Here is a 138,985-nt window from a genome sequence, read left to right on the forward strand (position 1 = left end):
GGTATGACAGCCAAGCTTGTGCGGGGGTTAAGAGTGGTTACTGAGCTTGTAGGTGTGCTTTGAATGTTTAGTTACTTGGAGCTTGGATTGTGTTTTCTTTGAGGTTATTCCACTGGGGTATTGTTCGAGGGAAGAATGAATACTTGTGATTTTGGAGTCTGGTCTGATGTTGGATAAAACTTCTGGAGTTGCAGCGGCGAGAAGGTCGGGGTAACTGGCGTTAGGTAACGGTCACTATTACAAAAGGGATAGCAATGTTTGCACAGTATCTTTCTGGGACCTGAGAGCAAATCAGACATATCGAATTACATTCTGAATACGAAGAATGTCATACTGCAGTTACTGTCCGTTTTCCTATACACAATACACAGTGCTCTCACCATTGACGCGTGACCCCTACAAATGATGTACGTTGCAAGAATGGGCACTTGCCTAGTTAACATCACTGTGTGAAAAATAACCAGCCAATATGTTAGCTATTCTCCAAACTTCTAGCAAATATATTTCTCTAACATGACCTAAAATTACAGCTAGGTTAGATGTTCAGAAATAGTCGCACTTTTGTAAAATATGAGTGAGGGCAAGGCATAGCTAGCCAACTCCCGTGTTAATTGAATGGAGATTTGACCGAAAATATTGGTATCGGACCGCTCACTTCTGAAGGATGCCACAAAAAACGGTACAAGCTACATCTTAACTATTCTCTGGCAATCATCATGATGAGTTTCTTATATAGTATGCCGAAATTGGGTACTGTAGGTGATTGACAAAGGGTCGCACTTTTCTGATAAATAAGTGACAGTGAACATGAAATATCAGCGCCCATAAACCCAAGTTAGTAGCTAGTTAGTGGAGGCCGTCACGGGACTGATTATTGATTATTGAAGTGCCTTATTAATAGATACGCACGATTTAGGGCAAGAAAAACAAACCGGGACACTTTTGGAGACATCATCATCATCATCATCATCATCATCATCATCATCATCATCATCATCGACATCATCATCATCATCACTTTCTACATTTTTCTAAACAACATAGGGCCTACCGTTTAATAAGATTTTTTTCTTGAAATGCATGTAACTATAATTATTGTTTAGAGCGTGATGAAATAAAACATCACGATTTTCATCACAAAACAAATATAAAGCATAAGAAATCGTTTGCTATAGAGCGAGATGATGAAATAAAACATCACGATTTTCATCCCGAAACAAAGTAATACATAAGAAATCAATTTTCCGTGAGTGATGAAATAAAACATCAAAATTGTCATCACGAAACAAAGTAATACATGAGAAATCGTTTGTTTTAAAGCGTGATGAAATAAAACATCACGATTTTCATCACAAAACAAAGTAATAGGCCTACAAAAGAAATACATTTTTCGAGAGTGATTAAATAAAACATCACGATTTTCATCACGGAACAAAGTAATACATAAGACATCGTTTGTTTGATTGCAATCAACCGCGACAGTTCGTCTCACACACATAACAATGCACTGCGATCAAATAGGTTGATGACAACATTTGATTGAATGGACTGCACTGCGCCATGATTACGTGCACCGGTTCAAATCCTTTGTTTGGAGCCAATCAATAATTTCACGTACAGCCTCTATGCAAATTAGAGTTTACACACGCTGCAGCTGGGGTAATCGACCGAAGCTGGTTGCCGTTAGTGATCGAATGCATGAGCTTATTTGCTTTACTGAATCGATTTACTGGATTAATTTCCTGTTAACTGGGTTTAATGCCACAAAGGTCGAATCGCCTTTGCCATGGACCATGACTGCATCATGTCCTTCTAAATTTGCGATATAATACAAATTTTATGGCAAATTATTAAAATTTTACTTTAACAGTCCTCGAAGTAAACTTGATCAATCTAATGGTATAAAAATTCAAATTGTTTGATATAAGGAGGACTCCTCGTAATTCAGAATGTAATTCGATATGTCTGATGTGCTCTCAGGTCCCACAAAAAATGCGTAAAAACGTCGCTATCTGAGCCCTTAACTGTTTCATTAAAACAAATCTACATAACATCATCAAAATTCACTGTGCAATACTACGTCACCAAAACCCAGAATGCGGCTGTTGATGATCCGGACATGCCGGGGGCGAGGAAAGGAGCAGTATAAACTGTTTCTTTCACGTTTGTTGTAAGCAAATTATTTGGTTAGATGTGATGCAACAGAAACAAAATTCAATATAATTTGTATTGTGTTTAATATATTTTTGCAAAATTTTAAGTGCAATTTCTGCGAAAAATCTCACTTGGTGTGTTTTCAGCGTAGATCATTTGGGGTCTTAATTTTGGAAGCCATTATGATATCTGCAATTCGTGTTTCAGTTAAATTACATAGTTTTTAAACCAAATTAATGTAGAAAACTAACCTGCTGTATTTACTGATAATTTGTCTTCGTTGGTAATTGAGTTAAATGTGAAACAAACTCCATAATTCGTGATTGTCGTCGTAAAATTTTCTGATCCACACTTCTGTCCATTGAATTCACACCTAAATATGACATTAAAAACAAAGTTAATACTACAGTTCCAATGTAATGAGGGTGCCCAATGAGGCTGACCGCTCTGTTAGTCGGGAGAACCCCCTTCGGGTCTGTCTATCGGTCTGTCTATGTGTCTGTCTGTCTGTGTCTGTCGCTTTCTTCCTCATGTCTCCCTCCCTGGAATAATCTAATACAATTAAGGATAGAAGCAGGGGCTATTTCAGTGGGGAAAAGTCACTGGACGCTGGCAAAGGAAAAGTTTCCGGATGGACTTTGTAAACGTTGTCGTTAGTAAAGCGTTAAGAGGGGGGTGTGTGTGTGGAGGGTTTGGGGGAGGTGTGGGGGTGGAGGAGAGTTGATAGAAGCGGATCTCGACCAGAATCGTTCATGGAATGGCGTCGCGCTTGCTTCACAAAATGGTGTGTCTGAGTTGAACAATTTTTTGAAAATGATGGTCCAATAAAAGCCATTTTGGTGCACTATTTTTTACACTGATTTAGTTTTTAAAATGTGAACGATTATCTAAACCAGAAACTAAAACGGCCACCTTTTTATATCCATACAACAAAACGTGCCAAAGGGCAATGCAGCCGACTTGGCGCTAACATAATCCTAGATTTACTACGATCATCCCGGCTTTGAAGCCATAGGCAAGGGTGTGTCAAGAGGAGCTTGGGACTTAAATTTAAGAATTTTAAGGCGATTTTGACAAATTGAGTGCAAGATGTCTCCTCTCCGTTTTTTTAATTAATGCTCTTGCTCTCAGCCCCTTTCCCTTTCAAAACCTTGAAATGTCCTTGCCCTAGATTATAACCGTGTGTCTTGTCTAGTTTGTGGAAAGCGAAGAGGAGTGTAAAAGGGAGCCACGAGGAGATAAATAGAGAAACAAGGAAACAGAAGAGGAAGAAAAAGAGACCAAAGAAACAAATTTGGGGACGACTTAAGGGTTGACTGAGTATTTTTGTTCGAGGCAGCCAAAAAGATCGATTTTGATTGTCAATATATTATTGAAAAATAACACCTTGATGTTTTGCAGAAGTTTAGTCCATACATAATCATATACTTTGAAAACTTGTTTGATTCAATGTTGTTATTGAGCATGTTGAGTTATGTACGTTTTACAAAGGTGATGTTGTTTCAGCCCTCTTAACAACATAACTCAAGGACCACGAGACCTATAAAAGTATATCTGTGATATTTGAATCCTTAGTTAATCCTTAAATGATAAATGCAATTATTGCCAAAGTTCCATATCATTCGCAGGACGCTTCGAACAACTAAATCGGCGACAGATTTGTGCCAACAACAACAACAACAACAACAAACAGGTATTTAGGACGCTATTCACAAGGTACCATAGCGTTTACAACAAATAAATGAAATACAAAGTTCTTAAAATAGAAAAGTCTTAAGATTTCCTTGAAAATTTCTGTAGTTCCAGCAGTCCGCAATTGTCTCGGCAAAGAGTTCCAGGCATTTGCTGCGACAACTTTGAAACTTCGATCACCAACAGTGACCAATTCCGACATCGGTATCACAAGCCGATTTGTGTCCATGGCTGATCGAAGGGGCCGGGATGGAACATAAACAGTGAATTGTTCAGCGATGTACTTAGGAGCTAAGTTGTTAAATGCTTTGTAAACATACAAAAGGACTTTGAACAGAATTCTCTGCTCAACAGGCAGCCAGTGTAGTTTATGAATAAGTGGTTTAGCTTTGACTCGACGTCCAACCGCAAACACAAGACGTGCAGCATTATTTTGCAGTCTCTGTAAACGATCCTTATCCCTGGCAGATAGTAAAGTGAAGACAGCATTACAATAGTCCAGCCTGGAAATAACTAGAGCACGAACTGCATGGTGACATGTTTCTTTGTCAATGAATCTACGTATATGCCAGAGATTTTTGATGTGGAATAGGATTGTCTTGCGAAGATTGTTGACGTGAGCCGTGAGGGATAAGTTTACGTCAAGAAAACAGCCAAGATTCCGGATGACAGGGGAGAGCTTGATACTTGAGCCACCAATGACAAGTTCGGTGTTTTTAGTATCAACAAGTTTTTAAGTTGTAGTTAGATCCAGTAATGAAAAAATCGGATTTTGAGTCATTGAGTTTAAGGTAATTTGCTGAAAGCCATCTCCTCATTTCAGCGATACAGTTTGTTATATTAATGAGAGTGTTTTCCATATCTTTAGGAATGCGAGGATCAAAAGATGCGTAAATCTGGCAATTATGGTTAAAATGCATCAATACTGAAGGATTCTCGAGTAATAATATACTATAGGATAAGCCACACGTTTGCGCAAATGAAGTCAGTCACACACTTCAATGCGCGTTTATGCATGCGCTGCGTAAGAGGTTGGCCTGTGGAAGAGGTGATGCATGTTTACGTCACACACCGACATCGCCTGGCTAATAATTACTTGGTACAACAGAGATACTAAATTAAATACCCGGGATCGATACACGTGAATGTGCTATGCACTATTTTGGTATTCAGACGAAAATCTTTGGATACCGGGGTAGAAAATGATGAATATCTCCCGTAAATGATTTCGTCTAAAGAAGCCCGATGTGGTTCCTTGCACTTGAATATACGTGTTGAACAGATATGACAGTCGTTAGCTTGCGTCTTGAGAAAGAAGCTTGCGTCTTGAACTCAAAAACTGACAATAATTCTGATTTTATATGTACCGAACTATATAGCGCAGTGTATATGCCAATCGTGGAGGTAGTCTAAAAGCAGTGACCTATGGCGTACCATGGTCACTCACACACAGCGAGGTCAGTCACCGGGCTATTGTTATTAGCCTTAGTCGGATGTCCTTCGGCCCATTATGCGTCTCAAAACTATTAAACAGGTCGGAACAAAATGGCCATGCGTGGCGGTGGATTCAACCTACCATGGCGATTTCTGCCATGAAGATATCGGGGCGATGACACTGTGTGCGCCATCTTGAAAAATTTAGGGTACCAAACTCCCCAGCAACTGTCAATCAAACTACCGTTAACTACGGGATAAGTCCGTTTCACTATTAAAGTAGTACGCACAACGTTGTCGTGCACATGTAGACGTAAATTTTAGGCTAAGCGACTAGTACTTGTAAGCGTTACTACGGTACCAAACTCCCTAACAACCGTCACTCAAACTGCCGATATGTCAGTCAAACTGCCGTGAAGTGACTTCAATTTTTATACAGGGATTGAATACGAGTGTGCTTGAAGTTCACTTGAAATTCATACCATGCACTTTGCGAGATGATCTAGTACCGGTATCGTATAACAGATGAATCGAAAACAACATGAAATAATTTATTGTTGTGATGTATTGAAATAACAACATTCATATTGAGTATTTAGTCAATAAATTTTGATCAAGGTTCTTCATTTTAAGCCTTGTAATAAATAACAAAAATATATAAATCATTTTATCTAAGAGTATTGCGAATAGATGAGATCCATTTTCTCTGTTGACATCATTTTAATATCATGATTAGGGGAAAGTGGGGGTAATGCCGGACTGTGGGGAATCCCGGACACATCGATTGCAGCTAAACGGAGAAGGGTGGCACTATTATACTACCTTAGGGTAATAGCTACCTCAAGGTGTACCTCACGTGTACTACTACCAGCGCTTTGGGTCTCGTCTTTCTTTGTGAAAATTATGAAAAAACATAAATTGTAATTTTTTACTTTTTATCTGAAAAGCGATTTATTAGTTGGGTGACAGTTAATGCGACAAGGGACACAGATGAAGTATGGATGAAAATTATGTTTGATACGTGATTGTTAGCTGTATGTATGAATTTTGGTATCTTAAAAATGGATTAGTAGAACAAGCACTGTAAAATTAAGTCGGGACCGTGAGGGGTAATCCCAGACACACATGCGTCTCTATACAGATGGGGTGATGCCGGACACGTGCTATTTCGAAAATATAGACAACAACGACAGCCCCCATAGTTGTATGCTTGAGGTAACAGAAGTACCTAATACATTCTAGGGGATTATCATCCTACTCCACTTTCCCTCTTAGCAGCAATCATTAGTCCGGGATTACTCCGTGTCCGGCATTACCCCATCATTTTTTACCATTTTGTTTTTTAATTATAACTTATTAACTATAGATGTTGAGTTATTAAAAACTAGTTACTAGTTAGAGCATTACTTCTACTTTCATTGATATGATTTTCAACGATGAACTTTATTTGATCTTGTACCTGTGTAGCCTTAACGAAAGGTGCCCGGGATTACCCCACTTTCCCCTATGTTCACTTTCATTCATTTAATCACTCGATATATTGAGCAAAATCATTATAGTACTAGTCTACTAAATTAGGCTTGTACTTTATGGGTTCACCGCTTCCATGATGTCCATTTAAATCGGTCCTCAAAATATTAATAAAGTTTGTTGTTTAACCATAGGAACGGTCAAAAGCTGATCGGGGCAGGCTGGGCCCCTCCTCTATAAAGAAAGGGAACATTTGTTGTGCGATTTTGACTCCCATGTTTGCAAAATTTTCAGAATCTTTGGGGGTAAAAGCTAAGTGCTATGAACTGGACTTAATTTCAGATAATATTAGTCAAAACCTAAGTTTTTTATACTTGCTTTTTATTGAAAAAGGAATCAAACACTAAACGCTTTTATTCGTAGTGATAAAATCATATTTAAGTGGACTTAATTTCCGATAATATAGAGCAAAACATAAGTTTCTTGTACTTGCTTTTCACTAAAGAAGCATTTAAACTCTGCAAAAGCTTAACTATAATCTGTAGCGTAACAATAGTAAAATTTATATTTGGTTTTGTAGTTACCTGTGTTGTGCTATAACTGGACTTAAAAGGGCATTTCGTGATCCATTGCCTCATCCCCCCACTTTTCTCAAAAAAAGTTGAGATTTTTATATCACTGGAAACGCCTGGCTACATAATGTTAATGCATCAAAAATTTCTTGCAGATTAATTCGTTTAGCAAAAATATCGTCACATTTTGATTTCGTTCTGGTATACCAGAACGAAATTACAATAGTGGCCTATGGAGTAGTGTAATACACATAATCATGCATAACTCGCAAAAGCAAAATCGCAATCAATTGAAATTTTGGGCGTAAGCTTTTTTCGTGGATATCTACTGAAAAATATCATAAAAAGAGGATGCTAGGATCACGAAATCCTCCTTTAATTTCAGATAATATAAAGCAAAATTTATTGGTTCATTTATGGGTGCCTTAAATTCTCTCAGGTTTTTGTTTTGGAAATTGCTCAAAATAATTTTAGCCTTCCATTGTGTACTAAGTGATATTTATCCCGACTCCGAAGTTGTAATTGAATTTAAAAGAAATATAGCAACAGATTTCAACAGATATCATATGATATTGCAATTTAACGATTATTGTATGGTGCCCATATTTGTTTGGACACAAATATTTACTGGGTGAGCATTTTGGGCCATTGGGTAGGTTAAATTTACTGGGTGGGCAAAATAATATACTGTGGGCATCTACCCATCAAGTTTACCGTTTATATATAATACAATATATATAACTTAAAATAGCAACAGTTGATTTTAAGAGATATCATATACTATAACTTAACGATTATTGTCTGGTGCCCAAAGGGATTGCTGACGTGTTGAGTGCGCTAAAAAGTGCGCCAAAATCTGATATATTAAGCTGCAAATTACTGTAAAAAAAGCTCTAAGCTCTAAGATCTATATTTTAAGCACGGATTTTCAATTGTCACTGCACGGATCTTTAATTTCACTGCACGAACGTGCCAGGAGGCACGCTAAAATAGCCCCTGACTGCAAGCGATGGATCGCTTCATCCCTTGGGTTGTTTTTGCCGGGATTCTGCTGTTCCATCTCACGCCCCTGGACACGAAGGGGGGGCACTTAACATCAATGGGGGGGAGGGGGAATCACACAACATGTCATAAAATAAATACCTCTTGGTGAAACAATTCAAAAAGTTCGATTTCAGAGCCTTTGTATCGAGGTATGGAATAAGAATTTCCAATGTTTTATTTATGTACAAAAGGGCTAAGAGCAAAATTTCTTTTTCGTTAATCCTGTTTCCTCCTTTTCTCTTCATATAGGCCAGCATGCTTATATAAGGTACAAAAAAGTACAAAAAAGGAACAAAAAAGGAAACCTTATATTTTAAGCACGGATTTTCAATTGTCACTGCACGGATCTTTAATTTCACTGCACGAACGTGCCAGGAGGCACACTAAAATAGCCCCTGGATAGAAGTAAAGCCTTTATAACAGTAGAGAGGCCAAGTCATCTATCTGAGTGGCCGAAGTGACCTAGACACAATTAGTGGGAGAGTATGGTAACTTTATGTTCAATATCACTTATATTATTTTGTAGACATATTTCAATTCTCGCTATTCACAATTAGGGCGCCGCCAGCGGTTTGCGATGTAATCGTGATGTATCATGGGAAAAGGTCGACATCCAAGTCCGCGCAATACGAATATTACCATGCTATTACATAGGAACACGTGACAATATTTTTTAGTTTGTCAAAATAAAGGTGTTACACGCGAATCGATACTCAATAATACTTAATAATGTGATTTGAAATGTGCACAATTAATTTTTGCAGCAGTGCTGCATTAATTCTGAATTGGCTGGGTGTTACTATACTGAAATTTTCGAATGTGAAAGGCATTTTGTACCACTGAAGTTTTTCGTACACATCGATAGCTTTATTAATATAAAGATTGACTTTTGTAGAATTTTGGTTGTGTATCCATTGATTTTATATGCGATTTCATTGAAAGAAGTGTTTTTTAATGCAATGATTTTCAACAACACACTCAACCTGGGCTCCTTGCATGAGGAATATTAGCTACAAGCATTAGCTGAGCATGCGTCCTGTCAATTTCTACTCTCACACCCCTGATTTAGCATAGGGATTGGGCTTGTTTGCATATGCATGAGTTCGTTGAGTTGGTCGTAGCGTCCTTGGAGATAGTACATTTCTAGTAAAATGGTATAGATGAGTTTATAGTCAAAATGCGTGATGTATTTTAACAGTTTAAACGTAGGCCTATGTTTTTGTAAATGTGCATAATTTCCAATCACGTCGCAGATGGCAACTATCACAGCACAAGTAATAATTTATCCTAGTGTATTGCCCCGGTAGAATACCTTGCATATGCCATAGACAAATTTTGATAACTTGGTTGGTAGACAGAGATGACGTCAGTGGTACTGATTTTGGTTTAGATCTGAAACCATATTATACCTCAGGTTTAGATTGAGAAAGTATAGGCCTACATATCAAGTAATTATCTGGTGGGAATTGTTTTATTGTTGTATTAATTGTGGTATACTGAACCCGACAACCACATTTGAAGAAAATAATTATAACTATGATTAATTTTATCATGGGCTATATTTTTGCCGGCGGAGGAATATGGATTTAGCCTGGGGAGTTAGCTTTCAAAAACTGTATCACGTGTCATTACATGTGGATGGGATGGGTGAAGTTTCGTGTTACCAAAGTAGGCCTATGGTGTGTTACCATTACAACAACAACTTACTTATTTACATAGTACATCCAATCACAGCGTGCTGATCTGTCTAAAGTAATAAACAAAGGTTGTTCAGTCGCACAGTAACAGTGCATGCACGTCATTAGAGGCGCTACGGTAGTTTAATATGGATATGCAAACGAGATGGCCGGTGACCGTGACTCAACTGTAAATGATTATTCTTCGGGACACCTTGACGGATTTTCCCGCAATTGACACACAGTGCTGTAAGCATGGTAAAGTGAACCTGTAAAATGTACCAAATGCAGTTTTTGATATTGCGGTACATGTCAGCTATTTTTATGCAATTTTCGGCCGTTGTTTCGGCCTACAGTTTGTTTAGGACTTCTGTGTTGTGGACCATACTATTTTGTTTTTACGAAAGTGATCATTTCTCCATCATTTTGTTTCAAGTTGCTTTATTTATTACTAAATAGCCTATTCGGTCTGGGTATTAAATTGATAGGCCTAATGGCGCAGTGTAAAGGACCATGCGGTTATAAGTTGAGACTCCCAAAAGACTGACGGCGTGACATTTTTCTTGAACAAATGAAATGATAATGATATTTTCAAAATGAATACTTACACCCCTCATAGGGGTCTATGTAAAACAGTCAATTATCAGAATTGCAAGTGTAGTCTAAAAGTGACAAAGAGATATTGTATTCTCTGGTTTGGAATGAGTATTTATGACTGAAAGCAGTTTAAGCAGCTAATTAGCACTAATTAAACCTTTTGAATAAATAATTAGGTCTGTTAATGAAGTAAATTTTGATCACCCTGTATACATAGAAGCAAACATCGCACCCAAAATAAAGTATATTTCTGGTTGGCTTTTTCAATTCAAGCTCTGTTTGATTTTGTGGTCCTCAGATTGAGAAAATATTCCTGAAAAAAAAAATATACCATATATGTTCCTTAAAAAGTTCATTTTTACACACTGTATATCGTCTAGTACACCCTGAATATTGATTTCGAATTTTGGTCAGTTTAATCTCTGTTCTTAATGCTTTCCAGAAATAGGCCTACCTGTAATTGGTTCATAAAATGATATAACTATTCATCGCAAAATTGAAAACACTGCCATACCCGATGTCAGTCAATGGTATATCAAACCACAATATGAACCTGAAGACTCGTCATCAGACTTAGACACTATCCATGCTATCAATGAGGAATTGCTATTACCCCATACCACAGTATTATGTTTATAATCATTCCTAGGCCTTATTAAAGGCTCAGATGCATACAACTTTTTAACTCATTTATGTTAAGTACAAACTTGAGAATATGTTCTTCATTTTAAGTAAATGTCATCATATGTTATTAAGTATACCAAGAAATGAACTAAGTACTCAGCATATAAATTAATTTGTGCCCTCATTGTGGATTTTTAAGACAAAATAAAATAAAGGAAACAAACATCATTCTCCTTTTTACAGTGTCGTTTCTAAAAGCTCATTTTTAAGCCAAAGGTCCTCTCAGTGAATGTGAAATCCAACATTTTTTCTTCATTCACTGCGCCGTCTTTTTTAAAGACATTTCTTGTTTCTCTATCGATTTGCGTGTAATACCGTTATATTGACAAACTAAAAAATATTGTCACGTGTGCCTATGTAATAGTATGGTAATATTCGTATTGCGCGGACTTGGATGTCGACCTTTTCCCATGATACATCACGATTACATCGCAAACCGCTGGCGGCGCCCTTATTGTGAATAGCGAGAATTGACGGATGGAAGAGGAGAAACGTCTGTTCCTCGCAGAACTTTTTACCAATGTTTACGTGAAACGTTCCCTCTTGTCTTTCCCCATGCCCTGCCAAAAGCATTGTTGATCGAAATACCGGGACAAATGAACGTCAATAATTCGCCAATTTTGTCTCCCTTTAACTCGGTTAAGACCAAAATTAATCTCGGTTAGTATTGCAAATTAGATGATTGCATCCATCCCAGTTGATGCAACCATGGAAATATTTCCAACTATAGTCGTTAAATATCCACTTACAATACAATCATACTGTCTAAGGAATGAGCACTGGTCGTCACAAAATTGTACAAATTATGGCCTCCTGGATAAAATTCATCTGTAAATTCCTCGCTGTATCCTTCCGATGAAATACCAAGCTGTGGGAAGAGTTGACGTATTTGTCGAAGTCCGTAGAAGAGCGCTGCTATCCAGCTACCATAGAAGTTGACGAGTTGTTCGAGTCTGAAAAAAAAATCAAATTTGTAAATGAATCATTTTTTTCTTCTTTACTGCAATACGACGTCACTCATGACAGAGTTATCCTCATTTAAATAAAATTCTGTCATCCATAAGGTACCACGGGAAAATTCGCATGATAATACAATAATTAACGTGTGATATGTATAAATGGTTGTGGAATCGATCTAGAGACCCGTCCCTCTGTCATCTTAAGTTATCTTAGAACTGTCCTCCAGCATGGCTGCCATTTCAATTGTTATAACGTTCCGGGTTGGTTTATTGCAAACACTCTATAATCATCTACGCACAGTTTCCATCTCGATACACCTGAGCACACATTTTCGTCCAAGAGCTACCAAGCAAGCAGTGAATTTGTCTCCACGCAGTCTTTGATTACACTACACGGTTGGGTGCATAACATCGTAAGAGATGTGGAGCTCCTAGCTAAAAAATGGGTCTCTGTGATTGGTTTTTGTCAAACCTCAAGTGTTCCCTTCATCCAATCACATTTTTTTTTAGATCAAACGAAAGCTAACACTTACCGCTAAAACACTTTTCGTCATTAGGTCAACAGATGACGCAATGTTATAGCAAGGCGAATGTGGTAAATCTGTTGAAAACTACCTATCCAAGCATATTGTTTGACCAAAATGTAGGTTTTAAAACTCAAAACCTCAAGTGTTCCTTACAATATTTTTCATATTTTATGTCATTAAATGAAAAAGCACACTTATACTGTCCATACACTATAGCGTCACTAGAATGAGCAATGCCCAATTCTCTTTAAATTCAATGAACTCTGACTTTGCTAAAGAGCGCTTACAAATGATATGGAAGGGGAATAAATATATCCCAAATGTGTCACTTTTAAAATACTCTCTTTTTCTGTTAAAATTGGTATAAACTTGAACGAATAAAGTCGCATCATGCCGAATGAGGTGTCAAAATACGCAGAACAAAATTATCCATCTATTGAATTGGTAATTCAGGTTTATAGTGTATTGAAGATATTGCTTTTGTTTAAGTATACGGTTACTTTACGTGCGCAGTATAAATACGGGAGCATCCCGGGGCACTTCATTTTCTAGGCTAATAGAAATGTATCAGTAGATTTGGTCTTTTAATTTAAGTACTCATTTTCGGAATATTTGAAATACGGAAATAGTAAATATCTACGGTACTATTTCCATGACATAAAATATTCCAAAAATGAGTACTTCAATTAAACATTGTTAAAAGACCAATTCTATACATTTATGTTAGCATTGTAAATTAATGCAGATTTTGATATCAGGTGATAGCTCATAATTTTTCTCACAACCCCAGTGAAATGTTAGGGCTGGAATCCCGGACATATGTTTCCTTATAAAAAAAATATTCGGTAAAAAACCGCCTGCATGTATATTTCTGATAAAGTTATGTATAAAATAAAGATTGTGTATAATATAAGTGTAAAAATTTTTGTTACGAATATTAATTTTCGAAGTTCCCAAGAGAGATAGAGACAATTAATGAAGGCTGACACTAACATTTCAAAATTCAAAATTTATGATGAATCTACAATATTGATATACATTATATTTAAAAAAAATACACAAATTGTAAATGCAGATTTTGATATCAGGTGAAAGCTCATAATTTTTCTCACAATCCCCAGTGAAATGTTAGGGCTGGAATCCCGGACATATGTTTCCTTATAAAAAAATATTCGGTAAAAAACCGCCTGCGTGTATATTTCTGATAAAGTTATGTATAAACTCAGAAAAGATCTATGTTATGCCAATTCAAATTGTTGAAATTGAATGACAAAATTTCAAAAAAAAAAATATAGTCGGAATATTACACAGCGCTCACAAATCAATGCTTTCATAACTTAGGACAAAAAACACAATACATAATGGCCGATTTCACCAGACCTCCTCATGATTATACATGTACCTTTCTTTCCCAGCAAACACAAAACGATTTAAAAACGTTTTATACAGGTTATATTTTGGGTTTTTGGTTTTGGTAAAAACGTTTTAATAACATTAAATGTCGGGTTATATAAAGGTCATGAAATAATGAAAACACACTACAAAATATTTGTAAAATGTTTTAAAAACGTTATTATAAAACATTTTTTGCAAACATTATTTGCTAAATATTTTGTCAACACTTATGTTAGAATATTTACGTAAGTTATCATAAAATGTTTTTGAATGTTATGGAAACGTTTTATACCCTTTATATACCTTAAAGTATAACCCGACATTTAAATGTTTTCTAGCAACCTTTTCTAACCTATTGCGAATTTGCAGTAAGTTATCATAAAATGTTTTTGAATGTTATGAAAACGTTTTATACCCTTTATATACATTTTATATAACCCAACATTTAAATGTTTTCTGGCAACCTTTTCCGAATATTAATAATGTCGAAAACGTGTTGTGTTTGCTGGGTATACTCCTGTGCGCTAATGCTTATTTATATATAAATCAACAAGTATTACGGAATCATCTGCTACAATTATATCGCGACAATATTATTATCAAATCAACAATTTTGCAAAATTTTAATTGCTGACATAGGGGTTAAATGACCAAATGCCTTTAACTTCATCGACCAATGTCGTAGTAGAAAATCGAACGAATAAAGCGAAAAACACAAAACTGTAGTGAGAACATTAAGGGGGGTACTACACCCCTGGCCAATTTTGTGCCTGTTTTTGCATTTTTCTCAAAATTTAAACTGCATTGGTGACAAGTAAGATATGTATATTATAGGGGCAAGGACTACAACTACTGCACTGGAAATTCAGCAACTCAAGGCAAGTAGTTATTGATTTATTGATCAAATATTGGTTTTTCCTCATTTTTGAATGTAACTCCACAACTGTTGTCTGTGCTGAAATAAAATTTCCAGTGCAGTAGGCCTAGTTGTAGTCCTTGCCCCTATAATATACATATCTTACTTGTCACCAATGCACTATAATTTTGAGAAAAATGCAAAAATAGGCACAAATTGGGCAGGTGTAGTACACCTTAACAAAAGACTATCCGATGTTCAGTCGGGGTCAGGCATGTTTGCCATTAGCATTAAGAGTTGTGATTTCACTCTTATTGGTTCAGGTGAAGAATACAATCTTTATTTGCTTATGAATTGTTAATGTATTGGTATAATATATGCTTCATTCAAGATAGGCATATACCTTATATAATAATTGGCCCGTAAGAAGCCCAGAATGGAGACAAAGTATTAAACTTCTTTCCCGACTTCTTTATCCGGCATTTTCTTGGATTTGTAATTCATAGCAGAAAACAATGAAGATCATGACATATCATTTATACAAAAATGCGCTAGAAAAGGATTTAATAGCGTTTTTACTGTGCAAATAATCACTTTCCTTAATCGGGGACTAACCCTTTGTTATGCTAAATAGCCTTCCCAATTTTACATGTTGAAGGCCACAATCTCAGTAAATATCTAATCAAAAGAGCAGATTGTGTATAATATAAGTGTAAAAAAAATTATTACGAATATTAGGCCTAATTTTCGAAGTTCCCAAGAGAGATAGAGACAATTAATGAAGGCTGACACTAACATTTCAAAATTCAAAATTTAGGATGAATCTACAAATATTGATAGGCTATACATTATATTAAAAAATACACAAAAAGCAAAAATGTCTGATGACACTTTACCTGAACATATTTGTGTTGCAGAAAGTAACAGATGGGAAGTCCAATTCATCTTCTGTAACATATTTCAAGTTCGTCACAGTCTCACGGTTGACAAATTTCTGTGTTGATCGAAAAATTTGAACAGCTAAACCAACAAGTGCTCCTATAACGATCAAACCCCAAAATAGTCTGAAAACAAGAAGGGGAAAAAAGATAAACTGATAAAGATCTGTAAAAAACTTGCAGTACAATAACATCATAAATGCTCAACTTTTGATACAAAGATTTGTGTATAATGCATTCTCTCAATGATCGCGCGAAGAGGTAGAAGAAAAAGAGGAGGAAGAAGAAGATGGAGAAGAAGAAGAAGAAGAATATAAAAAGAGGAAGAAGGAGGAGATAATAAAGAAGAGATAGAAGAAGGGCGATTAGGTGAAGAACCAGGGGGATAGGAGAAGAAAAAAGATGATGTTGAAGATGATGAAAATGATGATATATAGAAGATAAAGAACAGGAAGAAGAAGACGATAATAAAGAAGATAAAGAAGAAGGGCGATGGGGAGAATGAGAAGAATGGAAAGGAGAAGTACAAGTAGCAGATGATGTCAAAAAGGAAAAGACGATAAAGAAGAAAGATGACGAAGAAGAAAAATGACGAAGATGATGAAAATGATCCTGATGTAGAAGATGATGTAGAATACAAATATATTCACGATATGAAATAAGATGGAAAAATCTCATAAAACGATCTTACCTCCGAAAACTACTACTATTAGTCCCACCGATATATTTAAGTCCAGCAAAACTCGTTTCCTGACTACATTGTAGCACACTGGCACAACATCCACTCGATTTATGCTCCTCTTTGTCATCGTCAGGCTGCTGGATCTTGGGCTTGGTTTCCGGAGGTTGAACTTGAGAAGTAATGGGCATTTTGGTGCTGTTTTGCAAGTACCCATCATCCCAGGAAGTTGGTGTCACTACTGTCATTCGACCATTGTATTGGTACGTGGATGAAGACATGTTCGATACTACCAACTACTATACATGTCGACGTACAAATTTGTTGTAAACTTAGTGAACGCTTAAACAAGCATGACAAGCATTGTGTGTGTCCATAACAACTTTAAGCAAAGATGCGGATGTTGATCGACCTAAGCTGAGAGTGACGGACTCTTTTCCTTAATTGTGTCACAATGCGACCAAATGAGATGGATGTTGGCAAAAGGATGCGCTAAGCCCGGGGGGGGGGGTCACTCACATGGAATTGTGGTACGGGTATATGCGGCGGTCAAAAATCACTTTTTCAGGCTCACTCCGGCAGTTCCTTTTTACCCACATTTCCATCATGCTCCAGTTCATTGAGCCTCAAACTCTGACAATTTTAGCTCTTTAGCTAAAAAAATTATTTAAAAAATCAGTGATTTTTTAGCTCCAAAGCCTATAATCTGACCAAATTTTAGTTCACTAACCCCCCCAAAAAAAACCCCCACTGTTTAAATTTGAGTTCATCAAGCCCCTAGTTGTCCCAAAATCAGTTCTTTTTTTATATTTCCCAAAGTTTGGCGCTCCGCGTCGCACACCCGAGGCGGGGCACTCCCATATATTGGTACGCGTCATGTGCCTGTCAATAGACCCCCTTTGTTGAGGCATATCGGCCACCCTATGACCCCCCTTTTAAAAAAAAATTACACTAAAAGAGAAAAAATTGAGCTATTGTACTATTTTTACATTTTAGCAATGTTTTCTTAAAAATCGCGAATTTTTGCCCAGAAAGTTATTTTTCACTGTCAATGACACCCAATTCTAAGCATTGCTACACATAATGACCCACATTTTCTTGGAGCCGCCACTGAATAACCCCCCTTTTTGACACTGCTTGACCGATAGACCCCTAGTGTCGTACTCCGGTAGGCACAGGTACGTCACTTTCATATTCGAGTGCCCCACCCGGGTGCTATGTCTAAGAGTTTGCGCGTGTAAGCATGTAGCCTAATTATTGACTTTGTCAAGAACACAATCAGGCCTATATACATGTATATAAGTGCGAGTAGGCGACATTTATGATTATTATTAGTATTATTATTATTCAGAGGCTCTGGAAGATTTTGCATGGGGGGGGGGGAAACTTTGGGCCCGAATCGCGAAACGCTGAAGCCGAAGCGCGGAAGCTTTTGAAATGCATACATTTTTACATGAATTGTAATTTTGAATTATACCCTAAAAATTATTGATTTTACCTCAGATTATTGAGGGCCCTAGGGTACTTGGGCCCACCCAGTGTCTTTTTGACATTGGGGGGATGGGGTTGGAAAAAAATTCTTGAAGTATACCGGTAGTGAATCAAGCACCTTTTGGCGACAGAATAAGTTAATGGTACAAATGCTGAATAACCCCCCTTTTGAAAGTCGAAGTGTCGACTGAAAATTCCAGGTACGCAAATTTTTGTGTTGTGATCAAGGGTTTAAACCACTAAATGGGAAGAAAGAAAGGATAAAGAAGAAAAAGGGAAGAATGAAATTTGACAACAGAGACTCGAACCCGTACTCAAGGTTTAAAGCTCAAAAGAACTAGTCTAGTTCGAGTCCATCATACTGCAGTTACTGTCCGTTTTCCTATACACAATACACAGTGCTCTCACCATTGACGCGTGACCTCTACAAATAGTGTATGTTAGAAGTATATTGCATTTGCCTAGTTAACATCACTGTGTGAAAAATAAGCGGCCAATATTTAAAGTATTCTCCAAACTTCTAGCAAATATATTTCTCTAACATGACCTAAAATTACAGCTAGGTTAGATGTTCAGAAATAGTCGCACTTTCGTAAAATATGAGTGAGGGCAAGGCATAGCTAGCTCATAGCTAGCCAACTCCCCGTGTTAATTGAATGGAGATTTGACCGAAAATATTGAGCTATATTGGTAACGGACTGAAGGATGCCACAAAAAAAAAACGGTACAAGCTACATTTAAAGTATTCTATGAAATTCTAGAAAATATAGTTTTGTAACATGTCCTAAATTTTTAGCTAATTTAGGTGTTTGGAAATAGTCGCACTTTTGTGTTTTAGGAAGGATATGTAAACGACAGATAACACCAAAAATATGAAGAAATTATTTCCAAACCGTGTTAAGTCAACAATCATTATGCTGCTCATTTTCAAGAATGCTGGTTAACAAAAAGCAGACCATTGTCTCATTTCGTGAACAAAGGTCCACATACCATTGTTTCCTTGCGTTTCCTTTATAATCGGTTACCCAACTGAAGCTGTATTATACCAGCTCATTGCGATACCGCACATGTAAAACAGACACATGTGCACAACCAGAGAAGATCCGATTTAATCAGTTGAGCTGTTTCAATGAGTGTTATCTTGGTTTAATAGCTTTTAATGGGGTTTAAGTCCTGCAAAGGTCGAGGTGAATTCTACTGTAGACATGATTGCATCATGTCACGCTAACCAGGATCGGATTTACCATTGGGCCTACTTATGGCCCCAGCCCCCAAATTTGCCCTGGGCATCTTCTTTTTTAGCCCCCAAAACACCATGATTTGAGCCAAAATAGGGTAAAATTGCCAAATGTTTGCGCGCTTCGCACGTACCAGCCAGTTATAGAGTAAAATTCACCTTCATTTTGGGCTAAAATAGTCTGAAATTGGAATTTTTTCACGCGCAATTATGTCCTAGCTAAATCTCTCTCTCTTCAAATTATAATGCTCCCGCCGACACCGTCGATCTATACCTAAACCAAATCTTGCACATACCTTCCTCACGGTGAGTTGGGGCCTCCAAATTTTGGCCTGGCCCAAGGCCCCCAAAAAGGTAAATCCGGCCCTGACTCTAACCGATTACGCGGCCAAACATGCGGCCTTACGAAACATGTTGATCTCAAAGCGACTATATACAATAGTGTCATTACAGGCTGTTGATCAAGCTCGTCGCTTCTGGAATTTTTTTTGTAAGAGTCAATTTGGAGTGAAAATGAAATGGGAAAGCGAGTACGAGTGGCAGAAAGTTGGTGTCACTACTGTCATTCGACCATTGTATTGGTACGTGGATGAAGACATGTTCGATACTACCAACTACTTAACACGAACAAATTTGTTGTTCAAACTCCCGGTTCAAACTGAACGCTTAAACACGCATGACAAGCATTATGTGTGTCCATAACAACTTAAGATGCGGATGTTGATCGACCTAAGCTGAGAGTGACGGGACTCTTTTCCTTAATTGTGTCACAATGCGACCAAATGCATAAGCTGGTTATAGGCAACACATTCTTCACGAAAAATAAAAACCGCTATTGGACATGGGAAAGCCCTGATGGACACACCAGAAACCAAATAGACTTTATTCTCAGTAGCCAAAAGGGAATTATCCAGGACTGTGGATTTATCACAAAGGTAGATATAGGAAGTGATCACAGAATGGTGAGGGCTAAACTTCATATCAGCAAAAGACTAGCCAGGCTTAAATTTATCAGAAATGAAAAGAAAGGCAAGATTACCATCCTACGACTAAGAGAGAAGAGGTCAGAATTCCAGTTGGAATTGAAAAATCGCTTTGAGGGACTAGACATTGAAGAGTTGGATTTAGACCAAAAATACCAAACTATATCCAGCACTGTGATGGAAGTGGCAGCACAAGAGAAGTGGAGGAAGCAAACAACTGAGGAGGACAAAGAGATTGAGGCCCTGGACAGAAGGAGGAAATTGAGAAAAGAAATTATCGACAAATCAATACCTGAAAAGAGCGAATACAGGGAGCTCGTCAAAACTGTGAGGAAAAAACGTAGACAGAGGAGCAGAAAGAAGAGAAAAGAACAAATAGAAATCATTCTCAAAAGTGGAAGAGGACCTCAGCATATTGCAAAGCTGAACCGGAAGAAATCAAGAATGCACCAAATGAGACAAAAAGACGCTGTCTTAACAAATGACAGGCAAGAGATACTTAATGTATGCGCAGACTTTTATCAAGACCTGTCTAGCTCCAAATCAAACGAGGCAAAACCAAATACAATATCACCAGACATATCCGCCATCCCAAGTATAACACAAAAAGAAGTGGAAATGGCTGTAAAGGAGATGAAAGACAGCAAAGCACCAGGAACAGATGACATTACTAGTGATATAATCAAGATTGGAGGAGAGGGAATTACTCAACATTTAGTTGGACTCTATAACCAAATATTGGATGAAAAAAGGATACCAGTTTGCTGGAAAGAGGCAAAAGTGATTCTCCTTTACAAGAAAGGTGGAAAAACAGACATTAAAAACTACAGACCTATCAGCCTGTTATCACATGTTTACAAAATTTTCACAAGGTTAATACAGAACAGAATTAAAGGAGTGCTTGATGAAAACCAACCAAGAGAACAGGCAGGCTTCAGAAGTGGATATTCAACAGTAGACCATCTGCATGCCATCAACCAACTTATTGAGAAGGCAAATGAATATAATTTGAAGCTATGCATTGGATACATAGACTATGAGAAGGCCTTTGACTCAGTGGAACATAAAGACCTCTTTACAGCACTATATGTATATACGTAAAGTTGGAGTCAATGAAGGTTATGTCCAAATTCTCGATGACATATACACAAATGCCACAGCCAAAATCCACATTGAAAACGATGTTTCAAAAACAATCCGAATTCAGCGTGGTGTGAGACAGGGAGACACAATATCCCCCCAAAATATTCACTACAGCAATGGAAGATATATTCAGAAAGCTGAACCTACAGGAGAGAGGGATCAACATAGATGGCGAGAAGCTAACAGATGAAATGGGATAGCGAGTACGAGTGGCAGAAAGTTGAGAAGTAATGTAGTGTCAAAATTAATGTTCAATATTAATAAACTATCTTCAGTAAATAGCAAAAACATATGAAATAGTTAATTAATTGGCTTTTGAGCTATCTTCAGTAGATAGCAAAAAGAAAACCCCAACTTACATTCAATCAATCAATCAATCATCAATCGATCCATCCATATATCAATCAAACAATAAAATAAATTAAGAGCTATCTTCAGTAGATAGCAAAAAAAAAAAAAAAAAAGAATTTGTAAATTAATTTTGGAGCTATCTTCAGTAGATAGCAAAAAGCACCCAACATTCGATCGATTGATTGGTCGATCCATCACTTGATCAAACACTAAATAAAGTAATCGATCAAAAAATAAATTAAGTAATTGATCAAACAATAAATAAATTAGCTAATTGATAAATTAACTTAATAATTTCTAAGCTATCTTTAGTAGATAGAAAAAACACAACCAACATTCAGTCAAGCAAGCAATCAATCGAACGAACCATCCATCCATCGATTAATCAACCAAACTATAAATAAATAAATAAATCATATGGAATTGTAAATTAATTATTTTCTTAGCTATCTTCAGCAGATAGCAAGAAAACAACATTCAAAAAATCAATCAATCAATTAATTAATCAATCAATCGATCGATTCATTCATCAAACAATAAATAAATTATAAATAAATAAATTGGAGCTATCTTCAGTAGATAGCACAAAAACACAGGAACTTGTAAATGAATAAATTTTTGAGCTATCTTTGGTAGACAGCAAAAAATCTAACATTCAGTCAATCAATCATCCACCCATCCATCAATCAATCATACAAGAAATCAATGTTTAGATAAATAAATAAAGAGTTATCTTCAGTAGACAGCAAAAACATATGAATTTGTAACTTCATTTTTGAGCTATCTTCTGTAGATAGCAAAAAAAACCCAACACTAAATCAATCATTCGATTAATCCACCCATCCATCAATTAATCCTACAATATATCAATTTTTTAATTAAGAGCTATCTTTAGTAGATAACAAAAACATGAATTTGTAACTTAATACATTTTTTTGAACTATCTTCAGTAGATAGCAAAAAACAAAAAAGTAACATTAAATCAATCGATAAATCAACCCATCCATCAATCAATCATACAATAACATTTTTTTAAATAAATAAAGAGGTATCTTCAGAAGATAGCAAAAACATTATGAATTTGTAACTTAATTAATTTTTGAGCTATCTTCAGTAGATAGCAAAAAAACCTAACATTCAATTAATCAATCGATCCATCCGGCATCCACCCATCGATCAATTTTTAAATAGATAAATGAATTAAGAGCTATCTTCAGTTGATAACAAAAAATCCTATCAATCAATCTTTCCATCCACCAACCCATCCGTCAATCAATCACACAGTTAATCAATTTTTTTAATAAATAAAGAGCTATCTTCAGTAGATAGCAAAAACATAAATTTGTAAATATTGAAGCTATCTTCAGTAGATACCAAAAACTGCCCAAAATTAAATCAACCGATCTATCAATTGATCCATCCATCAATCAATAAATAACAAAAATAAAAATTAAATAAATAAATATGATTTTATCTTAAAATTTAGGTCTTCAGCAGATGGCGCATCATATGATGCACAAGTTATTGATTGAAATAGTTTCACTGCCCAATCCTTTTTTAAAAGGATGTCTCCTGCAATCACAACATTATGCCTTATATGATAGAAAATTAATTATCAAGCACGAATCATGTGGTTTTATTTGAAACAAACTCATATTGACCATAAAAACGAAATAATACAGTCCTCTCTCAACACGTGATATTCAAAATTCCTGGGCGCCGAAATTGTAATCCTAGTAATACAATAGAGGCTGACAACCACTGGCGTAGCTTGTTTCATCCAATTGGGGGGGGCACCAACCATGATTGGGGTGCAATGGGTCTAATTGGGATCACAAGCTGGGTTTTTTTCCCATGCGATTTTCTAAATTTTGCAATAGATTGGGGATGCCAACCACCTCCCCCCCCCCTCCCACCCCCACCCCCCTGTGTCCCTATGAACATACGCCACTGCTGACAATTGAGTACAAGTAACCATGACGTCATTGCACTAGACAATTTCGGCCCAGGAATTTTGAGTATCACGTGATGAGAGCCGGCTGTTTTTATTTGTTTTTATGGTCAATATGAGTTTGTTTCAAATAAAACCATGTGATACGTGCTTGATAATTGTTTTTCTAACATATAAGGCATAATGTTGTGATTGCCGGAGTCATCCTTTAATCACAATCACTAAAATCACTAGATAAATGTAAAATTAAACAAAAACAAGGAAACACAAAATTAAACACTTAAACAGATGATAAAGTTTCATTCCAATATATTGATATTACTTTATTCTACTTGGACGGATTCATATGTAAAATAATAGCACACATTTATACACAAGTATGCAGTACAAGTAATTTGAAGGATCTTGCGAGTATTTCACAAAGCTCTTAAACCTTTGTAACTCAAGTAACCATTCACAAGTTACAAATACCCTTTGACTAGACTAAAGTTTACGAAGGGCAGCATTACTTTGCGTGAGCAAATAAGGTAGTATGGAAAGCAATGAGCTATTCCAGTTGAATCCCACACTACCCCTGTGGAAGATTTTGGAAATATCTTCCACAGGGGGAGTATGTTTTTCAATTGTAATTAGTCAGTGTTATTTTGAAATCCATACTCCCCTGTATTATGGCTTTACCTATATCTTCCACAACTGGAGTGAGTATTTCAAAGTTACCCAATTGACCTTTGTATTCAAAACTCATACTCCCTCTGTGGAAGACTTTAGCTAAATCTTCCACCAGGGGTAGTGTGGATTTTAAATGGAATAGCCCATTAGCTCCCTGAGCGGAGGTAAACAACAGTAAAACATGATTGAATCCCTTTCAACAACAAAAACTAGTCCGACGAGTAGGACCTGTTTTTTCTTAGTTAACAACTATACTCTGACTCTGATCGCTCAAGAAAGATTAACCACAAAAATCCACTAAGCGCCCCTCCAGAAAAAAAGGGCGGCGTGGTCACTGGACTTTCGCGAGTCCTCTTCTTGCGCCATGTGAGATAGTGATCATAATCTGAGTGAGTATAGTCTGCTTACTTAGAAAAAAAGGGCCTACTTGTCGGACTAACAAAAACAAGCTGAAGATAATCTAATTCACATTATTACTTCATGAGGAATCTCATTTAGTCATTGTCATGCTACTCAACATTACAAGAAGATCAATGATTTCTCTCTTGTTATTAACAATAAATCTACAAAATAAAAACAACAATGTCAAGTGAGTCGCTTCCAAAATAATGAATACAACATGAACATGTATACGCACTCAAGTTCCAAGCATGATGATTGACAAATTTTATGCACTTATGTGTAACACGTATGTACTCTATAAAACTTATTTTTGTGTTTTGTAAAAGTGTGGATTCATTGCTGATTAACAATGTTTGGCTCCTGTACAAAGGTATAGGAAGCAGGGCTCGGCCCCTGACAATCAGTGAGGGCCCACAAAAGACACATCTGGCGGGCCCAAATGGCTCACTTTTTTGTGGGGTTCATAGGTTAAAACCAGTGCCCCAAATTTGGGATCAAGGGCCCAAATGGCACTCAGAAATTCTGGCTTATTTCAAAGCCTGATAGGAAGTTGTTGAAAAGATAAAAAAACCAAAAAAACATTTTACACTCCTTTCACCCTCCCTTACAAAAGGGTTTTTAATTTAAATGTTTGATTTGTTCCCTTAATAATTAAACTATTTTACAGGGTGTCACCAAAGTCTCTGTACCATTTTAAATGTGGGGATACCTTGTGAAGGGTTCAATATAATAAAATGCTGAAAACATTATTTGAACATAGCTAGACACTTGTGGAATTATTTTAGTACCAAACTTGATAACCTACTTTAAAATGTACTGGCGATGTCATAATAGCATACAGCTGTCATAGTAGCAGAATGTCATCCCTTCTTCTGAATATTCCCCACATTCTATTCAAGCTCATTAATGCAGTTTATTTTTGTATAAAGATGACATTGGGTTATACCATTTGAAATCAAAACTCCCCCTGTGGAAGATTTTGGAAATATCTTCCACAGGGGGAGTATGTTTTTCAATGTAATTGGTCAGAGTTCATCATTTTGAAACCCATACTCCCCCGTATTATGGCATTACCTATATCTTCCACAACTGGAGTGAGTATTTCAAATGAAAGTTACCCATCTGTCTATTCTATTTGAAACTCATACTCCCTCTGTGGAAGACTTTTGCTAAATCTTCCACAGGGGTAGTGTGGATTTTAAATGGAACAGCACATTTTGTATGTACGGATAAGTGATAAATGGCATGGTTTCAATGTGACTTACAATATTCAGCGAATCGATACTCAATAATACTTAATAATGTGATTTGAAATGTGCACAATTAATTTTTTCTCTATCGATTTGCGTGTAATACCGTTATATTGACAAACTAAAAAATATTGTCACGTGTTATGTAATAGCATGGTAATATTCGTATTGCGCGGACTTGGATGTCGACCTTTTCCCATGATACATCACGATTACATCGCAAACCGCTGGCGGCGCCCTTATTGCGAACAGCGAGAATTAAAAGAACATTATGAACTCACATGCTTGAGGGCCAATAACACTGCATTCTAAACATAGTCAACTAATTCCTGAAGACAAGATCAGTGTGTGCTTCAGTGTGTTGTGGACATAGGAAGAAAAATCCTAAGAAAAATCTAAGAATGTATGAATTGATAAGGATTTATTTAGAAAAATCTCTACCCTCTCGAGGAAGAAAATGGTTACGAAATCAACCAGTAGCGTTGCCAGGATTTTAGTGAGGGTAGGAAGCCAAATTTTTGTCCCCATTTGTAGTTTTTTGTCATTTTAATGACATTTTACTCTTTGCCATCCCTATTATATTGCTGAAAAATTTCTGCAGGAGGAGGGGGTATAAACATGTACTGTTGAAATGTGGACCGCTCTCCTGCGTGGAGTTAAGGATACAAGCAGAACAATGGTTTCAGAAGGACGGTGCGACACACCGAAAACTGACTCTCCAATGCAGGGCTTGAAAAACGTTTCCATAAGAAGATCATATCCCTCAAAACTGATCACTATTGGCCACCTTATTCGGCAGATTTCAGTATACACAATTTTTTCCGTGGGGTTATCTCAAAGACCAGTGTATAGCGCAAAACTTCGTAGCATACCTGACTTGTCAATTTGTTTGTATTAAATTAAGTGTGTTTGTTTCTCCGCTTGAAAGAATGGTTTTCTAGTATTATAGTAAACATTATCTTGTATCATAGTATTAAATTTACACAAACAGTGGCAAGTTTGGTACCAAATTTTTTTACAAGTGTTCCTTTTCCAAATATGTTTTCCAATTTTCTGTATACCATTTTCTTCCTGAAGATACAAAGGTTGGAAATGGTAAAGAGAATTTTAGGACACCTTGTACTTATTCCAGCTCAACAGATTGGCCTTAACTTAAGAATAAAAATTATGAAAGTCTTACACAACAGCATTGAAAACAATTTTTGGCATCAAATTCTGGGGTAGAATTTTGTAACACGATACAAGAATCAGTCTTGATTCTTGCAATAGTCATTTGATTCTTAAGCAATGTGCCAATGTTTCCTGTGTAAACATAATAAGTTTACAAGAATCAAGTTTCAATCACACAACAAGTTTGATTCACACAAATATGTGGTGTGATCAAGCAAAATCAGTCCAAACTTCCAAAGTCGGGCATATTCAACTTACATTTTTTACAGCATATACTACAGAAACCCAACTGAATTGAACATTTGAAGTGTTTCAAAACAATATGCAACAAAAATATTTATTGTCTTTCTTTGGCTATATCTGAAAATCAATATATCCGACTTCTAACTGGTTTTGCTTGATCACATCGCATATATTTTTAAGAATCTTTCTCGCCAAAATGCTAGCCCTGAAATTTCTGTCCAAGATGGCATACATACAGCTAATTTGACAAATTTGCTTAATGTACACCATCTCAGACAGAAAGGGTTACAAGCTTGAGTATGTCTTCAAATTGCAGGCACATATGTGATGCGATCAAACAAAATCAGTCGGAAGTCGGGAATATTGATTTTGAGATATAGCCAAATAAAGGAAATATTTCCTTTTGCTTCCTGCTGTTTTGGAAACTCTTTAATTGCTCATATCTTTGGAACATGTTGTTAAATTTCAATGGGGTTTTCTAAATAATCCAGCTTTGTTAATACTTTTACTATCCTATAAGAAACTGAAAATTTAATATTTCTGAATTCCGACTTCAGGATGATTTTGCTTGATTGCATCACATATGCATGTTTCCTTTCCCTTTTGCTTGGCAACTGTTGTTCTCAAGACTGAGTAAAACTGGCCATCTTGGTAAACACAAGTCCATCTAGTATTCATGATTGAATGATCAAAGGAAAATTACACATGCAACACTCACCCCTCCAATAATCAATATCATGATGCTTACTCACAAGCCTAACACAATATACACAAAGCAGGTAAGATGCTGAGCCATCATATCCTAAAATAGACACACATCAAGGCATTGGGCTATTCCAGTTGAAATCCACACTACCCCTGTGGAAGATTTTGGAAATATCTTCCACAGGGGGAGTATGTTTTTCAAATGTAATTGGTCATAGTTAATCATTTTGATAACCATACTCCCCCTGTATTATGGCTTTACCCGTATCTTCTACAACTGGAGTATGTCAAATGGAAGTTTTCCAATTGTCTATTCTATTTGAAACTTATACTCCCTCTGTGGTAGATTTTAGCTAAATCTTCCACAGGGAGAGTGTGGATTTCAATTGGAATAGCCCATATTATTACATACTTAATAGAACACTGGATTTTGCCACATTACAAAGAGTAAATATGAACTCTAGTGTAATGTTCCCATTGAATCTAAACATACAACATGTAAAATAGCACCCAGAAGATGCAACTTTTTGAGGTTCATAAACCCACCACTTGTATGTGCATAGCACCCAAAAGATGCATCTTTTTGAGGTTCATAAACCCACCACTTGTATGTGCATAGCACCCAAAAGATGCATCTTTTGAGGTTCATAAACCCACCACGTGTATGTGCATAGCACCCAAAAGATGCATCTTTTTGAGGTTCATAAACCCACCACTTGTATGTGCATAGCACCCAAAAGATGCAACTTTTTGAGGTTCATAAACCCACCACTTGTATGTGCATAGCACCCAAAAGATGCATCTTTTTGAGGTTCATAAACCCACCACTTGTATGTGCATAGCACCCAAAAGATGCATCTTTTTGAGGTTCATAAACCCAGCACTAGTACAAAGCACCCAAAAGATGCACCTTTTTGAGTTTCAAAAACCTTCCACTTGTACATAGCACCCAAAACTGATGCATCTTTTTGAGGTTCATAAACCCACTTCTACAGGAACTGGATTCATCTATTTTTTTCAAGGCTTCATTACCTAATGCCCCAGTCAGACTTCCATCTGCACTTGCAGCTGTGGCAATCATCATGATGTATATACAGCCAATGACAAGCCTTGATTGTGTTCATTTGTCTGCAATGTGTGTATATCACGCCGCTCAACGGCAGACAGCATGACAGTATATGCAACCAGCGTTAGGACCAGTGTATACTGTATATGCAATGCGTGTGCAGCGTTGGAAATAGCTGCATGGTATCGCGTAGCAAAATGCTACACAATTTTATCAAATTGCTACACAATTTTGGAGTTGAGTAGCATTTTTATGCCATAGTCTTACACACTGAAGTATGTGAATGTACCAAGAGACAAACAATGAAAGCAAATTTTGCTACGCATAAAAAATGCTTAATTCCAACACTATCAGCGTCCACACACCACTCATCGGCAGGCAGTATGACAGTATATGAAACTAGCATTAGACCGGTTTATACTGTAAATGCATTGCGTGTCTGTCACACCGCTCATCAGCATGCAGCATGACACTATAATGCAACCAGCATTAAGACCAGTGTACACTGTAAATGCAATGTATGTGTGTCACACCACTGATCGGCAAGCAGCATGACAGCATAAACCAGCATTAGGACCGTATATACTGTGGAAAGTGGAAACCTTTGTCCTCTGCATGCATGCAATGAGAGACATTAACTCTTTCCCTTTCTTCAATGCACCCATAGACTCATGTAACATGCACTGGGTGTAATATATCCATCTCTTTTCTAATTTTCATCAAATCAAAGCCTCCTTTCTCATCTGGACTCAGTCCCCTCTCTGGTGAGTACACAGTTCTACCCCTCCCTTTTCCTTTTCCTGTTCCCTTCTGTTCCTTCAGCCAGATTTCGTAAGATTTCTCCCTAGCACTAGCTGCTCTTTTCTCATCCTCTTCCTTGATCTTCTTCTTCTGTTGTTCCAGCCGTTTTCTTTCGGTGATGACGTCTTCCTTTGCCTTTTTCTCTGCTAACCATTTTTCAAATGCTTGCTCTTTAGAATCTTTTTTGGATTTTCTGTTGAATTCAAAAAGACAAATTAGTTTAGATTACAGTGAAAATCAAATGCAAAAAATATATGATTGTATAATGAAAGACAGAGATAAAAAGACTAGTTCGTGTCTGACATCAGAGCAAAGGCGCGCCATGATTGGTTGCCGACCTGCGCAGTACAGCATTTTCTGTCTAGTTGTCAGAATTTCAGACGCAAACTAGTCTTTCATTCTCGGTCTCTCATTATAGCATACAAAATTGGAATAACTAAGAACTTTTTTATCACTATAATTAGGGGCTGTGCAATAATTATGAGCCCTTGGGAGGGTAAAATTGGGGGGGGGGAAGAAAATTTTGGAGAGCCGTTGGGGGGACAAGCAATTTTTGGCCAGCCGAGGAGGAGGATGGCAACCAATTTTTGGCACACATTCATGGGGTGCCTTTTAAATAAAATGCTCTAAAAAGGCTTAGGAAAACAGTACGGACACGCTTTATGCAAATTTTCCTGCTTGCTGCACTTGCAACAGATATCTAGACCATTTAAGGTTAACAAATTGGGCAACAAAAGATTTTTTGGCGGGCCGAGAGGGGGGAAGCGATTTTTGGTGGGCCGTTCGGGGTTCATAATTATTGCACAGCTCCTTATAAATAGGATTTCTATTCCAGTATGGCAATTTATCCTGGATAGTGCTATAGCTTGCATAAATTGAAATGCTGGTTGACATGTAAATTAATTTGTATAAAAATACACCTTGTGGAATTTTCATGTTTTCTCAATTCTGTGCCAGTCATCAAGAACTAAAATTGTTTATGCACGATTCCGGGCACGATTCACGGATTCTGACCAGTGCTGGCCAGTGTAAAGTAAATTTTTAGTAAGATCCATGGACCATGGTCTGGGCTGTGTGCCAAGCGTACAGGAGTGTAAACAATCATGCGATAGGCTGATCAAATGCCATGACAACAAGATGGTTGAGGAGATGACATCGCCTCTTCTGCGCAATTAATCATCACCATTGCGCACCCTGACCAACAGAAGTACTAAAAAATTTACTTTATATAACTATAACTCTGATCTCAAATGATCTTGTATATATCTGTTAAAATATCACAATATGAGAATTCTCTTCTCTTCACCTTGAAAGCTGTGAACAAAATTTGTAATTTCACTTCTTGAATTTCTGCTCTTCATTTAAAAGTTAATTCCTTTCCTATAATTTTAAACTGCATTTTAGCATAAAGCAGGTGTTTGATCAATAAAACAAGCAAGCAAGTACACCCACTCATTTCTTACCCTCTTCTTCCTTCACCTCTTCCACCTTCGCTTCCAGCAAATCGGGCTTTCCGCGTCGTAGCTGACCCTACAGACGTCTGTGTGGCTGTATCCTGTGACAACATTGACATAATATCATCATCTCTATGTCCTTCTCTCGGAACTGAGCTTGCTCTCGGTCTTCGCGGAGCATTAATCCCCGTCCCGGAGAACTCACCAGGGGGTAGGATTTGTGTATGATACATTTGAGCGTATTCGCCTTTCAGCCATGTTTTCAGATGCGAGTCATACATTTGATGAGCCATAAGCTCGCCATTGTCTGTTCTTGTTTTGTGTTTTGCGGCTCTTTGTTGCCACTGGAATAAGAATATTTGTCTTTCGCAAGTTTTATGACCCCAGAGACCAGCGAGGACGAGTGGGGTATGTCCGCTGTTATCTGGGTCCTCTATAGTGGCACCATTATGAAGAAGCACCTCAACAGCACTGTTCTTTCCTTGAGCAGCGGCTATGTGTAGAGCTGTGCGGCCGTTTGGAGTTTTGTCGTGTACGTCAGCTCCTGTGGTAAAGCATACACCAAACTTAACATTGTTAATGACAGTAAAGCAGGTATAGCAATGTATAATAAAAAGATTCTTCATGATGATACAACACATCCAAATATTCAAGTAAAATATCTAGAATAAGACTTATATAATCTTTATATTTAGCACTTGTGAAGGGCATTAAATTTTGCCCATCTGAGAAGCTTGCAGCAAACTCCTTGTCCAGATGACAGGTGAATGGGTGCTAGCTAAAGCAATGATAGATACTCAGGTATCACATGACCGCTTGCCATATGTGACATGATCATGGGGAATGTGACACATGTCGGCAATTTTCAGTTCAAAGTTTTTTATCATTTTCTGGCAGTTTACGAATGCTATATTTTGATGCAAACCCCATCAAAATCGAACATCTGGTTACCGAGTTATGAGCAATTTATCAATGGCTGAAAACAATATAAAACAAAACAATTTGAACACTGCTTTTGCCAGTACCTCAAAAACAATATTAGCGACATCCGACTTATTCCCCTTGATCATGTCATAGACTGTCAAACATCAGGGTTAACGACTGAGAAGTTTGCATGTTAAAAAAAGTGTTGTAACTTTTCCCCAGAAACTACTGTCTATTTTTCAATTCCAAGTAATGTGCAGTTACCCTTTTTTATGCATCTTTTTCATTTCCTAATTTTTGCACAGAATGTTAGTAGAGTGTTCAGATATTCAATACTACATTCAGCACAATAAATAAGGCACCATTCATGAAACATGGTCTTATAGCCAAAATGACCACATGGACGTTTTCTGAATTTAAGATATATCAGTGGCAGCAAATAATTTTGCAGTTACTGATAAAGTGATATCTCAAATTAAAGAAAACATCCTAGCAGTTATTTTGGTTGTCTTGATTGCCCTCAGTTGGGCTATAAGGTCATGTTTCATGAACTGCAACTCTTTTTATTGTGCCGACTATATGTGGTACCCTAATTAGTGCTTGTCCTCAATATTAAATGTCCTGTATCTCAATAGTTAAAGAAATAAAGTGCAAACAGAACATAATGATGCCTGTAGATGCTATTTCATGAAACTCATTTGAAATAAAACAGCTGAAAAGATTTGCTAACTGTTTTAAAACAAATGATGTGAACTGACATGAAAATTTTGAGAGAGAAAAAATCAGAACTCAGCAGGGATTGAACCCCGGTCGCTGGATTACCGGTCCAGAGTTTAGCCATTGTACTACCTGCTGAGTTCACAGTCGGTACTCGGGCAATCTCAACTGAAGTCCCCATGATAACTCTCTCATTGTGTCTCAGCAGCCAATTATAATATTAAATAATGAAGAAGGAGGTGGTCTATATGCTTCACCTTTTTATTGCCACAAAAGATACTCTTATTTCTATTGATCTTCCCAATTTAGATTCAGACTGTGAATTAATCTGGGCAAGCCTTGAATTTGCTGGCTCTAAACCATTGTTTGTTGGAAGTTTCTATGGCCCCCAAACAAACAAGGCCACAGCAATTGATGAATTGTCTGATTCTATCTCCAAATTGTTAAGCCAAAACAAGCGTAGCCATCCCAATATCATCATTGGTGGCGATTACAATTTTCCTGACATTAACTGGGCCACTTGGTCCACCACGAACACCAAAACTGCACCTGTTCATATGAAATTCCTGAATTTTCTACTGGAAAATTCCTTGTCTCAACTTGTTACCAAGATAACCAGACCTCGGTCAAAAAACACACTTGACCTTATTGTAACCAGCTGTCCTCAACTGGTTAACAATATCGAGGTGTTCCCAGGAATGTCTGACCACGATATTGTTGTCTTCAACATAAACATGAAACCCAAACCACAACCCAAAGTACCAAGAAAAATCTTTAACTTTAATAAAGCTAATGTTGATTCATTGAAAGATAAAACAAATGCCTTCTGCCAAAATTTCTTGGAGTCAAATCCAAATAAGCGATCAGTGAACTCAAACTGGGAGATGATCAAAGACCACCTCCACAACATTATGAACTTACACATCCCCTTCAAAATGAGTAAAACTCGCACAAGCCTTCCATGGATAACTGTCCAGCTAAAGCGCCAAATGAGGAAGAGAGATCGTCTCTACTTGAAAGCCAAGAAATCCAACTTATCGCAGGACTGGAAGTCGTTCAAGCTGTTTAGAAATAAACTTGTCAAAGTGATCAGCCAAGCCCATGCTAACTACGTCAATAATGTTGTTGGTGCCAGCTTGGGTGATAAACCCAAGGTGTTTTGGTCGACGTGAAGCTTATGAGGACTGACAACCTTGGTATACCAGCCTTACGCTCCCAGAGTAAATTATGCACAACAAACTTTGAAAAGGCTCAAGCTCTTAACGAGCAATTCCAATCTGTATTTACCCCAAGGCCATCTCAGTCAACACCAGTCAAACCAGACTCGCCTTTCCCATCCATATCAGAACTTATTATTTATCCTGAAGGTGTGGCTAAACAACTAAATGATCTCAATCCATCAAAAGCAAGTGGGCCTGATGAACTGCCACCTAGACTCTTAAAACTTGTTGCTGAAGAACTAGCTCCTGCTCTCTCATTCTTATACCAACAATCCATCAACACTGGCCAAGTTCCAGATGAATGGAGGAAAGCGGTCGTAACACCAATCTTCAAGAAGGGCACCAAGTCAGACCCAGCGAATTACAGGCCTATTTCGCTTACCTGTTTGTGTTGTAAGGTCCTTGAACACATCGTCTTGAGTCATATGGCAAAGCACCTTAGTCACCATGAAATTTTACTAGATTCGCAACATGGATTTAGGGAACGACTTTCAACAGTCACTCAACTCATCACTTCTGTTAATGATTGGGCCTCCACCCTTCAACACCGGGGACAGACTGATGTCGTTTTATTGGACTTTAGCAAAGCGTTTGACAAAGTTTCCCACCAACATTTGTCCGCTAAGCTCCATTATTATGGCATCAGAGGGTCTACTCTGCTTTGGATTAACGCTTTTCTTGCAAATCGCTCCCATGCCGTCTCTGTCAATGGCCAACATTCTTCATGGGTTGATGTTACATCAGGCGTCCCCCAGGGATCCGTGCTTGGGCCAGCTTTATTTTTGTTATATATAAACGACATACAAGATAATATCCAATCAAACATTCGCCTCTTCGCCGATGATAGCATCGTGTATAGAGAAATAAACTCACCAGATGATCATAAAATCCTGCAACAAGATCTTCAGGCTCTTGCAGAATGGTCGAGTACATGGCTCATGGAATTCAACATCAAGAAATGTGCCATCCTGAGTATTACCCGCAAGAGGAAGCCAAGCAACTACCAATATACCATCTTTGGAGACGTTCTTGGCAGAGTCAACCAACATGACTATCTAGGTGTCACCATATCCCATGATCTCAACTGGAACAGTCATTCTCACCAAATCATCAACAAAGCCAACCAAACACTAGGTCTTCTCAGAAGAACACTTGCACCATGCCACAAAGATGTGAAGGTTAGAGCCACGAGTCGTTGGTACGTCCTCGCTTAGAATACGCTGTCAAGTCTGGAATCCTCATACAACATCTATAGTGGACCGACTAGAGCAAGTTCAGCGAGCAGCTGCAAGGTTTGTGTATGCTGACTACCGTGAGAACAACTTCTGTCACGACTCTCCTCAACAACATTGGATGGGACTCCTTCACACACGCCGGCTCACTGCACAGGCCATCATGTTCTTCAAGATTCACAACCACCTAGTCAATTTCAGCCTTCCTCCATCATTCCAACCAGCCACCTACCTAGCAAGGCAAGATCATATGTGCAAATACAACATCCCAGCTGCTACAATTGATTCATACAAATTCTCCTTCTATCCAAGAAGTATCCGGATATGGAACCAACTACCATCTACCACCGTCACTGCTCAAACCACTGCTGCCTTCAGGGACTCAGCTCTGCCTACCATCAGGATGCTGCGTCCCCCAGCAGGGTCCAAGCTTCTGTAATTTCTTCAAGCACCTTGTACATAGTGCACCCTCGGTTTCCTGATCTTCGTTTTGTTCGGATTTGTTTGTTTCTTCACTTTCTGCACCAGCACGGCTTTGACGTCACCTCACAGTCATCCTAGTTTAGCTATCTTTTAGCTCTTAGGATTAAGCCACCAAGAACCAAGAACCTTCTCGGGCTTGTATCGTTTATTTCTGATCCTCGCATATATTAATTTGTGTCTCGCATTGTCTTACACCCTCCTAGTCCTAGGGTGAAGCATATAGGCTGCCTCCTTCCTTCATTGTTTTAAAACAAATGAGACACAATAACTTTAAATGTAGTACAAACCTCCATTAATTAATCTCTGCACCATTTCTACATGACCACGATGTGCTGCGATACATAACGCAACAAACGCCCTCTCTCTGACCCATGCGGCTTTGGACTTCTCATTCATTACATCTGAGCTGGGTGTGTTGTATGGTATTGAGTGGGATACTCCAAGCTTCATTAGCTACAGAAAAAAAAGTGTAGGTATTGAATTAAGTAAAAACTGATCACGTACGTATATCCCGGAGCAAAGTTAGTGAATGATGTTAAAGAAGGTAATAATATTCTCTGATACCAGGTGCAATGGGAAGCTGTTAGGGGTAGTCACAGTCGATGTAATGATGAACCCTGCGCCATTTGTAGGCAGCAAACGTGGTTCCGACATATTCTAATAACGGCGGAATAAATGTAAAGCGCTTTGAGGCTGTTTACGGCATAAAGCGCTATATAAATATCTACATTTTTTATTTTTTAATTACTAAAGTCCAATCTTGTGAAACAGTAGAGTTCTAACAGAATACATCACATTTTTTAACTCATTTAAAAAGAAAATCAAGATTTGTTCATGCACATTCTTGACATGAAGCATCCTGCAATTTCATTGGATCCTAAGAGGCCATGAGATTATAACACAGCGGCAGTACACGCAACTTAGCACTGGTCCAGATGCACTAGTCAAGCCATGAAATTGCTAATAAATGAAACTTTATCTGAAATTTTTATCTTGTTCTTTGTGAATCTTTATATTAATATCAGTATTTTTGAACAAAAGTGTTGAAGAATAAGAACAACAGTATTGCTTGCATCCTCTGTTGTTCATCTAAGCTCATCTATCCTCTTATAACCATGATAACATGATAATTCTATAAAAAAAAAATTCATAACAACCAGGGTCTTAGCTAGGATTTGACAAGTGTATGTCATTTTCACCAAAATGGCCTGTCCAAAATAACCAGACCTCTCACCCTACAATGTATCTTCTAGTCAGTTCAAATAGCTATCACTACAATGTATATAGCCTTCAAATTATTAGTCTAGTCTTGTTTTGAGTTCACAGAACTGATTAAGTTAGCATATATGTCACAGCCATTAATTTTGCCTGTCCCAGGACCAGGAGCAAACTGCCCGTCCACAATGAGAGGTGGACAAGTGGCTAGCTAACACCCTGGTAACAAATCTGCTTTCAGCTTCTATACTTTCCATCATTGTTTCTTTACACAAAAAAAGACATAATCAGTCATCACCCATTATTTGGGACACTACAGAGACAAAAAACAATACCTATAATCCCCTAGCCACCCAATATTATGGGAGGTACAAAGGGCAGCATATACAATATACGGTATATACCCATGGTATTACCTGATCAATCTCCCCATCTGCAGCAGCTTTTATAAGTGTTTTCCATGTGAACCATACCTCCAGTTGAATAGCTGCCCCTGGTACTATGTCATGATGCTTGATGTCACTGTCATCCATCATGTCCGCTATTGAGAAAATATGATAACATCAATACAAGATTAAACTACCAGAACTTCATAACCATATTGCATTGTCTTTTATTTTGGAAAATGTAACCCCAGGAGTTTTCGCTTTCTTGACTTCACATGCTAATATTTAGGCTACATAGATCATATTTTATTGGATACATTTTACCTAATTTTTATGATCCTGTATCATATAATTTGAGATCACAATATACACAATATTCAAATCTGATACATATATGTCGTTCACACACGCTCTAGAGTATTCTGCAAGGTCCTTCAGCGGTGTCCGACTGCTCTTCCTTATCATCATGTAAAAAGAATTCACACTACAGTACTACGCAGCTTGATCAGTGAATGAAGTGCTGATGTGAGGATGACATTCAATTAGCCAATCAGAACACCACTTCCATAAACAGTGCTAAATCAGCAGACTGCTGAAGAACCTTGCCAAAAACTATAAAACTAGTTAAATGCTAGTTGTTGCTAAAACTGTTATAAACTTTTTAAGCCAAAGTCTTACCACTGTCCAGATATGTCAATCTCTGTAGATGACAAGGTATGCCCGTAACAAATTCCATCTTGGATTTGATATCCCTTAGCTTCATGTCATTGTGTGTGTCATGGAATGGAAATGTCTCCCTGTGTATAATTTCACTTTCGGATGTCAAAGTACTTTCCACGGTAACCATGGTTACTCTTCCCTCTAACTCTTTCTGTCATTTTGTTGGTGATTTTAACTTCTGCAAAATAAAATAATGACCATGAACAAAAAAATTAAACAATCACATAAAATTTTAATATAATTTAAAAATATACACAATTCAGTTTACAATACATGAATAAGCACTAGCAGTACTACATGTACATGCCTTTTGTATGCGTCCTTTTGAATTTGAATCTGTTGTTTTCCAAGGAGTGTGAGTGCAATCGCATGCCTGAATGGTCGTGAGATGTGTGATTTGTTGCATGCCTACAATTGTAAACAAAAAAAAAAGTTTCTGAGTGTCCCTGGACCTACATGTAGAGCTAAATGATAGGATCATTTTTGTGGTTGACTTATGAAAAACTAAATAAAAAAAAGGTTTTTGTGGTTTTAATATGCAAAGTTATGATTTGTCATCTGTGTTCATGTCATACTCTATTAAATGATTTCAAAATGGATACAAATTCCATGGATGCATTTTGAAATCATAGCAGAGTATGACATGAACACACATTATTCTGTGCAAAAAACACCACAAGAAACCATTTTTTCAACCATGAAACTTAATTACTTTTAGTATGTACGCAAAAACTCCAAAATCGGAGTTTCTGCGGCGGTCGCAAAACCTCCGATATTGGAGGATTTGTGCATCAAAACTAATGTTATAATAATTGTTTATAAATATATGCTAAACTTAATTACTTTTATATGCAAAAACTCCAAAATCAGAGTTTCTGCGGCGGTCGCAAAACCTCCGATATTGGAGGATTTGTGCATCACTAATATTAATTGTTTAAAATATGCTAAGGTACTTTTATATATTTATGCAAAAACTCCAAAATCAGAGTTTCTGCGGCGGTTGCAAAACCTCCGATATTGGAGGATTTGTGCATCAAAACTAATATTAATTGTTTAAATATGCTAAGGTAGGCCTACCGTACTTTTATATATTTATGCAAAAACTCCAAAATCAGAGTTTCTGCGAAGGTCGCAAATCCTCCGATATTGGAGGATTTGCGCATCAAATTTACATTAATAATGTTATAATAATTGTTTAACTTTAAACATGCTAAACTTAACATTTACTTTTAGTACCGGTATACAGTACGCAAAATCTCCAAAATCTGGAGTTTCTGCGACTGCGGCGGTCGCGAAACCTCAGATATTGGAGGATTTGCACATCAAAACTAAGGGCTGTGCAATAATTATGAGCCCCCAAACGGCTCGCCAAAAATCGCTTGCCCCCCACCCCTCGTCCGCCAAAAAATGTTTGCCCCCCTTGTATGCCAAATTTTTGGGATCCCAATTTGCAAACCTGTCTCTATGTATGTTGCGAGCGCAGTGAGCAGGAAAATTTGCATATTTAAGCGTTTCCGTACTGTTTTCCAAAGCCTTTTTACTTTTACAGCGTTTTATTAAAAAGGCACCACATGAATGTGTGCCAAAAATCGCTTGCCTCCCCCCTCTCGGCTTGCCAAAAATTGCTTGCCCCCCACAGTATCAACACCCTGTATTATAAATATTTTTTTCCATACAGCTCAATACTCCGTTGAAATCAATATTCTATTATTGACACAGATAAAGAATATGCATTGTGTTTATATAGGACGTGCACCTGGAACTTAACTAAATGGGCTAAATGCGTTCCTTTATACAAAATGTACAGTCTATAAAGTATAATTGTCATTCTCAAAATTAAATATATCTCAATTTTTACATTGGATTTCAAATTTTTACGTTAAAAATGCAGTAAAAGATATCTACAGCAAGCTGCAAGGCCCCGCTAATTAGTGTACTGCTTTTTGAGTGAGTGTACTGGAAACAAAACCCTGGTTTTACCTGAAAACAATTTTTTCTTCTTGTAATAGAAACATCATATGGGGTACTAGAGCATGCAGAAATCGTAATAATGTGTAGAATATAGAAACGATGTGGTATCTCATATGATAGTCATGGTATGCTTAGCCCGAGTCGCTCGACCTATCTCGAACAAAATAGCGATGCGTACTACTACTAGCTGTTAAAAAACGAGAGGATTCGCTGTACTATCACGGCAATTTTTAACACGAAGATATAGGGATGATGACGATGTGCCCCCCCCCCTTTCGGCTCGCCAAAAAATTCTTGCTCCCCCAATTTTACCTGGCCCAGTACTCATAATTAGCCTATTGCACAGCCCCTATAATGTTATAATAATTGGAAAATATATATGCTAAACTTAATTACGGTACTTTTAGTATGCCGTATATGGAAAAACTTGCTCGAGAAACACTAGCCACGAATTTGCTCACGGATACGAGCGCCTGGAATAAATGCTCAGTCAGACTCTGTCATAATTTAATATGAATAATAATGAACTTTTTAATTTTTAATTTTTATTTTAAGCTTACCTACCTATAATAATTTACTTTATTCCTCTCCTCAGGGTCAGCTCAGCCTCAGGTTAAACTGGCCTGTTTACGATTGTATCATATCATATTATGTTAAGTTTTCAATTTTTTTTATAGCTGTAAAAGTATTGATTTATTAAATCATAATACATGTAATTTAAATTTCCAAATAATTCTGGAAATTCATTGACCTCCAAATTGTTGTAGCAACTAATTGATTGAACTGAGCGTGCGCAGTTTACTTTTGAAGCATGTTTTTACCTTAAAATCAATCATAGTCTTATGTAGTTGTCCAATATGATCTCCATAAGTATTAAATGGAAATAATATATCTTTAAGTATTGATTTAATGATTATAAAATGTAAAAAACAGTGAAATCATAGATCTTACCTTTGACCCAAGTTGACCTCTGATTGGTGACCTTTATCGAGATCTCTGATGTAAACCTCTCAGACGTGCCCATTAAAAGGCGTCAAAATGTTACAAGCACCACTTAATTTGCTCAGAAGATGTGCGGTAAGTTAACGATAATTGTCTTTCAGCTGATGATGGGAAATTTTTTAATATAGCATTAAAGATTAAATTGATTTTGGTGGTTACTAAACGTGAAGAAGTTGCGAGGTGCAAAATTATGCACACTTGCATACATTTTACATTGTAACACTGCTAACATACAGCTGTCTTAAATTGGAAAAATCGTCCTTCTTTTAACCTTTCAGTTTTAATGGGGAATTAGCATTGGTTGACAATAAAAAAACACTTAAAAGTAAGACCAAAACACTCAAAAATAAGACCAAAATTAAGCCAAACTGATGACCCCATGAATGATCATGATGACATGGTGGCCATCCACTTCATGTCGCTTTTGCGAGTTGAAAAAATCTCAACTTTCGAGCGATATTGCTTTTTTTAAGAATTTAGACACGTGAATGCATCAACCAATCTTTAAAATTTTCAAAAGACCACAAAATACATTTTTAGATAATGTATCCAGCTATCCTTGACCATTACCGTCAATAATAATTGTTTTGAATTTATAATTCATCTCCGAAAGTCAATGATAGAGAAAGGTATAAATTTATTTGCAAAATTACAGTTGGTTGCAAATGATTGGTTGATGCATTCACGTGTCAAGTGACATCTCTCGGAAGTTAAGATTTCTTCAAGTTCAACTCGCAAAAGCAATATTTAAATTGCCTCAGTGATTGATTGATCGGTTTGATGCTCTGAAAACAGAAGCAAACACTGAGCATGTGTGAGAATCACTTTTCTTCAAAAGCGGTCATATATTCAGCTTTAGTTGCAAATTGCATAAATATCGCCAACCTCATAACACTACAGTAAACTATTTTGACAAAAGCTATGAATTTATTAAGTTACATTGTGCCAGAAAAATTGATAATTTGTGATGCGATCAAGCAAAATGAGTCGGAAGTCGGGAATGTTGATTTTGAGATACAATCAATAATAGTATTCAACTTCTTTTCTATTTTCTTGTTCTGATCAACACTAAAATGGCCATATATCTGGAACCGTAAATCTAATTATGATGGGGGTTTCAGTGAAATAAAGCTCTGAGAATGGCTCATATAATGAGATTGAAAACTCAATTTTGATTTTGATCGACATCAGACTCATTTTGCTTGATCACATCACATTTACTTACATCTACCAGGTGACGAAAAAAAACCCTGTTCTACTACGGGCCTGACCGACCCAGAATTTGCATTTTGGATAATTTTTTTAATTTTAATTTTGGTAAAATCATCCATTACAGGCCCAAAATTTATTAATTTTTTAGAAAATATGTTTGTAAAAAATCTTTTTTTTTCTTCAGATTTTGGTGAAATTTTAGGTAATATTAGAATACAAAAAAAAAAAGTTGGACAGACCGACTCTATTTGAAAAGTCGGTCCACCCGTAGAACAGGGTTTTTATGGTCGCCTAAACTGTATTAATTTCATGAAAATCGTGATACACACCTGGCTGTGCACATGGCACATGGTCAAAATGTATGAAATGTGTAGTTTTTAAAACCTTGAATATGTACATGTACCAGGGTTCCCGTTAAGGCTTAACAAATGTGCGCCCGTGTGTGACGCAAGTTTGCTGACAAGGTTGCAAAAACTTGCCTCCAGGTGGATTTTTGTGCGTCCATCTGAAATTCACGATCAATCATACCGGGAAACGGCAACCCCTGCTACACACGTACCCTGGGTCTACACCTCATCAAATGTTGATTGTTTAAAATAAAATAATTTAAGTGCATTTTCGCCGTGATATTCCATCTCCAGTCGCTATGATAATTTTTCTCAATTCCGTGTCAGTTTTGGTCCGAAACGTGGTCCGAAACAGCTGCAAAAACATGCGCAAAGTCTGTCAATCAAATTTTCGTACTTATACTTCCGCATTTCTTTAATTAGCATGTTGTTGATGCTAAGCTAAAATATGCGCTTTTATTCATCGTAACTTGTTTTAGGACACACTGCATACCAAGAATTATAAGCTTACGTTGTCAGCACTAAGTGGCTCATAATCTTTCATTTATTTTCTACAGGTGCAGCAGATAAGATCTCTTCACAGAGGTGCACCAGTAGCTTCAGACAGCTTATTTGTGGTAAGTTATTGCATACATGAAACATAGAATATTATTACAATCAGTGTTATAAATAAGACACATTCTTCAGAGGCCATTGGACCCTTTGGTCCATATGCTCAAAACAAGTCAGACCAGGTCTAACTTTAGACCTGGTATAATTGTAGATCCTGTTAAAGGCAAATGCATGTAGCTTAATATTAGTCCTGCCAGCAAGACTTCAGTCTTTATCATAAACATAATGACATCTACGGACCTGAAGTCTTGCAGCGGTACATAGGGATGCACTGTACATGTACGTTTAAGAAACAAACTTCAAGCATCAAGAAATATACCTTGTATTTGTCAGTTTACCTCAGAGATGCTGTAGACCCTCTCTACACAGTGTAGAAACATCACAAGTAGAATGCTGCTCAATATGATAAATCCAAATCATGAAAATCAAGACATTTTGCAGAGCAATATTTTGACCACTTTTGCACTAAGTAAATTAGTAAATTACTCCCATGAAGATTGCAGGTTTTGCCAACTCAGGGAATTTTGAACTCACCCAAAAGATGAGATCAATGTAATAGATCAATTACCTCAACTTTGTGAGTATAGACTAGTACAGTGGGATTAAAATAATCCATGCACGCCCAAACCCTGGTACAATGTGATTAAAATCATCAGTGCATGCCCAAACTGTCCTTGAGAGTGTTCCTCAGCTACATCCTTAGAGCCCAAAAGGAGCCCACATATTATATTGTGATGTTTCTTATTTGTGGAATAGATATCAATAGAGTGCAATGTAACTCTAGGTATGACGAGTTACAGTTACTGGAACTAGCTTAATAATAGATAGCTACAGTTCAATTTTTGGACTTTACTAAGTGTAAAATACAAGTAGGAAAAGAAAAGATTAAGGTTATTAATTATTTTAAACTGTTGCGATTTGGTCATTCACAGCATCTTGCGAATGGTAGTGAGCTTTGGCAAAAACTGCATCGCTCATTTCATAGCGAACGTGTAAAAGAATTCAAATATCACAGATATATTTGGTAGGTCCTGCATGTTCTTGAGTTATGTTGTAAAGAGGGCTGAAACAACAACACTTTTGTAAAACGTACATAACTCATTAACAACAATAAATTAAGCAAGTTTTCAAGGTATAGGATTTGTAGAATGATGTTTTGCAAAACATCAAGGTGTTATTTTTCAATAATATATGGATCTAGATAATGAAAATAGATTTTTTTAGTTGCTTCGACCAACAATACCTCGTCTACCCTTAATGTGATCCTTCCCTAAGTTTAACCTCCGTAGTTAGACCAGATCTAAAGTTAGACCTAGTCTAACTTGTTTTGTATACTCGGACCTTTAGGTCTGAAAATCTATGGGCCCTATTTTTGCTGGCTTTTGACCTGAGGTCCCATCTTAATTTTAATACTGACTGTAGGCAAGATGTGGAGTGGATATGGTCATTATGGTGTGAATTAGTTTTTTCAATGAGCATACAAGTCCAAAGCCATCTCGATCGCATATCACAGACAGCACAGTTCACCCGCTCCACTTCCTATCTAATGGTCAAAAGTATAGGACTCATGTACCTGTACTTCTGGGACAGATTTTAGTCTAAAGACTTCAAGGTCAATGTAAATGCAATTGCTATTGGGCCAGGGTAATGTGTGATATTTGGCCAGGGTAATGCTTTACAAAATTGCAACATTGTTAGCGGGTTCTCAAGATCAGAGGACCTGCAGGTCAGACCCAGCCTGTTATATTTGACACTTGACCAACTCTTAAAATGTAATAAGAATTTAAAAGAAATTGGGATGTATTTGGCAAACAAGCATAATACATTATACAATGTATAATGTGTTTGGCTCCCTTGTGGCCCTTGAACATATAAAGTAGAGAACCATCATATATGAGGGAAGACAAGTGATATTTCTTGTTGTTTACTGAACATTTATATGTCTATGTTTAAAAATGATTAACTAATATAATTTTTTGACTTTGCTATGTTTTCTAGCACCGAGATACACCTGATAACAACCCAGACACACCATTTGAATTCACCCCTGACAATTTAAAGGTATGTAAATTTTGATTTTGATTAAAACTTTTGATCCAAACACAAGGAATTGATTCCTACCTCAGCGAGTGAGTGACTGCATCAGGTCGTGATCTTTTTGACCACAAACGTATGTAAATTATATTGCATCTACCCTCTGTAGATGAGTAGATCTGATGAAAGCAACTTTACAACTGGGCAGGACACTCTTTTTGTTGAATATGGGGGCGGAAGTACCCCCAGGGAAAGTGACCTTATAGCCCGGTTTATTTTGAGCCTGTCTAATATGTTTGTTATAAGTTCCCAGGTACCCAGGTGGGCTTCACCCTGGGTGGTCTTAGAAGGTTTTTTTTTTTTTTTTTTTTTTTACTCTGTTTCTCTATTTGTTTTAATAAAAGCCTTAAGACCAATACTGGTGGGAGGTTTGTTTTGAAATTTACACACATAAATATAATATTTCACACTCAAGAACAAGTATGTCAAAAACATGTCATCGGGCACCCCAAAAATTTTATCAAATGTTGAGATATCAAAATCAATATCATCTTTATTTCTAATAGTTTTAACCATATCATCCCAAAGGGGTTTGATGATCTCACAATCACAAAAAACATGGGTTATTGTTTCCGACATCTTATTGCAAAAGGTACATTCCGGGGAATCCCTCCTTTTAATTTTGAACAAAAAATCATTGAAAGCAAGTCTTAGAAGTTATTATGTGGTTACTAATGTGCATTAACGCCCTGCAGGGCAACCCAAAAATCCTAAATACCTTGGACCGACTTGCACTGAAAGCAGATCAGATTGAAATTTTTGTACCGATTGGGGCATATATCATTGGGTTATGCCGGATTGGGGTGAGTTCTCGCCGAGTTGAAACAAAAATTATTAATGAATATGGGTGATTGCATTCTTAGTTTCCTTTAACATTGATCGGATCCGATTTGGAAAAGCTATTTGGATCGGGATGAGGTTAGCAGAAGTTCGGATCGGCCAGTCTATTGTGCAAAAAAAAATGAATTGGTCTGAATCGGGCGGGTTTGTTCCAAATTTTTCAAGACGGGTCGGGTCGGGTCGGGATGATATTATTCGGGGAATTGAATGCCAGGATCGAAAAATCTTGCCCTGAAATGCATGGGAGTGTTCTATTATCAAATGTTGTTCAACTTGTTCCAACATTGCATTTTATAACTTTTCTAATTTGTTGATAGAGAGTGAATGACATCATAGCTAATTATCCCGAGGGTCACAAACAAGCAGCAGTCATCCCTGTACTGGATTTAGCCCAGAGACAACATGGCTGGACACCCCTGAGTGCAATGCATAAAGTAGCAGAGATACTAGATATGCCCAAAATGAGAGTGTATGAAGTGGCTACTTTCTATACAATGTTTAACAGGTAATCTAGATCTGATGTAGTGGCACAATGGCAAGTTATCTCTGCAGATAATGAAATAAATATAATACAGGGTGTCCCTGAAAGAACTGTATCATCGGAAACTTAAAATTGTTTGGTTATTTTAACGCCACAACTAAACATAACTAAATAACTGGCGCGGTTGAGAAGGAAATCAGCTATCATATACTTTTTGAATTTTGACAATTGAGCACATCGTTCTTGAGTTTTACAAAACTCTCTCATTTTCAAACCTTTCCACGGATTCAAATATCAATCGATGATCTGTATTCGGAGTACAAATCACTGGGCATCATCAGCATATGAGGCATCTATTGTCATTGATAAATATTTGACTCTATGGAACGGATTGAAAATGAGGTAGTTTCGTAAAATTATTTTATTTCAAAAACAGAGCGGTCAATTGTCAAAATTCAAAAAGTATGTGATAGCTGATATATTCCTCAACCACATTGGTTATTTAGTTATGTTTGGTTTACACCTTAAAAAAAATCAGTTCCCAACGATACATTTCTTTCAGGGACACCCTGTAGATTGACATTAAAATTAAAGTGTATCAAAGTCATAAGACAGACGGTTTTGATGGTAGAAGTGCTGGGGATTACTTGAACAATTCTGAAGGGGATTCTAGGAGGGACACTATATTGGTAGACAAGGGTACATACATGTATTTGCATTTCCTCTTCTTGAATGAAGGACAAATGTAACCATACGTAGCTGGTCCATTAAACTTCTCAAAAAACAATTTAGAAAACAATTGAATTCTGAACACTTTTACTGAATATTTACTCCCTTCCAAACAAGCAACGGGGACATGTAATACGAGGGGGTATCCAAAAGTTTTTGACATCACCCAGAAGCGAAGGAGCTATATCGATGAAATTTTGTCAGTGTAATTACTGGTCCTTATGTACATTATGGTCCAAAAATGGTCTCATAAGTATGTTTACTTTCTTTACAGGTGGCGCTAGATGGGCAGTAGGCGCATAACCTTTTCATGATAAGATTCTCCACTTTCTTGAATTTCTTCACTGTGGCCGCATCATCCGAAAGTGATGGACGTCCACTTCTTGGCTCATCTGTGAAGCAACAGTGCCATATGATGGGCAATCATCACTGTAGATAGCTTTCATTTCATCATAGATTTTCTGACCATTGTAGGCCTAACCCTTCAAATGCAGGAACTTAATCACGCTGCGTGCCTCAATTTTCACCATTTTACAGGTTATGCGCCTACTGCCCATCTAGCGCCACCTGTAAAGAAAGTAAACATACTTATGAGACCATTTTTGGACCATAATGTACATAAGGACCAGTAATTACACTGACAAAATTTCATAGATTTAGCTCCTTCGCTTCTGGGTGATGTCAAAAACTTTTGGATACCCCCTCGTATATCACTGTGAAGTATATTTTGAGGAGAATTTGCCTGTCCAATATCTCAAAAAAGTGAAAATGCGGACATTACAGCCATTTGTGGTGGACGGTCACAAATGTTATTCTTCATCTTTTGAAGTTACACTCTAACTAGAATTATTAAACACAGGGTTGTAGCTAGGATATTTTTAGTGCTGGGTGGCAAATTGATAAAAATCTTGCATATTTGGCAATTTGTTGTCAAAATTGATCAAATTCTTGACTAATTCAACAAAATTGTGCAATTTTGGACTCTGAGTAATGCTCCTGTGCTAAAATTGCAGCTGAGTGGTGGGCTCTTTCGCCCACCACTGTCCACTGTAACTATAACCATGGCCAAAGTCATGTGTATCTGATTGATGTCATTATAATGTTATAATTACAGAAAACCAGTAGGCAAATACCATGTGCAGATATGTACTACCACGCCCTGTATGCTGAGAGACTCCGACTCAATTAAGGATACACTCATACGGAAACTAGGTAGGTGTACAGTTAACTAGGGTGAAATCTACCAGGCGACGGGCAACATTCCACGCCCGTGGCTCACCTAACGTTGCTTGTGAAAAAAAAAAAAAAACCGGACCAGGCATCTTTTTTTTTTTTATCCCAAAGCAATGCCCATCAAGCTGTTATGAAAGATACATAGAAAAATACTGGTAATTGTGAAAAAATCAAGCTCATTTTCAGTCAAATTTGTGGCCATTTTCAACATTCTTTCAACAAAATACAGTACTGACTCTCATCTTTTACCTAATATTTTGCAAACTTTTCTTCTTATTTGCCTTGTTTGAGCTTTATATTTGCTGGTGTAAATTGTCTGATCTCCAGCATGACCGCCATCTTCAATTTCAGCCATGCTGGCAATGGTGTTTCTAGATAGTATTTTTCAATTATTTAAATTCCCTAAAAACTGTGAAAAGCAAAGTGAGTCCTGGTATTTAAACCCAAAGTAAGTCTTGGTTCCTGCTAAGTTTAGGTGAACTAGGACTCACTTTTTTCAAAACTGAGTCCTGGTAGAAAAACTGTTAACTTTATCCAGTCAAAGGCATTGCAACTATGCAAAGTTATTCTGGTGTTGACTGCTCCAAGAGAGAACCAACACTTGCCTGAGTTTGTAAGGGAACAAAGCACAATGATTGATTAAAGTCTAAAAACATTCATTGAGAGTGTACATTTTATTTGTATGATTTTTGTAACAAAATAACTCGAAGAATATGCAAGCAAAAGGTAAACTTTTTGCATTATTGTTTAGAGCATCAAAATCTAGGGGAGGTTTTCTCATTATTTCAAAATATTTGTTTTAAACAAAAATATACACCATTATGTGTAATTATTTGGTGAACAGAGTGACAAAATTGCTTTTTTTAATATTTCAACAACAAAAAATAAGGAAAATTTACCAAAAATAAAAAAACCTTCCCTAATTTCATGCCGGGGTACTCAAGTTTGGTTTTGGTAGGGACGTGCGCTGAGAATTTGAAAGTGGACCCATAAATATACCAATTTTTCAAGAAATTTGGACCCATTGATATACCAAAAGTCAAAATTTTCGGCCGAATTTAACCCAAATTGTCTTAGTTTTTTTTACAAATTTTCCCAAAATTTTGGGAAAATTTTGAAAATTTTGGCTAGATTAAGGAAAAATTGGGCTATTTTCCGAAAAAATTGAGAAAATTTTGAAAAAAGGACCCATTCATATACCAAAATAGGCTTTGAAAAAGGGGTCATTGATATACCTAGAGGCTGAAAATGCTACCCATATTTGCGGCACGTCCCCGTATGGTCATTTGTACTGAGTACCCCCCCCGGGATTTCATGTCTCTGCTTTATGAAAAGCTAATTGGAATGAATTATTTTTACCCAGAACAGATTTTAATGTATATTGTCACAAAAAAGTTTGGGGCAGAAAAGTATATTTTTGTGATTTATCAAAAACTAAACATTTTGGTGTAAATCTGACGTTACCATAGAATTCCTCAACTCATTTCCTTTCCACTTAATGTATCTAGTTTTATATACTTTGGACAGAAAATTCAGAAATAATGTAGTCAGAAAAGGTCTTTGGTCTCTCCCATTACTCGGGCCTTTTAAAAAGAGCTTGAGAAGCGCATATTTATTTAAATTTGAAAGCTTTGGATATCTCTGTAAATATTGAATGTCTGTCTTTCTCTGTTCTGTTTAAATGTGAAAAATATTGCAAGTCTTAAGGGGAAAGTTTGTTTGGCCAAAACTGCCATTTTGATTCCTTAAATTGCAGTTTAGCCAACACAGGATGTGAGAGTATATACAGAAGGCCCTTACTATTGATTTAATAAAGCATACTAAGTATGTCAGGTAGCTCTTATGTGTATGGGGAAGTTTCCAATGGACTGGTGCATTAACCACAATTCCCTCAACTGCTTTTTACACAACCCTAAGGCACTAAAGCTTTTGTGGCAAATATAAAGAAGGAGGGAAGGGAGAAAAAAAAGAGAAGATTTGGTTTTTTTCTCTCTCTGTGCAGCTTAGGACCCCTTGGGGGTGGAGCAGGTGACCTGGCCATGGATGTTGACCTGGCCGGCCCTTGTTTTTGTGTGTATCATATGTGTGCTCCGCTCATTGTGCAATGGCATCACATTGTATGCCTGAGTTAGTGTGCATTTGCTTTAGTGCAATCTCAGTTGAATTGGCCTTGGATCAGGGAAAATGTTATCAGCTGCCAATCTACTTATTGATCTCTGAAACCCTGAAAATTTGGAAATACATACATTCTGTCTTAGTTAAAAGCTTAAGTTAAATAATAGCTCACATTTATATGATAAATATCTCTGTAAATATTGAATGTCTGTCTTTCTATGTTCTGTTTAAATGCGAAAAATATTGCAAGTCTTTAGAGGGGAAGTTTGTTTGGCCAAAACTGCCATCTCGGTTCCTTAAATTGCAGTTTGGCCAACACAGGATGCAAGAGTAAATACTATCTATTCATTTAATAAAGCATAATAAGTATGTCAGATAGCTCTTATGTGTACGGGAAAGTTTCCAATGAACTGTCACATTAGTCCTAACTCCCTAAACTGCTTTTTACCCAACCCTAGTGCCCTTTCTGCTGAATCGGGATTGGCTGAACCGTCCATTTAAACGACCAACAATAAAATGTATGATCATACTTGAATGTGTTCTTTTGATGTCGATATCAGGATGCATTTCCCAAGTGTGTATGTTTACATCGCAATTAGTTTCAAGTGCAATGTATATTTACAAGTTTGGAATTGGAGTCAATGATTTTAAGATGATGAACAAATAAGAAGAAATCATAAAGGTCTTCATGTATTATGGAATGTTCAATATGTGACATTATCAATGGGAATGAGTCACATGTCGGCAATTTTCAATTAGAAGTTTTTTACATCATTTTCTTGCAGGTTACGAATACTTAATTTTGATGCAAACCCCATCAGAATCGGACATCTTGTTACTGAGTTATGAGCAATTTATCAATGGTTGAAAACAATATAAAACAAAGGAATTTGAACACTGTTTTTGCCAATATCTCAAAAACAATATTAGCGACATCCAACTCATTCCCCTTGATCATATCACATATTGGAAAATCAAAGTTTGATAATACTGTAGGTAGCTTTATTTACAAAAGTTCTGGTGTACAAATCCAAAAGTATTTGGGTATAAAAGATGTTATAAACATACCTCAATGACGTTTCGTACTACATCGTAGTACTTTCTCAAATTGACTGATCAATTCTCCCACCTCGCCTGTTTCCTGCTGGAACTCGACGTTGCTGGCGTTTTGGAGTGGAGTAATTGGTCGTAAATGTGGGGTAGGAAGTGGTTGCCCTCGTCTCGGTTGAATGTGTTGGCCCCCTTTTTCCGGATCAAGATGGCTTCCTTAATGTGTCTTCGTTTTCTGTTTTGCTCTCTGTCTCTGATTTTTGCATCATCCCATCCTATGACATGGTTTTCCTCCGCTACGTGGTCTGTTATGGCCGATTTATTTACTCTCCTGTGACCGAGGCTTTTCTCTGTGATCTTGTGAAAGCCTTATTTGAGGCTTTGTCAGCTTCTGTCTTATGCTCATTAAGACGTGTTCCCAATGCTCTAGCAGCTTCCCCTACATAAGATTTTTCACAGTTTAAACAAGGAATTTCATAGACACATTCAGCTGTTTGTAAAATGTCACGCTTGTCTTTGGGGTGTACTAGAATGTTCCTGAGAGTCTGATGTGGCTTGAATGATGTTTGGATGCCATGTTTCCTGAACACACGTCTCGCTCGCTGAGAAAGTCCCTCTTTGTAAGGGAGTACAACCATGCCTCTGGTGGTAGTCTGCGACTTGTCTGTTTTCTGAGGTGTCTTCTTGATAATGTCTTTAAATGCCCATTCAGGGTAACCACATAACTTCAGCGCTTCTTTGATCTTATTCTCTTCAACTAGCTTGTCTGCTTCTTCTGTGATAACTTTGTCCTTTCTGTCCATAAGCGCATGGATGACACTGAGTTTGTGTTGTAGTGGGTGGTGGGATTTGAAGTGAAGGTATTGATCTGTGTGTGTTTTTTTCCGGTAGACTAAGAGTTTGACTGAACCGTCCTGCTTTTTAACAATGAGCGTGTCAAGAAAAGCGATTTGTCCGTTTTCTTCTTTTTTGTATGTAAACTTGATGTTGCCCGTTTTGTCAACTTGGTTTATGTGCGATGTGAGCTGTTCTGCTGCCCCTTTACTAACGATCTCTAATACATCATCCACATATCTTTTCCACATTCTGGGTTGGCAATTAACCGGGGCTGTGGCTATGGCTTCTTTTTCCAGCCACTCCATATAGAGGTTAGCCACTATCGGGCTGACCGGGGAGCCCATCGCGGTGCCAAACTTTTGTTGGTAAACCTGACCACGGAACGAGAAATATGTGGTGGTGAGCGTAAACTCTAATAGCTCCATGATATCATCAACAGATAGGTTGGTTAACTATCACCTAGAGTGCGATCTTCCGTTAGGCGCTGTTTAATGATTTCTAAGGCTTCACTATAATGGGGGTGTTTGTAAACAGGGACACAACATCGTGGGAGATAAACTCCTCACCATCGTCGATCAAAATCCCTACTAAGTCCTCAGCGAGATCTTTTGAGTCGAGTTCCTGCAGGAAACAGACGAGGAGTGGGAGAATTGATCAGTCAATTTGAGAAAGTGCTACGATGTAGTACAAAAAGTCATTGAGGTATGTTTATAACATCTTTTATACCGAAATACTTTTGGATTTGTACACCAGAACTTTTGTAAATAATGTATTATGGACAATCCTGATGAATTTATTAACGGACTGTAGGTAGCTGCAATATATATTCACAAAGAAAAAAAATAGAACATGGAAAAATTTAAAAGAATTGCCCTTGTTTCATTTCTCATTTATTTATTTTTTGTTGCATGTAAAGCGCATTGCTAATTTTTTGGAAATATGCTATATTAAGCATCGTTTGTATGTTCAGACTACTGCAGGCATGATATGGGTGCAAAAACTCACTGGAATTGTGGAATTTGGGATCATGCTAAATTTTGTCCCTCTTTCATTTTGAGTTTTGTTTTATTTTATTTTGTTTGGTTTGGTTTGGTTTGGTTTTTTTTTTTACAAATTCAGCTAAAATAGAATTACATTTACAATCAAGAAAAAACCCAAAAAGAGTCACTGAGGGCTAGCCTGTACAAGTCAGAAGCACCAAGACACTGTCACCAAAAGGTTGAGATGGTTCCTATAACCCATTAGGCAAAAATACTGTTATTTCTCAAAGCATGTTAGCATGTCCATTTCAGCTGAAACGGCAAATTCATTTTTATTTCTTTCTTTTTTCCCACTTTTTTTTGGCCATAAAATCATGAAATTCTGAAAAGTATTTTGAAGAAATTTTGTTTAGGTAGAAAACAATGGATATCAAATTGTGCTTCAATTGTGAAATGAATCACAATTTTGTCCTGTGTATTTATGTTTATGAAAACTTGCAAATGACATCTTAATTCAAAATTAAGTTTTAAAAAATCTAAATAAAAGAAGAAAAAAAAACATTCTGCAATCCTTTTTGAAACTGCCATTGGCTTTGATGTATAACATTCATTATTTAGCCTTATGAGGCACTGTTAATATACCGTATTGTTTGTAATAAACGCCCCGGGGGCGTTGCATTTTTCCAAAAGGGGGGCGTTTATTGGAAGTGAATTGTCAGTGAAAAAAGCTTAAAAATCATGTTCAATTTCCCGATGGTGCTCCTATTAAAAGGAGGGACTCACACTACACATGATGGCGGCGCCCACGGAAAATGATATTTTCGTGGGGAATACAACAAAATTACACCTGTAAGTGCATGGAATTAGTGAAATTCTACCATAATTAGGCAGTGAAATGGATGGAAATTGAGTCATAATAGGTTTTGTCCATTCAATTTAGCGATCGTGACTGACATGACTGATGCAAGTTTTAAGCTTACCTACACGATATGTCATGGAAATGTTCGCATTTTTGTCAATTTTTCACAGAAAAATTGGAGGGGGGCGTTTATTAGAGGGGGAGCGTTTATTACAAACAATACGGTATGCCCATACCAAAAATGTTTTTATATTTCTGTGCACTTACCATATATTCCTGCAGCATTCTCACATCAAATTTTATGTTGAAATTCAGCACAGGCAAGTGTACTTGGCATAAGCAGGCCATAATAATGTGGTATGCTAATTACTAAAAACTATATAATATGTACACTTTGGGAGCAATTGACTTGCAATGAGTGATTATTTGGGACCTATTAACGATCCCCGAGGAACACCAATCAAGAGTAGAGCTAGTATTGTGAATAACTATTGTGAATCACTACTGGTAGAATAAAAACGCACTGGTACTATGGACTCCTTTGGGTTTTGTTGTTGATAAACTTGAAAAGGATTTTGGAAAGGAAAGTCAAGATGTTTTACATTATATAATGCTGCCATTTAAAAAGTTCAGATGCATACGGTATGTATGATGATAAAGGCAATTTTCAAAGGCCCATCTGCCCGTAGAACAGGGATATTTTTGTTTTGTCGCCTCAGCTACATGATAATGTGAACTTTTAAGACATCATGGAACAGTGATTTAAGTTAGGCCGCAAGATTGTTTGGTTATCTTTAACCACCCTGTGGAAGACAGGGTCAGACGGTCCATTTTTTATTGTTTTTTAAAGGTGGTAGCCAAAACATACATGTATAGCTAGGCCTAATTAGCTTAGAAAGATAAATACCATATTTCCTCGAATATACGCGGGGGCGTTGCATTTTCCAAACGGGGGGCGTTTATTAGAGGTCATTTTTAGCACAACAATTCCCGTTAAAACCATTAGGTAAGCTTAAAAGTCACGCTAAAATGACGAACTATGAACTAGAAACACTGACTTTTGGTTCACTTCCGGGTTTGTGTTACAGATTTTCGCCAATTATTGCTGCTATTATCGACCATGTGAGCAACTTGGTAAGCTTACTACACAAGGTAGCATGGAAATATCGGTATTTTTGAAACATATTGGTTGAAAAAAGTGGTGGGGGCGTTTACTTGAGGGGGGCGACTATTCGAGAAAATACGGTAGGCTTATTTAATTGGTGCCAATCTGCCAATTGGTCTATTTCTCTATAATACATGTACATCACTTCATTCATGTTTTAAAACATGAAGTGTGAAGAAACTGTTTAAAAATCCTCTCAGAATGTCAAACTGAAATTTCCAATATTAGGGTCGGTATTCTTTTGTACAGTAAAAAATAAGGTCTTGCCACTAGTTTAAAGAAACAAACAAAACAGTTTCAGCCCAATCTGCGAGTCTCGGCCTCATCCAATTTTGCTTATAAACTCCCTTCTTACATGTAGAACACAGGGGAGCAATTTGACAATACAACATATTTTATTCAAACAACTTCCAAATAATTCACATAATGAGCATTTTACAGATTTTTTCCTAAATCATATTTTAATAAACATTTCCCCCCTCCAAATCTTACCTAATTATACAATGTACAATGAAATTAAATGCATGGTAGTAATGTTCATCCTATACAATTAAAGATACCTCTTATGAGGAGAAAGCTACACAACTGGGACTTGCTACACCCTCTGGAGGGCACTTTGAAATTTTGTAAGTGGCACATTAAAGCTGCAGATGAGTACACTGACTTGAATTTATTCATCTTGAAGAGAATACTAGGATATTCACGAGGCACAAAAAGAAACTCGTCAGTTATAGTCATCTTTGCTGTTCAACAACCTGAATTTTGGATTGTTTTGAAATATACATTTTGTTAATTGGACTTTGCTTTCTCATTTGACACCATGTTCGTAAAAATCAAGCAAGAATTGACCATGATATGCGCGTCCAAATCCTCAAACCCTAAAATGAAAAGTTGCAATTTTAATGATTCAATTGAGCATGGTACATTGCGTGCTTTATTGATTGAAAATTGAAAATTGTTGAAATTGCAACTTTTGATTTGGGGGTTTGAGGCTTTAGAGGTGCATATCTTGGTCAATTCTTGTTTGATTTTCACGAACAGGGTGTCAAATGAGAAAGCAACGTCCAATTAATAAAATGTATATTTCAAAACAATCCAAAATTATCAAGTTGTTGAACAGCAAAAGATGACCATAACTGACAAGTTTCTTTTTGTACCTGGTGTATTCCATGTCCTTATGCTCTGCATGTTGGCCGTAGGCTTCAACATCAATAGAGTTTTGAGATATGTTCTTAAGATATCAAGAGCTATTTCAAGATTCACTGAACAAATACTAGGCTTGTTTGTACTCATTTTAATGCATTTTTCATGCTGATTCCAAATTATACAATGGACAATGACATTTTTGTTCAACATTTGTAGGTTGAGTGCAAGCCTGTACATGGTGGATTTTTAAAATGAAGAAGTTCAGTGATGTATAATGTATGATGGTGCAATTCCATTTAATACAGCGTGATATGTCGGAAGAAGCAGCTTATATTGAAGTCTCAAATGAACTGGCTTAAAAAACTCAAATACAAATCCAATGTATATTAAAATCATTAATTGACTAGGACATGTCCACAAATTATAACTTTGCATAAAATGACACATTTTTATAAAGTCAACCATGAATGATCCTAGCAGGGATACTCCAAATCCGAAAAAAATTAAAACAAACACTTAATCTTTTGGCTTCAACTGCAAATGATGAATTTTTAGTTGGGACTCTGCAAGTACTGCGTTGCTACATTCACAGCATTTGGCACATGGCTGTTCATAATATCACCAAAATAATACAATACAATATCAAAATATATATAATTAAATCATGATTAAGCAATATGAGAAAACAAAATATAATTTCTGTTTTGAAGTTCTGAGGTATCCGCATCCTCATCCACACACACTCCCACATACATGAACTCCCTACCCAATATGGTGATCACACACTTGTTTTCCAGGGTTTTTTTCCAAGTTTTTTTCTTCTGAAGCAGAATGATCTCCATAATATTATACCTGAACCCAAAACATGGCATACCTAATAGGACCACACACCAGAAAACTAGAAGTACAAAGTAAATAGACCTCGGAAACTGGAGGTATGAGAATAATTATTTCAGTGCAATGCTTCCTTGGCGTGCCAACTGCTGCACGATTTGTACTTGAGTGCACCATATGCTCTTTATGCGTCCCGTCCGTGTGTGACGCAAAGCATTAACCCCGATGCCACAGATTTGATGTGGACAGACTGTAATGCCATGTGAAACATTTTTCCTTATGGATAATTCTTTTGTTTCTCCACAAGGAAAATATCTCCATTTATTGATTAGGTTGTTCCTAAACCCATAATTGGCTGCACAGGGCATAATCGATAAGACCACACTCCCCCTGCTAATTAGCGATACGACCACACTCCCTCTCACCCCACACACCCACATACACACATTGTTAATGTACTTTTTGTCTCGCCTGATAAGGCAGGAGACTATATAATCACTTTTCCGTATGTGTGTATGTAGGGGTGGGGGTGTGCGGGGGTGTGTGTGTGTGTATGTGACAAATTTGGTTAAAGTTTTGGTTAAAGTTTGCCTTCCGCCTATTTTCTCGGAGACTAGGAGTCGCACATTCCTCAAACTTGGTGGGTGGGTGCACCTTGACCCGAGACAGAACCAGTTTGTATTGGTTAGTGGTTCAAGGTCACTGAGGTCATCCAGGGGTCATCTTAGGTCAAATTAAAAAAAACTGTCGTATGGGTATGAAACCTGGTGGATACAGTCAACATTTAAAGCCAAATTTTGGAAGGTCATTTCGAGGTCACCAGAGGTCATCTGAGGTCAAATTAGTAAAAACTGTCGTATGGGCATGAAACTTGGTGGGTACAGTCAACATTTAAAGCCAAATTTTTGGAAGGTCATTTCGAGGTCACCAGAGGTCATCCGAGGTCAAATTAGTAAAAACTGTTGTATGGGCATGAAACTTGGTAGGTACAGTCAACATTTAAAGCCAAATTTTGGAAGGTCATTTTGAGGTCACCAGGGGTCATCTGAGGTCAAATTAGTAAAAATTGTCGTATGGGCATGAAACTTGGTGGGTACAGTCAACATTTAAAGCCAAATTTTTGGAGGGTCATTTCGAGGTCACCAGAGGTCATCTGAGGTCAAATTAGTCAAAACTGTCGTATGGGCATGAAACTTGGTGGGTACAGTCAACATTTAAAGCCAAATTTTTGGAAGGTCATTTCGAGGTCACCAGAGGTCAAATTAGTAATAACTGTTGTATAGGCATGAAACTTGGTGTGTACAGTCAACAATTAAAGCCAAATTTTTGGAAGATCATTTCGGGGTCACCAGGGGTCATCTGAGGTCAAATTAGTAATAACTGTCATATGGGCATGAAACTTGGTGGGTACAGTCAACATTTAAAGCCAAATTTTTGGAAGATCATTTCGGGGTCACCAGGGGTCATCCGAGGTCAAATTAGTAAAAACTGTCGTATGGGCATGAAACTTGGTGGGTACAGTCAACATTTCAAGCCACATTTTTGGAAGATCATTTCGGGGTCACCAGGGGTCATCTGAGGTCAAATTAGTAAAAACTGTCGTATGGGCATGAAACTTGGTGGGTACAGGCAACATTTAAAGCCAAATTTTGGGAGATCATTTCGGGATCACCAGGGGTCATCTGAGGTCAAATGAGTAAAAACTGTCGTATTGCCATGAAACTTTGTGGGCAACATTTAGAGCCAAATTTTTGGAAGGTCATTTTGGGTTCACCATGGGTTGTTGCAGGTTCATTTACTTCTATCAAAAGTAATCGCGAAAGCAGGCGGTTGCGAAATTCATTTACTTCTACTGAAAGTAATCGCGAAAGCATGCGGTTGCAAAAGCAGGCGAGACTCTTGGTTCGAGAACCGCCTTTTTTTACAATGAGACACCAAAACAAGCTGTAATTGGGCTATTCCATTTAAAATCCACACTACCCCTGTGGAAGATTTGGGAAAGAATCAGTCTTCCACAGAGGGAGTATGTTTTCAAATGTAATTGGTCAGGGTTAATCATTTTGAAACCCATACTCCCTCGGTATTATGGCTTTATATCTTCCACAATATTTCAAATGCAAGTTACCCAACTGTCTATTCTTTTTGAAACTCACACTCCCTCTGTGGAAGACTTTAGCTAAATCTTCCACAAGGGTAATGTGCAGTGTTCGAATTAAGCAATTTTTTGAGGTTGTCCGCCGGACAACCTCAAACAATTTTTTGGTTGTCCGCAAATATTTTTGGTTGTCCGAAATTTTAATGAACATTTTAAGCTTAAAGTTGCAAGTTTAAAAACATACACTGCCGCCAAATTCACACATGCACATCACACACTTTCCCCAAACTCACCTTGTTGCTAATCAAATATATCCAAGAAAATACAAGTTGTATGTTCATCAATTATTTATCATCAATAAATCCATGTTTGTGCCGTATTTTATGCTTAAAGGCCGTCAGAATTCATGATTGTTTTCAAGTAATCAAGATTTTAATATGTACGCAAAATTCTCCATTGAAATATACCTCATTAATATTCATGAGCTCATAGGGAAATCCCCCAAAGAGACAATGGGTGTTTTGAAACTGATCTGATCTGAATATTTTTTTATCCACATTATAATTGCCTCGTGTCTTGAAACTTATAATAATATCATCAATCACTTAGCAACGGTCAGAGGTCAGATTTTTTGCCTAGGTTTTTGCTGACAGCCAGTTTTTCTTCAGACATGATTTTACTATTGTAAGAGCTTGACAGATTCGGGAACCATGCTAGCCCTCGACCGACCGACCGTGTGTCAAAATGCCCAAACCAGCTGTTTACATTTACCGATGCACATGTCCAAGGCGGAGTCCAAGGTTGGGTATTTATAAGATACTGGCTACAAATTATGGGTGTTTTTTACTACATTGGTCATGATTTCTTCTGAAAATTTCAAGATGATAATGCAATGCATGTTATGTTATGCTTTTTCAGTAACAGGGGTGCACATTTTTATTGTTGTAACTTGTAATCCAGACTTGTAATCGAACTCAAAGGACTGAACTTCCCCCGATGCATAAACTTTTTTTTTTTTTTTCGAGGGCTCGATAAAGTAAACAGATAATGGCTGCGATTGAGTTTCGCAGCTCATGGGTTGTGGAACCACGTTTAAATTCACGTTTATTTTATTCAAAAATAGTTTCACATTTTAAATATTACCATCGGCTAAAAGATACTCGTACAAAGGTGAGTTTTGGCTACAGATTTATGGTTGTCCGGCGGACAACCGAATCAGTATTTTTGGTTGTCCGGCGACTTTTTTAGTTGTCCCGGGCGAACGGACAACCAAAATTTCGAACGCTGGTAATGTGGATTTAAAATGGAATAGCCCATTCTCAATTTACACCAAGTTTTCAGTTAAGTGTGCATTATCAGTGTTGGGAGTCAGCAGATGCTCCATATGGATCGCGACATTCACAGGATCTGGATTCAAGTCTTGACGTGGGTTGGGCAGTTGCTCAAAAAGTTTATCCCAAAATAAGAAGTTTTCGCTGTCATAATGCAGCCAGTTCCTTTGTTTCCTGTACTCGATCATGTTGTTTGGAATATCTTGGAGATCTTGATTCTGTAGCTGAATGATTAGTAACGTGTCCATACGCTCCCTCATAGAATGCATCAGGGCGTGGTTAAACTCAAACTCGGTGCAACGTTCACTGTTGATGTAGTTTTGCGTTAAAACGACAAGGATACGATGAGATGCTCTCATCGCTTCCTCTATACTCTCTACATGTGCCGAGCCAGGTAAGCCGTTGATTTCATGAATATATGTTTGGTATCTGTTTTCTTCCAATTTTGGCCGAAGTGTATGCGTCAGAAAGTCGAGATCTAAGACATCATATGATATGAAAATGTCATATCTGTAAGAATCCTCATGTTGTCCAGGAGGTCGTTCGACGGGGCGTATACCTAGATACCGATACATAAGTGTACGAATCAACTGGCGCTTCCGATATACCACAAAACTAAACGCAACTCCGATTACTATGATAGCAGTCATGCTGGATACAGCTTTAATTACCACTTGAATGTTTTCTGCTGGTTCACGTCCTGGGCAATAAAATTCTTCTTCGGATACATTTTGTAAAGGCCTGTGGACATCTTCACCAAGCACTTGATCACAGTATATCGTGTATCTCTCATCTGTTGGGTATTCGTACTTTGATTCATTTCCGAATAGGAACGTTGATAACCATTGTAAGGAACAATTGCAGTTCCATGGATTACCGTCCAACAAAATTGTCACATCGTATGGGAAATTGTTAAAGATTCCATCTGGTAAAGTAGTTAAACTGTTGTTGTGTAGATATAGTATCTCTAATTGTGAACGTACTGTTTCAAAAATATCTTTTGGTAAGGAAGTAATTTGGTTGTGTCCCAGATCGATTCTTTTCCATGTTTTAGCCATGAAAGGAGAGTTCAGCCATCCTTGTGGTATGGTTTTTAACTTGTTGTAAGTCAGGAGAATAGTTGGTTCTGTATTGGGATAAACAGTGTAGTCTTTGTCATATCTGGTGGGTGCCTGGGCAACCAGAACAAGCGGAAGTTCATGAAGATCATTCGCACCCAATTCTAAAATGGTCAACTGGTTGGCGTAAAGAAATGGGTCCGGAAGGTGCTTCAACCTGTTATAGTTAAGGTACAGTTTTTCTAGTCTTACGAGATATTTGAAACTTCCTTGTTCTATGTTTGATATTGTATTATTTCGGAGATCAAGCTCTACTAGTGAAATCAGATGTTTGAAATAAGACTTCTTGATTGTATGTAGTTTGTTGAATCGGAGATCTAGCCTAGTAAGATTACGAAGACCTGCAAAGCCTTCATCTTCAATTTCTGATATGTTATTTGCATACAGGTCTAGAGTCTTTAAGTCCACCAACTCTATAAATGAATAGGCAGGAATGCGATTCAGTTTGTTATCCTGCAACTCTAAACCACTAGATCCAGCGTAAATATCTGTTGGAATATTGGTTATATTTCTCCAATCACAGTCGGTTACAAATTCAGATGTTCCTAGCAGCGTAGCAATGACATGATTTGTGAGTTCCCAACAGGAACAGTTTATGGGACAGTGGCTAGGGTATTTGTAATCACAGTAAAAGTCATTGAATGAAATCACTGGCCATTGCCAATTGGGGATAGGACCATGTGTTTTATTACAAACTAAAGAGGATTGGTCCAGAAATCGTTGATTGGCAAAGTTGTGACTATATGGCCAATTGATTAGGTCTTTGTCAAATTGACCTGTAAGAAGGTTTCCCATATAGCAGTCACAATCCAGTGGATTCCCTGACATGCTGACGTTAACCACATAACCTGTCTGCGCATTGAAATGAAAAGTTTGGAAGTTGGACAGTAGATTGTTTGCGAGGTTGAGGCTCTGTAGCTTTTCAACACCATCGAATGTGTTCTCAGGTATTGATATGAGTCGATTATTGCTCAGATTGACAGTTTCAAGTTGTTTAAGCCCTTGGAAAAGTGCTTCCTCAATTTGTTGAAGTAAGTTGAATGACAAGTCTACTATGCGGATATGTGGACACCAGCTAAAGGTATAGTATTCGGTGGTAGCAGTTATGGCGTACATCAGATTATGGGAGAGGTTTAGTTCTTCGATAGCTGCTAGTTCTTCAAAAAATTCCACGGAAAGGTGGGAGATTTGATTGCAAGACAAGTCGAGAACTCGAACAGTTGGTGATCCTGTAAAATTGAGAAACGCATCTGTGATTGCGTTGTGTGATAAAGTGATGAAGCTAAGAGATGGAAGGTACTCAAAGAAGGCAGAGGAAATGTCAGATATGTTATTATAAGCAAGTGAGATTGTTTCTATCGCGACTAACCCGATATCATGTAGAGATGTTTTGGCAAGGTCTGACAAGTTGTTGTTCTCTAAGTTGAGCTCTTTGATTCCATGTACGAATGGGAATGGTGACAAGTCTAGAGTTTTCAAATCATTTCCGCTGAGGTCGAGGTGGGTGATGTTATACGAAGAACACCCATATGCCATAGAAGGATTTGGAATGGAAGTTGAAATGGGCAAAGCTGTGGACATCAGAGTTGAAGATGGAGACATTCTACCTGTTGTTGGGGAAGACTTGGTTGACAATATAGAAGACTGCTGACCTTCAGATGACCATATTGTTAGTGGTGACATCGCTGTTGAGCTAGTAGGTTGTTTTTGGGATACTTCGTCTGGTTTAGTTGTCACTGGGGTTTCAGATGTTGGAGACATGTTAAAAGGATTTGTAGCTGTATGTGACTTAGTTGTAGTTGTCTCCCATGCAGCTGTGGTCCTGTCAGTGTTTGTCATTGGAGTGCTTGTACTTGCATTGCGAATCCAAGAATCTAGCCCAATATTATTGGCAAGATCAATGCTTTCTAAGACACACAGGTAGTTGAATATGAAAGGGTCAAAGCCAGATAGGATGCCATCGGAAATCTGCAGAGTTTTCAGTTTGGTGAAAGGACTGAGCTGAGAGGATGTGATTGCCTTTGTCGTAGTCACATTACAAGATGCAAAGCTCAATGTTTCCAGAATAGAAGGGTTGTAAAGCTGTTTGAGGAATTCTTGAAATTGTAGGGATTTTATTTGTGTACCACAGTCGATAAACAGGTGCTTCACTGGTGGAAGAGGTATTGAAGAATTTGATGAGAGGAATGTTGCGTTACAGTCTATTGTATCAAATACAATCAGCGTCATTGTTGTGGTGTCATCTGTGGTAGTACAGTTGCATCCTGGAAGACATGTGTCTTCATACATGGGTGCTGAAGAACAGACTGGGGCCAATAGGATTGCTGCTAAGATGAACAAATCCATGGTAGTCTACTGAGTCAGTGGATCTTGTTACAGTGCAAGGTTTCTGTTGTGATTTGATATGGAATTTGATGTAGTTTCTGAAATAAAGAATGCATAATGCTGATTAATTATAGGCATTTATGTTATTACAGTTCAGGGTACATTATTATATTGCTGTTATGAACATACCCTTACACACCCATTTTCAGCCTTCCACATATAAAATCAACTAAAGTTTAACTTTATTATTATGTTCAAATGATAATGAAGAGTCTGCAATTTTTTAAAATTTTGTACACACATTTAATGCTGTAGATTGTTTTTTTTTTTTTTTTCAATTGTAGGTTTTTTGTTTTTTTAATTAAGTTAAATAAAAAAAAAAATAAGAAAAAAAGTCTAGGGTCAGGCCTATTTTTAGGGTCAGTAGGTTTATTCTCTGACTATTGACCTACTTTCTCACATGCCGCAGTGTTGAGAAAATATTCGTGCCGGTTATACCCCAAAAACCCACAGAGGTGATAGTTTACGGCGAGTTTTGTAATTATTACTTGATTTTTATATGTAAGTAATACGATAAAGTCGTCATAGGCAGTAATGTGTTTGTATTAAAAGAAATAACAAAAATAATTATTTAAGTAATAGAAATACTATTTGGAAATTGCAGCAAGATTTGCAGATGTTTTTATTTGAACAGTACCAGTTCACCAGTTTTGCTAGTTTAGCCATGTTGTCTCACCAGAGAAGATGAGCAGAAATCTTTCTATCTGATGATAAAAAAAAAACTCTAGGTATGATGATTACGAAAATGTTTTAAATAACTATTATCTGCAAAAGTTTTATAACAATGTTTTATATAAAATGTTAACATAAAACGTCTTCTGTTATGATGTGAAGGGTTAATATAAAAACAGGAAAAATCTGTTCCAACTGACCAGCAGAGAACAAAGGATAAGCAATAGATAAGATTAAAATCAAGGAAAAAATGACACAACCTCCAATGGGGGAATAACAAACGTATAAAGTTAAAAACTCTTTTAACTTTGTTTATACGCTTTGTGTTATTCCCCATTGGAAATCGATGTTGTGTTATATTTTCCCTGTTTTTAATTGTGAACTTGACTTACTCATTCTTTCATTTCTCTTGACAATTTTTCATTTGCCCGCCCTATTCCTTTTAAAGGAATTTTTATTTAGGCCTAATTAAACATACCCTCACACACCCACTTCCAACACCCATATAAATAGGCTTTAGAGAAAAAATGCAATTTTTTGACCAAAAATGCGAGATGGCAAAGTTCTGCAAAATGTGAGAAAAAGCGAGATTTATGCCCAAAAATTGGCGAAAATCAAAATAATAATAATAATAATTGAGTAAAACAAAACTGCCCTCTATTGACTCAATTTAACCATTGCATTGCATGAGCAGACCTGATGCCAGAAGGGCCAAAAATACACAAATATTTTCTCTTAAATCTGCTTTAACATGGTTATTGTGTAGTAATGAAGAATATCACTTGTAATGTTGTTTGGATGTGCCAGTAAATGGATCGTTTTTGCAAACTCAGGCTGGAAAATCGGGTGAAACTTTAAGCTCTGTCAAAATCTGCATATATATATGACCCAGAAACCATTTTTCTTGGTAGAAATGAATCTTTTAAAAGCGAGAAAAGCACTAAAAAGCGAGATTCATGGCGAGAAATGGGAGATTACATTTTCTCTTTAAGCATACATAATATAAATCAACTAAAGTTAAAACTTCTATTTTTTACTATAGATTAGATGTTTAAATTAACTTAGACACACAATTTCAATTTATTATTTGAAAAGGTGATGCAAAAGCCTTTTGATATTGCTGCACTTGAACGTAACAGAATTTTTAGCTAGAGAATTACAATTTAAAGCATATCAAAATCTTTTCAATTTTGGCAATTGTTCAAAGTAAGTTTTGCAATGTTGCGCATTTAGTTGTGGTTTTAAATGGGTCACTGAACCACATATATATCCATTGTCAAGTTAAAATTTAATGGTGAAATTAAACAGTGACATTGAGAAATTAGTTCCTGTAGAAATGGTAAACCAAGCTTTAAAAGGTATTTTTAAATTTTTAAATTGATCGAAAAGAATCACTGCTTCTTACATTTGGTAGTAAAAACCCAAAAACATTAGTCGAGCCTCTTCCAATAGGGGATCGCGGGACTTGCTGGAAATATATTTTTATGCCTCCACCGCGAGGCATACTGTTTTTGCAATGTCCGTCCCTCCGTCCGGAGGCTGTATCTCGGGCATGGATGGGCGGATTGACTTCAAATTTTCAGGATAGGTGGGTCATGGTCAAAAACTCTGGCTACTTTTTTTTTTTGGGTGGGGTTCAAGGTCATATACTGCGGTCAAAGGTCATTTGAGGTCAAATTACTAAAAACTGTTGTATGGGCATGAAACTTGGTGGGTACAATCAACATTTAGAGCAAAATTTTTGGGGTCACCCAGAGGTCATCTGAGGTCAAATGACTAAAAATGGATTTGTACACATTTAAATCGCCCCATGGTGGAGGCATCCCATTCGACGCCTTGCGTCGAAAACCACAACGTTTCTAGTTTAAATATGTCTCTGTGCATTGAAGTTTCTTTTCGTGTTGTTTCATATACAATATTTATAAATGCACTTGTATGGTAATTTTGTTGTTGAATAATAGGCACTCAAGCTTAGATAGCAATTTAGGATGATTTGTGTGTTTTAATTTTAATTTTATGTATTCATTGTGGATTCTTCAATGAAAAAAAAAATACGATGACAAGAGCATACATCAATCTTCTTTTTAAAATCTTGAACAATACAGTTTAAAACAGTTAAAACTTTGGTTAAGCAACTTGAAGACATAAATACTTAAAATAACACTTCAAAGGTGCCGTGCTCATACAGGCAACAAGGTCAAATTTGTGTTATATTGCAAATTTCAAAAAAAATCCAAATTATTTGATATCAGGAGGACATTCGTCACATTCAGAATGCAATTTGGTGTATCTGATGTGCTCTCAGGACTAATGTTAATTCAATGCATTGAAATCGAATTGAATTGAAATGAATTTTGGGCGATTTTCATTTCAATGCATTGGATTTGAATTGGAATCGAAATGAATGCTAAGAATTGAATTGAAATTGATTAGCTGTTAATTTCACTGCATTGGATTGGAATTGAAATGAAATGATTTTGAAATTGAAAAATTGAATTGGAATCAAATTGAATCAATTCTAAAGCAAGGTGGATTGAATTGCAATTAAATAGCAAGACTCCAAGTGTAGAAAGAATTGAATTTGAATAGAATTGAAATCAATTTTCTGGAGTGAAATAACAATACTCAGGACCCACAAAAATATTGTGCAAATGTTGCTACCTGAAGACATTTTGGTTTTTTACAAAAACAAATTGACAATTTCTCTTGTTTTAAAGTTTGTTACAGTACAGACTGATTGGTTGCTACATACAATGTACCTTTTATCGTCTTCTCTGAGAAATACAGCCATTTATGAAATTTTCATTCCAAGATTTTTTTTTCCAAGATTGTAATACTACTGTCTGTTCAATTAGCTTAGATTCTTGAATTTTCAAGATATTTGAAAAAATAAAAAATTGTGGTCAAAGTCATCAAAGAAAAGTGTTAGCACAGGCTTAGACCTAATGTGATTTATACTTTTCAAATTCTAAAGTTCAATTTAAAACCCCATTTCTTTTCAATTTTGGTCTTTTCCCATGATATTTTTTATAAAAAGCCGTAGAACGTCGGGTACCATAAACTTTTTTTGAATCAATCCATTTAGAGCAATGGGGACGAATGTCACAATATGCGCAGAGATAATATTTATTCGACCATCCACATCAGGAAGTATTGTCCAGCAAAATATTTGCCAGTATGCCTAATTTGTGTTGAAACCCTACTGTTGAAACATACGTTATTATTTATGAACTAAAGTAGGCCCAGCTTATATAAATACATTCCTTGCGTATTTATTTATTTATTTATTTATTTATTTATTTATTTATTTATTTATTTATTTATTTATTTATTTATTTATTTATTTATTTATTTATTTATTTATTTATAATTTATTTATCGTGCGAATGGGTCTGAGAATGGGTCTGAGAAGGTGTAGGCCTATAGGCCTATTATAAAACTACACATTTATTTTCAATTTGTTATTTCGTTTTGTTTGTTGAATACAAACTGAAAAAACTGTAAAATAAAAGAACTGTTGTACATGAAAATATTATTTAAACAATCAGGTTACAGAAAACAATTCTTGTAAAGTCAGTGTATCTGAAAATGTCAAGTGAATGCTGATATCCTTGGGAAGGAATGGTGGTATTAAACAAAACTCAATTTACATTGTAAACCAGTTGAAATAAGACCAAAATCCTTTTTTTTTTTTTTTTTTTTTTTTTTTTTGAACAAGTTCATTAGGAATGTAGGATTCAACTGTAAATTTTGTTCATTTTGAACAATTCCTAAGTAAAAACGAAGTGTTTAACTCACATTTTAGTGACGTTTCACCACTACACTAGTCAGGGGCGGATTTAGGGGGGGGGCGCAGCCGGCGCGCGCCCCCTCTATTTTTTGACTAGCGAAGGGCGCCGGTAACTTAAAAATACAAAATTGTAAGAAATTTAAAAAAGGAACAAATTCGCCATGAACAGCAAACAATGGGCCAAAACCGTTGAGTTTTCGAGGGGGTAACCCCCTTTAACACATTTTTTTCGTCGTCGACCAAAAGGCGCCCCCTTTATCAAAAAATTCCTGGATCCGACCCTGCTAGTGGCTTCATCAGACTGGCAACTCATCACATCTGACTGTTTCCTTTTATGGGTAACAGTAGGCACCGTTGAGGGCGTGATGAGTTGGTCAAAGATGTTGTTGAGTGCATGTCCTGTTACCCATAAAAGGAAACAGTCAGATGTGATGAGTTGCCAGTCTGATGAAGCCACTAGTGTAGTGGTGAAACGTCACTAAAACGTGAGTTAAAAACTTCGTTTTTACTTAGGAATTGTTCAAAATGAACAAAATTGACAGAAGAACGAAATCCATAATTTTAATGTCATTGTTTAGGAAAAAATAATGCTCAGAATAATGTTATGCATAAAACGTAATTGCGCCATATAATTTTGTGTAACAAAAATCGGTGGACCATCATCACCTATAGAACCTATTCAATAACCGGAACGGTATAACAATTGAAATGGCAGGACAGATTGGTGGACAGATTGTTTTGCTAAATTGGATAGGGTCTATGCCCTAAGTTGAGAATGGACCGAACCACTCGATTTGTAAAAAGGTCGCGAACCCTTTCGGTGGACCCAAGTAATTGCCTAAAATGAGGCAAAATTGAAAAGAAATGGGGTTTTAAATTGAACTTTGGAATTTGAAAAGTATAAATCACGTTAGGTCTAAGGCTGTGCTAACACTTTTCTTTGATGACTTTGGCCACACGATTTTATTTTTTCAAATATCTTAAAAATTCAAGAATCTAAGCTAATTGAACAGACAGTAGGACTTTTATCACTCAATCAAGCAACAAGCAGCATTATATCCTTATTAAACACTAAGTGTCATATAATTTGTAGTGTTATTTGTTGTCACATTTTGGCAGTATACTAATATAGCTCAACTAAACCAAAGTGGGTTATTTCCTTTTACAATGTGTTGTATTTAAATGATTTTAAAATATAAATGAAATAAACTTGTTTCCACCTTACCTTTATTTTGGAGCTCAATGTTGCCATTCAAGGTACCGCTACATAGTAACAAGCTAGAACCATGCAGTCAGGTGCATGTGCACACTGTGGTATACACAAAGTCAGGTGTGCACACTGTGGTATACACAGTCGATATGCCTGAATAAGGATGTTGGGAATGGGACTATTTGGATTTACCTTGATGTTACAGTAGAATGAATAATCCAAATAAACAATAATTATAACTAGGGAAATTTCCAGATGACATCATAATACTAAGTTTAGATTTTGTTGATTTTATGTGCAAAACATGGCATGTCCAAAGGCTGCCTTGTGCAGTGGCATAGATTTCTTCTTGATTTTTTTTTTGGAGGGGGGGGGGTTGAAATAATGTCATGAAGTATAGCAAATTCAGCACATTTTGGCGACAGAATAAGTTAATCACAAAATGCATGTGAAAAATTATCATGCCATATTAAGGGGTACTACACCCCTGGCCAATTTTGTGCCTATTTTTGCATTTTTCTCAAAAAGTAAAGCGCATTGCTGACAAGTAAGATATGTATATTATAGGGGCAAGGACTACAACTACTGCACTGAAAATTCAGGAACTCAAGGCAAGTAGTTATTGATTTATTGATCAAATATTGGTTTTCCCTCATTTTTGACTACATGTATAACTCCACAACTGTTGTCTGTGCTGAAATAAAATTTCCAGTGCAGTAGTTGTAGTCCTTGCCCCTATAATATACATATCTTACTTGTCATCAATGCTCTATAATTTTGAGAAAAATGCAAAAATAGGCACAAAATTAGGCAGGGGTGTAGTACCCCCTTAAAGCTAAAATGTGACCGTCCACGGCGAATGAGCCGTAAATTCCTCCCCCGGTCAATTTTGTTTTATTTCGTGTTTAAAAAATAAACATCATAAACTTAAAAATGGTATATCATTTGACTTCAAACGATATCCAGAAGCGGAGTTATGGTTAGTTAAACTTTGCTCCTTCAACAAAATTATAGCTTTTTTCGTTTCTATGTGTGTCTCTTTTTCCACATTGCTGGCAATAAATATCAAACAGTCATAATTGGCGGTCATTTCAAATCATCCCCAAATCAACGAGATTTAAGAAGGTTCTCTCTTTGTTAATTGTTGGTTATGCATACCTATACAAAATACAATGCCTGGTAACCCACCACTTGAAAAGGCTTTAGCAAAAGCAAACAAAGACCAGAGCTATTAAAAGTTCTATAGCCATCTAAGGTAGAAGCTTATAATCCACTTCAATAATAGGATTATTGATTGGTGTTGTGACTATCAAAATAAGACAGATGTCGCGCCAGCTTAAGTGACCGATGAATACGACCTTCGTACACATTTTACACCATAACTCAGAATACAATTTAGGGAATTTACGGCTCGTTTGTGCTGCCGGGTCACAAATGGTGAAATCTGGTGCAAAAGTGGAACACATTTGGGCAGTGAGGCCAACTATGAGGTTTATCTGTTCACCCACACACAGGCATCAGCATTGGGGGGGTGATTGTATGGACCAACCCCCCTTATCAAAATATTGGGGGGATTCATTCCCCCATCTCACAGGATCCTAGATGGCCTTGTGTATTTTTTTCAATTTGTTATTTATTATTTTTTATTGTGTTGAAGCATTGAGATACTTCAGTAAAAGGGAGAGGCACTATATCACGATAAATATGATATCAAAAGCTCATGTCCATTCAAAAATGAAATGTGCAATCCACAATAGGTAAAATAACACTTCCAATAACAATATTGATAAACAAATTAACCGAGGGCAGCAATTGTATATCTCATTTTGTGCTATAACTCGTCATTTGTTGATTTCTAAAGAGATCCGGAATCAATCTTTTTGTTATAATAAAGGTCTAGACAAGATAGCAAAGACCTTTTTTCCCAAAGATATCCAGGTCAAATTTTGGAACAAACAAACAGAAATTTGTTCCAGGATATGGACAGAGACAAACAGGCTCAAAATTCCAAGGGGTGTCTAATGGACAATTTGGGGTACCAGTAAGGTGTATTTTGTGGATGGCAGCACGCATATGATTACCAATATACAGGGTATCATAATATAAATGCAACCCAACTTTGACTCCTTTTTTCTCAAGTTTATTTAGTGTATCATCGGAATATTTACATATTCTTAAATTCATTGTCTTTGAAAAGTTTTGCCAAAAATTTGGTGAAAGTTACATCTTGGGTCATTTAGATATGATAATTTATGCAAAATGAGCAAAAATGAAACTTTATAACTTTTATAAAGGATATTAGATATATAATACATTAGGGCTAGCAGATGTCAGTGCCAAATATTATGCTGACATCTTTTATTAGTTACGTTTCAGAGGCTAATTTCAAATGTATTATTCTTTACCAGAGGTGTGTAGCCCTTATAGTATTGAGGCATCACCCATGGCGCTTAACAAAGTCATTTTGAGTGGGCGTTTATATACAGTTGCATACATAAAAAATGGCTCAAAATATTGACTTTATTATGTAGGCTACATTGTAGACTTTTCCGTGTTTGATATGTAGTAGGATCCTGCACATAATGATATGTACCGGTATTTATGATCATTATGTTGGATCCTGCACATAATGATGGAAGATCATGTGTAGTAATGTAAAAGTTGCTTGGTGGGTGCTTATAGCGGCATAGGTGGTAAATGGAACAAATACGGTAGTTCAACCTACAGAAAAGTGCATTGGTGCCTTTTTATAACCATTGGTAATACAACTTGTTATCGAACTAAACTCATCAAAAATCAGTTGAGGTTACACAATCATATCTGTTCCTTTTATTGTGAACAAACAAAAAATAATGAATTTTATGCCAAAGGGAAATATGGGCTATTGAGTCAACTTGTTTTTCTGCAGGCAACCTCGTTTTCTGTCGTCTGGTGTCATGCTATATCATTCATGCGTATCTATTTGCCTAATTCAGATTGCAGACTATTATATGATTTCATCTTGTTGCCATGGTAATGAAAGAAGAGAACAAAATGCAGGGTATGGAGTATCTGAAATGTATGTCAAGTATTGTTGAATATATACAGATTGAATTTAATTTATTGCGGAAAATCTAGACGGAACTAAAGAAAGACTAAAAAAGCTTTTTAATTTGATGTTGTGATGCATTTTCCTTGGTAATGAATGTAATTATTTAATTACTATTAACAATATATCCATTGTAAGAAATATTACAGTTGGAGGTTTTCAAAATATAGGCTATGGAGTGCTTTTCTCTTTGTTTGCAATTGAGTGCATTTCAGTATTGAAGATATACATTTTTTTTCCAAAAACACCTACAATTTTTAGGTCTTTTGGAGAAAAAAATGTGTGTCTTCAATACAAAAGGTCAAAATTTTCAAATGATGGATGGCTTTTCCTCCCAGCTACATACACTTAAAAGTACATATCATTAGATTTATAAAGTTTACGTCAATAAAAAATATCAATTTTTAATTATTTGACATAAAATTTGTATTACATTGCAGATTTCAAAAAATCAAAATTATTTGATATCAGTAGGCAATTCCTTGTATTCAAAATGTGATTCATTTAATATGTGCTCTCATGTCCCACATAAATACTGTGCAAATGTTGCTATCCCATTGCATAAATGGTTGAGTATCTGCGTGGCACATTGGAAACTTGTTTTTTAAACACAGAATCTGTTAGCACAAAATTCCTGATAACCAGCAGAGCTGCCAACTCTCCCTCTTTTCGCAGGAGACTCCCTACTTTTAAACCTTCAGAACCCTTAATTTTTGGTCATCTCCCTGAAAAGGAAATGGTTTCATCCATTAAGATGTACACATTTTGACAAATCTCCCTGATTGCAACAGGAAATCTCCCTTTTTTCAAGATTCAAATGTTGGCAGCTCTGAACCAGGTGTGTGAGAGTTCAGATTTAAAGCCATATTATGTAAAAATATATTAGTATTTATTTTCCATAAAAAGTTAAATATGTTCCCTTTTAATTTTGAGCCGAACAAGTGTGGTAAAGCAAAGAAAATTGGAATTTACTACTAGCACCAATTCATGTTACTCCCGCGGTTGTTATACGGTACGATCCTCTGATGTGTATGTGTGTATGAGTCCCGCACGCCGTGTACGTATTGTGTTATGTATTATGAACATTGCATACATGTTCGACTAATATTTCCATCGTAATAATAAAACAACAGTTCCTGCGTTTTATTCAAAATCTCGGACTTTGACAAAACTACAGCACCTAGAAAGTCTTGATTTTTGCAGAGTATCTTTGTTTACTAAAGTACATAACAATCTTGTAAAAACCAGAATTTAAAAAAGAATTGAGGGCATTCTCCTCAGCAAATGTTATAATATGGCTTTAAATGGTCCTGTGTCAAAAACTGGGGTACCTTTGTGTTACATAGTAAAAAAATGAAATGCTTCAAACATTTACCCTACACATCTCATTTGAAGTGGATCATCCTCCTGAGCATTTTGACACCTTTTTTATGGAAATCGGTTAAAAATGAGAGAGTACGGGCAAAAACAATCACAAAGTAGGGAGGATGTACCCCCACCTCTTTTTTCCACAATTACAATCATTCTGAGCAAGTATTGGTCTTTTAAATGAACTTTTGTATTTATTTACTTGGTTTAGATGTCTGAGAGTTCATTTAGACATTTTTTTACTAGATTCAAATTTTTAATGAGGTTTTAAATCAATTTTACGATATGAATCCCTCCCCCTAATCCTCCTCCCCCTAATCCTCAGCCACCCTTGGCACATTTCATGCCAAACGTCATAAGAAAATAATTAAAAAATATTTTAAAACAGGATAAAAACATTAGTAATATAGAATAAATTAGCCTCAATTTAAGACCTAATTGAATCTTCTAAGTGAAGGAATACTCAAGAGACAGTGTTTTGAAATCCAAGCTGCACATCAAAATGTAACAAAGCCACCTTTTTGAATACCCCAGTATATGACACAGGATCAAATATGAATTTGTATGCCTCTATACCGGAGGCATCAATTTTCAGCTGTTATTTTTCTGCACTTGCTATGCAAGTAAGAAGCGAGTTTTCAACCTTTCCATGTACCTGCTTTCAGGCTTTTTCATCTGTTGTCACTCACACGCCTGATAACACAAAGTACCTTTACCTTTATACACTTATAATGACCCGGATGACACAAAATCCAGACAAAAAATTAAATCACAGGACCATGACAATTTTGTGTTAAAAAGGTTCCACTGTATTTGTTTGTTTGTTTTCATGGTAACAAGTTGATGGATATTTTCACTGCATTCATTTTTCGCATTAACCCTAACCGAACCAAGTCTCACTAAAGCTCACTATTAAAATCACTGTGGGTGCATGCATTCCATGTGACTTGATGAAGCAATTAGCCTAAGTCATATATACCCAGGGAATCACTGCCCGGGGCAGCCTAACCTCCGTGGCTACAGGTCGGTGATCTGCGTCTGAGGTCTGAGGTTCGAATCCCGAAGGGTACCAAGGGGACTTCTTTGTTCACCTTCTCTCCTTATTCGTTTCTTCTTTCCATTCCAATACCAAAAAAACACAGGTTCGGTTAGGGTTAAGTATTATGTGTAATAAATATTTTTGTGGGTTAAAAATTCGTGGCTGCCTGTTTGACCAGGAAAAATCGGGAAAACCCCCTTGAAAATTTCCCCTTATAAATATATATTTTTAATTTATGATGTCAATGTACAAGAGTGAAAATAAAGAGTTTTTCTACAGGAACTCAGTTTGGGAAAAAAGTGAGTTCTAGCTGGTTTATGAAATTAGTCCTGACCAGGACTCACTTTTGTTTTAACAACAGTCAGAATTCAAGCCCAAATGGTCTAACACTGTGGACCACAATGGCCTCATCTCATCAATGGTATAGTTCAATAACCTCAATTAAACAATCATAGTGCAAAATTTGACCTCCAGTTGCAGAGTATGAGTTTTTGTACCCAAATTTTCTACGGTCATTCAATGAATGTAAAATTGGGGGTTAAAGAACTGTGCCCTGATAGATGTTATGGATCCTAGTGAGAGTTGATTGAAGCAGTGCCATAAATTTGTCTCTTTTTTTTTCTTCTTAAATCCATGTTCAGGAATCAAAGTTGGTGAGACATCAAAGGATAACTTGTTCACATTATCAGAAGTAGAATGTCTAGGAGCTTGTGTCAATGCTCCAATGGTGCAGATAAATGACAACTACTACGAAGATCTAGAGGTCAAAGATATGGAAGAGATTATTGATGATCTGAAGGCTGGCAGGACACCTAAACCTGGTCCAAGGTGAGTACATTGTACACGTAGAATGGCTAGGAGCTTGTGCCAATTCCCCATGGTGCAGATAAGTGACAACATAGATATGGAAGAGATTATTGATGATCTGAAGGCTGGCAGGACACCTAAACCTGGTCCAAGGTGAGTACAAGTATAATGTCTAAGAGCCTTTGGCAATGCCCCAATGGTGCAGATAAATTACAACTATGAATATTTAGAGGTTAAAGATATGGAAGAGATTATTGATGATCTGAAATCTAGCAGGACACCAAAACCTGGTCCAAGGTGAGCAAAAATATAATGTCTAGGAGCTTGTGTCAATGCCCCAATGGTGCAGATAAATGACAACTACCAAGAAGATCTTGAGGTCAAAGATATGGAAGAGATTATTGATGATCTGAAGGCAGGCAGGACACCTAAACCTGGTCCACGGTGAGTACATGCAGAATACATAAGAGCCTTTGTTATTATGCCCCAATGGTGCATAAATGACAACAAAGATATGGAAGAGATTATTGATGATCTGAAGGCTGGCAGGACACCTAAACCTGGTCCAAGGTGAGTGAAAGTATAATGTCTAAGAGCCTTTGTCAATGCCCCAATGGTGCAGATAAATGACAACTACATGTACTATGATCTAGAGGTCAAAGATATGGAAGAGATTATTGACAACTACTGTGAAGATCTAGAAATCAAAGATATGGAAGAGATCATTGATGATCTGTAGGATGGCAGGACTGGTCCAAGGTAAATACAAGTAGGATGTCTACAAATCTTTGTCAATGCTTCCAAGATACAGATTGGAGGGCAACTTCTGTGACGATCTGCAGGTATAAAAATACAAAAACTGATAGAACCAGAGCTGGTCCAGTGTTAGCATGCCACCTTTTTGCCTAAAGCAGTCACTGATGTCGGCACATCAAGGCATTTTGCTTGCACATCTATATATATGGCATCATTGAACTTGCTTGTATGTGACAGCTGCAGGGCTTTGCTAATTCCAAATGTACTGATGTCAATGACTGCACCTCTCCAAAAGCTCTATGGGAGCTTAACAAACTATTAAGATCTGAAGGTAACCTATGGAAGAGATGTTGATGGATTCGAAGACTGACTGGAAATCAAAACTAAGGCTAATGAAACTCGATTGTTAGTTTCCTATTGACCGCCCGCATCACTTTTTCAATTTGACAAAAACTGTCATTATTTTCATAAAAAAGTCAATTATTTGAAAATTGAAATGCAAATAATCAAAATTTGAAACTCTCAAAATGTCTGACATCCCCTGCTGATCATAATCAACAGTTTTTCTTAGTTGTAGGGGTAGAGGATATATGTACCGTAGCAAATAATGGAAATTTAAGGATTACCTCATCATATTTCTAGTGATTACAAAAATTGCAAATTTCTTTTCATTTTAATGAAAACAAATTCAAATCTTTTCTCAATCTGTTGCAAAATGTCTGTAAAGATGATCTAAGCATTAATACTGGTTTTGAGATAGTCTTTCATCAACAATATACTTTGGTACTGGTGGGGTACCTAAATTTGGAGAAAGCTGTTCATGAAATCATTGATTTTGTTGACATAATGGATAATGAAAAGAAACCGAATAATGAATAATGAAATAGCGACCTCGTCCTTTTTTTCAAACATCCAATCGGAAACTAATAATCGAGTTCCATTGGCCTAATCCCAGCTTTGTTGAAGTAAAATTAATTATCTTACAGGCTTTGAGTTTAAGGCGTGCGAGTGCAATGCACATGCAGGGCACACCTTGAATCGCCTACCCAAGTGCAAATTATAGCTCGCCTTACAAATCTGCCAAACCTTAGCTTCTTCACAGGTACAATTTATAGCACACCTGACAGCTCGCTTAACATTTTAAGGAGTGCGATCAAACCTCAAACCCTGTATCTAGATTTCTAAGATTTTGATAATGAAACATGCAAATATAACATATTTGGAGCTTAAATGGAACAAATGTGTGTGAAGCGTGCCTAAATTTGCCTTTTTTTAAAGCTTTGCATAATTTTTGGTATATTGGTCCAACACATTGCCAGATGGTTATGTTTATTGCAAGAAAAAAGGAAGAGGTGTCGACTCAGATTTTAAAAGCAACACATCACATAATTTGTATTAGAACACGTACCTTTAGATATCCTTACTAAATCTTGATCACCAAATATACAGGGGAAATAAGAACCACACATCGCACATCGAGAAAAATTTCTGGACATACATCCCTGTATGAGGACTTGAACCCCAGACCTACACACTACAAACATATGCGCAAAAAGTTTAGGAGAACATATCTAGATTTTGAAGAACTTCATTCAGTTCATGCATATATTTTCACTATTCATATGAAAACACCATTGTCATGTGAATGAAATGTCTGATTAGCCATTTTTGGCAATTTATAAATGCAACTTTAAGGATTTAGAAAGGAAAAGCATTATTTAGAGCAATTATTCCCACTTGCCCTGTTTTGAGGTTTTAAAAGGTACTTGTGCATAATGTACATCAAGCATTTTTCTGCTTCTGCTTCATAGGCGCAGTACTCCATCGGCCTAATTATTAGTATGCACCAGGGAGTACAAGAAATTTCTTAATGAATATGCATTTATGCTAATTCCTTTTGCTGAAAGTTTTTAGGGAAAGATTTCTGTTTTACAGAAATGATAGTGGTTGATTTTATTGGATAGTACATTGTGTTGTTCTTTAATATGATCTTATGTATGCATGTAATGGGCTATTCCAGAAACTATTGGCACCCCCCATAGAAGATGCACATTTTTGGGAATTCCCAAACCAAAATCTAGAGAAAAAATGGGAATTCCCATTTTGACATTAAAATGATTAAAAATTGGGAATTTCAGTGTCCCTAAAAGAAGACAGGCAAATTTTTGCCAACATTTTGGGAATTCCCAAGCCTAAAATAAAAAGGTGTCTTTTTCTTAGGAATTCCCAAGTCTTCTTTCGGGTTGTGAAAATAATGACCATTTTTGGGAGGAATTCCCAGAGCAAAAAATGGTGACATATTTTGGGAATCCCATGTCTTCTTTAGGGGGTGGGGAGGGGGTGCCTTTAATTTCTGGAATAGCCTAATCACAGATTGAAATAGACAAAAACTCATAATGCGCAGTTTATTGTTTTTTTTTAGCAATATCCTCATTCTAGCGATGTTGACTGTATTTTATTGATCCCGTTCCTGTGACCTATTTAGAATATTTGTTCTATATTAAAGTTAAAACCTAATGAAACTAGAAAACAGTGGTTTAAAGTTTCCTACTGGTCGTAAAAAATCCTTCCATTGTGGATGAGAAAGGAAGTTGAAGTGTCTACTTTTGGAGCACACAGGTGCTTTTGAAATTCCAATCTGAATCATAACGACACCAAATCTACTAGATCATCAGCAATGTTACCACCAACAGTATGGCTACCTGAAGGTCAACAGTCTTCCATATTGACAACCTTGTCTTCCTCAGCAAAAGGTTTTTAGTCTCAATCTTCAGCTCTGATGCATGACCACAGCTCAGCCTATACAACTTAAATACCAAACCCTTCTATCGCATTTTTGGATGTTCTTCATCTAACATTACTCACCTTGACCTCAGTGGTAATAATTTGAAAACTTGACTTGTCACCACTCCCATTCATACCACCATTTTCATTGATTTATAAAAATAAAAGACAAAAAAGCGCAGAGATTTATAGTGCGCTACGCACACTGATCCACAAGCCTCAGCACACTTTATGGAATCATAGAGCTCAACTTGGAGAACAACTTGTCATACCTTGCCTGGACATCTCCATAAGAGATGGTAAGTCGCGATAGAAACAATCTCATTAGCTTAAAAACATATTAGAAATTTGTCTGCTTTCTTTGAGTTTCTTCCATATCTATGCTTAAGTAATTTAATATGAAAAGTTTTACATTTTTTGATAAAGGAAACTCCCATGAGGCATTGGAATGATGCAAGAAATCTACTAATTATAATCAAATCACAAATTTAAATAGACAAAGACTCATAATAATGCGCAGTTTATTTTTCTGAGCAATATCCTCATTCTAGCGATGTTGACTGTATTTTATTGATCCCGTTCCAGTGACCTATTTAGAATATTTATTCTATAAGTTAAAAACCTAATGAAACTAGAAAACAGTGGTTTAAAGTTTCCTACTGGTCGTAAAAAATCCTTCCATTGTGGATGAGAAAAGGAAGTTGAAGTGTCTACTTTTGGAGCGCATAAGTGCTTTTTGCATGGGTTATTGTTTATGCGGGATTTCAATGAATTGTTGAGATGTTATTAGTCATGCCCACTTGTTAGCTATTGTTTTTAAAGGTTTTACTTGGTATACGAAACTGAACGAGGCACTTTTGAGTTTGGAGCATGGAGGTAAATATTTTATTAAGTTCTGTTAACAATAACTGATTTTGGTAAAGAAAAGGAAGAGAATAGGAATGGTGGAAGGAGAAGTGGAGGAGAAAAATGCAGCTAAAAGGGAAGCTGGCTTCAAGCGGCCATATATTTCCTATTTTCACAATATTTGTGAACGCTTCCTATTTCCTATATTTAATAATACTAATAATTATACTTTATTTTTATATAGGGCATACATCAAAAAGATCATAAAGCGCTGAACAATATATAAAAGTACAGATAAATATAAAAACAAAATAACAAAAGTACAGATAACATATAACATATAAAAAAAATTATGATGAAAAACACGATAATCACAAGATAATAAAAGATAAATGAAAAATACAACAACACCAAGATGGGTAATGCAATGAAGGAAGGAAAATGAGCAGAAGAAGCATAAACACATTGCAATAAACCATTGCATAATCCATAATCCAAAACAGCTCGTTCAGAGCAGATCAAGCAAGAAAGTTTCTGGCTTGAACTGCTCTGAACGGGCTGTTTTGGATTTGAAGCTGGATGTTGAAGCTGGTCTAGTCCAGGTAGACATCATTGCTGTTGTGTCAAATCTCCCACACTTGCTGCTTCTGCCATTGACTTCACTTGGGACATACTGTGGTGGGTTGAGTGCTTTGGTGCTGGGAACTTTCACTTTCCAGAAGCAGGTACTCACCCTGTTGTGGTGTTTCTAGATGTTTGATGAAATGACAAAGTCGGGGGGGGGGGGGGGCTTGCAAACTTGGCAAGACTTGTTTAACCCTAACACCGAACCCTGCTTTTTGCTATCGGAAGTTAAAGAAGAAACGAAAAAGAAGAGAAGATGAACAAAGAACTCACTTGGCACCCCCGGGATTCGAACCTTAGACCCTCCCCCTGCATGCCAAGGACATGATCACCGACCAGTAGCCACACAGTATACGCTGGGCAGCGATTCGGTGAGCATATACCACTTAGGGTGATTGCGCAGATCATGGTCTTTTGTGGTATCTATGGGTGTTAGAGTTACCCAGTTGGACTGGGTGGGTGGGCACATACTTGGGTCCTGATGGGACCAAGCAAAATGCTCAAACCAAGCTTAAAAGCCTATATAAGCATGCTGGCCTGTATGAAGAGAAAAGTAAAAAGAAACACAATGAAGAAAAAGAGCAAGGAAAAGAAAGGCCACTCCAAACAAATCAATTGTACAATTGAATACCTGAGTGGAAGAAGGGCCCCAACTCCAGCAAAACTGTTTTTGAGATATTAAGAAAAAACTTAATATTTGGAGCAGTTTTATAGACAGAATTTTTCCATCTTCAGGGGACCTTTAATACATGAACATACACTATTACATACAGCCCTCGAATTAACCCACGGCACCCATGGCATTTTGCCATGGGTGCCCATCCCCACTGCCGTAATGCCCTCAAAATATGTCCTTTACCCAAGGCAGTCACTTGCGTGCCCTCTAATGAAGTTGCTGTCGGTGCCCCAGCCCTGCCCCTTCATTTATAAAATCATCTATCTATGTTTGTGTGTGTTTTCTTCACTTTTGAGAAATTGCCTTGGTGCCCTTCTCAAATTTTCAACAGTTGCCATGATGCCCTCTTGAACTACTACAAACTGCTGTGCTGCCTTGCCTTTTCAGTGAAAATCCAAGGCAATTATCAACTTGCTTTTAAAAAGTTGCCATGCCCCTTCAGATCCTTAATTCGAGGGCTGATTACATTCATTCAAAATTATATATGATGTTTCCATGGCAATGGTACAGGTTTTAATACAAGCTGGAGTTGGGCCATTCTTCAGCCAATATACATTTGTACTGCAAGTGCCAGTTCCGTAAGCAGATGTGTTATAAATAGCTACAGAAATTTGGTAATTATCCATTAATTGCACAAGTAGAAGCATGTAATATGTAAGCAAGAAAGTTTATTGTAGTGAAAAGCAGATTTCATGGATGAACAAAATTCCTCTTTAACCCAATATTTGTGGAAGAAGGGCCCAACTCCATAGAGTTGGGCCTTTCTTCCATGAAAACCATGATTATGTGTATGTGGAAGACTATTTAGAGAGTGAATTTTGGCTCATCTTTCACACACAAGGAAGAACAGTCTGCTGGCAATAAAATGATGGGTCGAACTTTTTTTTGTAAAAAATGGAGTTGGGCCCTTCTTCCACTCGGGTATTAAATTTTGCTCTTAGCCCTTGGGTCAAAAAATAAGAAATTGGGAACTCTTATTCTGTGCCCTGATACAATCAACTGCATGTACAATCACAATCAAAAGACCAAACAATGTTGCCATTTCATCAAACATCACGACTGAGCGATCAGAATTACCAGGGTTGGCAATTAATTTTTTTTTAAAATTTAGTAAAAAAAAAAGAAAATCGATTTATTTAAATTGATTTTTTTATTTAAATCAAATTTTTTGATTTTGCCAAGACCTGCTATACCACATAATCAAGTCAAAAGAGACCGCTGGAATGCTAGACAGTACAAAAAATCAAAACATGTTTTTACATTACTTTAAGTATTATTATTTATAGTATTAGACACAATAACCAATGTGATGATGTTATTGAGAACATGTCCTCCATTGTAAACTTTGCTGTGACAGTTGACACCTCGTTGTGTTATAGCCAGTGAATTTTGCATTAATGTCAGCTATCCAATCTTAAATTGACACCATAAATAAAAATTGACTTGAAAGAAAGCTGACAAGCATGCGGACTTGGAAAAGGAAATTGCACCTGGACCTTGTTTGATGCGTGACCCAAACATGTCAAAAGTAAGGGGCTGTGCAACAATTATAAGTTTCCCATAAAATGTGTTTTATATCTCGAATTTAAAAAAATCAAAATTATTTGATATCAGAAGGACATTCTTCGTATTCAAAATGCAATTTGATATGTCTGATGTGCTCTCATATATCCCGCAAAAATATGTGAAAATGTCGCTATCCAAGCCCTTAACCCTAACACCCCAGGGACATTTTGGCGACAGAAGGGAAAGAAGGAAGGAATAAAGAGAGAAAACAAAGAAAGAAGTTGTTTGCTCTGGGTGGGATTCGAACCCGAGACCCCTCGCATACCAAGCACTGGGTCAGCGCCACTTTGCCACAGGTTTCACTTGGGCTGGCCTGGCCAGCGAAAGCGTACCCATATATCACTTAGGGCGATTGCGCCATCTCATCACGTGGGATGCACGCACGAACAGTGCATCAAGTAGTATTTTGTAGTACCTGGGGCTGTTAGGGTTAACATGGCAGGTTTTCAAGAAGTTTTCAACCTGAATCCCATCCTTAGATATTCCCATTTTTCATTTTCTTTAAAAGCTTTTCTTAAAACATAACTCCCACATCTAGAAACCTTGATTTGAATTTTGAGTTTATGTTTGTCATCGACTCGCATGAGACAAGTTATGTAGTGGAGTTCCTTTGAAATCATAAATTTGACTACACAGTTTGGGATTCAGGGTTGCACCGCTTTCTCCCTTAACACTTTCATGTTTTGTTTTAAATCATAAGAACTGAAATCCCACCAACAGGGTTTCCATTAATATTCCACCCACCTGCACCAGCTATCTGAAATGTCACATCGGGCTATTCCGGTTGAAGTCCATCTACCCCTATGGAAGATGTGACCTTAAGGTTGGTCTGAACCCTGGAATTATGGAAACTTTGGGGCCTCATAACTTCTAAATTGTTGGTCTAAAGTATATAAAAGTATACATATTTAGAATGGCAAAGACTTGATAAGTTCATTTGTGAGGTCAAATTTCGTCTTTTTCGTGCATCGTAACAAAAAAATTCTTGGGCCAATTTTTTTTTTTATTAAAATTTTAAAAACTAGATAAAAATATCTAGGACCCGTTTTTTTATTTTTTTGAATTTTGACCAACTTTGAGAAATTTGCACCAAAAATGGTAAAAAAATGATGATTAAAAAAAAAAATCATAAAAAAGACAGATTTTGGCCCAAATTTCAAATATTTTTGGTGAAATTGGTCAAAATTCAAAAAAATAAAAAAAGAATTTTTTTGTTACGATGCACGAAAAAGAAGTAGGCCAAAAACCGTTATTTTTGGCCAAAAATGGCATTTTGGCCCAAATTTGACCTCACAAATGAACTTTTCAAGTCTTTGCCATTCTAAATATGTATACTTTTATAAACTTTAGACCAACAATTTAGAAGTTATGAGGCCCGAAAGTTTCCATAATTCCAGGGCTCAGACCAACCTTAATCTTTCACACAGGGAGTGTGAATTTCAAATGGGGTTACCTGGATTTTTATCAATACAGTCGAAGCTAACTGTCTGTACAAGCAGACTTCTACAACATTGACTAAAACTTAAAAATCAGATCACTCGTGGAAGCTTCATGCTGCAATATAATGTGCCAGCACACTCCCCCTCAGGTGCTGCTAAAACCCAATCACATGATTGCGTTGATCTGATTTTTTTCCACAATCCCCATGTTGAAACCTAGCAAAGGTTAACTTTTTTGAAAACCTTGTTCCTCTAGTCTTCAGAAGAAAAAAGTACCCCTTTAAAGGAGCAGGCACTGACAGCCTTATCCTAGAGCCATAAGTTTTCCGTGATACGGAAAATGGACACATTTCATGGAATCGGAGGTAGAAAACGGAAAATATGATTTCATGTAGTTGGAAAAATAAAATTGAAATAATTGAAAAAAGTGAGTAAAATACAAATAAAAAATAAATGTGAGTTTGTTGTTGTTTTCAATAAAATAAATGTGTAGAGAGTGCGGTAAAGTTTGTAATATATCTTAATTAAACTTCTTGTAATACAGACAAAACACAAAAAGCCACAAGAAAATGGAGAAAACACGGAAAGTGACATATTGACAAAATGGAATTTCAAAGGTAGAAAATGGAAAACTATTGACTCTACCTTATCCCTTTTCAAAACATCTTTTTTGGATGATGCTATCATGCTATGATTTCTTATTGTCTCTGCTTTTGCAGCTGATGTTTTGTTGGATCTATTATTCAAGAAATCTTGATAGTAGTTGCATGAATAAGTAGAATATCAGTTCATATCACATTCAAGTTAAAAGTTTGTTAACCAATCATGCAAATCAGGTTATATGACCTGCCTGCCATCATGTTTGAGACAAACAAACAAGAAACGTGTCATAAATCTTGTCTATTTCTTGTCATTTCGCAGTGCAAATAACCCCAAGTCATCCGACCGCCAGGCAGATGATACAGTGTTGCACTTTCAGGCACAGGCAAATATGTAAAAGTCAACATAGAAGCGTGTTAGAACTGTCTTATGAGATTTAGGATATTGAGTGTTTACTGGATTTAAAGGGATATTCTGGATTACTGTATAGATGTTTACATGCCCCTGTAATAATGTTGATGACCCAAAATTGTAACTTGCTCTTCTTTATGACATGATATCCTTGTTCATTCTTTGGGGCTACAATATGGTGAAAATGATCCCATCACATTGTGTTAGTTTGGATTCTGAAGTATGATTTTCATATTGATGACAAATAAAATACAAAAGAAATTAGAAACTTAATTTGGCTGTATTTCAAAATTGGTGGTAATTGATAAACTTGATTTTGCATCACATTTGTAGAAAAGACAATATGGGATGACAAGAATCATATTTTACCAATTAGCTACTCAAAAACTGCAATGATGTACTTAAATAGGAATGAGTCAAGGGAGCCAATAATCATATTTATATGTATCCGGAGGTCTTACAGTTCTAGAGTTAAGGCCAAAAATATATCAAAACAAAGTTTTGGAAACCAACCAGTCATTTTTACTACATGAATACTATGAAAATACAACTACCCATCTTCAGTAGATAGCACAAATGATTTACTATGCATCTAAAGTAGTGCAGCCAGGACTTTTACATAGGGGGGAAGGGGACAAGACGACTTTCTTGGGGTGGGGAACTGTTAAAAAACCCATATAAATCTTAAATTTGAGGGTGGGAAGTATCCCAAGGGGGGTGGGGGCTGTAGGGCAGGTGTCATGCATCTGAAGTAGAAAATATAACCATTCATCATCAGAAGATAGCACAGATGAATAACATATGCATTTAAAGTAGAAAATGTAACCTATTATCTTCAGAAGATAGCACAAATGATTTACTATGCATCTAAAATAGAAAATATAAGCATTCATCTTCAGTAGATAGCACTTAATGATTTACCATGTATTTTAGTAGAAAATATAACCATAGCACAAATGATTTACTATGCATCTAAAGTAGAAAATAATTATAACCATCCATCTTCAGTAGATAGCACAAATGATTTGCTATGCTTCTAAAGTAGCAAATATAAGCATTCATCTTCAGTAGATAGCACAAATGATTTACTATGCATCTAAAGTAGAAAATAATTATAATCATTCATCTTCAGTAGATAGCACGAATGATTTACTATGCTTCTAAAGTAGCAAATATAAGCATTCATCTTCAGTAGATAGCACGAATGATTTACTATGCTTCTAAAGTAGCAAATATAATCATTCATCTTCAGAAGATAGCACAAATGATTTACTATGCATCTAAAGTAGCAAATATAAGCATTCATCTTCAGTAGATAGCAGAAATGATTTACTATGCATTTATAGTATACAAATATATACTGCCATGAGAGGTTTTGGTTAAAACTATGGGCCCCAGGTGAGATCAATAGTACTATTTTCCTGAGGGACGCAGCCCCGAAGGAAAATAGTACTATTGATCTCAGCGAGGACCATAGTTTTAACTAGTACCTCGAATGAAGGCAGTATATATTTGTTTTATATCCTTCATTCATAGATTTTTTTTTCATTGATTGGTTAAAAGATTATATGAAAACTCCACCATGTTGCGAGAAAGGCCTAGGTAGGACCTATGCACGGTAGGCCGGTTTAGGCGGTCCAAGGACTCCCACTGTAATGTCATGCATGATCATGTGCTCATGGTTTTTTAAGCTTACTCATTGTCAGTGTATATTTGTTCAAATTGTATCTTCATTCCACTTTGCCTTCATTCATAGATTATTTGTACAAAGATTAGTACATGTAAAAAGATTTATATGTAGGCCTAAACTTGAAGGCCATCATGCATCGGGATAGGCCTCCGTACGCACGGCACTAGGTCGGCTAGGCGGCCGGCGGTCCAAGACTAGTCTCACACTTTCAGTGTTTGTTTTTAAGCTTACCATGTCAGTATTGCTCTGAATCTGACTGTGTTGGTCTAAAACACATATACCTGCGCTAGAACTGGTAACAATTCAAATTAAACAGCTGAAATCGTGATCTTCTTCAGCAGTAGCAGCCCACTCCAGCTTGATTTATATTTCGCCATTTTTGTGTTGTCGTTTCTCGGCAGTGACAAAATACTCTCATTATCTCATAGTCAATGTCGACGTTCAATGTTATTGTTATGCTTTATGGACTGCGACGTGGGTATGCTGCTATCCGTAAATAGTAAATATCCAGAAGTACTATTTACGGCTTGAAGGTACTATTTACGGACGTAAATAGTACTTTTTTGCACTTCCTCACAGAATAGTGTGTTTATTTTTGATCACGTGACACACTTTTAACCAATCAATGAACAAGAATCTATGAATGAAGGATATAATAGAAACTATAACCATTCATCTTCAGAAGATAGCACAAATGATTTACTATGCATTTAAAGTAGAAAATGTAACCTATTATCTTCAGAAGATAGCACAAATGATTTATCATGTATTTGAAGTAGAAAATGTAACCTATTATCTTCAGAAGATAGCACAAATGATTTACTATGTATCTAAAGTAGCAAATATAACCATTCATCTTCAGAAGATAGCACAGATGATTTATCATGCATTTAAGTAGAAAATGTAACCTATTATCTTCAGAAGATAGCACAAATGATTTACTATGCATCTAAAGTAGAAAATGTAATCATTCATCTTCAGAAGATAGCACAAATGATTTACTATGCATCTAAAGTAGAAAATTTATCCATCCATCTTCAGTAGCTAGCACAAATGATTTACCATACATTTAAAGTAGAAACTATAACCATTCATCTTCAGAAGATAACACAAATGATTTACCATGCATCTAAAGTAGACAATATAACCATTCATCTTCAGAAGATAGCACAAATGATTTACCATGCATTTATAGTAGAAACTATAACCATTCATCTTCAGAAGATAGCACAAATGATTTACCATGCATTTATAGTAGAAACTATAACCATTCATCTTATAGCACGAATGATTTACTTTGCATCTAAAGTAGAAAATATAATCATTCATCTTCAGTAGATAGCACAAATGATTTACTATGCATCTAAAGTAGCAAATATGAACATTCATCTTCAGTATAACGCAAATGATTTACCAGGCATACCACTAATTCAATGTGTCCCTGGCTGTGCAATAGAAGCAAAAGTAATTAAAATGTACAACTTAATCCAGATTTGAAAAAAGAAGGAATTTTTAGTAACAACATTTCTCAGGTTTCCAACCTTGAATAACAAGTAATTTTAGGGTCTATAACTTTTTCCATTTTTGTAAAAATCTCCTCTGCAATATGCAAACATTTCTATACCATATCATGCAGTCATCAAAGCAGACACTATGATCCGATTTATCTCCAAATCTTATGAATCTGATGTTTGATTGCTACCTCCCCTCAAGCAAAGAGCAAGACTGCCACAAAATGTCAAGAGTGTGTTCATCTCAGAAATGTCAGGTTGCATATGAACCTTCAAAAAACACTTTAAATTGGGTTTTTTTAAAGGTTGTATCCAGTACCCACATAGTTGGTTTAAGTTTACAGAGACAGACCTAACACTTGCGTTTCCACGCATGCTGAAAGATTTTAAAGCCAACAAAAGAATCAAGTTTGTTTCCAGTTGCAGGTCTGAAAATTGCAAAACGCAATGCGTTTTTTTACTTTCAGTTTTTAATACAAAAAACTGCACTGCAGTATTTTACAAAAAAATTCAGGAAGAAAAAACAACACGCAAACAACACCATTGGTGTTTGAAAATAAAATTAAAAAAATTCCCATAGTTCACCAAAACTATTCATGCATTAAATGAATTTTTCCATGTTAAGTTCAAATTGAGCTGAAGAAAATGCAGGCAGTGCCTGAATTTTGTTTTTTGGGGGTGGGGTGGTGGGGGTCGGGTGATGGGAATCTTAGTTGGGATGGGGCAGGCAAAAATATAAAAAGAATGACATATCAGCTCAGGTGTATAAAATGCTTGATATTTGTGAGAAAAATGTTAATCTACCTTAACTTTTTGTGTCTTATTTTTTTTGTTTTAATAATTTTTGACGACAAATATTAAATAAAAAAGTAAAGCGCAAAAAATGGTTCCTTGCAGCAATGCACACAAGCTACTGGAAACAAACTTGCTTATTTTTTTGGCCTTATAGTCTCACATTTTAAAAGGTCATAAAGCTAAAATTTGCTTTTGTACCTAATAATGAATGAAGGTTACTTGTAACAGCAGCAACAGAAACAACAACTTATCTCTTGATGAGTGCATCAAATTACAGTGTCTGGTTTCCCCCCTGGGTGTCCTGAAATCTTAAATGACGTGTTATTATTAATGTTTTTAATGTCATGTCATGGAACTCTTGACTGGTGTTTTATTTATAGCTGTATGTGGTTCACCTGTTCAGAAGAAGATATTTGTCATGGAAAATCAGCCTTGCATTTATTCAGGAAACGCAATACCGTAAAAACTTGATAGTTAGCATTACGTGCTTACTATCAAGCGCTTTTGAAGCATGAAATTGTACCAAAGTCCAGCGCTTCACCAACTGAGCTAATGGGGTTGAGATGCACATTTGCAGGTTTACTTGTTCGTATATAACTATGGGTATCGATGATTTGCTCAAAACCCTTTCCACTTTTGTGGATGGGTCTCTTCATGTTTGCATGTTTTAAAAGTGCTTGATAGTAAGCACATACGAGGGGGTATCCAAAAGTTTTTGACATCACACAGAAGTGAAAGTGCTATACCGATGAAATTTTGTCAATGTAATCACTGGTCCTTAAGGGCTGTGGTATGAACGTTTGGACAGTATTTATTGTGGGAGATTAGAGCACATCAGACATATCGAATTGCATTCTGAATACGAAGAATGTCATTCTGATATCAAATAATTTTGATTTTTGAAATTCGCAATTTAATACACATTTTATGGCAAATCATTAAAAATTGATATTTTTGATATTTAACAGTACTTAGAGTTGAAGATATGGATTTTTTCCCAAAACACCCAAAAAATTAGGTCTTTTGGGAAAAAATCCATATCTTCAATATGAAAGGTCAAAATTTTCAATTGACCGTCGGCTTTTCCTCCCTGCTACATTCACTTTAAGAATATATCATTAGATTTATAAAATTTACTTGAGGACTGTTATAAATCAAAATGTGAAAAATATCAAATTTTTATAATTTGTCATAAAATTTGTATTATATTGTGATTTTCAAAAATGAAAATTATTTGATATCAGAAAGACATGCTTCAGTATTCAGAATGTAATTCGATAGGTCTGAGGTGCTCTCATGTCCCACAAAAAATACTGTCGAAACGCAATAAACGCTCATTTTAGATCCCTTAAGTACAATGCATTATGGTCCAAAAATGGTCTCATAAGTATGTTTACTTTCTTTACAGGTGGCGCTAGATGGGAAGTAGGCGCATAACCTTTTCGTGATAAGATCCTCCACTTTCTTGAGTTTTTTTTTTTTTTTTTCATCATCAGTAAGTGATGGACGTTCACTTTTTGGCTCATCTGTGAGGGACATGTGGCCAGTTTGGAAATTCCTTTTCAAAAAGCAATAGTGCCATATGATGGGCAATCATCACCGTAGATTGCTTTAATTTCATCATAGATTTTCTGAGCATTGTAGGCCTAACCCTTCAAATGCAGGAACTTAATCATGATGCGTGCCTCAATTTTCACCATATTGCAGGTTATGCGCCTACTGCCCATCTAGTGCCCCATGTAAAGAAAGTAACCATACTTATGAGACCATTTTTGGACCATAATGTACATAAGGACCAGTGATTACACTGACAAAATTTCATCAATGTAGCTCTTTTCCTTCTGAGTGATGTCAAAAACTTTTGGATACCCCCTTGTATGCTATAAACTATCTAGTTTTAACGGTATGGTGTTCACCATTTTCCCATTCTCTTTCTCTTCTCTGTTATATTTGCATATCGTGTCAAATAAAAGAAAAAACTTCCCCTGTTGGCGCACTTTTCAAAGCTTCCCCTGTTGACACTCTTTTCAAAACTTCCCCTGTTGGCACACTTTTCCTAACTTCTTGGCACACTTTTGGATAAGAAACTTACAAGTTTGTAAATCAAACTATACACCATACTAGCTATTTAGCATCTGGTAATAGGTTTTTACCATCCAGGGAGTCAAAATGGCAAATATTAGTATATTTTTGCCAAACTCATTACAGACTTAATGTCATTATTACCCAATTAAACCAACTGTGGCATGTTCGTTCCATACATATTCTACAAACATGATCTATGAATAACAGATCAATTGAAAACTTCTACAGCAGTAGTCTTTTTCCCACATGCATGTCTTCCTTAACAATCATGCTTGTGTGAGCATTAAAACTGAGCAAATTCAATCAAATTTGTGTCACTGTTTTAAATTTGATAGAATCAGGAATAGAATTCAGACCAAGTATCAATAGAGAAGTAGGACAGGTAGGGCTCTGTCATTCTCCCAGGACAGCCGTGATTCTTGACAGAGTTTTATCTATAATCTTTAAAGGGATATACAGCCCATTTGCCAGCAAAATAAAATTTCAATTCTGACATCCTCATAATGAAACTAAACCTTCAAGCTTTTCAAATCAAAAGTGTCACAAGTCCAATTCTAGGAGAACAACATCCAATAAAAATAGTATTTGCCTGTTTTTGATGGCAGCCATATTCGAAACAAGGGCTGGATTTTTACACCCCCCCACCCCAACGGCGTGTACTTTTTGCTGTCGGACGTGTAACTTTTTAAAAGTACACGCCCTACTGGCACTGGCATGTGGCATTTTGATGATCATAGGTCACTCTATTTGCCAATTTATCCTAAAAAGTGCCAATTGTATGCTCCCTTCATGCGAATTTGTTCTACTTTTGAACCATAGGGCCCCTTCTCAATTATTCTGTCGTCAAAAAAAACTGGATGCATTATACTTCAAGAAAATTTTTTTTCCAACCCCACCTCTTATGTCATAAAGAAATCTATGCCACTGTTAATAACGAACAAGTGACGAGCAGGGCTCACATAGTCCTTCAAGAATGACTCTCGGCTTGAGAAGTTTAAAACTATTGTATACTACTACTACTAGTATTGAGGCAACAAGAATGACTCTCGGCTTGAGAAGTTTAAAACTATTGTATACTAGTACTCGGCCTTCGGCCTCGTTGTTCGGCTTTGCCGAACATGCTCGGCTTCGCCGAGCCCCTCCCCCACATAGCCGCGGGTCATTCTTGAAGGACTAGGCTCACATCTAAATGGTTAACAGTAACACTTACCTGCTACGTGTATTAAACTTACTAAACTATCATCTATCGTCTTCTTTATCGTATTTATTGTAACATTATTTCCGGAAAAAATTCGGGATTGTAAAATTTTTGTAGTACCTTGAACAGTTACACGCCCGACTGGCTAGTGCCAAAAAAAGTTAAGATCCAGCCCTGTTCAAAACGCTCAACAAAATTCAAGGGTGCTGTAGTTTACTTACCGAATATAATTATGAAAACAGTTTTGACTTGGAATTCAGCAGTAGAGTTAGGGTGTTTATAATCACAACTTGCATATTCTTTCTAAATATTGATAAGTTATAGTCTGACATGTTGAGTGTCAGAATAAAATAACAGTGTATTTCTTTTAAGTCCGACCTACTTGTTCTAGGTATAAGTAGGTGGGTGTTTGTATGTAGGTCTCATGCAGACCTTTCTGGAATTTGTTAAAACAAAATAATCCGATAAGAGATACCAGTGTATCCTCTATGGAAATTACTTATGATGACAAGGTTTGAGGTTTGACCATGGTTTCGCAGACAAAGTGGCAAAAAATTGAAGCTACTTTTTCGATGGTAAAAAGTACTGTTTCTATGGTGAAATTTTATGGTGATTCTGAAGCTGAAGTCAGAAATGCAAAAGATGCAACCGTTTCCCAGATATGAAAGAATTTGTAGGTGCGAGTTGCATTTATCGATATTTTTGGTTATGAAAAATTGGGACTTTTTTTTGACAAAATGGTCCAAAAAATGTGTTGTTGTTGCCTCTTAACAACACAAAATAGAGCATTTTGACTGTCAAATTCATAATATACAGACAATTTTACCCTAGAAATGTCACAATTCAAGATTTTCAGTGTTTATTTTCACTCCTAAATATGCTTTCCACACTTGGTCAAACATCAAAACATGTCATATTCCATATCATGCACCATGATGTGTAAACAATTCTTTAAAAAAATTATATTTAACTTTATATTGAGAGAAGTACTTTGGGCATAATCTATTCAATTTCAAGAATGTGGGCTCTCTGTTTTCTTCGTGTGGCTGAAAGTGGTCAATTTATGCGAAAAAATTTGAGAACTGGTAACCGTAAAATCCCATAAGAATTTTTGTGTTGTGCATAAATGATTCAATTTTCAGGTCTCGCGCTCTTTTCTTTCTCCTGTTCACTCATTTTTCATAATTTCTGGGATTTTTTACACCTGCCAGAAAATTAAGGGATTAGGTGTAACATTTTTTTTAAATATGTTTTTGTAAAATTTTTAATTAAAAAAAAAGGGAGGGGGGAAGTTCCAAGGTCTCTATGAAATACAATTTAAATGTTTTAATTTAATTTTTTTAAATGTTAACGCTAATCAAACAGTTTTTAGGCCTTATTCATGAAAGCTCATGAAATAACAACAACATACGAAAAGCCACAAGCCATGATTAAATAAACAAAATCATACAGATGTATGCATAATAAATGCCTGTAAATGTAATAATTCACAACACCTATTTTCCTGACATAAAAAGAAACAAATCCACTCACTGATGTCATGCATTGAACTACTTTTCTACCTAGTTTATCAAATCAATTTGTTATTCATCTTATGTACATGTTAAGCAAGGATGCTGTGGATTCAACATTTTTCCGACACTTTTGGAGCGTATTAATCAAAACCTTCTGACTCTTGCATGCGGATGAATTAAACATTATGCACAATTAGGATTTGGGTTTGAATTAACATGGAGGATAGGGAGTAAAAGGGATCTAAAGACAATATGGTGACATTAAAGGGTATTTTGTGATTTCTAGGATCAGCTTTTAGGGGATGGTTCAAAAGATATCCACAAAAAAAGTTATAATATTGGTTGTCAACAGACAGAAAAGACAATGTGTTTGCCAATGTACTGAATCTGCAAGAAAGATGATGCATACAAACATCATACAGTCCTACACTGGGTTTCAGAGAAGAATAGCAGTCCCTTGCTCAGATTGATGCGAGCGCCCTGTTAATGAGTTCGCTTCAAGGGCACCGATCTGCGCCGATCGCACATCAAGGGCACCGATCTGCACCGATCAACCAACAATTTGACTCACAATCGGCCAATCAGATTATTGGTCTGTTGCCATGATTGTCAGATGATTGATTCGGCCAATCAGAAACACACTTCCGTGTTTTTGCTCTGCACGCTCTCGAAATGTAAACAAGTGCCGTTCTTCTCTGACAAAAACTGTAGGTTTCTGATGGTATAAAAATCTCAACTTTTTTAGGAGTAAGTGGGGGGATGAGGCTGTGGATCATGAAGCCTTTCAATTTGACATTGACACTTGTGCTTGCATTTAAAGGTGGGACCCAATTGACAGCCTCATCTCCCCTCTCCACTTTAACTCATCAACATTTTTGGCATCAGGAGAAGATCATATGTTTCTCATAACCCCAGTTAAAGTTTAGGCCTAATCAGTCTGACTTAAGGGGACTCGATCTTTTGTGCATAATTATAGAGGGCCAGGGGATTCACTCTATCATTAAAAAAATTATTTGAAGAAGTTAAAGAGCCCTAAGAATAAAAAAACTGTAGTGTAATTCACGCCAGACACAATTTCTTTATATGACAAAAATTAATTTTGTAATCAATCAAAAACAAACGTTTTATATCAATTTTAAATTTAGCCTGAATCGGTAAATATGGTACTCTCTCGCCCTTTTTTAGGTCAAGGCTGTTTTTACCATTATGCAGCAAACCATTGTTGAAGCTATTTCACATACATGTACAAAACATTCTAGAGAAAGAATGAGGCCATATACTGTTTAAATATCTTTTGTTGATTTCGAATGATAATGTCATGAAGTCGTAAATTTTAAGGTCACATTCCTAAAACCAAAACAAAACCTTGCGACGCAGATATTTCCCGACTTACGCAATTTCATCATCACATCAGTATCTTTATTATTTGTTGAAACCTTTTCCAAACGTTTGTGCTCTTTATGCATAAAACGGCTAATCTATCTTTACAAATCGCGTTTTTTTAGTAAACAAAAGGCTAAAGATGGCATTATGAGATTTATCATTTATCATTACACTCCTCCACTCAACTGCCACCGTGGACGAGCGGTAAAGCGCTAGACGCGTAATCAAAGGAAGATCCGAATCGCTGGTTCGAATCCCAACGAAGCCTGTGGAAACTTTTTTTTTCTTCAAAATTCATGATCGCATTCCGAAATGAGTCACTTGTCGGTAAATCATGTATCGTATCCTTAAGTTAATTATACTGGCCGAATCGATTCAGGGGGCATGTGGCCATATGATGCTTTGCGACTGCACATGAATAAGAACAGATGGACAAAAAATCAGGATATAAAAATATGTTAACACAGAGGTATATCGCTCATTCTACAAAATCGGGTGCCAACAATCCACTGTAAAAATTGAATAAATAAAAGTTGTTCAAAAAGACCTGCTTTTTGTGTTTTTTAAGAGTAAATGTATCACTACCTTCAGACGTAAAAGATTGCCAACACCACTTGCATATTTTTCTTTCAAGAAGTCATGATGTTTTGTAACACTAAAACTCAATGTAATGTGAGCTACGTTACCGGCTCCAAAATGGGCTGGTTTTACTTAATCCAATGTCATAAAAAGCAAACAAAAGATCACTTGGGTGAAATGTAAAACCGATTTCACCATTTCATAGAAGTTTTAAAGATGCGTAGATGAGTGCGTAACGTAGCTCACAGTAACGTAGTTCACGGGTTTTTAATGTTTTTGATGTGATTTGTGAACGTTAGAACGTTATGTCGTTTAATTCTAATATAAATGGAGTTCGATCACTGGTACCTACCGTATTTCGTCGAATAAACGCCCCCGGGGGCGTTACATTTTCCCAAGGGGGGGCGTTTATTAGAGGTCATTTTTAGCACGAAAATTCCGTTAAAATCATTAGGTAAGCTTAAAAGTCACGCTAAAATGACGAACTATGACCTTTTGACACTGACTTTTGGTTCACTTCCGGTTCGGATGCAGATTTTCGCCATTTATTGCTGCTATCATGACCATGTGAGCAACTTGGTAAGCTTACTACACAAGATAGCATGGAAATATCGGAATTTTTGAAACATCTTGGTTGAAAAAAAGTGGTGGGGGGGCGTTTATTTGAGGGGGGGGGCGACTATTCGATTTAAATACGGTATCTCATATTATTAGGAAGTACATGTTATACAAGTGCATACTATGGAATCCTGGTAACGTAGCTCACCAGTCTTAACATGGTCGGTCAAAATTTCAAGTTTACAACATTTTTATGCCAAAAATGCTACAGCATCACAATTTTTACTGTGATTTTTAAACACCTATGAGTGTTTCCTTTCAAAAACCGCAAACTAACATTGATACCTCTGTTTTACTTCTTTCCAATAACGTGTGTTATAAAGGGGTAACGTAGCTCACAGCGTTTTGGTGGAAAGTGCAATTTATTTTAGAATTACACAAAGATGTTTTAATCACTAAAAAATAATGTTGATAAACAATATGATGGTGCGTTATCTAATTAAAAAAGAACAAAAAAAGGAAAGGAAACACATTTATTCACAGAAAATATTAAGGGTCAGATTTGACACTTGAGCATTGGCAACGCATTTTTAGCGATTTTTGAGCCTTTGCAAGGGTTAATCAGGCTGAAGAAAGCAATTAAAGTATGGAAAACTATATATGTCCGTGTATATCTCGTTGAGTTCTACCAGAAAAACAACATATTTGATGCCCTAAATGCTCGACAAAGTTTTTGTGGACCAAAGAATGGGAAAAAGGCTATTGGCACCCGATTTTGTAGAATGAGCGCTATGCCGGAAACCCCAGGGTATAAAAATAAGTATAAATTCAGCTTTGGTTATTAGATATTAGTGAGTAGAAATTTCCATCAAGATTATCATAAAAATAGCTGAAAAGGTATTTTAAGATTATAATGGTAGATTTGATTGAAAAGCGAATTGATTCGGAAATGAGGTTTTCTTATCATCTCTGTCTCTCTTCATAATGATCAATTTATTGAGTTAGAGTCACACAGTAGCTGTGGCCAGCAAGTTATAAAAAAATGACTGCTAGGCCACTGTACTTCCAGATGCCAGTACCCCCCCCCTTCGCAGGCAGAAACTGTCCCAATTGTCTTTCACTTATATTATAGTCTGTCTCATATCGTCATTATTGAATATTTACTGGCTTGACGTAAACTTGACTGGCGCAGGGCCAACGGGCGCAGAGTTGGAGAGTCCAATATAATCAACACTAGTACTTGGACTGTGTTGAATAGGCTCACTTTTTCCTCCCAAATTTTGTTTTCAACAATTTTTTGACCAAAACTCATTTTTGACTAAAACTCATACCAAAAGTCACATTTTGGCCCAAAAACGCATTTTGGACCAAAAATCACATTTTGGACCAAAAATCACATTTTTGATGACAAATCTCATTTTTGATCAACAATCTCATTTTTGATCAAAAGTCACATTTTTGACCATAAAACAAATCACTCGACTCCGTCTCGTCTGATATTTTAAAACTCATTCCTCGACCAATAAATTTGTGTATTGGGTTCAAACCATCCAATTTTATATCAAAATTTGGAATCGGATTGCTTTGGTATAATAGGCCTCAATGTAAGATACAATGCACACAATGATCAAATTGGATGATTTATTACTTATCAAGTGGATTTCATTTTAGGTTACATGTATAATCAGGTTGGCTGTGTAATTCATAAATCGTTGTATCATTATTATGCCCCTTGCTTTAATATGGTCCTTCTTGCTTTAACCTGTAAGAAAATTTGGGATTCCAATTCTGTTGTCATCCATCAGCTTGTGGGTTTGCATTAGTAGGAATTTGCAGGCATTTATTCTACTTTGTAAACAAACATCTATATCAAAACTCAAGTGTTTACTGTAATAATGGCCTACTGTGGTAAACACAGCCAGACAAAGTAAACATTTGATGATTTCTGAAAGTGAATACAGAATAGCGATAGCGCTGAAAGCAAACACCCAAATTCATAAGTCAATGTTATCGCTGTGCAAAAGCTATTGATTGAAGCAAAAAGTTTCAATTCTAAATTTTTGAGGCAATAGTTAATAGATTTGGTGATACATTGTATAAATGGTAATACTCTTGGGTCTGTATGCACAAAACAAGTCGGATCTGTGGAGGTTAGACTTAGGCGCCTACTTCCTAGCAAAGTCTCCTTTAATACTCCTAGCAAAGTCTAACAGTTAAACTGCAAAGTCTCCTTTAATACTCCTAGCAAAGTCTAACAGTTAAACTGTAGCTATAATATTAAAAGCTACATGTAACGTTAGGTAAAACGTTATATCTGTTCTAACTATGGAGGTTAGACATAGGGAGGGATCCGTACTCATTTTCTTTTCCGCCTTTAATACTTCCAGCAAAGTCTAACAGTTAAACTGTAGCTATCTAATATTAAGCTACATGTATTTGTTAGGTCTAATGTTAGATCTGTTCTAACAATGGAGGTTATACATAGGGAGGGTCATCCTTGTACTCTTTTTCTTTTCCGTCTTTAATACTTCCAGCAAAGTCTAACAGTTAAACTGTAGCTATCTAATATTGCGCTACATGTATTTGTTAGGTCTAACATTAGATATGTTCTAATTATGGAGGTTAGATGTTTTGAGGCATCCTTGTACTCTTTTTTCTTTTCCTCCTTTAATACTCCTAGCAAAGTCTAAACTGTAGCTATATCTTATATTGTAGCATGTATTTGCCCTTAAAGGAGGATTTCGTGATCCTAGCATCCTCTTTTTACTACATTTTTCAGTAGATATCCAATAAAAAAGCTTATTTCCAAAATTTCAGTTGATTCCGATTTTATGCTTATGCAGTTATGCATGATTATGTGTATTACACTGCTCCATAGACAATGTGTTGTAATTTCGCGTTCTGGTGCACCAGAACGAAATTCAAATTTGGCGATATTTTTGCTAAACTAATTAATCTGCAAGAAATATTTGGTACATAAACATTATTTAGCCAGAGGTATCCAGTGGTGTAAAAATCTCAACTTTTTTGGGAAAAGTGGGGGGATGAGGCTGTGGATCACGAAATGCCCCTTTAATAGGATGTACATGTATAATAATATAAAATTAAAGGTATGTAAATGGGACTTATCTCCTTAGTTATAGACCAGGTCTTAAGTTTACCAGGTCTAACTTGTTCTGTGTATCCGGAACTTAAGATTTGGCAATCTATAGTGTAAATCTGGTGCTAGTACTTAATGTTAGATTCCTGATACCCACTGTTGAATAATTATCCCATTTTCAAACATGCATAAAACAAAAAAAACACCATTTGTAGTCTACTTCATTAAAGCCCTGTAATTTACAAGCCATGCTTCAAGTTGGCTAGTTTACTTCCTGTTGTCGTCATTGATTTATAGGTTTGTATGGAAACTTTATTGAATTAGTGATTTACCTTCACATCGTCGATTGGGATACACGAATTGTATAAATGTGTCTCATTTCCTACAATATTGTGAATAGTTCAATGCATTTAGACTTTGAAGCAAGTGGATGATGAGCCAAAACAAATTAAAATCAAATGTAATTGAATCTGTAGCTAATTGTGTTCAACAGAAAGAGTTTGCCAATAATTACTATTAGTCCAATAACAATAATGGTGATGAGTAATGCAATATTTTAAGTATAAATGTAATGAATGCCAAAGCAAAAAGTGCTAAGCAAACTTTAAGGGGATGTTTTGATTGAAACATGCTTTTAAGCCATTCCAATTTGGGTTTTTTTACTCAAGATAAAAGGTAAATGGAGCGAGCCTGTATTTACTAGCCCATATATGTCTTTCAAAAGCAATTGGGTCAGACTCCTCATTGAAATGTTGCTGCGGGTCAGCGAGGGTTCGCTACACCTTCTTTTGTTAATTTCCGGGCATTGGATTAATACAGTACCCATTTATACAGCTGGGTGGGGAGAGGCAATAGGGATAAGAACCTTGCATAAGTGCACAACATGTTGATGCCACAGGGATTTGAACCCAGAACTTTGAGCTACCTCACAAATAATTATGAGTCAGTCTTGGACTGCTGAGCCATCGTGCTCCCTTATTTGATACTAAAAGTATGCAAGGTATTTCATCATAAAATCATTGAAAGGACAACTTGATCATTGAAATCTTGGCCAACACTATGTGGCGAGAAGGTAAGTGCTCTCTTTTATAGTCTTGGCATTATTTGAAAATAGTATCAACTGATGATCCCTCAAACTGGAGAATGGTAAGGTAATAGAGGATAATCATGACAATCGATGTTATAATCTGGTAAGTCTTAATATGCAGTCAAGTTAGCTCAATCCCCAGGTCTTAACCCGGGAATTATGGACACTTTTGAGCCTCATAACTGCTCAATTGTCCTATGGACGCAATAAGTAGACCAAACACAACTATTGCCGGAGCTGGATCTTTACCATCCGAATCTTTTATTTCCTTTCATTTACACAGTTGATCAAGTGTCAACTGTGTTCTTCATACTTAATTTAATATCACATATCACCTCAGACAGCTATATCATCTGAGAGTATACACAGTTGACAGGAAATCAACTGTCTATATTATCTTCATACTTTTAATATCACTTCAGACAGCTATATCATCTGATATTTTAAAAGATATAAATTCAAATTCATTAGCGCCTCAGACAGCTATATCATCTGGCTTATTCTTTAAAAGCAATATATATCAATCATTGAAATCATATATGTATCAGACAGCAATATCATCTGATACCCTTTTACGCAATCAGACAGCTATATCATCTGATATTTTAAATAGATATAAATTCAAATTCATTAGCGCCTCAGACAGCTATATCATCTGGCTTATTCTTTAAAAGCAATATATATCAATCATTGAAATCATATATGTATCAGACAGCAATATCATCTGATACCCTTTTTACGCATAATCAGACAGCTATATCATCTGATGCCATTTACGGTCCTGAAGTGAGACGACCCACTTCAAATCCCAAACAGCATATTTGGCTTGGACCTAATCATTACTCATTTTCGAATTAGGACAACCCTATTCAATTTCCAAACAGCCTAATTTGGAATTGACATTAAATATTAAGTATGTGAAAACATTCCCAATGACTTGCTCAAATGCAGCAATGTATCTCCATTTTGATTCATATATTGGACAAAATGGTAAAAAGCAAAAGAAACAATGCCATTTAATATCATATTTTTATAAAGGGAGTGGTGGGTGGGTTTTAAAATTCTCCTGACCTCTTCGGATGGTATCAAAACAGCTTATGACTTTTCCCGGCATAATTTCTGAGAAAACAGCCACGCCCCCAGAACCGCTGCCTATGATTGGCTACTGGCACGCCGACTCGACACAGGGCATGGATGCACAACAGGTGTCGGCCTGATGTCACACCATGCATGGCTCTACCTTTTATTGATCTACAGGACAATGAAACCCTTTTCAACAAAACCCAGGGTTTATTACGCTAATGACAATTTTGGTTTTGATTGAAGTTTGCTCAATCAAAACCCGATTGTCCTATGGACGCAATAAGTAGACCAAACACAACTATTGCCGGAGCTGGATCTTTACCATCCGAATCTTTTATTTCCTTTCATTTACACAGTTGATCAAGTGTCAACTGTGTTCTTCATACTTAATTTAATATCACATATCACCTCAGACAGCTATATCATCTGAGAGTATACACAGTTGACAGGAAATCAACTGTCTATATTATCTTCATACTTTTAATATCACTTCAGACAGCTATATCATCTGATATTTTAAAAGATATAAATTCAAATTCATTAGCGCCTCAGACAGCTATATCATCTGGCTTATTCTTTAAAAAGCAATATATATCAATCATTGAAATCATATATGTATCAGACAGCAATATCATCTGATACCCTTTTTACTCAATCAGACAGCTATATCATCTGATATTTTAAATAGATATAAATTCAAATTCATTAGCGCCTCAGACAGCTATATCATCTGGCTTATTCTTTAAAAGCAATATATATCAATCATTGAAATCATATATGTATCAGACAGCAATATCATCTGATACCCTTTTTACATAATCAGACAGCTATATCATCTGATGCCATTTACGGTCCTGAAGTGAGACGACCCACTTCAAATCCCAAACAGCATATTTGGCTTGGACCTAATCATTACTCATTTCGAATTAGGACAACCCTATTCAATTTCCAAACAGCCTAATTTGGAATTGACATTAAATATTAAGTATGTGAAAACATTCCCAATGACTTGCTCAAATGCAGCAATGTATCTCCATTTTGATTCATATATTGGACAAAATGGTAAAAAGCAAAAGAAACAATGCCCACCAAGGACCTACTCTAGGGACTTGCCTAACTCCACTTCCGTAAAGAGGAAGGCCCACATCCACAGTTTATCATTACTGCAAAGACATAGGGTGTACAAGGCTACTGAATTTTGAAGCATTTGAAGCATTGAGAACAGTTGTATGGTGCTCCCTTGAATTTACTAACAACAATACCGGATAGCTGAAAATTGAAAAGTAAAAAACCTGGACAAAAAACTCGGTGAGAAAAAACAGGAAAACCTTCCAACGGCAGCGTGTATCTGTTCTAGTTACTAAGAGCATCCCTACCAGGAACATGCCATGAAATGCACTGATCAGTTAAAATTTGGGATTTATAGTGCAGTGCCAACCCACAGACCTCTGCACATTTTACATAATTTTGAAAATGCATTATCCCAGCTTCTATATTAACCAATCATAACTGAAGGGCTGAATGATCTGAACTTACAGTTCTGTCCGCTTTGTGGGCATATTTATGGCCCTAGTAAATCTAACAATATGAAGTATTTTGTTAAATGGCACTCCACTTTGCTGTCCATACAGCAATTTTTGACATGTATTTTGCACCCTGGACATGTTGAGCCTTTATTACATATATAAACCATTTTTCACATTTGTGTTTATTATAACATGTAGATTAGGCTAGTAATTAGCAAATTTCCAATTCAATAAGACATTAACATAGATATGTTACCTGTATAATTTTGCCTTTTTAAATCGGCAATGTAAGCAGATAACGTTTTACTCCAATGTTTGCAATTTTTATTCATCTGGACCGTTTACATGATTACCATCTTCGTTATTAAGGTGGTGCAGTAGTACTCAATTTTGGCCCTTAAATCATTTCATGCATTTCTGCTATCAATATATAATTATTCACTGTTCAATCACTGTGTTCCTTATAATTGCCACCTATGACTGAGTTCTAGGTGTTGATTATAAACGTACCAATGCATCAATGCACATTGATGCTTTTTGAAGTATGGCGACTTCTCAAGAGCCCGCTCAAGAGTGATATCCTCTACATGTATACTGCAATAAGTTTTATTTCGGTTATTGCTTTACTGTTTGATAAATTGTCAAATACCAATTTCGCTTAATATCGTTATAACGATTGTATCTTTTTATTTTTCTATCCAATCGCTTTAGGTCGCCTACCATGTATAATATCCATTGTTTGTAACATCACTTTACCTCAGTACTGTAACAATTCATGTGTTTTTCTTCTCGGATCTTACATAGTCTTGGCCATTATTGTCAGTCATTCTCGTCATACGCTTGTAATTCGCTGTCGAGAGCGTGTTAGTAACCATTGTTGTAACTTGAGTTCATACGCCTGTTTCAATTTTTAGATATGCCATATAAGCTTAGTGTTGTGCTAATTTCGATCAATGGTTCGTAACAAAGATACTGATACTTCCAACTTATCATAGCCATGAGTTGAATCAGATACTAGGTGTCGAGTCTGATAGCTTCTGATAACAAAATGTTCAATGTATCACCTTCCCCTGCATTCTTATATACAGTCTTTCAGTTTCGTAGCCACTATTAATTCCAAGTTTCCGGGACATGCCAAGCCTCCATTTCTAATCACCAGCATTAAGATATCCATATTCTGAAATAAATTAGAAAAAACAAAGACAGAAAGGGAACCAACTCGCCATACATGCACATGTAAACATTATATGTATATGTACATTGTATTATTGATTGGTGATTTAGCAAAATGAAATATGAATGACATGAATGAATGAATGAATGAATGAATGAATATGAATGAAAACAAAGTTATTTTATTCCTATTAGGAAACATGTAGGAGCTCCTGCTGTTACTAAAAAGTATTATTATTAAAAGGAGAAAAGTGTTTTGTCACTGCTGTCTTTTCCCAACCCATTACTTAATTCTCATTGCATGCATTTTTCCTTCCATTTTTGCTTACTTGTTTGATTGCTTCATTACTTCCTGCTTCCAATTAAACTTGCAACCTAAATTTACCTTTTGAATTGTTAACTTGCGATATACCCCAATCTCATGAGTTCCCAAAGTTTCTTAATTTGCCATCCCAATGATCACAATTGACCTTCATTATTGCACCCTTTCACCACCTTTTATGGCCTCCAACCCTTTTTTTGACATTCATTGATATTATATAAATACTTATTTGATCATCAGGTGACTCCCCCCATCTAGCCTTGCAATAGTCATAGAATTTGTTAGCTATCTTATAGGTTCACATTACCCTTGAACACAAGAAACTGCATATTTCATAAAATGTCATTTAACTTTAGCTATATATTTGCCATTCGATGTCCTTTGATGACCTATATTTTTATTTTTTATTTTTTATTATTATTATTATTATTTTTAATTTTATTTAACCTCAAGATTTTTGCAATTCCATTGATCTTGCCTTATATATTTTGACCCGCAAGAAATTGTGCCTCTCCATTGTGTTCTATGTTACCATATTTCATGAAAATCCTTCACCTGACCATTTTTTTTTTTTTTTTTTTTTTTTTTTTTTTTTTTTTTTTTTTTTTTTTTTTTTTTTTTATTTATTTTTTTTTTTTTTTTCCCCTATTTTTCATTTCATTTATTTATTATTATTATTATTTATTTCGTTCTTACCTTTATTTTGCCCCCCTTTTCTGAATTCTAACACCCATTCCCTATTTCCGGACCTATTTTCCCCATTTATTAATTTACATTCTTGTGCTTTTTTTTTTTCTTTATTAAACCAACATCTTATTTGATTTCAGCATGACCTTGAACTGAGATGACCAACAAAAAATTGCATCTGTCAATAATTTGTGTTCCATTTCCTGACCTCACTCTCGATCAGGCGGGATTTTGCTTAAATGTATTGCAATCCTATTCACCGCGTTTCCTGAAAAACCCACGATCTATATTCATGTATTTATTTTTAATGACCTTGAACAGCCATCAGACCAAGGTATTCAATACTACGTCACACCCAATTATGTAAGCCCCGCCTCACTGAGCAACTAGGGTCACCCCCATGTTGGAGGACAAACTGCTTGCATGAACTCGATCTAGCTGTGTTTTTAATGCAATGTCTAAAGTATTGTGTTGTGATGATAATTTAACTCGCCGAAATTCGTGAAATTTTCAATCAGTTTTTCTTATTTGTTAGAAAAACCATGTATCAATTATAACAAGTAACGAAAAACCCACTACGGATGAAATAACAATTTTGATTTACAATTTGGGAATGAACGTACGGAAATCTAGAAACGCAACCCGAAGTTTTGTGACAACAACAAACTCAGATCCCAGCTGGTCGTCAAAATTTACATCAATATTTTGCTCATTATTTTCGCCCAAATTGGTGAATTATGTAACTACTATAGCTCGATAGTCAAATTTATTGATCAAATTTTATTACGGTACATTAAACCTAAACAACCTCAATTATAATTGTGTCAAAGATTCTATGCCTATTTCATTCATAAAAAGAGCGATCACATGATCTCAACCTGGATTTCAGTAAATTGATTCACTGGATTTAATAAACAATTATTCGCGCATGCTAAATATGAAGTCAGTTTTCACCCGGGCTTTTGATTAATGTATACAGACCCATTTAACAGCTTAGATTAATTATATCAACACATCAAATTCCCATCAAATTACCGCATCTAATTCATAATCATGTCTACTATAATTTTCTCACCCTTGTTTTCCAAGTATCGCCATGTCCAATCTCGCGCCTGAATACAAGATGGCGCCTTTTCTTCTCACTTCTCCGCTGACGATATGCTAAATCCACGATGATAAATACTAGATTGTCAACTTGTTAAAACCCGAAGTCACGGCACTGTTTAGTCAACCACCATGAATAAATGTCGATTTTACAACATCACTTTTTACGTCCATAGCGAATGTGAAGAATATTGATTTTTCGTACATCTTTCACGACCAATTGTACACGATGGATACCGTCGGAAGTTCAAGTTCTATTTCGGTTCGCAATATTTTACGGTTTATATCCTTCTTAATTTTGCGACATTAATACACGATATCCCAATCATTATTTCCAGTTTCTGTCTCCAAAACACTTGGTGACGTGCCGTAGGCTTCCTTCAAAGTTAAGTTTATCTCATTTTTAAAATTCTCCTGACCTCTTCGGATGGTATCAAAACAGCTTATGACTTTTCCCTGCAATAATTTCTGAGAAAACAGCCACGCCCCCAGAACCGCTGCCTATGATTGGCTACTGGCACGCGACTTCGACACAGGGCATGGATGCACAACAGGTGTCGGCCTGATGTCACAACATGCATGGCTCTACCTTTTATTGATCTACAGGACAATGAAACCCTTTTCAACAAAACCCAGGGTTTATTACGCCAATGACAATTTTGGTTTTGATTGAAGTTTGCTCAATCAAACCCGATTGTTGATCTAGAGTATATAAAAGTGATTTACAGAGTTGCCACTTTTCAAGAAATTTCCTGATTTCAGGAAATTTTAAAGAAAATGTACAAATTTCAGGCAATTTTATTTTCGCTCTACCCTTCCTGTTTAAAAGGATAGGTAAATGTGCATGTTCAGGATTTTTCCATGTTTTTCAAGAAATTTTGACAACACCAAGTGGCATGTCTGATATTTAAAATTCTGTGGCTTTGCATTTACATGTACGAGCGTGTGCTGGGCCTGGAGTAATGTAATATACATGTATTAAAGCATCCAGAGTTATGGGGGGAAAGAAGGAGCTATATATATTGTAGCTTTAAATTCTTCTGGACAAAGAGTATACTGCTGCTGGTCACAATTTATCTGTGTGAAACACAATGAGTTGACTGTGGATGTGGAAGGTTGTGTTTTGTCTTGTTTTTTTATCAGGGGAGGGAAGGGGTGACTAACGTTAGCAATCTATAGCTCCAGATTCCTAATTATTACTTAAGGGTATATGACCAGAGCAACCACAGCAGGTTGCAAATTACATCTACACTATTTTTCATCTTGCATGTGAGGCACTTCAAACGTGTGCATATGTACGCGTTTTCAGCAAACCCTCATGCTTTAAAGTTGCACCCAATGATATGTGCTCTGACATCGCCAGGTTACTCCTTCATGTAATTATACATGAAATTAGGGTTAGGAATAGGGTTAGTTTAGGGTTAGGATTAGGGTTAGGGTTAGGATTAGCTTACACGAAATAATTACATGAAGGATCGACCCTTCGCCAAGGTAAAAAAAATAGTATAGGGGAAAAGCTTTAATTCACCTTTAGTCAACAGAAGCAAAATATAAAATTGTGATAGATTTAAAAATATTATATGACCTTTTTAAAAGTTCAATTTCTTCCAAATCTTGGTTTAAAATTGTATAGAATTACATTTGCACATATTAATGTCGAGGGTTGAGAGCCAGAGCCTTAACTTGCAATTAGTTTTCATTGTGAGTTACGGCTTTCTGGTTCTCAGCCCTCGATGTAATACCTCACAGCTTATAAGCCTCATAAAATCCCATGATATGTACAAACATAATGTAAATCTATTTCCCTTTTATCTTCCTTTACTTTCTCCAGGAGCGGTCGGTTTGCTTGCGAGCCTCACGGGGGACTTACCAGTCTTACGGAGCCACCAACAGGACCTGGATTTGGTGTGCGGGATGATCTATAGCCCTGTTGTATCAATTCATAATGTATTATAATAATATCTAGATCTTATACCTGTACAAACAAACCCCGGAATATTGTGGATTACACGTAAATATCATTTGCAGTTTTCCGTCGGCATGAACTGTGTTTATAGTTGAAGTGATGATGTATTGGGCTATTCCAGTTGAAATCCATACACCCACTGTAGAAGACATGATCTTAATCCGCTACACAGGGAGTGTGAATTTCAAATGGAGTGATCCATTCAGGTAACCCCATTTGAAATCCATACTCCCTGTTTGGAAGATTAAGGTCATGTCTTCCATAGGGGGTGTATGGATTTCATTTGGAATAGCCGATCAGTAGTGTGGGCGTTACTTCCCACTCATAACATGTGATTCCAATTCCTGTCTCATATGATGACATTTATTAGATGTTGGACTATTTTGAGACATCATCATAGTATTTCTTTACTCCAGGCTTAAAACAAGATTCACTTTGAGTAACCATATTGATGATGTACATAAATCAAACTGTTTAACAGAAACTTAAATTCTCATGGAAATTGAAGGTAAAACCTGTAAAGATGCTCTTGGGCAAGGCACTTTACCTTACTTGCCTCTCTCTACCCAAGGGTAAAATGGGGAGCTGTTATGAATGTTGTCCATTGAGCGCCACCCAAACGGTATGAGCATGCCTTGGGCCTTGTATGGCAGCTGATTATTATTCTAACGACAGCGGAATAAATGTAAAGTGCTTTGGTACATGTGAACATGTGAAAGGCGCTGTATTAATACCAACATTTAACATTTAAAGACTCATATAATTTTGTCTTGAAGGTGAGACACTCCATTTGAGGACTTGTAACAGGCTACAGGCTATTCTAGAAATTATTTGCTTTGTCTAAAGAGGACAGATTAGGTACATTTTAAGGATGTGAACTTGTAAAACCAGAAATGTTTTGAAAAAATTTTGGAATTCCCAATGGTGTAAAAAATAGGGATTGCCAGGTTACAAACTCATTTCCACTTGAGAAATCCCAGCTAATCAAAGAAGGCAACCAATATTTTAATTTATTATTCTATTTGGGACATCCCGCACCACAGAGAGGACAATGCTAGGAATGTAGATCTTTTTCGGCAAGGGATTACCAATAATTTCTGGAATCCTATAGCCCATTATACCTGCCATAAGTGATATAAACTTATGATTGAGACATGGTCAGGGGGCCGCTCAGTGGATGCAGATGCAAACCTGAGAGTCTGGTTTTGGTAGCCATTGTAACATTTGTCGGATCACAGGCCATCACAGAGGCATGGGTGTGCGCTGTTTAACTTATCGTTAATGCCATCAAAAGTAAAAGTCATACAGAGAGGAAGAAGCCACTATTTTACACCACACAACATGAAGTGACTGTTCCATCTGTAGTGCAGATCCTGGATAAACAATGCAGTATGTTCACTTGCAGCCATAGATGTTTTGTGGTTCAGAATGTGGATGGATTTAATTTTGATAATTGTGTCACATTTATTTGCAAGTGAGTAAATCAAGCTACCAAATTGCAGCCAATAAGCTGACCAGCAGGGCTCCAAATTGGCACTTGCTTATTGGAAATGAAAGTTTGAAACCTATAAAAATAAGTTAACATAGTTGTAACGTTGCAGACCCGTTAGAGAAGTTGTTGCATGGCTGTAACTTCATCTGCCCCTGTAAGCTTGAACTTTTTTGTCCTTGAAATATCAAAATTTGGTGGTCATGCCCTTTCACTGAAATGTAAAATGCTACAGTGGATCAGTTACGAGCCACAGCAACTGATTAAATCTGGGACAACAGTAAAGATGATGAAAAAAATTCAGGTTTGACCGATGCTGATTTAAGTTTGGTTCGTCATTAGCAGGCATGAAAATTTTCAGCGTTTTAGCTGATTTCAGCATTTTTAGTTATTGTTTTCAGTGTTTCAGTCTATTTCTGAATTACAGAAAGTGGTAAAAAACATGGTTTTCAGTGAGTTTTTTTTTCAAGACCAGTTTTCAGGCCTGCATTAGAACCAATGTTTCGCCTGTAGTAATAATGAAAGGATAAAACATCTTTGTTTGTTCTGTTAACATTTGACAGTTTTATCTAATAAAGATTTGTTCATTGATGACTCAAACTATTTTAATTGACTTTTAGTCATACATGTCTTTTCTTTGTTTCTGTATGTGACATTTTTTAGTTCATTCAGGGTAGTGGGTTTCACCAATGAAGATGAGAAGAATGAACTATTCCATTTGAAAACCATACAACCACTATGGAAGATTTGACCCTAATCTTCCACACAGGGAGTGTAAATTTCTAATTGGGTTATATTACCTGAATGGATGACTCCATTTGCACTCCCTGGGTGTATGTAGTTCAACTGGAATAGCCAAAATACATTCCAGAAAGAAGGCAGTAACCTTAAATCTTGAAGACCATAATAGAGGCCGTCAGCGTGACGTCATATGCCGCCATCTTGTGGGTACACGCTGTGATGGTTGTTCGCTCTCCATGCGTGAACAGCAAAATCACCGCGTTGATGCGCGATAACAGCTGCGTGGCAAGCTGCGCCCTGCGCGTAGTGTCCGACGCATGAACACACAGATCATTTGCACCCACAAGATGGCGAAAGGCTGACTGCCTCTATATGCCTGTTCAAGTCCGAGTATTCAACTATATTTACATTTACTCTGTTATCGGCTATATTCTGTATACCTTCCTCAAGTCAGTAATTTTGATATTGTTTTATATTGTATCTCTAAATGTAATGGTGTGAAATATATAAAAGTGCACATTTTCAGAAAGGAAATGATACAAGGAATCCAACAAGCATAACAGATTCCTGCAAAAATTAAAAGTTTTTGAGAAAAAAATTTGATTTTACTCTACTGACTCAAGGAAGATACGGACCATACATGTGATCTGTGGTTATGATCACAGATTGAGCACTCATATAAAAAAAAAAAACTGCCAAGCGCTTTGAGACATAGCATTATTTTTTGTGCATTTCGGACGAATATGAACTATGGTACGCCACATTGAATAAGTTTGTTAGGAATTGTTTTTGGGTATGGGTTAGAATTAGAATAACTTAGAACCTTTTTTTTTGTCCTGTATACAGCACCCTAAGCAATGTTTAAGGTCTATAAATAACCTTGAAAAGTTCTATAAAGAACCTTAAAGATTTAAATAGGCCTATGAACTTTCGAATTCATTTATTCAGTGACTCCATGAAGTTAAGAAAAGTGAAAAGGAGTGTTAACACTTTTTCGTTCTACAGAGAACCATTTTCTCAGCTAAAGAACTTTTTTGGTTCTACCAAAAACCTCATTAGTTATCCAATGCCTAGGGTACTGTATACCGGATACAATTTTTTTTGTAAGTTGCACTTTTTTCTGAGAGGGTATAGCGAACCTTACTTTTCGACTTAGCGATCATTCGACATACCAGGCTGTGTTTTAACCGATCTTGTTTCCTATCAATAACAGGAATAGCTATAGGCAGGGCTGATATGAGAAGAAAATTTGTTGCCGCAATTTGTCTGCAATGGCGTTATGTCGATGGAAAAATGTCTTATCCATTATTGTAAGATTTTTCCTCAAGCTAGGGAAATGTTGACTTAAATGTATCTATGACTTGAAGTTTTGCAGGTATCAAAGAGGTTGAATGTTAAATAAGGGGCTTCTGGCAGGAGAGGGTGGTCCAAATGAAAAACGAATGTTCTGATCTTGCTGAAATAATTTCGTTAATTATAATGTTAAAACGTTTAAAAAACCTAATTATGTTGATTTTTACGGTGGTACTACACCCCCTGATAAATTTTGTGATTAATTGTGCATTTTTCTCCAAAAATAACTACACACTGTAATAAAACTTATGTAAATTATTTATAGGAGCAAGGAATTCAATAATTTCACTGAAATTTCAGTGATTCAAGGTTAATCACTGAAATTCTAGTGTAGTAACTGAATTCCTTGCCCCTATAATATACATAACTTAACTTTCGTTACCAGTGTGTTATTATTTTTTGAGACAAATGCAAAAATAGTCGCAAATTTATCAAGGGGTACCACCTTAAACATGGTGGTTTTAACTGCAGAACAATATGTTATTCCATAGGCGACATTTGCCATAGACACTTCAAACTGTGAAACTTTTTCTGAATTTTTATACACGATTGCCCATCCTTGCAAGGATATCAAGTTCACACCCCAAATAGGAATCTGATTTTGATCCACCCCAAGAGCTATTTTATCAGACAAAGCAAATACTTTTAAGAGGGACACGGCAAAAGGTAAAAATCTGCCGTGTACTATATTACAACTGCTGTTACGTCATTTAATAGTTAGAGGCAATGGTAGTTTCTGTTTGTAGTTTATTTTGTACATTTTATAACCCACCCTATATATAATAATATATAAACCAAGATTCATAGCATAAAGGGACCGTTCAATATTATACCGGATGGTGAAAATGGGAGAAACGAAAAAAAAATCAAACAATTTTGCGTCCCCTCACCTCCAGTCCCGTCCCCTCCTCCCCTCCCGTCCCGTCCCCTCCCCCCTAGCGTCCGTTCATAATTTTCTAGATCCACTGTTGTTCCCGATTTCTCCCCTCAAGGCCCACAAAAATAGTCAGAATCCCTAAAATCTCCCATTATCCCCTGGCATAAATATTGATCGGTTTCCAAAACAATTGTTCACATTATAACATGATTAAAATTACTCTCTATATCATCATATGATTGAAATAGAAAACAAGGCTCTTAAAGCCATCAGTCTTGATACAAGAAATTATAAAATAAGGCCAAAGAAAAAAAATTGTTTGCTTGCTCTCAAATGAATTTTAAAAATTGGATCGGTCGGTCAGGATTTTTTTTTAATTACTAGCAAACTCTACTGTTTGTATTAAATTAAGGCTCAAAATATCAGGCATGAGAATTTTCCTTTTTTTTAAAAGGAATTCCCTTTTTTCTTCCCGAAATTTTCTCTTTTTTATAACTGTGTGCCCCTTTTTTGTGCATTTTGCCAGTTTTTTTGCGCTTGTTCCTTTTTTTTTTCATTCAAATGTATTCTCATGCCAGAAAAATGTAAAATCAGACCATTTTGGTGTCAAAATGAATCAACTAACATTACAAAACAACTAAAATGTTGAACACAAGCTCTAAAATACATTTTTTTAACATCTTCAGAATGCAAAAATTTGAAAAGAAAAACCAAACCTTTTTCAGGAATTTCCAAAAATAGGGTCGGTATTCTTTTGTACAGTAAATAAAAAAAACAACTTTTTTCAACTCAGTTGAGGACAAGTAAACATCTTCTTTTTTTTGGCCTAATGAGCCACCAATCTTGATGAAAGATATTATTGTGATGTATTATCTATGTACATCCCCCCTCCGTCTAAACCACCTCTTCACTAATAACATCCATGACGACAGTAAGTCTTTTCATTTCTTCTCTTCGTCCAGCAATGGTACGGCCTGCTTTCGTTTTCCTGAAATGTGTGTAATGAGCGGCAAGTTCTTTGGCGTTCGTTGGTGCTGGCTTTGCTCTTATGTACCTTCGTTTAATGTCCTTGATGACATCACTCTGTTCTTTCTCCACAATATCCAGCGCATCCGTGATGGTGTCATATTGCATCAAAAGTCTGGAGGATTCTTGCAGATGCAAGGAGGTTGAAATATCCAAAGGCAGCGTCAAGTCTTCAATGTATTCTGCTCTGGTACCGTACATAGTGGGTACGCTAAGCGGATTTAAATTGATCTTCTCCCACCTTCTTAGCACATTATCCGTCTTGCTGATGGTGATTTTACTGAATGAGATGATAGTCTGAAGATTGGTGAGGATTTGTGTTCTTGGTATGCGGTTTACCACATCGAAGATGTCATCTTTATCGTCTGAGTCTTCAAAAAGCTTTACTTCCATAGGTCGCTTAACTTCAGGGTCATACCAAATGGACGAAGGTTTTGGGTCTTCGTCGTCCTCTGCATCGAATGGAAGAGGAACGGGAACTGGGGTGTCAGTTAGGCAACGTGCGAGATTCCGTCCATCTTCAGGGCTTTCAACAGCATCAAATCGATCAGGGGTGCTGTTTTCTTCTTCTTCTATGGAGAAGACGATGTTATCCTGGTCTTTGAAGGCGTCATCGTCTGCCTCATTCTCTCGTTCATTACGGAGATCATTGTTACCCGCATCACCTCTGCTTCTCACTATCTTCATTGTAGCATCCGATTCATCGGTACAAGATGGAATCGAGTTGAAGGGCTGGTGATCGATACTTAAATCTGGAGTTTGATCCACACCTTGTGAGCATAAGCCACGATTGTCATTGGCTGTACCTTCTGTAGTATCTCTGTTAACGTTGACAGGAGTATGGCTGTTATCGCTTTCGCAATCCAGATCCTGATCACCAACGATGTCCTCGCCTGAATCTACCGGTGAAACTTCTACTCGTGTCCCGTCATCCCAGAATGTAACATGCGACTTATGCAATGATCGTGTCTCACCAACGTGGGTGAGAACTGGGTGTGTCTTTGCTGATTCACCCTGAGAAATAACATAAGAGAAATAACATGTTTAATATTCTTTTTCAAATGATTTGGTGTTTGCTACATTGGCGGCGCCAGGATTTTGTCGGGGGGTGAATTCAGGGGAGGGCAAAATCAACAAATTTTGCGCAAAATTGCTGCAAAAAGTGAAATTGTTCGTGATTTTGGTTTTTACTGGGGGCAACACAACAGGGGGGGTCAAGAGTTCTGACTGAGGGCATTTGCCCCCCCCCCGGCCACTGGTTTGTAATAATAATGTGTTCGGTTTCTTAGTGTCTTTTTACCCTTTCATGCCTTTGCAATTAAAAGAACGCTTTCTAGACGCCAAAACATAGACTCACTTTAAACAAAACACATACCTCTTGCGCCTGTTCACTTGGGTTTATAGTTGGTCTTTTCTTGAAGCAATCAGCCACCTTGCGCCTCAGATAAGCCACAATTCTATGAAGGCGACTTGGTCTTTTATTATCCCACGCAATTGGGATACGCTTGCCTTTAAAATTCTGTAATAAACAAGCAATAAACCGGAGATTTGTTGTTTTATATCAAAGTTTGGTTTTATTCAACTCCTATGCTTTAAAAAAACGCTTATACTGATCCGAACTAGGAATAAATCCACTTAGGCCTACAATAAAAACAATGCAAAAGGTGAGGCATCATACTAGAACATACAAATATTCAACAGTGGCGGCACCAAGAATGTTGTTTCGGCGGGGGGGGGCAAAGTGAATTTCAGGGGGTAAAGTTGGCCAATTTTGCGCAAAATTGCCGCAAAAAGTGGAAATTTACGTAAGGGTTTTGCCTCAAAAGTGGGGTGGGGGCAAACTGGGGGGCAAAAAATATTGAGAGGATGTCTCCGTAGCGCCGCCACTGACATTCAAACATAACAAGCGCTGGTTTGTAATGTTTTAATATTCCATTGCAGCACACGAGATCAAATTAATTATGCTGAACCATAATTAAAACTTTAGGTCCGTATGCACAAAAGAGTTAGACCTGGTCTAAAGTTAGACCTGGTTTAAATGGAATTTAGTTCCATCAGGAATGATCCTTTACTCTTATTTCCTTTCAAGTGTAGCTAGCAAATTTTAAAGATTTAAATGCCAAGTTCAGAAATAATTCAAAAAAACTTAAGAAATGTAAAGGAAAGTGTCCTTTCTCCTGGTACTAAATTCCACTTAGACCAGGTCTAACTTTAGACCCGGTCTAACTCTTTTGTGCATACGGACCATAATGTCCCCGTGTTAGATTTATGAAGTGACGAATCTCGATGACCTATTTTCACATTGGTTTTCCCAAATATTTCACTTAAGCATTCATTACATTCATTCAATTTTGATGACTGGTGATGGCAGCATGTTTTTGTTTAGGGGGGGGGGGGGTACAAAGCATGTAACTTTTTACTTCATCCTGAGATGATACATGTAGGCCTACGGGAAAGTTTAGCTTTATCCTTCATCAGATGCTTCACTTACCTCATAAACTAAAGGTGTCCCAGCTTCAGATTTCTTGAGACAGTTGAGGGGACAAACTCCGTATGAGTTCTCCTCACACCAGTCTGCATGCCCAACTTTGCATGAGCCATTCAGCACCTTATGAAATGCAATACACATAAAAAATTAATTGGGGTTTGTTCACGTACCGTATAATTTTTGCGATCAGAATTCTCGCGGTCTTGGCATAATTATGTACAACTTAAGGGACGTATCATACTTTGTCAATTTTTTAGCCGAGTTTTAAAAATGGTCTGGCCGCCCTGATATAGGTGATGCTTACCTCAACTTTGGTGTGAGAGACACGACGCCTCGAGAGACATCTCGTGACAAAGCTACTGCAACGACCACTCTGTGATTGAAAAAAAAACAAGCAAAATGTAAGGAAAAACATTTAATCATCACCATCGTCATTATCATAATCATCATCATCATCATCATCATCATCATCATCATCATCATCATCATCATCATCATCATCATCATCATCATTATCATCATCATCATTATCATCAACCATGTATTAGAAGCTTCCAATTCATTTTTTGCTGAAAACGTCCCTGATTCAGCCCCATGACCATTATGTAAAAGTTTGGGTGCAGCCCGTCACTCAGAAGACCCGGTAGTCAGAAGTCTGATGAGTAACGGGTCTTCTGAGTGACGGTTGCCCCCCCCCCCATATGATCACCATCCAAGATACGAGGATACAAAATAGGGAAGAGAGTGGAGTGAAGGCGAAAGAGAAGGGAAACTGGATAAAAGATGATCCTTAAGGGGGTACTACACCCCTGTGGTAAATTTGTGATTATTTTTGCATTTTTCTCAAAAAATAATAACACACTGGTAACAAAAGTTATGTATATTATTGGGGCAAGGAATCCAATTAATACACTGAAATTTCAGTGACTCAAGACAAGGGTTCAGTATATATGATCGGAAATGAGGTACATCCTAGCGGTACCTTATTTCTTATCATAAATAACGAAACGCTTGTCTTGAGTCACTGAAATTCCAGTGTAGTAATTGCATTCCTTGCCCCTATAATATACATAACTTTTGTTACCACTGTGTTATTAGTTTTTGAGAAAAATGCAAAAATAGACACAAATTTATCGATGGGTGTAGTACCCCTTAAGAACTGTGACTAAAATAGTTAAATAAGTATTATAGTAGGCCTACTTACCTTCGATGAATCCATCATGAAATATACAATACAATAATTTCTCTAAGACGGTTAGAAATCACTTAATTCTGCGTGAAATACCGCTGAAAATTATGAACGCAAAGCTATCTATCTTCACAACATCTACAACCTACTTCGCGCAATGTTTGTGTTTGTTGCCATGAGTTTTATATGCGCGTATTGGCACGGGTAACCAAAGCGTTATCGCAAGGGACGACGCGTATTGTTACACGCATTTGACGTATCAACAGCGCGCTGTCAAAGCAGTCTCTCCATTAACATTTTTTACAGATTTTTCGGGGGCAACCGTCACTTAAAAGACCTGTTACTCTGAAGGCCCACTATTCAGAAAACCCGTCACCTAAAAGGTCCGCTATTCAGAATACTGAATAGCTGGCTTGATTTCTTTTAAAACGACCCGCTAACCAGAAATCCCGCTAATCAGAAAACTCGTTAATCAGAAGGCCCGCTACTCAGAAAATATTTTTGAGTAGCGGGCCTTCTGATTAACGGGCCCTTCAGACAACCCGCCACTAGGTTAGGACCAGGGTTAGGGTTTGGGCTATGCATGGGCTAGGATTAGGGCTAGGGTTAGTGCTAGGGTTAGGGTTAGAACTATATATGGTTAGGGCTAACTCAGTTCTTTCAAATGATTAAAACAGCCCACTAGTCAGAATTCTGAATAGTGGGCATTCTGAGTAGCGGGTCTTCTGGGTAACGGATACAGCCCGCTAGCCAGAAAACCCGCTAGTCTGAGTAGCGGGACCTTTACATAAAAAACAACAAAAAGCCCACTATTCAGAAAGTCCGTTATTTAGAAGGCCCGTTAATCAGAAAATTCTGACTAGCGGGCCCTCTGAATAATGGGTTTTCTGAATAGCGGGTCTTCTGATGAGCGGGTCTTCTGAGTGACGGGCTGCACCCGATTTTCAAGTGAATAATTATATTCTTGAGATTTAGAGTACTTTTGGGTGCGGAAAAATAATTCAATTTAACGCAATCTTTCAAAGCTGTAACAGTTGGTGAGACATGTCGAAAATATTATTATAGTGCACAACTCTGATTCCAGTCCACCAAATTATAAGACTACTCATTTTGGGTGGATCAGTATTCCCATGATTCCAATGTCACTGTGATTGCACAACACTTCGATTCGACAATTTATTGGGACATCTCTTTCAAACTCTTCTCTAGTTCTCCGCTCTTCTCTTTCCAAAATTTAGTAATGTAATTCTAGTTATTCATATTAATCACAAGCAGGCTTGCTCTATCTGCTCATGTTCCGAACACACCCGATTTATCTTGGCAATCAAATTAATCAAGTTAAATTTTACATGAAAGAAAAAATTCTGAGAAAACACTAAGTCTTTCAGGTCACATTGTCACAATGGTAGTTTGACTCCCTGTCGTTGAATCATTCAGCGAAGTAACCTGCGTCATTCTTTTATCTTCATTCGAATCCTGCCGAGACTCGAACCCACGATCTCATGTTAAAAGCCGATCGTATTATAATATAGGCGAACAGTGAGTGGTAGGCCTACAAAGGTAAATTAGCATAGTTATACTCTACTTACCTTAGATGAGTCCATAATGCTATTCAATTTCTGAAAAATATCTTCGAAAATAGTTTATTTCTTGGAAATACTACAGCTTCTTCGCAACGCAACCAATCTCTACAACTTCATCAACACAACTAAAGCCCAGGTCACGCAATGTTTGTCACTGTTGCTTAGCTTCAATCAATAGTGAGCGCGGGATGCGCGATTTGACAATGCATATACGCATGGCGCGTGGCGCTATTGTGACGCATTATCATACATCGTGGATATTATCATAGACATATCACTTGTTTGTCTGGGGATATTATCATCGGTGGCTATGATAAAATCATTGATTTTTCATTGTTTTTCAGTGTTATGTGCTTGGAAATTCGAAATCTCTTATCACTGCACTTCATCATGTTCATGACTGGCATGAAGTTGACCAGGGCTTTTGATAAGATCCCCATGGTCCGCTACTAAAACTCCATTCTATTGGTCTCAGCGGTCCGTTCATCAGCTGATTTTTTTTTGGCAGCATTTCTTCTGAACGGAATGTCGCAGAGGGATGAAATCTGTGCTAGAAATTGTCTCTAGTTTACCTTAAAAAGTAAAAGTTTGACAACTTTATGACGTTCATATAAGAGGCTTTCAAGATGTGTTACCATGTAGGCCTATGCGCTTCTGTACAACAAAAAAACCCATCGAATATCGGTGGGATTTTCAATAAATCATTTCAAATAACTTTTGTAATTAATATTAGCAATTTTTATTTTTTTATTTATCCAAATATACAAGACTCTGACGTTAAAAAAAAGTGTCAAGAATCAATTTCGTGAGTGTTTTTGCTATAGATTTATACCGAATCAGAATAACGTATAAAATTTGTATTTTTGCTTAAACTTCCAAAGTCAGTAGAACTAGGCCTAGTTTTGAAGACGGATTGAAAGAAGAGGGGGGGGGGGGTACTTTGACTTAATTATGTGTATAGGCCTATATTTAAGATATTCAAAGCATGAATACACACATTTTATACTTTTATACCTTTAAGCTAAAAAATTACATTTTAGGGAGTATCTATTTCCTTAAAACATGAATTCAGTTTTCTTTGTTTTTATTCGATTTTATGGTCAATGGAAAAGTCCGCATGTTGATGAACACGTTGAAATTCGGGTCTTTTGGTGATTCCGAGCTGATGTTTAGATCATCATTTCTTCTGAACGGAATATCGCAGAGGGACGAAATCTTAAGAGATGACTAGAAACGGTCTCTAGCCTTACTTTAAAAAGTAAAGATTTGGATTTTTAAATTTTTTTCACGTTTATAAGAGGGCACACCACCAAATCACAATCGGTAGGCCTACACGATTTTTGTACCAGTGAAATTTGGTTAAAATAGTCCACCGCTTATTTGAGCGTGTTGCGGCTTTATTTTCTAAACGTATAGTCAAATTTTGCCCATTTTTAGCTCATTTGCTTTCGATAAGTGTCTACATGAAGAAATCTGAGGAAAAAATCCCAATTTTCCCTTTTTCTAGGTATCGCCAGGGGGGTGCTGCACCCCACACCCCCATGCCCCCACCAGCTTAGGCAAACCTTGCTTAGGGACGCACCATTTGATGAGTTAAAAAAAAAAACTTTTCGCCCACTAGTGAGACGAACAAAAATTTGCCTTTACATTTGTATATAATTATTTAATTCCAACTTTTTACTCATAGTTAGACTATCTTTTGTTCTTTGAATTTTACTTATTTAATTCAATATGTTCATTAACATTAAAACAGAATTTTACTTCTGAATCAATACATCCAGAACAATTTCCCATATATAGGCCTACTGCGCCAAAAAAGTATCCTTACATTTGGAAAAATAATCACAATTTCCAAACTGAACCATATTGGGGTAAATTTCTTATTTTGATAGATGCACTATCTAATCCGGCACATTATGAGACCCCGTTGAATCCAATGTGACTTCAACAAGCAAAGTTACTGCATTTTCAAAGATCAAGAAAGTTTAAACTTTCGTTTTGCATAATTCAGAGTTACCATGTATTCTGAATATTTCAGACATTATGACTATTTTTAAACAATGATGTTGAAAATTCAATATCTAATATAGGCCTACTACATGTTATTTACAAGTATGGCGTTTTTATACACTGTAAAAACCGTGTGTAGCTTTAAATAACAATTTTCTAAACACATGCCTGTTATCACGTGGTAAACAATATTTTTGTTCAAATATATACATGTTAGGAGTATTATATTATAGCCAACATTTCCGAGGATCTGAAGATCGAATCTAATCTTAAAAGTCTGTCAGTTGCTGAATGAGACATTTTACCATTTTACGCACCGTACACACTGCAAAAAAGTTGGTCAAATCTTTCTACCTATTTGGTTGGGCAAACTCTTTTACTTATTTGTTGGTCACGGCTTGCCCAATAATAGTTAAATCTAAATTCTTATTGGGCAACCTCTCATTTTGACCATTTATTTATCTTTATTTTACTACGAGAGGAGTAAAGTTGGTTAAGTTTTTGGCCACATTATTTATATACGACTGTTGTGCAAAATAAATCACATCAGTTGGGCAACTTTGTAGTAAATTGCGTGAATTACAAGTTGTTGGGCAAAAAGATTTAAAATGTTGAGCAAAGTTTTCGATCATGCGCATTGTTGTCTTTTCATTGAACAACAGTTGGTCAACATTCGCGCGGTTCGGTTCTGGAAAGCACATTTCCGATCTTATCGTAAAATGGCGGATGACATGGGTGCTGGCAGAGTGGGGGCTGGCACAGCTAATTGACACCTTTAAAGGTGAGTTTTCTCTAAATTAATTATAAATACATACATTATTACACGGTGTTACTTGCCTCATTTCATTCTGACCACTGTGTATGAAAAAATACTGAGAAATTTAGTGAAGTTGTTTACGACATGTACGAGTCAGACACTCGTGATATGCACGCATAGCCATGCATGCATGATGGCAGTCTGTACTGAGCAGTTAATAAGCTTACGTATCAGTTTTTTATTAATCAATCAAGTATTTGAAAATAACTTCACAAAATTTCTCAGTATTTTTTCATACACAGTGGTCAGAATGAAATGAGGCAAGTAACACAGTGTAATATTGTATGTATTTATAATTAATTTAGAGAAAACTCACCTCACAATTGAAAAATATTTGCCCAACTAATTTGGCGAATATTTTGCTTAATAATTAAGGAAAAAATAAATCAACATATGAACCAATAATGTGTAAAATGCCCAACAGTTTAATCAAATTTTGTCCAACAATTGGTACAATCAACTATTTGCCCAACAGTTTCATTAAATATTGCCCAACAATTAGTGAAAATATTTACCCAACTATGTTGGTCAAATATTTTGCTTAACAGTTATGCAAAAATAAACCAACATATGAACCAATACCGTGTAAAAATACCCAACAGTTTGTTCAAATTTTGAACAATAATTGGTAAAACAAATTGCCCAACTATGTTGGGTAAATACTTTGCCCAATATTTGAGCAAGTTTTTGTAAACCAACTGTTGGTCATAATTTTTGTACAACTCTTGTTGGTCAAATTTTGACCAACTGTTTCATGTGTTGTATATAGACCAAACTGTTGGTCATTTTTTTGACCAACATTATTTGCAGTGCAGGGTGTCCAAAAAATAGAACTCTCATTGCGCCCTATTTTTCTCCTATTAAGTTGATCAAATATATTTTGGTATATGTAAAGCTACCTTCAATTGTTAGCTTTAATAAACCAAAACAATTATTTCAATCGGCTCACAAATTTTGAAGAAATGCTCTTGTAAAGAAACGTACCGGTTTTTCACTCTGTCCACTAAGGAGGTTTGACGCACCCATGCATCTAGTAATACACAACGCGCCGCATAGTTGTGTACAATGTTATCAATGGTAATGCCACATGACCGGAGGATTTAATCCATAACGAGATCTGGGCGACCAATCACAAGCCAGATCCATTTAAAGATGCATTACATCATGGCCAATATTAGTAGGCCAGAAATCCGACAATCTCTTCCATAGACAACCGTGTTAAACTCAACACGCCAAGGCCACGAATCACACCATCGCGTGGAAGGACGTGAAAGTGTTGGATCCAACTGGTTTAACCGAGGTGTAAGGGAAGTAAGTAGTCCACTTGGGAAGCCAACAAACAGAGGGAGTACGGTGACTAAAAAGATCAGATGTGAAAATCTATCAATTGTGCACAAATTAATTAAATCAGAGTTTTGAGATTATGCATATATAAATGGGCAAGTGGACTATGATTAAGTGTCATTAATTTGTGGGTAAAATGGACGCGGAATGTGACTTCTCTTGCTTTACTTTCAATTGCTTATTTTTTCTTGGTTATTTATGCCTTTTGTTTTGTTATGGTTTTTACTTTCTTATTTGGTTGTTTCTTGCTTTCTTTTTATTTACAACATAAGTCATATCTCTTTTTAGGATAAAAAGGTAGCCCTGAAAAGGGCTGTTGGGTTTGTCTTTAGTTCTTCTGAAGCGAGTTTACTGTGCTGCTCTGCCCTCTACCTGGTTGCCTCCTTGGTGAATACAGGTTTCAGCTCTGGTCCTCATTGCATCAATTGCGATGCGTACCATCCTTGGGCGCCGGATACTTGCGAAAATCTTGGGTTTTGCCACGAAGGAAGAAATCGAGTGGTGTGAGGTCTGGTGATCTTGCAGGCCACTCCACAGCACGACCCATCCCAACCACTCTGTTTGCTATCCGTGGACAGAGTACAAAACAGGTACTTTTCTTTAAAAGGGCATATCTTCAAAAGTTTTGAGCCGATTGAAATAATTGTTTTGGTTTATTGAAGCTAACGATTAAAGGTATCTTTACATACCAAAATATATTTGATCAACTTTTCAGAAATAGGAGACAAATAGGGCGCAATGACGGTTCTCTTTTTTTTTTCTTGAGTGGGGGACACCCTGTAGGTTTTTAACACAGAGATTTCGGACCTTGCTCCTTGTTATGTTTCCGATTCGTTTCCACATAGTCTGTGTTACAGACCGTGTACCTATATTATCCATAGGGAGAGAAACTACTAGGAACCACACACTCTCGGAAACCATCGTTCAAATCTTACTGGGTTCGGATATTCCATAGGTCATATTTCGCACTTATTGTCATGCAATTTTCTGTGAATTTCTAGAAAACATGTCTCAACCTTAATCTGAAATCTGGAGGATAGAGAGAAAATGACTTCTGAGCGTTGTTTTCGCCACTGTTTCTATGCCCGAATTGAACAGGTTTGTGTACAAAACGTATTCGCATCAATCACAAGCATCTCACTCGTTGTGTGACCGATTACGATTGAATTTTAGTGGGCCCAGATTTTCCATAGCGATAGTAAAGCGTGGTTCTGTTTCGTTTGCAATATCGCATCGTCATGCAATTTTCTGTGAATTTCCAGAAAACATGTTTCAACGTGAATCTGAAATCTGGAGGAGCACAATTCAACAATTTTGAGCGTTGTTTTAGCCACTGTGCCTGTGCCGAATTGAATAGCTTTGTGTACAAAACGTATTCGCATGCAGCTCGGCCGTTGTGTTGCCGATTGCGATGATTTAAAGTCGGGGTTCAAGTTTACGTTACGTGGTTGAGAATCAAAATTGCAAGTTTTATCATAAATTCACTGATCAGCGTCAGTGCAGTCATGGGAGCAGTTCAGTTACGTAATCCAATTAAAAGGTGCTTAACAAAAGGGGATTAAGGTCTTCGCAGCCGGCAGACTGTTATTCGCCGTAGAAGTAGTGATGTAACAGGATTAATTACCATAGCGATAGGTAAAAACTATTTTTTGAATATATTGCCCTGTGCTATTGGGGTTAACTACCATAGCAATAGGTGAATACAATTTTTTAATATATCGCACTGCACTAGTACGTTCACGCGGTACCTCTGCATTGAACCATGTCAAAGAACAGGGATATAGACCTGGATCGTAATTCTATAGAATATTCATATGATGCTGATCACTCGCACCTGTAAGATTTAAGTATCTTTGAAAAGAGCGACATTGTATTCAATCTATCATTGCAGACATACATTTCCTGCTCTTTTAAATAATGAGCTGGTCTCGCTAAGTATTTTAAACTTTTTATCGTATTTCGTGCTAAATTATTGGGTTTTTGTTTTCTTGCCATATGTAATGCTATTTTTGTTGTTTTTATAATGTATGCTTATTATTATTACTAGCGGGACACCCGCGCTACGCGCGGGTCCCCGCTAGGTGAGTAAATGGGAGCGTTCACTAAATCAGGAGGAATTACTGAACAGGTAGAATCATTGAAAAGGTAAATTTTATTTATCTGTTCCCTTTTAGCATCTTTTTTTTTTTTATTTGCTGCGTGTGATTTCCCGTTTCCATGTTTTTTACTTAATTCTGTTCTCATTATTTTAGCTTTTTTTTTTTCTTACAATTCCTGATTAGTTTCTTTCCTTCTTTTTTTCTTTCCCGTTTCATTTAGTTACTTTAACCCGTTGGCCTAATTACTCGTACCTTTTTTTTCCCCATTTTAATTTTATTTTTCTTTATAGTACCGCTTCATCTTTTCCCGTATTTATTACGTCCTCTCATAGCGTGTCTGCGGACGTGTTCACCCGGTATCCCGTGACCCGTCCATGTACCTTTTGTCCTTTATTTTCCTTCTTTCCGTATTATCATATCCACTGGTCTCTGGCTCGCAAGTCGTGTGTGGCTCTGCGCCGTTTACGCGCGCATTTGCGCATTACGCACGCGGCGCCGACGCGCTGCCGACCAGCTGCAGTGACGCGTAGGCTGGTAACCAATTTTCATAACAAAAACCCCGTTTTTACTCATATTTTCACTGTTTTTGCAGCCAATTCTTAATCATTTTTAACCAAATTTTCGCATAACCGTTTCGGTAAATTCCTCGATCTCCCGTATGAATTTGGCGACATTTGGATCGAAACTGACGGAGCCTTTATAGGCATACATAGATACATACATACATACATAGATACAACATTTCCCTATTTATAGTAAGATTATTATTATTATTATACACATGTGATGAGTGCAACATACTTGTAGTGCAGGGTGATATATTCAAAAATTGTATTCATCTATTTCTATCGAAGACACTAATCGTACAGGTGCGAGTGAAACGTAGGCCTACATGGACACTGCATAATGTGAATTTCCATAGAAGGTCTTTATGCCTATTCTTTGATAATCAATGGCAGAATGCAGAGTTACAGCGTACGTCTAGCGTAGGGCAATACAATTAATCATATTACATCACTACTTATACAGCGAACACAGACACTGATAATGAACTGCACAAATGTGTCACACCTTCCTCGGACACCTTCAAAGTGGTAAATTAAAAGAATGAAAAAGCTTTTATATATAACATAAAAATTAATAACCTGTCGCATATCTGACTAATAATAATGAACAATAAACCGTAGCATTCCTTGTTTCTAAATTACAGATATCTTTCCATAATACGAGAGCATTTTCTTCACTCTATTTTAATACCGTACCTCTATATGTATATACCTGAACGTGAACAGCACAGGGCGGTGATAAACCATACCCGCATATTATTTAGCTTCGTATTATAGGTCTACTCAAGAATGTTCAACGTTCCCGATATTTTCCAGTTCTCCAAACAACTGAGACCAGCTATCCTCCAACACGTCATCCGAGTATGCCTTGATGTACAAATCCATTGCAGCGACAATCCCCAACCATCCGTCAGGTTCGTAGTATTTCTCTACCTTCACTGGAATTATTGGTTTCTGAAGTTTGAATGCGTATTTGACCTCTGAAAGATATAAAGGAAACATGCATGTACTTGAGAAAGGTTTTTTTTAACACAAGTCTCCACATACATAAATGACAGCCAGTGAAAAAATTTCACTGACCATCCAGGATTTGAACCTGGGACCTTCTCATGTACTTCTTTACTTGATCTCATCCATTTTCATGTGTATCTTGAGGAAGAATTAGTCCACCCACCTTTTTATATGGACCTCTCTCTGTTAATTATCAGACCATGTGATCTTTATTGGCAAACGTGTTTTAATGGTCTGACTTCTAGTACAATAGTCTTAGTATGCCCTACCTGCACGACAGCAAGCACTGGCTTTGTAATGTCTGGAAAAACACATCAGCATTACGTCAGCTCTCTCAATACCCTCAGCCATCGCCTGAAGGATATTGCCTCCTGGAAAAAAGAGCAAGATGTTCGAAAATAGCAAAGCTAAAGCGTAGTGATTTTACCATTTTATTAAAGCTGAGTGTTCAACACAACACTATGTAACGCTCATAAAGTTTCCCAAAAGACCTAACATTTTTAGGTCTTTATGAAATTTCTTGTATCTTTTATACGAAAGGCCAAAATTGATGGTCGGTATTTCATCCCAGCTACATACAATTTAAGTACACATATCATTAGATTTAGTACGTATCATTTATCTATAAAATTTACTCCGAGGACTGTTAGATATCAAACATTTCAAATTTGCCATAAAATGTGTAAATATTTTGATATCATCAGGAAATTCCTCGTATTCAAATTGCACATTGGTGTAAACGTCGCTATCCGAGCCCTTATATTGTTAAACATTCCGCAGTTTCTCATTCATTCCGATAACTTACGCATCTCGTTGACATCCATCCACGTATCAAACCCGCGATGTTTCAATTTGTCCCGGATCTTGATAGCAGTTTTCTGGTGCTCCCAGTTATAGCTTATCATGACTCGCTTTCTTCCTGTGGTTTCCTCATATGACGGGGGTGGATTGTGATGGGCTGAAGAGTCCACTTGGTCCTCCAGTGGTTCATGGATGTCGATCTTTTCAATTTGAATCAGGAGACCTATACTTGCATCACGTAGTCTTGCCGCCGAATTGCTTGACGATTTCAGTTTCGCCAGTTTCTGCAGTTCTTTGAATGAGGAAAGCAATAACAAAATGATTATTACGACACATGTAGGCCTAAAATAATACATTAACATTTTGATACATCTCCAGGATCCGTGCCCGGTCTCCAGGATCTGTGCCCGGGGATCTGTGATGAGAGTTACAGTGAGATTTGGTAGGATTAGTTGGCATTATAGAAGGGGTGGGGGTGCGGGGAGGAGAAACCAATGTTGACACACCAATGACGAAGATGATGCGAGTATTTTTGGCACACCATTTGGAAAATGTAACCCCTCTCCATGGCACATAATTAATGCACAACCCTCAAGATAATTTTGCCCCAAATATTTGTTACTTTCGCCTACCTTCTAACACCGTAGTATCTAGGTTCAGATGAGTGATGACGGCTTCACGGGTACTTTCATATAAGGCTAACTTCCACAGTGCTTCTACGGATGCCAGCTGTTCCCAGTTGGTTAAAGCTCTCTTGGCTTTAGGTTTAGGTGTAAGTATCGACATTAAGGTCGGGACACCTCCGTACTGAACAATTGCAGTCTTGTTGACATCGTTAGTTGATAGGTCGTTCAATCCCTCAGCTAAACCTCGCACCCACAGTCGAAATGGTTTTTCATTTTCATCATCAATTTTTATAGTATACATATAACAAAGTTCATCCGACTCGACAGCTTTCTGTAACATCTCCACAATCGTTGCAATACATGTTCCACTTGTGACAAGGCGACCACTTTCTTTCTCATTAGCAATCCTGGCTAGCAACCTGAGACTATTAACCTTTATCATCGCATATTCTACTTGCGTAAACTTCATCAGGATATCGACAGCTTTTGCTGCGCGGTAGATAGGAATTACACTAGGTGTAACGTCAACCGTGAGACTCTGCAGCTGGCTTATGTTACGTAGTATGCGGATGCGTTGCCTTGGATCTTTTGTTGCTGCATCACATGATTCCAGATCTTGCAACAAAGGATACACAATTCCGCTTTTTACCAATTCTAACTTTACTCGTTGCTTCGCTTGATACTTTATTCTGCATGTTAGATTATTTACTATCGAATGTGTGTAGTCCTTTGATTCATACGCGCTCTTGTAATTGCGTTTAATGAGTGATTGTAAGATTTTGACGATCAGCTTTGCCAGTCCTTGTTCCAGCATGAAGTCAACAACGCGATCGCAAATCTTTTCTTTTGATTTTCCTTTAATGATTGACGTAGCGGAATAATTAACTCGACAAATCGCTTCATGTGCCTCACTTGTACAGTAGTCGTCAACAGATCTCAGATATTCTAGCTTAAGGCCTAATTCATCTTTAGTTTCTTCGAAGAGCTTATCCAGGTCCGCTTTCGGCGTACTTTGCTTTGCACTCATGTTGGTCGAATAATTGTCGCGATTTCTGAAAGACAGTATTGAAAATAAAATTAAGATTAACAAGAAGCAGGATAATCATTGTTGTTCTTTTCATAAAGCGCGCTGATAATATGGTTATGGATCCTACTGCAGTTACGAGGCCGGTCGACTGCATATCCGTCTTTACACGCTTTTCAATACGGAATAAATGTTAACCTCTCGTGACATCATCCAAGCAGCAAAGTTCATTTCCCATTGAAAAGCGTGTAAAGACGGATATGCAGTTTACCGTTCTGTTACTGTCCGTTTTCCTATACACAATACACAGAGCTCTCACAATTGACGCGTGACCTCTACAAGAAGTGTATGTTAACGCTTGTTAACAATAAGCACACTATTGTCTCATTTCGTAAACAAAAGCCCACACATTATTGTTTTCTTGCGTTCGCTTCATCATCGTTCACCCAACTGAAACTATAATACCAGCTCATTGCTCATTGCACAAAAAAAACCAGAAACATGTGTAGTGTGGATTTAACCAGAGAAGATCTGATTTAATCAGTTGAGCTGTTTTCAATGAGTGCTATCTTGGTGAAATAGCTTTTAATGGGGTTTACGTCCTGCAAAGGTCGTGGTGAATTCTACTGTAGACATGACTGCATCATGTGCGGCTTCAAAGGTATAAACTCGTCACTTTAAGTTAAGTTGAGCAGCAGCATAGCCTGTTGACCCCATGTGACATTTGACATTGGCTGACCCCTGGCTGATGACCTTTGACCTTGGATGATATTAATTTATTTATTAATTTAATTAATTTAATTGTTTATGATTATTTTATGATTTATTAAGATGAAAAAATGTAGGCCTATTTATAAAACATGAATCTTAACAAAAATGTACTGAAATTCAGTACAGAGGTGGAAAGGTGTGAACCCACAGTGAAAAATGTTTACATACAAGCATAGGACATCTGACTAAGGCTACTGACAATAGCCCCGATTATTTCGGTGACTGACCTCGCTGTGTGTCAGTCAAGCATGGTATGCCATAGGTCATATTCTTTTAGACAACCTTCACGATTGGCCTATACACTGCGCTATATAATTCGGCACATATAAATCAGAATTATTGCGGAATTATTGTCAGTTTTTGACTCAAGACGCAAGCTACTGTCTCAAAGCGCAAGCTAACGACTATCATATCTGTTCAAAATATATATTCATGTGCAAGGAACCACATCTGGTTTCTTTATACGAAATCATTTACGGGAGATATTCATCATTTTCTACACCGGTATCCAAAGATTTTCTTCTCATATCAAACTCGTGCATAGCAAATTCACGTGTATCGATCCCGGGTATTTATTTTAGTGTCTCTGCTGACAAAGTAATTATTAGCCAGGCGATGTCGGTGTGTTGTATTCCCTTTTAAGTGTATTTAGAGATATGACCACCTAATCAAGGGGTGACTTTCTATTACCAACGTAGTCGTTTGTAAATTTTACCAACACAATCACCACATTGTATCATGGCAGAACTATAGCGATCTATCAAATTATAAGGGATTTAAATAAAGATAAATATAAGTAAATGAACCCACGAAATCCCTTTAGGTTTAAAACCTTAAGCCACCTTAAAACCTACCAATTTAACGTTACCTCGTTATCCTGTAGCGGTTGCGTGTTTCAGCCTATATAATTCCAACGTTATTTATGATACAGCGTGCAGTATATACTCTCACTGGTGTACACTTTTTGATCAACAATATATTTCCTGACGTCGACTTAAGGGCTGGGGTATGAACGTTTGGACAGTATTTATTGTGGGACATTAGAGCACATCAGACATATCGAATTGCATTCTGAATACAAAGAATGTCCTTCTGATATCAAATAATTTTGATTTTTTTGAGACGCATTTTATGGCAAATGATTAAAATTGATATTTTGATATTTAACAGTACTCGAAGTAAACTTTATAAATCTGATGATTTATACTTAAAGTGTATGTAGGTGGGATGAAAAGCCGACGATCAATTGAAAATTTTGACCTTTCGTATTGAAGATATGGATTTTTTCCCAAAACACCAAAAAAATTAGATCTTTTTGTGAAAAAAATCCATATCTTTTTTTTTATAATATGAAAGGTCAAAATTTTCAATTGATCGTCGGCTTTTCCTCCCAGCTACATAAACTTTAAGAATATATTATTAGATTTATAAAATTTACTTCGAGGACTGTTATATATCAAAAATGTGAAAAATATCAAATTTTAATGATTCGTCATAAAATTTGTATTATATCGTGAATTTCAAAAAATGAAAATTATTTGATATCAGAAAGACATTCTTCGTATTCAGAATGCAATTCGATATGTCTGATGTGTTCTCGTGTCCCACAAAAAATATTGTCGAAACGCTCAAAACGCTCATTCCAGATCCCTTAAGTCCTGTCTCATCAAGCGAAACGAACAGGTCACAATTAATAATACACCAATGCACAATGTCACGTTATGGTTCATCGGCTTTTCACCAGGGCAATAGGTGAATTCAGTATCGAAGTTACGTAATGTTACTATGTCAACGGGATCACGCGCTAGAGTAATGAACCACGATCGAAATGATCACCACATAAAGTATATGGCACTCGAATGCATACCAAAGTAGCGTGATCCGGTAACCAAGAGAATTACGTAACCACTTCGATGCTGAATAGGTGAATTTCATAAATATATCAGTACTAGATTTCGCGGTTCTCGGGTTGGGCGGTTCTCGTGATAGGCCTAGCCCCAACACCCGTTACCCATGCCTCACTGGTTAGTTCAACAATTATTTCTGGTAATGGTCTGTTTCTCACCCTTTATGTAATACGTACTATTGGCCTTGGTCAAATAGGGCTTTGTCGGAAGTTGATTATATGAATCCGTTTCGGAAAATGTTGCTCTAATTTCCGCATGTTTTCATAACCCAACCAAATTAAAGGTCACATATAGCATGTATAACGTAATGGGTTGCGATGTATTTTGGGTATGCTGCAGTCATGGCAGTGTTGTAGTTGAGACCTCTATTATACTCAGAGCAAAAATTAAGGTTGCAGTCAATTTTCTTTTCAAGTTATGGCTATTTTTAGATTTGATATATTTGGATAAAAATTGGAAAAAAGTAGCAAAAACACATTCTCTAACCAGAATATCTCAGTTCACGTCACTTTTCAGAAATGCCAGTCGGGTTAATCAGAAAGATGAGACTCTGATGGTTAAATTTAACCCGGTTGGCACCTTTGTCAAAAAATGTTGCACGAAAACCTTAACTAGAGCAGATAGACCGATGTGGCCTCTCTACTAAGTCTACCCAAAGATTCTCAATACATGTCAATAGGCCTAGTAACTTTCGAATTCGTTTATTCAGTGACTCAGAAAAGTGAAAAGGAGTGTTAACCCTTTTTGGTTCTACAAAGAACCATTTTCTCGGTTAAAGAACTTTTGTTGGTTCTACAAAGAACCCCATTATTGATTATCCAATGCCTAGGGTGCTGTATACGGGATAATTTTTTTTCAAAGTTGCACTTTTTTCTGAGAGTGTATAGCGAACCTTACTTTTCGTCTTAGCGATCCTTCGACATACCAGGCTGTGTATTAACCAATTTCGTTTCCCATCGATAACAGGAATAGCTATGGGAAGGCCTGATACGAAAAGAGAAATTTGTTGCGACAATTTGTCCGCAATGTGGGTATGGCGATGGAAAAAATTCTTATCCGTTATTGTAAGATAGACCCACTTTAAGCTAAGGAAATGTTGACTTAAAGAGGAAGCCCCGTCAGAGCAGTTTTTCAGGGGTGAACCAAACCTGACTAGTTATCAAATTAATCAGTCAAAATGATATCTCTGAATTCGACAGGTGCTTATTGATGCAATAACATAAAACATCAATTAGCACCTGTCCAATCTGAGATAACCTGGTTACTGATAAATTTGATAACCAGGCAGGTTTGGTTAACCCCAGAAGAACTGGCCAATGTTTCTATGACTTGACGTTCTGCAGATATCAATTTCAATGGGGCTAAGTAGGTATTCATGCGGCTATATCTCGGGCCCTCATGATCCGATTCCCACCAAATTTGGACTGTGGATGTTTTTCATCATGTTCTACTGAAATATGGTCATGAAAATGCTGAAATGCAAAAAAGAAAATTTTATGACGTCACACTTCAGTACTCTATAAAAAGCATTGTACCAGCACTTCAAGTATGATACTTTTTCTGAATTATATACGATTGACCATCCTTGCAAGGATGTCAAGTTCACATCTTATTTTGATCCATCCCAAGAGCTATTTGATCAACAAAGGAAATATACTTTAAGGGGTGCCACGGCAAAAGGGGGGAAATCTAGCGCACCATAATACAACTGCTATTGCATCATTTAATAGTTAGAGACAATTGTGGTTTCTGTTTGTAGTTTATTTTGTACATTTTATAACCCACCCTTGTATTTAATTATATAAACCAAGATTCATAGCATAAAGGGACCGTTCAATATTATACCGGATTGGGGGGGGGGGGGAATGGGAGAAACGAAAAAAAAATCAAACAATTTTGTGTCCCCTCACCTCACCTCACCTCCCGTCCCCTCCCCCTCCCGTCCCCTCCTTCCCCAAGCGTCCGTCCATGATTTTCTGGCTCCCCTGGTGTTCCCGCTCTTACCATTTAAAACTTAGATTCTCCCATCAAGTCCCACAAAAGTTTCAGAATCCCTTAAAGTCTCCCATTCTCCCCCTGGCATAAATATTGATCGGTCTCCAAAACAGTTGTTCACATTATATCATGATTAAAATCACTCTCTATATGATTGAAATAGAAAATAAGGCTCTTACATCTTGATACAAGAAATTATTGTGAAGTATTATGATAACGTGATATAAGAGCTCTTTAAATTGAACAAGGCTCTAACATTTTAAAAAACGAAACCATCAATCTTGATACAAGAAATTATTTTGAAGTATTAGGCTAACAAAATTTTAATTGTTATGTCTCAAAGCCCATGGCAGTTTTTCAAAAACGAATGCGGTTTTTTTAGATATATTTTTAAAACTTAATTTTGAATTAAGATGTCATTTTCGAGTGTTCAAAAGTACACAGCATTGTGGTTCATTTACACAATTTAAGTACAAATATCAATTGTTTTATATACATTATAATAGAATCAAGTAAATTTGTTGCAAAATATTTCTCAGGATTTCATGATTTTACGACAAGAAGCTAATAAAAAATATAAAAAGGATAAGAGTTTGCCGTTTCAGCTGAAATGGACGCGCTAAGAAAAATGAATGCGCGCAGGTGCTTTGAGACATAACTTTGTTTTAGCCTTCTATAAGTATCTAAAATTTTCCCACCCTCTCCTCTAAACCTCCTCTTCACTAATAATATCCATGACGACAGTAAGTCTTTTCATTTCTTCTCTTCGTCCAGTAATGGTACGGCCTGCTTTCGTTTTCCTGAAATGTGTGTAATGAGCGGCAAGTTCTTTGGCGTTCGTTGGTGCTGGCTTTGCTCTTATGTACCTTCGTTTAATGTCCTTGATGACATCACTCTGTTCTTTCTCCACAATATCCAGCGCATCCGTGATGGTGTCATATTGCATCAAAAGTCTGGAGGATTCTTGCAGATGCAAGGAGGTTGAAATATCCAAAGGCAGCGTCAAGTCTTCAATGTATTCTGCTCTGGTACCGTACATTGTGGGTACGCTAAGCGGATTTAAATTGATCTTCTCCCACCTTCTTAGCACATTATCCGTCTTGCTGATGGTGATTTTACTGAATGAGATGATAGTCTGAAGATTGGTGAGGATTTGTGTTCTTGGTGTGCGGTTTACCACATCGAAGATGTCATCTTTATCGTCTGAGTTTTCGTAAAGCTTTACTTCCATAGGTCGCTTAACTTCAGGGTCATACCAAATGGACGAAGGTTTTGGGTCTTCGTCGTCCTCTGCATCAAATGGAAGAGGAACGGGAACTGGGGTGTCAGTTAGGCAACGTGCGAGATTCCGTCCATCTTCAGGGCTTTCAACAGCATCAAATCGATCATGGGTGCTGTTTTCTTCTTCTTCTATGGAGAAGACGATGTTATCCTGGTCTTTGAAGGCGTCATCGTCTGCCTCAATCTCTCGTTCATTACGGAGATCATTGTTACCCGCATCACCTCTGCTTCTCACTATCTTGATTGCAGCATCTGATTCATCGGTACAAGATGGAATCGAGTTGATGGGCTGGGGATCGATGCTTAAATGTGGAGTTTGATCCACACCTTGTGAGCATAAGCCACGATTGTCATTGGCTGTACCTTCTGTAGTATCTCTGTTAACGTTGACAGGAGTATGGCTGTTATCGCTTTCGCAATCCAGATCCTGATCACCAACGATGTCCTCGCCTGAATCTACCGGTGAAACTTCTACTCGTGTCCCGTCATCCCAGAATGTAACATGCGACTTATGCAATGATCGTGTCTCACCAACGTGGATTTCTTTAGCGAGAACTGGGTCTGTCATTGCTGATTCACCCTGAGAAATAACATGAGAGAAATGACATGTTTAATATTCTTTATTAAACGATTTGGTGTTTGCTACATTGGCGGCGCCTGGATTTTGTCGGGGGAGGGGGTGAATTCCAGAATTCCAGGGGAGGGCAAAATCAACAAATTTTGCGCAAAATTGCTGCAAAGAGTGAAATTTTTCGTGACTTTGGTTTTTACTGTGGGCAACGCAACAGGGGGGTCAAGAGTTCTGACTGGAGGCATTTGCCCCTCGCCCCCCGGCCACTGGTTTGTTAGAGCATTGAATTAAATCTGCATACAAAATACAGTTTGTAATAATTGTGTTCGGTTTCTTAGTGTCTTTTTACCCTTTCATGCCTTTTTGCTAGTGAAAGTACGCTTTCTAGACGCCAAACATAGACCCACTTTACACATACCTCTTGCGCCTGTTCACTTGGATTAGTTGATTTTTCTTGAAGCAACCAGCAACCTTGCGCCTCAGATAAGCCACAATTCTATGAAGCCGACTTGGCCTCTTATTACCCCACGCAATTGGGATACGCTTGCCTTTAAAATTCTGCAATAAACAAGGAAAAAATAGGAGACTTGGTGTTTATCAAAGCCTGGTTTTATTCAACTCATATGCTTGACAAAAACGCTTATAGGCCTACTGATCCGAACTAGGAATAAATTCATTTACAGTAAAAACAAGGCAAGAGGCGTAGGCATCATATACTGGAACATAAAAATATTCAACAGTGGCGGCACCAACAATTTTTTTTTTTTGGGGGGCATTGGGAGGAAAAGTGAATTTCAGGGGGGGGGGCAAAATTGACAAATTTTGTGCAAAATTGCCGCAAAAAGTGGAATGTACATAATTTTTGGGGTTTATCCTCAAAAGTGTGGGGGTAGTAAAATATGGGGGGGGGGGACAAATGCCCCCTGTAGCGCCGCCACTGACATTCAAACGTAACAAACAAGCGCTAGTTTGTAATGTTTTAATGTTCCATTCTTGTAGCACACGAGATCAAATTAATTATGCTTAATTAAAACTTTAATGTCCCCGTGTTAGATTTGTGAAGTGACGAATCTCGATGACCTATTTTTACATTGGTTTCCCAAAATATTTCACTCAACATACTCAAGCATACATTACATTTATCGAATTTGGATGACTGGTGATAGCAGCGTGTTTTTTAGGGGGGGGGGTACAAAGCATGTCACTTTTTACTTCATCCTGAGATGATAAATGTAGGTCTATGCGAACGTTTTTCTTTATCCTTCATCAGATGCTTCATTTACCTCATAAGCTAAAGGTGTCCCAGCTTCAGATTTCTTGAGACAGTTGAGGGGACATACTCCGTATGACCTCTCCTCACACCAGTCTGCATGCCCAACTTTGCATGAGCCATTCAGCACCTAAATGCAATACACACAAAAAATGAATTGGGGTTTGTTCACGTACCGTATGA

At 36.8% G+C, this 138,985-nt stretch overlaps 7 protein-coding genes across 8 annotated transcripts in view; 2 read left to right on the top strand and 5 right to left on the bottom strand.

The window, feature by feature from the left end:
• Positions 1-8,382, bottom strand: part of LOC140172553 (acid-sensing ion channel 3-like) — a 9,528-nt gene extending 1,146 nt beyond the window's left edge. The window contains exons 1-3 of the mRNA XM_072195697.1: positions 8,324-8,382; positions 4,167-4,307; positions 2,406-2,527 (exon numbers count right to left, since the gene is read on the bottom strand). Coding sequence (XP_072051798.1) covers positions 2,406-2,527; positions 4,167-4,307; positions 8,324-8,382 — 322 coding nt within the window. The remainder of the gene's footprint in view (positions 1-2,405; positions 2,528-4,166; positions 4,308-8,323) is intronic.
• Positions 8,383-20,187: 11,805 nt separating this feature from the next.
• LOC140172554 (uncharacterized) lies at positions 20,188-21,731 on the top strand. The gene is made up of 2 exons (XM_072195698.1): positions 20,188-21,190; positions 21,646-21,731. The coding sequence occupies exons 1-2, from the start codon at positions 20,188-20,190 to the stop codon at positions 21,729-21,731; spliced, it is 1,089 nt and encodes a 362-aa protein (XP_072051799.1).
• Positions 21,732-29,982: 8,251 nt separating this feature from the next.
• Positions 29,983-38,664, bottom strand: LOC140136555 (uncharacterized). The gene is given in 6 exon segments (XM_072158253.1): positions 29,983-30,332; positions 31,603-32,137; positions 36,457-36,622; positions 37,801-37,925; positions 38,449-38,584; positions 38,586-38,664. Coding segments are annotated over 6 exon segments (1,350 nt in total). The 5' UTR covers positions 38,649-38,664; the 3' UTR covers positions 29,983-30,007.
• A 2,736-nt stretch (positions 38,665-41,400) lies between these two features.
• Positions 41,401-112,061, top strand: LOC140135851 (NADH dehydrogenase [ubiquinone] flavoprotein 2, mitochondrial-like). The gene is made up of 7 exons (XM_072157490.1): positions 41,401-41,538; positions 43,580-43,639; positions 45,633-45,695; positions 46,886-47,073; positions 48,893-48,990; positions 76,735-76,921; positions 109,829-112,061. The coding sequence occupies exons 1-7, from the start codon at positions 41,500-41,502 to the stop codon at positions 109,920-109,922; spliced, it is 729 nt and encodes a 242-aa protein (XP_072013591.1). The 5' UTR covers positions 41,401-41,499; the 3' UTR covers positions 109,923-112,061.
• LOC140135849 (uncharacterized) lies at positions 61,385-70,727 on the bottom strand. Its single transcript, XM_072157489.1, has 2 exons — positions 70,614-70,727; positions 61,385-64,964 (listed from the first exon to the last, which is right to left on the bottom strand). The coding sequence occupies exon 2, from the start codon at positions 64,885-64,887 to the stop codon at positions 61,417-61,419; it is 3,471 nt and encodes a 1,156-aa protein (XP_072013590.1). The 5' UTR covers positions 64,888-64,964; positions 70,614-70,727; the 3' UTR covers positions 61,385-61,416.
• Positions 112,062-115,317: 3,256 nt separating the features above from the next.
• LOC140172555 (uncharacterized) lies at positions 115,318-119,156 on the bottom strand. The gene is made up of 5 exons (XM_072195699.1): positions 119,142-119,156; positions 118,242-118,310; positions 117,941-118,057; positions 116,825-116,968; positions 115,318-116,463 (listed from the first exon to the last, which is right to left on the bottom strand). The coding sequence occupies exons 1-5, from the start codon at positions 119,154-119,156 to the stop codon at positions 115,318-115,320; spliced, it is 1,491 nt and encodes a 496-aa protein (XP_072051800.1).
• Positions 119,157-127,606: 8,450 nt separating this feature from the next.
• Positions 127,607-132,730, bottom strand: LOC140136556 (uncharacterized). Of its 2 annotated transcripts, none has more exons than XM_072158254.1 (5): positions 132,633-132,730; positions 129,990-131,035; positions 129,362-129,649; positions 128,826-128,927; positions 127,607-128,525 (listed from the first exon to the last, which is right to left on the bottom strand). In XM_072158254.1, exons 2-5 carry the CDS (start codon positions 131,008-131,010, stop codon positions 128,329-128,331), a joined length of 1,608 nt encoding a protein of 535 aa, XP_072014355.1. In that variant the 5' UTR covers positions 131,011-131,035; positions 132,633-132,730; the 3' UTR covers positions 127,607-128,328. The 2 variants fall into 2 exon arrangements, with proteins under 2 accessions (XP_072014355.1, XP_072014356.1); XM_072158255.1 differs by having other exon boundaries at positions 132,647-132,723.
• Positions 132,731-138,985: the final 6,255 nt, after the last annotated feature.

This window comes from Amphiura filiformis, chromosome 16 (genome assembly GCF_039555335.1).
Source record: "Amphiura filiformis chromosome 16, Afil_fr2py, whole genome shotgun sequence".
NCBI lineage: Eukaryota > Metazoa > Echinodermata > Ophiuroidea > Amphilepidida > Amphiuridae > Amphiura > Amphiura filiformis.

Coding starts and splice junctions, on each gene's coding strand:
- LOC140172554 (XM_072195698.1), top strand. CDS start 20,188: ATGCATAAGCTGGTTATAGGCAACACATTCTTCACGAAAAATAAAAAC. Junction 21,191..21,645: donor GATTCTCCTTTACAAGAAAG/GTGGAAAAACAG, acceptor TATTCACTACAG/CAATGGAAGATATATTCAGA.
- LOC140135851 (XM_072157490.1), top strand. CDS start 41,500: ATGTTACAAGCACCACTTAATTTGCTCAGAAGATGTGCG. Junction 45,696..46,885: donor TCACCCCTGACAATTTAAAG/GTATGTAAATTT, acceptor ATTTGTTGATAG/AGAGTGAATGACATCATAGC. Junction 76,922..109,828: donor ACACCTAAACCTGGTCCAAG/GTGAGTACATTG, acceptor TACTTTCTCCAG/GAGCGGTCGGTTTGCTTGCG.
- LOC140135849 (XM_072157489.1), bottom strand. CDS start 64,887: ATGGATTTGTTCATCTTAGCAGCAATCCTATTGGCCCCAGTCTGTTCT.
- LOC140172555 (XM_072195699.1), bottom strand. Junction 116,969..117,940: donor GGACACCTTTAGTTTATGAG/GTAAGTGAAGCA, acceptor TGTTTATTACAG/AATTTTAAAGGCAAGCGTAT. Junction 116,464..116,824: donor CAAGTGAACAGGCGCAAGAG/GTATGTGTTTTG, acceptor GTTATTTCTCAG/GGTGAATCAGCAAAGACACA.
- LOC140136556 (XM_072158254.1), bottom strand. CDS start 131,010: ATGAGTGCAAAGCAAAGTACGCCGAAAGCGGACCTGGATAAGCTCTTC. Junction 129,650..129,989: donor AGATACTACGGTGTTAGAAG/GTAGGCGAAAGT, acceptor CCTCATTCAAAG/AACTGCAGAAACTGGCGAAA. Junction 128,526..128,825: donor CAGTGCTTGCTGTCGTGCAG/GTAGGGCATACT, acceptor TATATCTTTCAG/AGGTCAAATACGCATTCAAA.